Source organism: Delphinapterus leucas, chromosome 17, assembly GCF_059928025.1.
Source record: "Delphinapterus leucas isolate spDelLeu-1000000601 "Yukka" chromosome 17, BTC_Dleu_Yukka2, whole genome shotgun sequence".
NCBI classification, from domain to species: Eukaryota; Metazoa; Chordata; class Mammalia; order Artiodactyla; family Monodontidae; genus Delphinapterus; species Delphinapterus leucas.
This window is the reverse complement of record NC_143145.1, coordinates 34900216-35044394: the sequence shown is the minus strand read 5'-3', so window position 1 is coordinate 35044394 and position 144179 is coordinate 34900216. Positions and strand designations below refer to the sequence as shown.

At 46.4% G+C, this 144179-nt stretch overlaps 2 protein-coding genes and 1 pseudogene across 6 annotated transcripts; 1 reads left to right on the top strand and 2 right to left on the bottom strand.

The window, feature by feature from the left end:
• Positions 1-89139: 89139 nt before the first annotated feature.
• AZIN1 (antizyme inhibitor 1) lies at positions 89140-121227 on the bottom strand. Of its 5 annotated transcripts, none has more exons than XM_089898840.1 (13): positions 120858-121227; positions 116530-116667; positions 108152-108309; positions 101984-102181; positions 99830-100003; positions 98482-98654; positions 96695-96829; positions 95262-95343; positions 94828-94902; positions 94073-94232; positions 92564-92679; positions 92024-92238; positions 89140-91450 (listed from the first exon to the last, which is right to left on the bottom strand). In XM_089898840.1, the coding sequence occupies exons 4-13, from the start codon at positions 102083-102085 to the stop codon at positions 91339-91341; spliced, it is 1344 nt and encodes a 447-aa protein (XP_089754966.1). In that variant the 5' UTR covers positions 102086-102181; positions 108152-108309; positions 116530-116667; positions 120858-121227; the 3' UTR covers positions 89140-91338. The 5 variants fall into 5 exon arrangements, with proteins under 5 accessions (XP_089754966.1, XP_022440370.1, XP_022440369.1 ...); XM_022584662.2 differs by having other exon boundaries at positions 108164-108309; XM_022584661.3 differs by lacking the exon at positions 108152-108309.
• Positions 102188-108145, bottom strand: LOC149746931 (ubiquinol-cytochrome c reductase complex assembly factor 6 pseudogene; annotated as a pseudogene).
• Positions 121228-133655: 12428 nt separating the features above from the next.
• LOC111180283 (large ribosomal subunit protein eL8-like) lies at positions 133656-135793 on the top strand. The gene is given in 2 exon segments (XM_089898841.1): positions 133656-135113; positions 135116-135793. Coding segments are annotated over 2 exon segments (873 nt in total). The 5' UTR covers positions 133656-134359; the 3' UTR covers positions 135235-135793.
• The last annotated feature ends 8386 nt before the right edge of the window (positions 135794-144179 follow it).

Below are 144179 nucleotides of genomic sequence, written 5' to 3'. Positions count from 1 at the left end.
GAAGGTACAGATGGTCTGAGCCCCATCCCACAGCAGTTACACCTGAATCTCTGAGCAGGGGTCCAGCCTGCTGTGTGTTCATGGTCCCCAGTGAGGATCTGATTCAAGTCTAGCCTGGAGTTCAAGCGAGTCCAAGAAGGTAGGAAGCAAGAGGGGCTGATAGGGTATAAAAAGTAGAGGGAGGGAGCGAGGGGTTTCGGGGCAGGGTGCCAAGGAAGGTGAAAACGGAGGTGTGAGTGCTGGCAGGGGTGGAAGGATGCCTCAGGGTCTGCACTGTACTGCTGGAAGGGCTTGAGGGGCTGGGGGAGGATGAATGGTGGGAGGTTTTCACACCCTCATCCACACCCATATTCCTGCTGGCCAAAACTGAACGGAAGTGTCTCAGAACTTTCCCTTTGTCCTTAGAATAGAGACCTCTGAGGGGCTAAAATAGGGGAGGCCTCTATGGAGCTGCCTAAATGGAATTTTCTCTCCATGTGACCCCAGCACAGCCAAGAAGGCCCACACAGGGGTGCCATCAGGAGTGGGTCATCTGTAGGATGTGAAGTATCTTCCACGGCTGAGGGACTCTTCAGGGAAAGGGCTAGGATGACCAGAAATGGGGGAAATGTGTGTTAATTTTATCCAGCCCGTGTTTATTGAGCTCCTAATATGTGCCAGGCGCTATCTGAACAAGACAGGTAATGTGATCTTGTGTGGCATCTCCCACAGCACATTCTCCAGGATGGTAACAGTGTCCCGTTTGTAAAAAGCGGTGGGGTTCCCAGGTGCAAATAAGTTTGGGAAACACTGGGTTAGAGAGAGTTAAACAGATTTAACTCACTGCAGGACTTCTCAGAGCCTTTAATCTGTCAATATGCTCTGAGACATTCCACAAAGTGGAGCTGAATCTAGAGTACTTCCCTGGCATGCTTAACCACAGGTTTCTCTCACTCCTGGCAGACCTACGGGAACAAATGATCCACGGAATATGCTTTGAGAAGTGTAACGTGGTAGCAAAGTTCAGCTTTGAAGTCACAAGACCTGGCTTGCTCCGCCATGTGGCCTTAGGCAAGTTGCTTAAGTCCATTTTCGTTGCGTCCATTTTCCCATCTGCAAACAGAGCTCAATCATAACGTCTCCCTTGTGCAGTTGTTGTCAGGGTTAACTAATGCCTGTGAAGCCTTGAGTGCTGTGCCTGGCACCCAGAAGCCACTCACTGAAGGACACCAGTCTGGTTTTGAGAGATCCTTATGTCTGCTCTAAAATTCTATAACTCGTTGGCCTAAAATTCCCTAACGGGGGACCAGGGGTCAGAGCTTCTGTGGACACAAGATTCAAATGCCTGTCGAAGCCTGTGACTGGACCAGGAAAAGAGCAGTCGTGGGGGATGGGGGGAGGGGGGAGGGAAGGAGTGGAGGACAGGGGAGGGGAGGTACTTCTGCTTCCATCCCCACCAGCAAGAGGAGGCACTAGGAATCTGCGGTTGGCTTCTTGGAGAGGGTGGCAACAGGGAGGGGAACGGCCCACCAGCCACCCCTGCCCCTCAAGGCCCCAGGATTGTGAGATGGTCCGAGTAGGCCGGACAGGTGTGGAGCAGCTGCAGGATTTGGCCCGGGGCCCAAACTTGTCCTTCCCGGAGGTGGCCGCTGGCAGGAAGAGGTTACCAGAAAAGCACAGCAGCCGCCGTCTCAGGCTGACGTCAGCGCCTTGGGAGGACTTTGGGTTTGGGGGATTTCTAGCCCCAAGAGTGTCTGGGAAAAGGATGCTTCCTCTCCCAAGGGCTCTGTACCATTTCTTTAGGGCCTGAGAGAAGTGGGAAAAGGTGGTGGTGCCTAGGAGGAAGGGAGTTTGAACTGGGAGACAGTGACTAAGGACCAGGTCCCCACCCTGGGACCAGGGGCACCGCTCTGGCACTGCACTCTCCCATCTGGTCCCTAGAAACCAGCCCCCGTGGCTTTCCCCACATAGGAAATATCCTTCTGTATGCTTGACTGTTTACCTTCACAGTTAGTATGTTTCCTTTCATTTTCCGAACCCAGGGCTTGGGGGAGGGGAGAAGATGGCTGCCCACAGACACCTGCGAGATACTGTGATCCCCATTTTACAAGACTCAGAGGTCAAGCATCCTGCCCAAGGTCAACCGCTGCCCTGGAACTTGAACCCACATTCATTCACTGCCAAGGCTCTCTCTAATTAGGAGGGAAGTGCAGGATCCCCAGTTTAAACTTCTGGTTTATTGGGGGAAAAACCGCCATACGTATAAATCAGTAGAACATCTCTGATGGAAGGAATGCTAATCCTGCTTTTTGTCTTCCTTAAGGGAAAAGAATCGCAGAGCCCCAGTGTGCGAAGCTTTGTTGGCTGCCTCTGATGAGGACCTAACTGTTTTTCCAGAAGGGCATCCCACCACCACCATACAACTCAGACAGCTCCGCCCTCCCCCAGCTTCTGGGCTGCCCCCCAGCTCTCCCCTAGTCTCCTTTTCTAGCCAGGGTGGGACCTCCAGGGCTCATGGCCTCAGGCCCAAGGCTCGCCTTGCCTCGCCTCCTTTCCTGGCAGCTGCTAAAGATCGCTGCAGTTTTGGCCTAGTAAAACCTTTTTTTGCCTCCCCAAGGGAGAGTTTTGATTGGCTTCAGCTGGGATGACCTAATCCTCTCTAGAATTGGGGGATGTTCCCATTTTCCATGGCTCCACCTTCATCCAAGGAGTTCCCTTCTGGCCATCTTTTCTCTGAAGGCCACCCCACCCCAACCTGTCTGAGCTTTGGAATCCTCCAGACTCCCTTGGGAAGGCCAGTGTGTGCCCAAGAGTCTTGTTCTCTTTCCACAGCAGTGTTCCTGGGCAATCTTGGCTGCCCCCCAGCTTTGGCCAACCCCTCCTGCATGTTCCCTCCACCCTCAGATTCTGCCCCTCCCCTCCACGGGCCTCTGCACCAAGATTCACAGGACACTGCATTATTTAAAATAATCACATCACTCTTTATCAGCTCTTCTTTTACCTTATCTCACTTAATCTTCATAATAATCCCATGATATAAAGATTGTTATCCCCAGTTGACAGATGAAGAAACAAGAGTCTTAGAGAGATGATGTAACCTGCTCACGATGAGCAGCTCCTATGGATGGAGTCTGGATCCAGACCCAGGTGTGTCTGGCTCCAAAGCCACCACATGGTATTTGCTGCATTGAGAAATGCTGCTGGCTGCACCCACGTGTGTGATCCTGCCAGCCACAGTGCTGGCTCTCCCGGAAGGATCAACAACAAATCCCATTAGCTCTACCTTCCAAATATCTCCGGAATCTGACCACTTCTACTGCAGCCCCTTGACTGAGCCAGCACTGTCTTCCAACTGGATTTACTGAAAGAGTCTAGGAGGTCTCCTGCTTCTGCCCTCTCTCCACACAGCAGCTCGAGTGGTCCTTTAAAACAGCCCATCTGATCCTCACTCTACTGTGCTCAGAGCCCTCTGTGGCTCCCATCTCACCCAGAGTTAAAGCCGAAGTCCCTACATTGGCCCAAGAGGCCCTCCACACCCGCAATCCTATTGTCCTCCCTCCCACCTCCCACTGTGATCTCTGATTTCACTTCTTACTGTTCTCCCACTCTGACCCAGCTACACTGGTCTCCTTGCTAGTCCTTGAAAACACACAGCAAGCTGCTGCCTCAGGGTCTTTGCACTTGCTGTCCCTGCTGTCTGAAAGGCTCTTCCCCCAATAGCTTCATGACTCAGTCCCTTATCTCCTTCAGGTTTTGCTCAAATGTCAACTTTTCAGTGAGTCTTTCCCTGTTCCCTTTATTCCTTCCATCCTGCTACCAAACCCTCTCCACTCCCTGCTTTTTTTGGCCTCCCCAGAGTATTATCACTGAGTGATAGTATTTTACTGTTGTATTAGGTAATCGTTTCCTCCCCCTGGTAGAATGCAAGCTTCATGAGGATAAAGATTTTCCTGTGTGTTTTGGGGTTTTTTTTTTTTGTCTTTTTCACTGCTGTATTTCTAGAGTCTAGAATAGTACTTTGCACATAGCAGATGCTCAATAAATCTTTGTGGGAGGGAGGGAGGAAGATGTTGGTCAGCTAATTTCAGATGGTGCCAAACAGAAGGGAGTGAGTGTGTGGGCAGGCCTGTGAGCATCCTGGCCAGGCCTTGGGAAAGCTGAAGTTTGGGGCCCCTTCCAGACAGAAGTGGCCTTTGACCTCTGATGCCTCTTCTGTGGCTTCAGGACCAAGTGTTGACTTGAGTCTCTGGAGAAGCCAGTCAGGGTGGGTTCCTGGGAGGCAGACTCTGTGCTGAGTGGAGAGTGGAGGAGGGCTGTGCGAGGTCTCTTAGGAGCAACACTGAGGAAAGGAGGGCAGGGGCAGGGGTGGACGTCAAGCTGCGGTTTAGGCCCAAGGACAACCTCGGCTGAGCCCACGGAGCGCTTTGGAGCTGAAGCGGCCCCTCAGAACTGCCCACACAAGGCTGAACTGCGGGCCTTGACATCCCGGCCTCAAGCCTCACTGGCTAGGGGCCGGCCCTTGGGTGGGGTGCAGTGAGGCACCCTCCCACAGCTGGGGTAGTAAGTCCTTTTTCGGGGGTTCTCAGCCACACTACCACAAGACCCTCAGTGGGTCTGCCTTATCCAGTGACAGCCTGATCCACCCGTGGGGTCCCTGAGACCCAGGAAGGGAGGAACTGAATCCTGGGGTTACCCAGGTCAGGTTCAACACACTCGTTCAGAGATGACCAGCTCCCAGTGAGAGAACCAAGACAAAGCCTGACTAATTTAGAAAAACGGCGCTTTTTAAATTTTAAAAAAAAGGGGTGGGGGGACCATGAAGGTGCAGGACTCAAATCACGATGAATTGTTGAGCATTTGCCGACCTTCCCTCCTCCAGCATCTCCTCCCACGTCTCTGTGGCATCTGCAGGTCTCTCACCCTTGGCACACGGAACGACGGGTGTCCGATGTCGCTGTGAGAACCAGAAAGTAAGGGATCTCACGCTCATTAGCATGAAAACAGAGGTGCCCTTTTTCTTCTCTGGAGAAAGGGTTGTACGGGTCGGCGGGGCACTGGCCCAGGAACTTGTGGTTCCTGCAAAAGCGGTCAATGAAGATGGGAACATTCCCTTATCAGAGCAAACGTCTGTCAACATCTGCATGGAGAAAAGACTTGAACTATTAGTATATCCCTCCAGAGGAAAGCATAGAAAATAAGAGATTATATTTAGGAAGTCTTCTGACGTGGTAGGTGGGCTCCAGCCTCTGTGGTCGCCAATCTCCTTGCCACAGATATGTTCTACAGGAGAGAGCCAGGTGGCCAGGAAGAGCCAGATAGGAGACAGGATAGGGTTTGGTTAAGAGCTGGTATCAGATTGTCTAGGTTTTGAATATTGGCTCCATCACTTACCAGAAGTGATATCTTTATAGTATGGACTGAATCGTTGAAGTCCCCAAAGTTCCTCCCAAAAAATTTGAAGTCCTGACCCCCAGTACCTCAGAATGTGGCCTTATTTGTAAATAGAGTCTTCATAGAGATAATCAAGTTAAAATGAGCTTGTTAGAGTGTGCCCTACTCTGACTGCTGTCCTTAAAAAAGGGAAAATTTGGAGATGGAGACACAGACACACACATGGAGAATGGCATGTAAAGATGAAGGGAGAGATTGGGGCGAGGTATATCTACAAGCTGAAGAATGCCAAAGGTTGCCGGCAACCACAAGATGCAAGGAGAAAGGCATGTATGGAATAGATTCTTCCTCCTGGTCCCTAGAACCAACCCTTCTGATGCTGTGACTTTGGACTTCTAGCCTCCAGAACTGTGAGGCAATAAATTTCTGTTGTTTTAGGCACCCAGTTTGCAGCACTTTGTTACTGCAGCCCTAGCAAACTAATACACTGCTAAGTTTCTTAAGTTCACTGAGCCTCTGTTTTCTCATCTGTAAAATCGGGGCGATATTATTTACTTCACAGAATTGTGTCAATTACATGAAATTAAACCATCTCTGTAGTAATTTCAGGCACAGAGTATGTGCCTTCTCAGGTCAGTGGTGGTGGCTCTTAGAGGCTGGAGAAGCACATAGCACAGGTCTTTTCCATCCTGCACACACTTTAATTCTGTGATCCACAGATGGAGTTTGGTGAGTTCCTGCACCTCAATCCCCACCCATCTGTTTCTCACCACTGTTGTCCCAGATGAAGAGAACCATCCAACAGCAGTTTTGTATTCTGAGGGCTGTCAGTTAAAGTTACAGCTGTTCAGTGGTCCATGCGGAGGGAAGGATGGGGAGGGCTGTCTTCAGAGCCTGCAGCAGCCTTCCTGGAGCCTGTGTTAACCCTGACCCTGAATTCCTGCCTAGTAGCTTTTTTTTTTTTTTTTTTTGCAGTACGCCGGCCTCACACTGCTGCGGCCCCTCCCGTCGCGGAGCACAGGCTCCGGACGCGCAGGCTCAGCGGCCATGGCTCACGGGCCCAGCCGCTCCGCGGCACGTGGGATCCTCCCGGACTGGGGCACAAACCCGCATCCCCTGCATCGGCAGGCGGACTCTCAACCACTCCGCCACCAGGGAAGCCCCCTGCCTAGTAGCTTTTAAACACAGATGTGGAGGAAGAAGAGGATGCTTCGTCAGCCCTTCCGGATATTTAAAACAATTTGCAGTCAAAGACACAGCGTCATTATCATCAGCAACAGACACCTAAATCCTATGCCTCGTCCTCAACTACCCCAGCATGGGGCTCCAAGGAGTGATTCTGAACATCCTGGTGTGCTTCAGAGAAAAGGAAGGCATGAAGATCAAGCATCGTGCACTTCTGAAGTCAAAGGTGAACAATACTGTTGTCAATTAGATGTGTACTATTTACTGTAGCCAACCTACTATGCCTTGGTATGTTATAAAAGTTGTGTGTGCGTTTTAATATGCGATACGTACACTTAAAAGTTCATTGCAGTCCCTTATATAATCAATGTGATATGTATATTTTGTAGGGCTTGGAAATTAATTTTACTTCTTTGAATGATTGGGGAGATTTACAGTTACTATGGCATTGGTCTTATGGTATATGCTTCGCTGTATCTATGATTCATTTGTTTAAGAACTTCCAATTGTAACAGTATTCCTTTGGGAAGATTTTCTACTTCCCCTTGACACCCTAGAGTTCATCTTTTTTTTCCTCTTTGCTTCTACAGTTTGTGTTGTTAATTTTGTATTTTAACAAAAACATCCACCATAATAAAAGCTTTTATTGGGGAGTGCAGTGGGGTGAGGAGATTGTAAGAGGGAGGCGTGCTTATTTTCTAAATTTTGGAAAAGACAGCAGAGTATGAAAAAGAAAATAAAACCTCCCAGCATCAACACCTCTTGGAGTATTTCTTTCTTGTCTTTTTTCTACATCTGAGCATGAGTAAGTAAGACACGTTTAAGAGAAACAGGTGGGACTAGAGTGCTGTGCTGTGGCAAAACTGGGACATGCCTAGGCTTGTGTAGGGAAATGGTGAGGCAGCCTGCCAGGAGCTGATGCTGCAGAGGGAGTGAGGAACCTTCTGCAGGAGAGTAAATCCCAGGGGGAAGCCCATCAGGCAGTGAGAGAGCTTTGTTATTGGAAAGGGGATGCACCTGAGCTCAGAACCTGTGGACTCCAGTCTGAGCCAAGTGTGTGTGTGTGTGTGTGCGCGTGTGCGTGTGTGTAGACAGATCGTCCTAGGCAGCCACGTCAGACACTGCAGAGCCATTTCACTAAAAGCGCTATAACACAGGGGCTCAGCCAGCCCAGGTTTACGACTCCCTGGCGGAGTGTGACACTGACGGGGAGAGGAGTGTCCTGCGACGTCACCCCTGGTCCACGACCTGCTTCACCATCTGCCATGGGTGCCCTGCAAGGGTGTAGTCCACAGGGCACGGACTGGAGCAGGGAAGAGGAGGAAAACAACCATGGAAATCACGTGTTTGGGGCAATGCCTGGACTTAGGCATGAGCCCACGTGAGACACCATGGGAAACTTCTAGAAACACCTAGGGAGACCTTGCAGAGGCAGATGGGAGCCAGAACATGTGAAACTCAGGGGCCTTTTACTGTGATGAGTTGTTTCATGACTCTAGCAAGACAGTGAGACCCCTGAGAGCAGAACCCTGTCACATTTAAGTTTAGCCCCCTTCACCTAGCTCATGGCCTGGCATATTCGTAAGTGCTCAGTACACTATATTTGTGCTGACTAAATACAATCCCTTTTTTGATAATCTGATTTATGACATAGTTTCCAGAAACATATTATGATAAAAAATGGGACTCCCTGGACAGAAAAATGAAGTCAGAGATGCAGATCACAGATTTGGCCTCAAGGAATCTTGGCACTCTCTTCCCCGGAATTCCATGGGTCTCTGCAATTCATAATGTCCCAAAACATCAGGGATTAGAAAGTAGCCAGAGTTCTCCATCAACACTTCATTATTTAACCGGAATCACGAAGAGAAGAAGAGAGCACAGACCCTCCCGAGCCACCTCCTCAGATGCATGCAGCCTGAGGACACGGCCTTTGTTTTACTGGTGAATTGGAAGATATTCACTGGGTGCCCACCACTGGGCTGGGTATCCCGGGGCCTCCTAGAAAACAGAGATCATAGTCCTCGACCTCGGGTAGCTTCTCACTAGTTAGAGAGATGAACCGGTTAAATACCTCTGTGCTAGAGAGCCGTTGAAGGCAGCGCGCAGTCAGGAAGCTACAGGTATAGATGATGCGGTGGGGAGGATCTGGGAAGGCAGAGACCCTGAGGGGTCAGAGGAAGAAGAGGGCTTTGTGGAGAAGGTGGGAGAACAAGTGGGCACATCGGCAGTGTCGAGAAGGAAGACTCGAGAAGTCAGCAAGCTGGGTGCCAATTCAGCACTACCCCTTTCTAGCTGTGTGACCTTAGGCTAGTTAGTTTGCCTCTCTAAGCCTGGGCTTCTGTAAAATAGTTCCTACCTCACAAGGCTGTTGAAGAGTAAACAGAGGCGATATGCATGAGTGCCAGGCTCATAACAAGCACTCAAAAAATGTCAGCTAGGGGCTTCCCTGGTGGTGCAGTGGTTGAGAGTCCGCCTGCCGATGCAGGGGACGCGGGTTCGTGCCCTGGTCCAGGAAGATCCCACATGCCGCGGAGCGGCTGGGCCCGTGAGTCATGGCCACTGAGCCTGCGTGTCCGGAGCCTGTGCTCCGCAATGGGAGAGGCCACAACAGTGAGAGGCCCGCATACCGCAAAAAAAAAAAAAAAAAATGTCAGCTGTTGTTGTTGTTATCTGAAGGGCCTGGTAGGATTTGGAGAGATGGGAAGGTTGAGGAGCCTGGTCGAGCTTTGGGAGTAGTTCAGTTCAATTGAACTAGTGTTTATTAAGTACCTACTATGTGCCAGGCACTGTGCTTGGCTCAAGGCGGTGGAGACAGGGGCCCTGCCCTCAAGAGTGCAGACAGGCAAGTGGGGCTATGAGCAATAAACAGGCAATTACAAAAAAGCAGGGAATGTGTACCATGCTCTAGGCTCATGGAAGAGGCCAAGGCTGCAGGTAGCCCGAGAGCCCTTTCCTGGGAGGTGCATCTCAGCTGAGATCTGGGTGTGAGCAGGAATTAGCCAATGGGTAGAAGGGGTGGAGGGGAGAGGAAGGGGAGTGTCTCAGGCAGAAGGAAGAACCTTTCACCACCTGGAGAACCCAGTCCATTCAAGCCACTGTAAGTCAATTCTGCTTGTCTGGATCCAGTGAGATGGGGAGGGAGCGGGAACTGGTCTTAAGAGCTCCTCTGAGGACAACGGGGAGCCCCAAAAGACAGTGCCATAAACTCATCTGTGCTTTCAAAGGTCACCCCAATGCCCAATGGGAGGGGGCAAGGCCAGAGGAGACAGACCATGACATTCTGTGATCATCCAGGTGAGAGACTGGGGTGGCCTCAACTAGGTGGTGGGAATGGTGTCAAAGGCACAGATTCCAGAACTCCTAAAGAGGAATCTCAGGATCCTCAGGGATCTTACATGTTCACCGCGTTTCCATTAGATATGTGAAAGACACCTGTAGATCATGCGAGACGGGTAGCAATGGAGCAAGGGGTGCTGCAGGAGTGCAGAGGAGGGGGCTCAGCAAAGGCTGTCGGGGGGCCAGGCCACAGGTAGAGGCTCCTGCTGGGGCTATTAGTGGTGGCCTGGGAGCCATGGGGCACGGCATGGATTTACACTGTCCTCAGGATCCCAGGAGGGTCATTTTTGATGATACAGGTTGTATGGATCTTCTTGGGGCCCCGAGAGAGAAGGAAGCAGCAAAGCAGAGTGTAGGAGAAAGCAGCCACCTGCAGAGTTGATTGCAATGGGAGGGAGCTGGAGCCCAGAAAGGCAGATGTGCTGGTCTGGGCCCAGAGGAGGAAGAGGAGGAGTGAGTAAGAGAAACTTTGCAGGAAGTGACTTGCCCGATGGACGGAAGCAATCCTTTGCAGCTCAGGGGACCAGATTGCAGCAGTGACCCTATCAAGACTGGGTGGCTGGAACCAGAGCAATCTGGCACCCAGTGCAATGAGGTCATTTTAATGGCTACCCTTCCTGAGTGGCTGTGCAGCCAGGCCCCAAGCCAGGCGACAGGCAGACGTCATGAAGCCGCTTCATCCTCACCATCACCACTGTCCATGTTGTTGACCCCCATTTTACAGATGAGGCTAAGAAACTCACCCAGGTGCACAAGTGATGTGAAACATTAAGCCAACACGTCTTGAGAGCTGACTGTGTGAGTTAGGGGTAACTATGAACCGTGAATGTGTGTAGACGACATGGGACAGTGCTTGGGACAGAGTGAGCACTTTCCAAGTGTTTCCTGTCATTATCACATGTCAGACACAGCGTCAGGCCCTGGAGATACTGTGGTTAACAGAACCTGCCCCCATGGACTCTAGCGTCCTTTGAGGGAGACTGACATGAAACAAAGAAGATGCAAGTAAACATAGAATGCAGACCACAGGAAGGGCCAGGAAGGAAAACGGACTCCAAGTTACAAAGCCCCCGATCTGACCCCACGGCCCAGAACCCTGGACCACAAAGGGTTGATCAAGGCATCAGAGATTGGGGGCTGGGTTCTCCAGCTGGCTCCAAGGCAGCACAAGCCGTGGTGGCACCTCCAGGCCAGGGTTTCCTCACTGGAAGAAGCAGAGGCAGGCTAGAGCAGTGGCATTCAAACTGTGTCTTAGCTGAGGAACCTCTTATTCAAACATCATCTTAAGAACTTCCCTGGTGGCGCAGTGGTTAAGAATCCACCTGCCGATGCAGGGGACACAGGTTCAAGCCCTGGTCCAGGAAGATCCAGCCGTGCCACGGAGCAACTAAACCTGTGCGCCACAATTACTGAGCCTGCACTCTAGAGCCCGCGAGCCACGACTACTGAGCCCGTGTGCCGCAACCACTGAAGCCTGAACACCTAGGGCCCATGCTCCGCAACAAGAGAAGCCACTGCAAGAAGCCCACGCACCACAACGAAGAGCAGCCGCCGCAACTAGAGAAAGCCCACGCGCGGCAACGAAGACCCAACGCAGCCAAAAATTAATTCATTAATTAATTTTAAAAAATAAGCAAACATCATCTTAAGCAGAAGCCAAGTCCAACGTGCAAACAAATACAAGGTCAGCTGCTCTGACTGCGGGCAGAACTGCCCTGCCCCACCTCGGCCCTCTTTCCCTCCCGATCCTCAGCAGCCCCAGAGGAGTCTCGCGGAATTCCCAGGGCTCCATGGAGCCCAGCTGGAAAACCACAGGACCATAATCATGCTTGACACTAAACAGGCACTTACTAAGTAAGAGGTACACTCAACACGTACGCAATCTCATGTAATCCTCTCAACAGACCTGGGAAGTCGTCATCTTACCAGTGAGGAATCTGAGGCTTAGAGGGGTTAACAGTGTGAATCAATCAATCAGGAGCTGCTTGAAATGGCTGCTTGTTGATCATGGTCTGGCTCTTGCCCAGCTGTCCAGCCTCATGGCTCCCACCCCTGAAACCCCATACACACCCACACATACACATTTTCGTTTTTTAGATCATAGGTACCCACTTCTCATCCCTGGCCTTCACACACACTTTTCCATTCTTCTCCTATGGTGTTAGATCCCTAGTGCTGTCGTATCAAATTATCTCAAACTAGTGACTTAAAGCAACACAAAGTTATTATCTTACGGTTCTGGGGTTAGAAGTCCAAAATGGGTCGGCCAGGCTTCCTTCCTTCTAGAGGCTCTAGGGTAGAATCCATTGCCTTTCCTTTTCTAGCTTCTAGAGGCTTCCTTGGCTCATGGCCCCCCCTTCCAGCAATGCCATCCCTCCCACCTCTGCTTTTATTGTCATATCTTCTCTGACCCTCTGCCTCTTTCTTATAAGGACACCTGTGATTACACTGGGTCCACTCAGATAATCCAGGAGAATCTCCCATCTCAAGATCCTTAACTGGGCGGAATTCCCTGGTGGTCCAGTGGTTAGGACTGTGGGCTTTCACTGCCAGGGCCTGGGTTCAACCCCTGGTAGGGGAACTAAGATCCCACAAGCCATGCAGCATGGCCAAAAAAAAAAAAATCCTTAACTGAATCACATCTTTTTTGTCATGTAAGGTAACATATTCATAGATTCTGGGGATCAGAATGTGGACATCTTCAGGGCCATTATTCAGCCCGTCACACCTCATAACCCCACTCATCCTTCTGATCTGAGCTTAAAGGTCATGTCCTCGAGGAAGCTGTCGCTGACCTCCCTGATAAGACCATCTTGTGCTGGGTTCTCATAGCACCCTGGACCTCTCCCTCACATTGTCACAGTCACAGCTGAGCATTTGTTTGGGTATTATTTGATTAATGCCGTGACTCTTCCTAAACATCACAAGTGTGGGGAGTCACTTTGTGTCTCCGTTTGTATTTTCAGCAGTCTGGCACACAGACTGGGGCTCAATTAACATTTGTTACATAAATCGATGAACAAATAAATGAACTTGCCTGAGATAGAAGCAGCAAGTAGCAGAGGCAGAGTTTGAACTTGGGCAGTCGGCTCACAGAGTCCTATACCCTTAGCCTTACACTGGCTTGCCTCTCACAGACCTGTAGTAGCCCAGGCTCAGGGGGTATTGTTAAGTCTCCCCAGCAACATCCCACCAGGTGCGTGGTGGGCTTCCCAGCCCACACAGGAACCTCTCCAGGCCCTGCCAGTCTGACAGTCTGATATAGGACTTGTTTTTTATGGGGTGGGGCAAGAAGCTCTGTATAACTTGGCCACGTAGGATTAGGGAACGTGGGTGGTCAAGGGCGGAGGAGCAGCAGTGGAGGGAGGTGGTGAGGTGGTGGGCACCCGCTGGGGGAAGAGCCGAGGGCAGCGCCTCTGTCACGCCCATGGTGAGAAGCCAGGAGGAGGCGACGCCAGCCAGCGAGGAAACGAGCTGTCAGAAATCTGGAGGAGACTTGGGAAAGTGCAGTGTCATGGAAACCGGGGTGGGGGGGTGGGGGGGAGCGAGCGTGTCCATTGGTTCTGGAAGAGGCGGCTGTCGAAGCATCAGGTGCCGCCACAGGGTGGGAGCGGGAGTGGGAGGCCCAGGGCCACCTGTCCTCCAGCTCTTGACGCCCTTCAGCAGGGTGACTTCAGCAAACTGCATGGATGCTGAAGCACCGGGCGGAGGCTGAGTGGGCGCTTCAAGGATTCAGGAGGAAACGGCCGAGACCACACATTTCCGGATCTGGCAGAGAGAGCGGAGGGTGGTTGCTAGGAGCGGCGATGCGGACAAGGCGAGCCCGCGTGGGTTTGCAGACACCTGGGCAGAACCTGGGAGTTTGCGTGGAGAAGCCAGGGGGAGGGCACGTCGTGGGCGTGCACCCCTGGATAGGGAGAGACCGAGGATGAGTCAGCTCCCACGTAGCTCCTGGCTCTGGGCCCTCCTCACGCTGGCATGGCCACTAGGGCCTGGGAGCTAAGCTTTCTCCCTCCAAGTTCCCTCCCGGGATTGTTTTGGAGGGGACCCTGGAGACCCGGGGCTCAGGCCACTGAATGCATAACCACAGCACAGCCTCCTGCCTGGAGGCCAAGCGCTCCCGGGGCTCTGGGAGACCTCAGAGGGCCCCCTGCCCTGGGTGGGGGAGTCCAGTGTGAAGCCACCCTGGAGGGACTGGATGGAGGAGCTTAGTCTCCCTCCTGCCCCACTTCTCCAAATGGTTGTAGAACTGCCTTCCCAACCCCAAGGGACCTGACAATCATCTTTTGAAGATGTGAGTCCAATTTTGTGCTTTGGAGCCCTTTGATAAGCTGGTGAAGCCTATGGACCTTTTCTCAGAATAAATGCATAAAATAAAATACCAGTGAAACCAATTATATTGAAAAGAAGTTACCAAAATATGTATTTAAAACCAAACCTCTAATATCATAATATATATGCTTCTTTACCAAATGTGGTAAAGAAAAACATCAGGCAATAAGTCATGACTTTAGAGTAGTGATGAGCATAAATGACATTTGGAGATATCTATGAAACTCTAATGGGATATGAAAATGTCTGTGATTTCTTCTGGTGACAAAGTCACAGATCCCAACACTACCATGGCCTCTGCCTACAGTTATAATGGAAGGAAATGCTCAGCATTAGGCAGCGGTTACTGAAAATCAAGATGTAATTTTTACCCATCCAAGTCCTTGGGTCCCCTGAATTATATCCATGACCTTCAAAATGTTAAGAGCTTCAGTTCTGTAGCAAGAGTCAAAACACCCAGTGCCTACAGGGTGTAGACAGGTGGCATCACGGAGGTGAGAAGCAGGGCATGGCTGTAGGCCTGGTACCCTGGAGAGCACACACCTCTTCTAGGGGTGACAGCACTGCCTGGGACAGTAAGTCTAATACTGCCTAATCTTCACCTTTTTAAGAGATGCCAGAAACACCAATTCATATGTGAATTCTCCTAATTTTAAATGTTAGCCCAAATTTTACATTTTAAAGGGTACTCTGGGGCCAAACATTACACACATGCCGGCCAGATGCAGCCTGTAAACACCAGACTTGGGATTCCTGCTGGATTGGGTCCTTAGTGGGGTGTGGGCATCACCCTCCAGGTCTCCAGTCTTTCCACAGAGAGGCCTGTTGGATCACACGTAACCCACAGCTCCAGGCTAAAAATGTACTAGGCAATAATCCCAATCCACAGTAAATTACCACATCAAACCTAGCAATTGTCAACTATGCCACCTCACGCGGCTCTGCTTCCTTACCCCCCAACTACCCGCTGCCCGGTGGGGGCGGGGGTGCTGATGGGATAAGGGCTATGTCTCACGTGCATTACTGTGAAGGGAGCTGGATCTGGAGCCAGAAGCCCTGAGTTTCAGTCTTAGCTATGCCACTTATCAGCCCAGTGACCTTGAGAAGTCATGACTCTCTCTCACCCCCTACAGGGGCTGTCTACAAAAATGGTTTAATGGGCTAATGGGACTTGTAAGTTGCAGGATGCAGTCCACATGCAAGGAGTTCTGATTATTTCCACCTGGTTTCTTTTTGTCCTCTGGTCTGGTCAGCTGGGTCCCTGTGGGGTGAGGGTTTAAGACACAAGGGAAACCATGTTTGTCCCCAGATGCCACATCCTGGACAACATCTGTAAAATGCAAGAGGGTGTGCAAGGCAACCGTGACTCATTGAAATGATCACCTTGGAAGGGTCCAGGGACTGGACAGTGACCTCCGTTTGTTTTTTTTTTTTCAGGCGACAATGAAATCCGGTGTTGTGCAGATTTTTAGAGGGGAAGGGAGGAACGCTGCAGGCCCCCCGGGCGGTTGCTTTCATTTTGCACACACCGTGGTTAGGCCGCCCCGCCCCTCCCCCCCCCGGGGGGGGTTTCACTCTCATCTTCACATGGTGCAAACCGTGCTCTCAGCTGCCCGGCAGCAGGTTCTCAGGGGTGGGTTGTTATGGGAGCTGGGAAATGAGACTGGATAAGATTCCTGCCACCACACTGTCACATCAGAGCTCTTTTTTTTTTTTTTTTAACTCCCCGTGGCTCCGTGGGAGTTTTGCCTGCGTTTTCCGGGTAATTGCCTCGCCCCCGCCCTCTGTGAGCCGGGCTGTGGCAGGCGCTGCGACTGGAGGGTGGTGACCGCCTCCTTCCCTGCAATCAGCTGAGTGGGCGGGCTGCCGGGGACACGGGTGCGGGAGCTCCAACCTCCTTCCTCGGGCGGCCTGAGAATGAATTAGGGCCACGGGGAAGTGGGAGCCCCAGGGGAAAAATTCATCCTGGGTGCACAGAGGAAAACCAGGATCTGTGTTGGCAAATGAAACTTCCAAGAGTCACACACAGAGGCAGATCCAGTAGAGGCTGAAGGCCCACGTTCAGAAGCAGGGCTGCTGGGTTGGAGTCCCAGCTGTGTCCTTTCAGCTGATACTGATAGCTCTCTGTACCTCTGAGTATCTATCTGCCTTGTGCTTTATTGCGAAGTTGACACGGGGAAAGCTTTTAGAACAGCTCAAAGGAAAAAACAATGTTTCTTCTACACAGAATGTTTCTTCCATCACAGAATACTTCTGACACCAACGCCTGGGGGTTTTCCAAAGGTCTGGCGATTCTCCAACTGTCCGGATGCCAACTGTGTATCCTACAATCCTGTCCCGACACTTACTGCCCGGCGTTAGCACAGACGACACAGGTTGTGGCCTCAGGCCCACGAGACTGCCCCCCACTTCAGATGCCAGTCCCAAGACCCAAGTTGTCACCTGTACTTCTGACCAACTGCCTATAAAGTGGGGACTCCTACAACCCCCTCCTCGGGTTCGATAACTTGCTACACTGGCTCAGAGAATGCAGGGAAACACGTATTGACATTTCCCAGTTTATTATATAACAAAGGATATAGATGAACAGTCAGATGAAGACGTATGAGCATAGCACAGGGTGAGGTATGGGGAAAGGGGTGTGTTCACCAACCCAGAAACTCTCCAAATCCCATACTTTAGGGATTTTTATGGAGCCTTCATCACACAGGCATGATCAGTTAACTCAGCCTCCAGCCCCTGCCCTACCCCCAGAGCATGGGCAGTGGGGCTGAAAGTTCCAAGCTTTTATTCATGCTTGATCTTCTGGTAACCAGCCCTCACCCAGGAGCCCACGAGGGTCGACTGAACCCGTGCCCTCAGCAGTGAAAGCTTGGAGTCCTAACCACTGAACCGCCAGGGAATTCCCCAAAAGACACTTCTTTTTTTTCCTTTTTTTTTAAATTTAATTTTATTTATTTTTTATACAGCAAGTTCTTATTAGTTACCTATTTTATACTTATTAGTGTATATATGTCAATCCCAATCTCTCAATTCATCCCACCACCACCACCCCTCCCCACCAAAAGACACTCTTATCACCCAGGCAATTCCAAGGGACTTAGAAGCTCTTTGTAAGAGACTCCTATCACCCCTATCACTTGGGAAACTACGAGGATTTGAGGAATTTTGTGCCAGACACCAGGGACAAAGACCAAATAGATTTGTTATTATACCCCTGCAGTACATCACAAGTGCATGAAAAATGGCCGTTCTTATTATCCCATCAGGAGCATCCCCTGCAGTCTCTAATGAGGCCAATGGAGACGTACCTGCAATATCTGATGTCTGTTTGGAACCTAGTGAACTTCTACTTCTCCATAAAGACCCAGCTCAAATGACAGCTCCCCTGTGAAGCTCTTTTTTCATGTTACTCATTATTAACTGAACGCCTTATGCCAGGATCTGTGCTGAGTCCTTCACGTTTTATCTCGTGCAGGGGCAGATTCAGCTTTCGTGGGGCCTCAGAGACTTTTACAATTTAGGAGGACTTCTTTTAAAAAAAAAACAAACAAACTATCTGGTTTTATAACATTTGTAAAACAAAAATGGCCTTGTGAGCATAGCTAGAGCCTTGGAAGGAGCCTGAGCAAGTGAGGGGCCTTGATTGGTACTTAAGCTTCATCAACCTCACGGCAAACACATCTCTGGTCTCATGTAATCCCCACGGTCGCCGTCGTAGTTGGTAAATACTGTCCCCGTAAGCGTCTCCATGTACAGACAGGCAGAGTGAGACTCAGAGACAAGAGGTCACTTGCCCAAGATGGTGCCCTTGACCACTGCATTGCACTGGCCTTCCTGCTGTCCCTGATGGGTAGAGACCATGTTTGGGCTGATCCCTGTACTTTGGGGCATCCCCTGTGAAAGCAGGGCGCTGTAATCACCAGCCGCCCATCTGTCTCTACTGCAATGTCAGCTTCTCTCAAGCTCAGAGGCTGATTTCATTCATCTCTGCAGCTGGGGTGGCCCACAGAAGGCACTGAATAAACACATGTTGAGGAAATGTACACCCTCACCTTCTCTGTTTTGTGCCCTAGGTCTCCACCAGCGAATCTATTGATATTTCACGCTCCTGCTCAGGGGTTCCCAGCTGTAGCTTAATGTTTTGGAGAAGGTTTCTAGGGAGCAGAGCAGGGGTAAAAAGAAACCTTCCTGTAAGACCTAAACAGGGCTGCAGGAAAGGATAGTCAGTTCAGACACCCAACAACTGTTTGTCAGGTGCTTCTGTATGAGGAGCCAGCAGTGAACAAAACAAGACAGATTGCCCTGCCCCCAAGGAGCCTGCACACTACTGAGGGGGAATAGACCGTGACAAAATAAATAATATCATAGCCTGTCAGAGGGTGATAACTGTTGTGGAGAAAAATAAAGCAGGAAAGGGAAATCAGGTCTGCTGGGGCAAGTACGGTGTGTGGGAGGGCCCCGTCGAGAAGGTGACGTTTGAGAAAGCCCAGAAGGAGGTGAGAGAGTGAGCCATGTGGCTATCTGCGGAAGGGCCTTCCAGGCAGCAGAAACTGCAAGTGCAAAGGCCCTGAGGTAGAAGAATGCAAAGGCCCTGAGGTGGGAGGGACGGCAACTCTTGCTTACTCCAAGTGAGGAGAGAATGGCAGGAGAGGGGGTCAGCGAAGTGACAGGGGCCAGAGAGACAGGCTCTGGGGGCCGTTGTGAAGAATGTGGACTTTCCTCACAGAGAAAAGGCAGCCAAGCCACTGGAGGGTGGCGAGCAGAGTGATCGGATCTGACTTTCATTTTAGAAGGATCCCGCCATCTGCCAGGTTGAGAATAAACTGTAGAAGGCAAGACCGGAATCAGGGAGACCAGTTAGAGACTATTTCAAGAATCCAGTGGGAGGTGGCTACAATGTGGACTAGGTTGGTGGCTGTGGAGGGGTGAGAAGTGGCCCATTTCCAAGTGATTCTGAAGACAAAGACAATGAGAAGGAGGATGTGAGGGGAAGTCTAGAGTAGGAATGATTCCAAGGTCTCTGGTCTAGGTACCTGGAAAGATGGGAAAGCCTAGGGGAGGAGAAGCTTTGGGGGGTAAGTTCTGGATTTGGGGTTTGGACATGTTAAGTTTGAGATGTTTCTTGAAGTTGAGTAGGTGGTTGGATGCAGGAGACTGGAGTCAGGGGAAAGATCCAGGCTGGAGGAGAAAAATTGGGAGTCATCCACATGTGGCTGGTAGTCAAGGTCATGAGACTGAATGGGCTCACCAAGAGACTGCAGACAGGACAGCCAAGGCATGACCTCAGGGGGCCTGCCCGTGCTTAGGTGGAGGAGATAGAACTGAGTAGGAGCAACCAGGGAGGCCGAGGGGACCCAGGAGAGCTGGTGTTTCCAGGAGGAGGGAGTGATCCTCTGGGTCCGAAGCTGCCGGTGGGTCAGGTAGATGAGAGCAGTGATGACTGGGTTACTGACATGAAGATCTTCCTGGAAGGCTGCCTGGGCTGGTCTAAGAGGGCGGCAGAAGAGAGGAGCTGTGGACAGCAAGCACAGACCACTGTCCTGAGGAGTCTGAGGGGGACAAGAAAGAGGCAAGGGATGGTGAGGGAATTTGGGTCAAGACAAGGGTTCTGATGATGGGGAAATACAGCATGTTTCCATGTTGGTGGGAATGATTCAGTAGAGAGGGGGAATCCATGATGCAGGAGGGAAACAAGAGAATCGGGGAAGCGGTGGGCTTGAGTCAGTGAAAGGGGTTAGGATCTGGGGCACACAGCAGCAGGAGCCTCAGGCAGGAGCACCCATAACAGCGGCAAAGAAGGATGAGGTCCTGGGCCTTATACAAAGTGAGAGGAGATAGGGGAGTCGAGGAAGCAGGAAGAAGCTGACGAGGGCTGGTAAGAGGTGGAGCTGTGAGGCGGAAGGAGGGACAGTGGGAAGGCGCTGGGTTCAAGGGTTCTCAGTCCTGGTAGGGAAGAAGAATTGTTGGAGATTGTGGCGGACCACTGATTGACCCCCCAAATCCATCCTCTCCTTCTTCCATAACTATAGAGTCTGGCTGGGTACATCCTTGCCCGGACAACACCCCATGTCTCAGCCCCCCTAGCAGCTAGGGGCAGCCACGTGACTGAGTTCTGGCAGTGGCAGGTGACAGAAGTGAGGTGTGCAAGTTCCACATCACTGGCCTGGAAGGAATTTGTCTGCCCTGCACCTGTACCCTTTCCCCCTTCTGGAATGTCAACATGCAGCAATTCAGCTTCAACCAGCGCAGGGAGCGACACGTGGGACAGGGCTTCTTGGTTTTGTGTGTGCCTTGGACCCCCTTTCGCTGTCTGGTGAAGCCTGTGGACCCTTCTCTGAATAGTGTTCTTAAATTCATGCAATAAAATCAGAGGATTACCAAGGAAAACAACTAGGCTGAACTATTACAAAAATATTAAAATTTTACACTCCAGTAGTATGTATATACTTCTTATTAACGCATTAAAGCACAATCTAACAATGGATCTAATAACTACTGTGCTCTCAAAGTAACAGTCATGATAGTCATGAGCATACACAGTATTTCACAATAGAAATGACAGATATTTTCCTGTTACATTAGTTGTTGCAGATACTATACCTGCCAATACCCCCATTAGGCTTCCTGTCAGAATGAGAGGCAATGCTAATTTTCAAGCAGATCTTGGTGTAAATCAGGATGCAGTTTTTATCCCATGCAGGTTCAGAGAGCCCCTGAATTCTAACCAGCCCTGTTCAGATCCCAGGTTTAGAACATCTGTTTTTTGGAGATGGTAGAACCACAAGATGGAAGAAAACTGCATTCCCCCAATAACCACAAAGGTAGCAAAGCCACCTTGTGGAGCGGCTAAACTGTCCCGTGAGGGAACATTACAATCCTGCCTTATATATACTATTGTCTTTTAGGGTCTTTTTGTTATAGCAACTTATCCTGTACCCTAACAGAGGCAGACAGTGACTAAACAATTTTTAAGATACAACTGCATGAGTCAGCTGATTGCCTTGCCCCACAGCAATCTGAAACCCAGCTGAGGGCCTCGAGATTCCGCAGCCTGGGAACTCAGAAGTGAGCCCTTTCCTTTCCACCGCCATGCACCTCCTGCTGCCCAGACGTGGGCCTCCTCACGTCCCACCCCCCATCTGGGCCTCAGCAAAGTCCACCTGTTTCCTGTTCTTGGCCTGGACAGGCTGTGCCCTGGCCTCACCGCGTGGTGGCTGGCTAACAAAAGAGCAGCTGCCGCTCCCCTCCCTCCACCCCCTCCCTCCCAGGCGCAGACACACCCAGACAGACCTTGGGCAGATCCCTGACTACAGTTCACAGGAATGTTAGCAGAGAACTCGGGTTGGTTGGGGCCATGATTGCTGGCAGGATCTCAGGACTCCGAGAGGTCTGAACGGGAGTTGCCTGCACAGCCGGCAGCAGCAGAAATGCCCTTAAAAAGGGAAAGGAGAGATGCCAAGGAGAGAACTAATGCCTGTGCCAGGAGCATGTAACTCTCAAGAGGTAGGCAGAGGAAATGAAGCCAACAATCAGAACGATGAGGGCCGCCATGGATTAAGCACCTACTAACAGCCAGGACTGTTAGGTGCTATCCACACACTGCCTCTTTTAACCCTCATAAGAGCCCCGCCCGAGTTGTATTTTTACAACTTTACATCTTGACAATTTTACATCTTTACAACTCTGAAAACTGAGGCTCAGAGAGTTTGAGCCACCTGCCTGGGGTCACACAGCCCTCAAACTCATAAGGATTCAAACTTCTTCTTAACAACAAGGACCAGAACTAAGCATAAGGGGCCTCTTTCTTTCGTAGGAAAAAGGAGGTCCAGCCCTCAGTTCAGAAATTCCTGCTGTTCTGGGAAAATATGTGGTCTTCACAGAAAAAGGCAAAGCTGGAATCTCTAGGGAAACTGCTCTGTGTCCTGGGGTGGTAGGGACAGCACATGGTAGCCACGTCGAGCTATAGGATAGCCAGTCTGTCCATCCATGCCCTGTACAGGACAGGCTGGACAGGAGCTCTGTCTTGGCAAAAAGCCACAGAGGGTGGGCTGTGGAATTCCAAGGGCCTGAGGAAGGGAACAGGCTGGCCCCAGATTTTGTAGAGAGGCCCTGATCTCTGGGGAAGGGTAGAGCTAGAGGAGCAGCCCTGGGCCAGAGAAAGAGCATGCACTGTGGGGTCAGACCCCGCCCGTCCCAGACATGTGGCCTTGGATGAGCACGTTTCTTCACCTACGAAGGACATTCACAGCCTCTGTGGGAGCTCGATGATTGAGATCACACGAACTCTGTTATAAAACACCCAGACGCTGAGGAGATTGCTTGGCACACAGCGTCCACTACGCGGTCGCCCTAATTTCTGTCCTGAAGCTCTGGGTGAAGACAGGTCGCGGTACGGCAGCCGCGTGTCCTGAGAAGTGGGGGAAGGCTCAGGGGGAAGGCGGGAAGCTGACCGCCAGATGGAGCTGCCTGGCTCCCTGGCACGCAGACCTAAGTGCCGCCACTGAGCTCCAGGGCGGGGCCGCTCCAACCAGGCTGGGGACCCATGTGGCTCCAGGACAAGCAACACAGAGAGGCCTGCTCTGGCCTTGCGCCCACTCCCCAGGGCTTCTTCCCCACCTCTAAGGCTATGCCTTGCGCGTGTGTTCAAGGAGTGAAGCCCCCGGGAGCGTGTGAGTTGGACGCCCCCTCTTTACCTCGCTTCCCCTCTACCGGGTCCCCCCAAGCCTGCTCTGAACCTGCCGTCTCCTCCACAAGCTGCAGTGTCCTACTGTCCACTGCTCTCCCCACTGCTGCCCAGGTCTGCCCACAGCCCTCCCCGACCAAGGCCTCTCCCTAAGCAGGGTCCTGCTATCCCGTGGCACAAGCCGGTCCTAAGGTGAGGCAGCCCAGAGCCGTGAAGAAAACCAGTGAAGGAATCAGGGTGGAGGTCCCCAAATCTCCCCCATCCACAGCACCCTCAGGTGGCCAGGCAGCTTGGGGACCCCAGCAGCAGGGAGACTCATTCATTCAACAGAGTGTTTGTGGAGCACATCTTCTATGAACTGGACCCTGAGCTAGGAGCAGAACGCACCACCAGTGAATAATCCAGCCCTTAAGGAGCCCTCTGTTTAAACTAAGAAGAGATGGACAAGGAAACACACAGTCATCCGCTTCCCACAGTCGCAGGGCGGAGAACACAGTGGGGTGTGCGAGCGGGGGGTCTGCCCTCCTCTGGGAGCTCAGGGAAGGCCCAGAGCCAAGCCCCAGAGCTTGGCCAGGCAAACATGGGAGGGATTGGGGTGGCCAAAAAGTTCGTTCAGCTAGTGAGTGCATTGTTCGATAAAGTTCTTCATGAAAATGAAAAATGTCTTTTATTTTTAATTAAAACCGAACAAGCTTCTTTTGGCCAGCCCAATACCCTGGGGCGAAGCACAGAACAACACGAGGAGATTGTTAGAGGGAGCCCGGCATCACTTTATAAAGACCGGCAAGGAGAGATGAAGGTGGATGGGAAAGCAGGAACCAGGCCAAGGGGGAACTGCTGAAGGGTTTCACAAGGGAAGAAACTGGTTGAACCCATCTTTCAGAACCAACATCCACCTGCAGTGTGAAGGACGGACGGGGAGGACAAGACTGGGACCCAGCTGGGGGGCTGCTGCAGGAGTCCAGGCGCTGGCGGTGGTGGCTGGGGCCAAGGTGTTGGTGCTAAGCGTACAGGCTAGGGGCTGCGGGTGGGACTGGATGGTTGAGAGCGTGTGGGATTGAGGGAGAGGGAGGAGAGAAAGTGACGCCCAGGCTTCTGCCTCGGGCTGCTGGGTGGATGGATGCGGGGTGGGCAGGGCGTTTAGTCTCAGGGGTCCAGGAGGCGAGCAGTCTTGGGCAGAAGTGATGAGCCCACTTGGGACTTGGATTTAAGGTGCCTGTGGGACTCCCAAGTGGAGACGACCCAGGGGGTAGGTATACACAAGAGCCTGGAGTTTAAGAGCCTGCCTGGGGAAGGGGCCTGAGGCAGCACATAGGTGGAGCGAAGCATCCAGGATGGGAGGCTCAAGAGAAAGGGGAACCCCTTGGGGGAAAGAGCAGGTGGAAGGGACGGCATGTTCATGTCCACACCTGGGAGACTAAGAGTGGTTCTGTGCAGCTGGGACAGGGAGGCTGGGCTTTAGCTTGCGGGCAGTGGATTTCAGCAGGGCAGTGCCTTGCTGCGATTGGCTTCTATGACAAATGAATTGACAGGGCGGGGGTGGGGGGGAGGGACCCATGCTTAGCATGATAAGCTCATCAGGAAGTCACAGAGATGGCAGGGACGTGGGAGGAGGAGCAGTAGATGAGGAGTCCTGCTTCGTTTGCTTGGGCCAAGATCTTGGATTCCCTTGGCCTCAGTTTCCCCATCTGTAGTACAGGGTTATAATACCTGCCTTCTTGGGCACATGGTGAAGATTAGGTGGGGTGTGTTTGAAACTGTTGCCTAAGGCGCTATGCATAAGTATGATGGGTATCCTTGCATGGGTGAATAGTTGGGCTGCAGCCCTCAACACGAAAGCTTTCTGGCATGCATTTGGAGGGGTCCTGGAAGGGAGGAGGGGAGAACTCAGACCTCCAAATCCCACCAGCCTATCGGCTCACCACACATCCCTTTTCTTGTCAAGGCTTGAGGTATAGCCTTGGCTAGGCCAGGAATGAGAAGAAGGACATATGGGGGCCTGGTGTCAGCCTGAAGGCTTTTGGTTGTAAATTACAGGAAACCCAACCCCATGGAAGCACAGAAAAGACTATAGGCCACATCTCATTTCACTCTTCCACTCACTTTTTCTCATCCTGGATCTAGGGTTTCAAATGATATCGTCAAGGCCTAGCGTCCCTTTTTCCTGCTCTTAGCTGCCTTCCTCAGGGTTCCTTACACTCTCAAAGAGCTCCTCTCCTGGGTTGGCAAGCTGGCCACACCAGCTCCAGCGTGACACCCTCCCGGTGTTAAACGCAGGGGGAAAACCTCAGCTCCACCTTCACTGTGTCTCCCTGGCTTGGACTGGGTCATTTGCTCCTCCCTGAACAAATCATGCAGCGGGGAGACCAAAGCCCGGATCTCACCCCCATAGCAAAATCGTTGCACGTGCCAGAAAAAGGGCAATGAGGCCATTGCTTCCCACTGAAGCAACTGCTTCTCGTGAACCCCCTCGGTGGTCCTGAACTGTGCTTTCCTCTGTTCGGGAAGCCAAGGCCAGAGGCAAGGTGAGGGCTATAGTTCATTGTCCCTTCCCTACCCACGTGCAGGCTCCTGCTGGCAATGCCCTCAGCTGCAGCCTGTTCTCTGAGGGGCTCTGTGTGCGCAGATGGGCAGCACTTTATAACATCACACATGAACCTAGTTCCATGCCTGGCACTGCTGTGTTCCCAGAGCATGCTCCAGAGAGCACTGGGTCTGGCTGCCACTGCATGGGCAGCCTGGGTCCCAAGTGGCCTGAAAGCCAGCCCCTCAGTCATCAAGAGCTCTGAGGGGGCTCCTGGCCTTCAGCCAACAGGACTGCACAGGCCAGTTCTGCCATCTCTAGCTGTGGGACTAGTCACTAAGCTCTGAGCCTCCGTTTTCTCATCTACAAAATGGGGTTAGTAACACCTCCCTCAGAGCTAAATGAAATAACATGTGAAAGTTTAACAGAGTTCCTGGGGCTTAAGCCAGTGTGTCTCAGACTATCTGTAGTGGACCAGTATTTGTGTAAAACATTAAAAAAATGAATTACTAGGAAAGTTAACTTTAAAAAGATATACAAGCTCCATTTTTTTCCTATTATATTCAACCAATATGAAATTATTCTGTCACATAGCTATAAAAGTTTCTAAAGTCTCAATCTCTGTACTTCTCTCATGTGCAAACTGGTAACAAACATTTCCCAGACCAGTATGATTCCCTGGACCACACTTTGAGTAGCACTGATTTACGGGGCTCCCCACAAATGGTTGTGGACTTTTCCATAGTCCACTTTTGTTCATGTGATTACTATTTGAAAACTGACTTTTCTCTTCCCCCTCTTGCAATTTCAGGTTTCACTGGACCATGAACTGGGCTTGTTGACTGAATGGTGGAAACAGCTGTGTGTGAGGCCAGGGAGGTTCAGCATCACCCGTACCCAGGATATCATGAGCAGCTGCAGAAGACACATGGAATCTCTGACTTCACCAGGTTTATAACCTTGCAGTGGCAGAGTCTCCTAGGTGTTCTCCAATATCCATTCTTCCCTCCTTCCATAATAATAAAGTTTTACATGGGAACATGGTTGCTCAGCTAAAGACTATGTTTTCCCCACTTCCCTTGCAGCTAGGTGTAGTCATGTGACTGAGTTTTGGCCAATGGGATATAAGCAGAAATGACTTCTGTCCTTTTGATGGGCTGAGTGCTCCCCTGTCTCCTTTACTCCTTCCCATCAGCTGGAAGATCGCAAGAACTAAAGCAGCTTAGGAGCCAGAGATGGAATCTGTGCAAGGAGAATGGTAGAGTCTCCCTAAAAGTTCTGGATTGCTGACCTGCAGGCGAATAAACTATTTTGTCTAAGCCATTGTATCTAGAGGTTGTTTTTTTCACAGTAGCCTAGCCTGGATCCTACCACTGAAATGAGCAGTGGCAATAGATCTCAGTGGGTTTCTGACTTCTAAATACAATACAATAAATAAATACAATCTTCCAACATCCTTTAAGCACTAATACGCCAGAAACAATCCTCGCAATAGCCCTCTGAGACGGGGAGGGCCTGTTACCCATTCCCTGGGCTTCTCCCAAGTTCTACCCTTTCTCTGATGGGGAACCAAATCAAAAGCACCTGGAAGCAGGGTGGCTGTGGGGCAGAACATCCATAGAAAACTAGCATTGGGATGGATGCAGAGCGAAGGCCATTCAACTCACTCATTCAGCAGCTAACTATCGTGTGCCGACTGTTTGCCAGGCTCTGAGCTGGGCGCTAGAGGCACAGCGGTGAGCAAATCGACTAGCACTTGCCCTCCTGAAGCTTGCTGCCCCTGTGGGCGAGACCCAGGCTAAACAGAAAATCATGCAAGAGATAAGTAATTACAGTGGGCATGAAGGTGAGGAAGGGAAAGGCTACTGGGCCAAGGTCACCGAGAAGTTTCAGGCAGGGCATAAGGAGCCAGGTATGAAAGACACAGTAACTAGGATGCGGGCTGGACCTCTGGGAGCTTGGGTAGATAGCAAATGAATTGATTTCCCCAACATGGGCACTTAGGCGTCCCACCGATACAAGAAGGCCGTCTGCATGTTTATCATGCCAACCTATGAGCATGGAACCTCTGCACAGAACAGCCCTAAGGATCTGTTTCCTGGGTCCTAAAAATCTGAGATAAAGGCTCCCTCATACCTCCTTGGTTTTATTCAAGATGATTATTTTCAAAATGTGTCTTAAAAAGAAAGAGCTCTTACTTCAGCTACTAACAACAGCAATAAAAAATTCCAACACCTTCTTACTAAAAAGGTAGCTTTTTGTGGTTGAAGAACTCAGAACCCATTTGACAAGCAATTAAAAGAGCCAGAACTGTGAGCTGGACCCCTTTCTCCTTGTGCCTGTCCAAGGCTGAGAAGTTTCTGGAAGCATGTCTGCTTTATCATTTAGGGATGGATTTGCCTGGGAGTCTCCCACCAATACACCTAAGTCCCGAGGCCTGGCAAGTTGTCATTTCCTGGGGTTACTCTATGTGTTTTTGCAGTCCTCCAATTTATCAAGGGAGTAGACAAGGTGTGTGCGGGGTGTATTTTATGGAAGGATTAGCAGCTTAAAGAGTAAATGAGCACAGATCTGTTCGTCCAGTTAGCAGTTCAGGATTGAGCTGCCAGCTGCAGGGGACTTTTTATGTCTAATAATTCTCAGTCCGGCCCTTGGGTTTGAACCTCTATATAGGGATCAGCTTCCACCCAGATTGGATTTATACTGGGGCCTGGGAGGCTGCACGTAAGGCTCCCCTTATGGTTTCTTGGTGAGTGAGCACTGCTACTTTTTCTCCTCCACAGAAATCTGGGCCTCCAGTGGGGTGGGGCAGGGGGCAGGGGTGTGTGCAGAGCAAGCAGGCCTTTCCGGGCCTGTGTGGGTGGTATCGTAGGGCCAGGAGGGAGCAAAGTCAGGAAGCTGGGAAGGGACAGTGACTGTGGGAACGACGTAGAGTAAGGCCCACTTGGGAGCGTCCCAAGTAACCGTCTATGCTCCATACAGAGTCACTGGGAAGCGGACCCCAGCCTTCAGCCCCAAGGACAAGCTCCCTTGTGATCAGGGAAAATGGGCTGGTGGGCCCTCAGATGGGAGCCAGCGCCAGGCCTGTGTGATGGCCTCACTCCAGGAACAGAGAAGCAGAGGCCTAGAGGGGGGACAGCGAGCTGAGTCAGAGCTCCAAATCCCGCGCCTCTGGCCTTCGCCCTGACCAGCCCCTCTGTCCTCCCTTCTCAGGACGACACCACCCGCCTGGCCTCCCCAGGGGCCCAGCAGCCAAGAGACTCATTGGCTCCGACTCCGGATGCCCAGCAGCTGCTCCGCCCCCAGGGGAGAAAACCATGATCTCTCATCAGGCCGCAGCACTAGGAGAGGGCGAACCCCTGCGTGTGCGCATACGCAAGCGCGCAGTCACACGTGCGCACGCCGGAGACTGAGTTGAGGGTAGTACCTTCTAGTCGTGTGCTTTAAAAAGAGAAAGCAGAGACACAATAGCTATTCAATAAAGGTTTGCCAATTGCACGATACAAGTGCTAGCAGAATAGAGGCGGCGGTCATGTCCCACATAGTTCAAGGAAAGGGAAGAGAGGATTCAAGGGGAGAAAAAGCAAAGAAGAGGGGAAAGACGGGGTGGCAGTGAGATGAGACAAAATCAGAACACGGAGGAAGCCCGCTGGGCTTTGCTCGTACCTGGGGCACCATGCACTGGCCTCCTTTCTTGTAATAACAGAGCACCTACTGTGTGCAGGCTCTTTACTTCCATCACTTATTTTGACTTTCACAACAAACCTGGAAGGGGAGTAAGATTAGCCCGATTTTGTAGATGAAATAGCTAAGGCTCCTAGAGAGGCTTCGTGACGTGGACAAGGCTACACAGTGGATCCAGATTGCATCCTGGTACCTTAAATGGGTACCAGATTGCTTCTGGTACCCAGAAACTCTTAATGCTTCCTACGGCGCCTGAGAGGCAGCAGGTCCTCAAGAAATGTGCAATGAATGAGAGAAGAGAGGATGGGGGGCAGGTGGAGAGGGCAGAGCTACTGCACTGCTGCTAAGATGGGGAGGGAAGGACAGAACAGCAGAGCTGACCCAGGCAGGAGCCCCATTACTACGGGGCTATGCTTGTGCCGCCACCTGGCTGGGTGGGCAAAACTGCGGCCTCCGCTGCAGGTTTTCTCTTGCACTGGCTCAGCTCTTCTGCAGAGCCTGGCAGGGACTGCGTGGGAGGGAGGGAGGGAGGCACAGTTGAGTAGGGGCCAGCCTGGGGCACTAGACCCGGCAATAGCAGTGGGTACATTCTACCCTCCAGCCCACAGGCTCTCCCCACTGGCTGCCCTCAGGAATCACCTGGGGAGCTGTGAAAACAACAGCATCTTGGGCTCCATCCCCAGAGGTCTGTGTTAATTGGTCTGGGTTGGGTCCCAGACAGCAGAATTTATTAAAAGTCCCCCAGGTGGCTCCAGTGTGTAGCCGGAATTGAGAACCATTGCAAGCCCAATGTACCATGTACAACTGCCCCCTACGAGGTGCTGCCCACTGCCCGACAAGGTAGGCATCCTTATGCCCCTACTACAGGTGACAAACCGAGTTTCTGTGAGATTAAGGGCCTCGCAGTTGTCACTGCTAAAGGGCAGAGGTGTGATGGGAATTCAGATCTGACCTCAAAACGCCAGCTTCCCCATCCAGCACACAAAAGCCCATCCATTTGGGATGGGCCCTGACTGGGATTGCCCTGGGTTTTGTTTTAGAAGGCTGCCGCCTTGGCTTCAAGTCCCCCAGCTCACTCTCGGGTCTACGGTGCACCCCCCTCCTTAGCCAGGGTGGCTGGCAAGAGTTCGCGCTACTAATGACAAAGCTGCCATTTGTAAGCTCTTCCCATTCACAGAGCTTTTCCCACACATTACCCAGTTTAGTCCTCATACCTAAACCACGAGGTGAGCCCAGCAGGAGTGATCATTAAGTCCACTCTAGAGTAGAAGGAACTAAAGTTCTGAGCAGCTAAACGATTTGGCCAAGGTCACAGAGCTTATTAATTGGCCCAAGGGAGACTAGAATCCAGCTCCTCTGTCTCTAAGAGCAGAGTTTTTTTCCCTACCTTATTCCTGAGTCGGGGTTTGGACAAACTGGCTTTGCTAGAGGAAAGCACAATTGGTAACAGAGCAGGCAGCCCAGATTAGCGCGGTCAGGGGCACAGAGCTGCCCTTGAATGGCCTAGAGAATGGCACTCAGAAAAGTGCTGGCATCTATGTGCTTACGAAAAGTGTTAGTTATTATTATTATGTGGCACAAAAGTGTTCTGGGCCGTGTTGAATCAAAAACCAGGAAACACTATCTGGCAAGTTCAAGTTTTAGTCGGAACTTTTTTCTTTTTAATATCAGGATTGAATTGGAGGCCTGTATGTATCTTTGTTTTGAAGCAAGCCTCTCAAAGGTCATCAGGCCACCAAGGGCAGGGCCCGAGTGGCTTGATCTCAGAGCCTTCCTGCCTGGTGGAGGATGTGCTTCTCTGACCTCTTGCAAATCCTGTGACCTTGGCAGAGGTGAGTCTGTCCTGTTGGAAGGGGTGGGGTTAGAAACCAGCTTGGGTGTTACAGGGTGAGAGCTCTGCGTTGTGGGTGTCAGCAGCACAGGACTCGGAGGATAATTGCTGTTTGCCACAGGTCCTGGGGACTTTTGACTCACCTGTCTTGGCTAAATGGCATTGTTAAGAGGCCTGAGAAGGAGGAAATGTAAAGAGCACAGAGTTTGAAAACCAGGAGACAGATTCCCATATGTCCTCAGCTGACCCAGCCAGAGCAGGAGCCTGAATTCTAGAAGAGGGTCCAGTGGCACAGCTGGTCTCTAATGCAGCTTCCCATTCCTAGCCGAAGCTGCTTGGATCCCATGAGGGCAGGAACAGGGACATGAGGGCAGGTGGAGGGTCTAGGAAGCCAGGGGACCAGATGCCCAGTCTCGCCCACTCCTGGAGGGTAGTCCTTGGATGTTGCCTCTGTATGCATCTCTCTGATCTAAACTTGTTGAAGGTTTTTTTTTGCTGGCTCACATTTTCCCAGTTTACAAGTGAGTGTGGCCCTGGAGAGGGTTGGATCCAGCCACTGAATTCATTTTAATAAACACTGAGAGATTGATTGAGGGGTTATAAGCTTGCTCAGGGTACAGGGTACAGCGTGAGAAAGACTCCACCTTTGCACTGAGGGAGACCAGGGTCTCTACTTTGCCCTGCCCTCTTTCCATCTTCTTCTCCATGTGTTCCCTACGCCACCCCGTGCCACCAAGGATGCCACACTACTGCCTGCCCTGATGCCTTTGCACATGCTGTTCCAGCTGCTTAGATGTTCTTCCTCCATCCCCACCCCTACCTCCAAAAGTACCCAACCTTCAAGATTGAACATCATGAATAATTCATATTTATTGAGGACCTACTAAGTACCAGGCACTACTCTAAGCATTTTACGTCCATCATCCTCTGAGTGCTCAAAGCAACCCTGTGAGGTTGGTATTGTTAGCACCGCATTTTAAGGGTGAGGTCATGGAAGCTGGCACAGTTGGTTACAGGTGGCAGGGCTAGGTTCAAAAGCCAGCCAAACAGCCCCTAATATCACCCAGGAAGTGAAAGGCTCACTGCACCCCAAGATGCAAGTAATGAATGGACTCAAACTCAGAGTTCCCTCTGCCCTTTGCACATACGGCAGTGCTGGTCCATACCTCATTCTGGTGTAACTACTGTTCATGACTGTTGCCCCGTGTAGGAGCCTCTGCAGAGTCAGTGTTCTGTTTGATCTTCGAATTTCCAGAGCCTAGCAGAGTGCCTGGTATGCATAACATACTCAAAAAAATGTTGACTAATATTGAATAAATGTTGAGTGAATGAATAAAGATAAATAGGCAAATAACAGTAGACAGATTATGACAAATACTAGAAGAGGGATCTGAACAAAAACATGAAGAGTTTGGAGCAGGAAGTGGTCACATCTGGGTGGGGAATCAGGAAAGCTTTTCTGAGGGAAGGGGAGGTGGTGCTTGATCTGAACCTTAGGCCTGGTTGGGTTTCAGCATAGTGAGAAGAGAAGGAGGGAGTCAGATGAGGGAACAGACAAGCGAAGGCCTAGGGCCCAAGTACAGGGCGTGCTCACAGCTGGGGGTTAGGGGGAACACAGCAGCGTGCTGGGCAGCAGTGGAACAAGAGGGTAAGTGGAATATGCTGGTGTTATGGGTTGAATTGTGTCCCGCCCAAAGATATTGAAGTCCTAACCCCCAGTATCTGTGAATGTGACCTTATTTGGAAATAGGATCTGTGCAGGAGATCAAGTTAAGATGAGGTCTGTCCAATATGATTGGTGTCCTTACAAAAAAAAAGGAGATTTGGACAGAGATAGACTAGCACACAGGAAGAACACCATGTGAAGAGGAAGGTAGAGATTGGAATGATGCATCCACAAGCCGAGGAACACCGAAGACTGCCTGCAAACTGCCAGAAGCAAGGTGTGAGTCCTGGAACAGATTCTCCCTCACAGCCCCCAGAAGGAAGCACCCTGCGCACACCTTGATCTCTGACTTCTAGCCTCTAGAACTGTAAGAGAATACATTTCTGTTAAGCCTCCCGGTTTGTGGCGCTTTGTTGCGGCAGCCCTGGGAGACTAGTACAGCTGGGGAGGGTCTCCCCTGGCCAGCCGGGGGTTTGGTCCTTGGCAGCCAGTGGGAGGTCAGTGAAGGCTTCTGGGAAGGAATGGTCCCCTTTGGATATTTGCCGGTGTGTTCTACCCTGATGAGAGTAGAGGATTCTCTAGGTGGAAATGGAAACAGGCTGAAGGAAGCTATTAATGGATTGCACAGCATGGGCTCAGCTCTCAAGCAGGTGCTGTGAGTAAAAGTTACTGTGTCTGCACTTCACTGCTTACAGTGGGGCTGAGGGGCAGGACAAACATGCAGGGACAGTGGTGAGCAGCACAGCTCAAGTATGGCCTCCCGGTGATCCAGCATTGGGAGAGAGTAGCGCATGACTACGGCTAGAGCAGAGCGGGGTGCATGGCAGCAGCAGCCCTCCTGCTGGCTCGTTTGGGCCTGGAGTGGCTCATCAGCTCAGGTGCTCAGGCCTTTTAGGCTTCCGAGCTACAAAATACAATTCTAACTTGAGCAAAAAGAGGCATTTATTGGGCATATATAATCAGTGTGTGAATAATGGCGAATAAAGGTTGAATGAATGGAGATGAGTTGGCAAATAATTATATGCACGTCAGTGACAAATACTAAAAGAAAGATCTGAACAAAATGCTACAAGGCAGGATGTGACCACATCTGTTGGAGGTATCCAGAACCGTCTCTGGAGAGAAGCTCCCGAATGGAAGGAATGGCTGCCCTCAGGAAGGATAAGAACGGGCAGCTCTGGGGAGTGGAGTGGGAACTCTGGAAGTCTCTAGAGGTGGCCATCGATGTGGCATCTCTGAGTGTCTCCCTCAGGACGCCAATTCTCAGGAGAGAACTGATTGGCTTAGCTTGGGCCATGGGCTTACCCCCTGGGGGTGGGGCCCGTGATGGGCAGCTCAGGTCAAAGGCACTAGTTCTCCAAAGGAAAAGAAGAGGGGACAATTCACCAGAACCAGGTGGAAAAGCAAGGGATTCCAGGCAGGCAAGACAGCTAACACCCTGTGCAGGAGAGGAGAGGGCTTGAAATTCAGGAGGTTGAATGACGAAGGAAAGAGTTGGAATGAGTCACGGATGAGACTCAGGCAGGGAGGAGACACACCTGGTGGGAGCCCAGTGCCAGTGTAGGAGTAGTGGACACCTATCCTTTCGTTGGCCCAGAAGCCACACCTCACACCCCTCCCCTCCTTCTGAGAACTTTCTCTCCCCTTCCCTGCCGCCACCCACATCTCCGTGGTTCCCGTGGAAGGCTATGTGACATCCCGTCCTAGTGGATCAATCAGGGCTGGCAGCGGACCCCGCTTGAGCCAACCACGGTAATCAGCCCTTCACCCCAAATCCTTCCTAGTAGGTCTCTAAGGGAGTTTGAATTAGATTTCTGCCCCTGGTAGTTGCCTAGATTTAGGGTCCTATCTTTTGCAGTTCCTGCTCTCAGGGAGCTCAAAGTAAAGCAAGAGAGACAACAATTAGAAACGTAGCTAGAAAACAATGTAAATATGCCTATCCCATAGACTTGCACAGTGAGCACACAGGTAAATACTTACAAGTCATATACATGCATTCGTGTACAAAGGTACTGGAAACAGATGAAACTTCATAGCAGAAGAAGGGCATTCCAGGAGAGAGAATAGCTTGAGCAAAGAGTGGAAGTAGGAAAGGACTTGTCAGTTTTGGAGGATTTAGTCCAGCGTGACCGGAGTATAGCGTACATGACAGGAAGCAGCCAGAGAGGAGGCGAGTGTCACTCGCATCGTTCAGGTTTGGACTTCATTCTTAGGTGTGGGGAGGAATGGAGAGCCAGGTAGGGAGCTGTGCTTTATGAACAGCACGCAGCAGTGATGTGGAGATGCGTACAGTGTTGGAGAGAAGCCGTGCTCTGGTGATCAAGCCCCCTCCCCTGTCAGGTGGGCAGGAGGAGAACCCCAGAGCTAATGCGAGCTCGGGGGCCAAGGGGTCTCAGCAGCCAGAGGGCTGACGCCATGGGCAGTGTCTGGAGATGTGCTGAGGGTCAGGCCAGCAGCTCCCAAACTGGGTCATCAGTCCAGAGGGCTAGTTGTCAAGGAGTGGAGGTGCAAAGGGGAAGCTGGGAAGGGAGTAGAGGTTGGAAAGAAGGAAAAGCCAAAAGCAAGGATTGGCAGAGCTGGCAAATAGGAAGTGAGAAAAAATTCTGGAGCTAGGGTGGGCTCCCTCTGGCTCTTCATGCCCTCTCAGAGGGAACTGCAGGAGCCCCCAGGTCCACTTAAAGGGGCCTGAACTGGACAGGAGCAGAGTAAACAGCAGGAGGCTCTTTTCCTAGTTTAGGCAAGAGTTGATAACGATCTAGGACAGTGGTGGTAGGTATAAAGGGGAGGAGATAGCCCAGAAGCACATTTTCATTTAAATTTTAATAGAAAATACATTCTCACGGTTAAAAATAAAAAATATTAGAAAGTATTCAGGGGAAAGCCTGGTTCCCACCCCAACAGCTAACCTTTATTATTAGATTTGGCATGTTTTCCCACTTTTTTTTTTACAACATAAATAAACAAAATGAATATCTGTTATTACTTCTATAATTTTTACTCAATTCTATAAACACTGTTTTACACTTTGCTTTTTTTCCCACTTAATATCTTTGAGATCTTTATAACACACAGAAAACAGCATTTGTGTAATATTTCCTTGTGTGAATAAAGCAGAATTTATTTAACCAATCCCCTGTTGATGGACACTTGAGTTTTTCCCAATCTATTTCTATCACAGACACCATCCCAAAGAATAGCCTTCATTATTTCCCATGTGTGCAGAGATTTCTGTAGGATAGACTCTGAAGGTGGGATGGCTGCATCAGAGGACATACGCTTTGATAATTTTGATAAAGTTGCAAATTACCCTCTATAGGGGTTGTACAAATGTATACAACCAATAGCAGTATGTGAGAATGCCTGTTTCCCCAGACTTGTTAGTAAAGTATATTATCAGACTTTGGATTTTTGTCAGTCTAATGGGTGAAAATGGTATTTCATAATTTTCAACTGCATTCTCTTATTATGAATGTGATTGAGAAATGTTTTCATATATTTATGAGTCATTTGCATTTCCTTTCTGTGAACTATTTGTTCATATTCTTTGCCTAGTTTTCACTTGGGTTGTGGCCTTTTTCTTCTACAATCAATTTCTAGGAGTTTTTGAACCAGGGTGGCCATAAGATGTGGAAACAAAAGTGAATATACATTATAAATAGTTTATTAATATATTACAATACATATTATATTCAGTGACATTTCGTGATATGTTCCATGTGTTATCCCTCATTAGCAACTGCTGTGCAAAATGGCAATGGTTGTGGTACATAAATGTCACATCTCTATCAATTCCATATAGGCACATGCCTCTCTGATGCACTACCACAGATTTTTTGCATCTCTTACTTTCACAGAATAAATCTATACCTCTAGCACACTCCAAAGAAACATATCAAGGACTTCCACTTCCAGCTGTGATGGAGTAATGGGCAGATTTATCCTCCTGCCGTAAACGACTAAACACCTGAACAAAACATATGAAACAATGGTATTAAGACACTGGACAACAGCTAGCATAGAGAAAGGAAACAAACAAGGTGAGCCCTGTGACTTTCTTAGCTTACTGCCTAAAGAGAATTTTCAGTCTACAAAACACAGAGCAGGTACCCAAACAGAGCCTGGGAGTCTTTCTGAGCTAAGAAAACAGAGTTCAGGTTTGGGGAGGCCAATGTGTCTGGAATTTGTGGGGCAGAATACTGGAAAAGAGAGCTTTACACAGAGGGAACACTCTGGAGCTCTGAGGAGGGTTCCCCTCAAGTCTTTAGCTGAGTACTGATCCGTGCAGGCAGGTATGAAAACTAAGGTCAGGGAAAAACCACTAAAATGGATCAGTCAGAACAACTGCAGAGCTCACACAGGACCAGGAATAGTTCATGTTCCCACTAGCCAGCCATTTCCAAACAGCCAGAGTGGAAAGCCTTCCTAATACCAAAGGCATTAAGTAGAGTCCTCAGAAGGGTATTTCCTTAGCAGTGGGCAAAGTCAGCCCTAGACTTAAGGCTCTTCTAGGTCCATCTAACACAGCTTAAAATCAAGCATCAAGAGGATCAAATATTTTCAAGGAACTTGACTGCATCCCAAAACAAAATCTAAAATTACTTAAAGGAATATTTAAAAGCTCTAGCACCCAGCAATGTAAAATTTACAATGTCTAGCATCTAAAAGAAAAATCCTATACATGCAAGGAAGCAGGAGAACGTGATGCAAAATATGCAGGGGGAAGAAAATCAACAGACCTGGAAATGACAGAGATGGCAGAATCAACAGACAGCATGGTAAAACAGCTATTATACATATATGTCATATGTTCAAGAAAGTAGAAGAAAGCATGAGCATATTAAAGAGAAATAGGGAATCTATAAAAAAGATCCAAATCAAACTTCTAGAGATGAAAAATATAAAATCTAAAATGAAAAATACACTGGATACAGTTAACAGCATTTAGATACTGTGGGAAAATAATCAGTGAACTTGAAAATATAGCGATAGAAACTAATGAAAATAGAAGGCAGAGAAAAAAACTACAGAAAAAAAAAATGAACAGGGCATCTCAGTGACCTGTGAGGCAACAACTAGCAAACTAATATATGTATAATTGGAGTCCCAAAAGGAGAGTAGAGAAAAAATTGGGGCAGAAAATATCTGAAGGAATAATGGCCAATATTTTTCTGGATTTGATGAAAACTATAAACCTAAAGATTCAAGAAGCTTCACAAACCCCAATCAGAAGGAGCGTGAAGAAACACCAAGGAACAACATACTTGAAATAAAGAACAAGTCAAGAGCAGCTGAGGATGGGGAAGACAGTGAAAGGGAAAATAACTGTCAACCTATACTCAGAGAAAATCTACTTCAAAAACAAAAATGAAATAGACTTTTTCAGACAAGAGCTGAAAGAATTCACTACCAGCAGACCTGCACTGCAAGAAATTAAAAAAAAAAAAAAAGTCCTTGAGCAGAAGAATAATGATAACCAGATGGAAATTTGGATCTACACAGAATAAAGAGCACAGGAAATAGCAGATATGTGAGTGAATATAAAAGACCCTTATTTAACAAAAAAGCAGTAATCAAAGATGTTCAATCTATAAAAAGTAAAATAATATAATTCATGTTTCCAGAGATCATCACCAGTCTGTATATTAGGGAGACCTGTTCTATGTCTGTGATATAAGTTGTAGTTGGCTTTTCCCAGTTAGTTGTTTGCTAATGATGCTTTCTTTTATTTGTTTGTTTGCTTGTTTGTTTTGGTTTCATGCCCTAACAGAACTTTTTTATTTTTAGGTAGTTGAATTTATCAATCTTTTCTTTTATGACTTTCAGATTGGGGGATTATAGTTAGAAAGGCTTCTCTACCGCAAAGTTATAAAGGAAATCTCCTAGAAAGGGCTCGATATCTGAGAAAAAGAATCAAGTTGACTGAGGTTTCTGACTTGGGTACTGACCAAATGGTGATGCCATTTACTGAGTCAGGGAACCTGGAGCAAGAGCTGATTTGGGAAGTGAAATAATGAGCCGCATTTGGACAGGTTGAGTTTGAGGTGCTGCAGAACAGTCAAATGGAGATGTCCCATGGGCATCGGGGAGCATGAGCATGGAACTCACAAGAAAGGCGTGGGGGGGGAGGTATAACTGGGAGTCATCAATGCAATTTGATGCAGCATGGCATTATGGATATATCTTGTCCAAGGACAGTAAAGGTAATAAATGGGTAAAAGGTCAAGGATGAAAATATTGGGAGGATAAAAATTTTCAAAATGGGAGGAGGGAGGAAGAGGATCAAGGGAAAGAGACAGAGAAAACTTGGTCTGAGAAGGAGGTAGAAGGCCAGGAGAAGCAGAGAGTAAAAAGTAGGGTCATGGAGTGAAGGGAAGAGAGTGAAAGAGAAGAAGGCCAGGTGGAGAAAAGAGGGAAGGGAGAGAGAACAACCAGGGGAGTGTTAAAAATCACCCAGGGTGGGTCCTGGAGCAGAATGAGGGGAGAATGAATGGAAATGAGTGTTTATTATGTTCTATGTGTGTGGCACTGGACTAGATATTTACAAAATTACTCCATTAAATACTTATAGAATTAATTTCTTAAAAAAATTAACTGATCAATCTTTGTTTCTCCTTATTACCAAAGAAGTAAACACACTTATTAAAAATAAATTAAATGATACAGATATATAACACAGAAATTTAAAGGCCCTGGGAATGCCACCCTTGAGGTATAATCACCAGTATGAGTGTGGTGTATGTGCTTCTGGATGCTTCCACGCATATACAAACATTCATTATTTAGTAACCTCTACTTACTGTATTGTAACTGACCCTTTTAAAAACATTTCTTAAATATCTTTTCAGTTTTGGTATATGTACATTTATTGCATCATTTTTAATAGCTATATAATATTTTCCAATGGATTTTGCCTAATTTATCTAATTATTCCTTGAATTATTTCTAATTTTTCCTATTAAAAATTATGCTTCAATAAGCATTCTGGAACACAGGTACTTGAATATATATGCCAGAACGTATGCAAGTTTTATTCTAGTAATTGTCAAATGGTTTGCACATTTTGGTATAGTAGATATTGCCTAATTCCTCTCCAGAAAGGATGTACTAATTCATAGTCCCAACAACAGTATATGAAAGTGCCTGTTTTCTTACCAACACTGGGTATCAAAAACCATCTAAAATCCTTGTCACTATGCTATTCCTTTGTTCTTTTAATTTGCATTCCTTTGACTATTAGTGAAGTTGACCATCTTTTCATCTGTTTATTGAACATTTACATTTTTTCTTTTGAAAATTGTCAGGACTTCCCTGGAGGTCCAGTGGTTGAGACTCAACACTTCCACTTCAGGGGGCATGGGTTCGATCCCTGGTTTAAAAAAAAAAGAAAGAAAGAAAGAAAGAAAAGAAAAGAAAAGAAATTGTCCATGCATATTCTTTATCTATTTTCCTAATAGCAGTCTTTTTAAAAAATATTTATTTATTTGGCTGCGCGGGTCTTAGTTGTGGCATGTGGGATCTTTTAGTTGCAGCATGCGGGATCTAGCTCCCTGACCAGGGATCAAACCCAGGCCCCCTGCATTGGGAGCATGGAGTCTTAACCATGGGACCATCAGGGAAGTCCCAGCAGTCTTTTCTATTGAATTCTATAAGCCCTTCACATATTATAGAAATTAGCACCTTTGACTGTCATATATATTGCAAACATTTTTTCCCAAGTTGACTCATTCTCCCTCCCCCAGCCCCGTGTGTGTGTGTGTGTGTGTGTGCGTGCGCGCGCACACACGTGTGTATGTTTCTCTTTTTCTTTTATTATTTAGGAACTTAACTCTTCATGTAATAAGATTTATCAATCATTTCCTTTATGGGAGCTGGGTTTCATATGAATATCAGGCTTAGAAAGTCTTTCCCAATTTCAAAATAATAACAATGCTCATCAATATTTTCTTCTAATACTTTAAAAGTTTCACATTTCACATTTAAGCTTTGATCCATCTGTAATTTTATATTTGGACTGAGGTAGGAATAAATGTTTATTTATTCAATTGGCTATCTAGCTGTCCCAATAATATCTAGTGAACTGTCCACTTTCCTCATTTGGTTTTAAATACCAACTTTTTCATACACTAAAATTGGATGTATTTTATCTCCATTTCACAAGTAAGAAAACAGAATCTCAAAGAGATTACGTAACTTGTTTGAAGTTGCATAGGGAGCTAGCAATTGAACCCAGGTTTGGAAACCAAGTCTACACTGTATTCAGCATAACCTGCCTCTCACAGAGGGGGCAAGGAAAGTTTAACAAAATTCAGTGACTGGCTGGAGGGAAAAGGGAAGGTCACTTCAACAGTGAACCCAGCAGTCATGCTGGACTGCAAGTCCGGAAAGTTGATCTTTTAAGCCGGTTTTAAGAGGAAAGATGCTGAATGTGATGATGAGTAGAGTTTGGGATACTGCAGATCACAGTGGAGGTGGTACCCAGGTGGAGGAGCACCAGATGAAAATTTCCAGAACTGGAGTTCAGGAGAAGAGACAGAGCATGAGTAGTGATGGGTGGTCGTGGGGAGGACGAGAGAGGGAGGTGCTGAGGCTGACTCCCAGGTTTCTGGCTTGAGCAACTTGTGGGGTGGAGGTGCTGTCTCCATCTTGACAGGGCAAATCAGGAGAAACAGGTTGGCGGGGGGTGAACTACGAGTTCTCTTTGGATTGGAGGAGCTTGTTGAGTCCCCCAGTAAGTAGTTAGATACACAGGCCTAGAGGTCAGCATAAGCTCTTTCCTGAGGAAAGGTGAAGTGGTAAAAAAGGGGCAGGCCAAAAGGGAAGGAGGGAATCAGAAAAATAAATTTGAAAGGAAAAAAAGGACCATTAATTGCTGGGGAATAGAGCAGGGAGACTGAATCCTTACGAAGCAGCCAAATATGTATCACCAAGAAGTAAGGATTTTTAGATGAAGCAAGCAAATCCATCAGCTGACTCACCAATGACAATCTATAAAAGGTGAGTACTCATATGATGGCCAACCTTTGTTGTAAAGCTTTTGTCTCACTGCTGCAGGCTGGTTGAGTTTATTACACTGTCCTGAGGAAAGGGGGCCAGGAGAAGAAAAAGAGCCACCATGGTACCTGCTCACTCCTCGTACAGGGAATAGTAACGGGCAGTCCCAGACAGATCTAAATTGTGGTGATCCTGACCCCATGGATTGGAACCAGAGGAGAAAGCTCTCACTGAGGCTTGGAGTAATCATGCGTAGCCTTCTAAAGGTTGAGGGATTTGAAGCACTGGGAGCAAGATTAGTGAGGTAGGGCGAGGCCAGCCTGAGGACAACCTGGAAACTCAGGCCCCCTTCAGACCTAACAGGGATCAGAAGCAGGGATCCTTGAAGGTTTATGAGCAAAGGAATAGCACTGAGAAGGTGGCATTCTGGGAGGAATTGTCAATGCCAGGTAGGAGAGACAGAAAGCTGGGAAGTACAGAGGTGGCTTTTTGGGGATGTTCATTTAGCAAACATTTCCTGGGAACCAAGTACATACCAGATACTAGGTATAGCCACAGAGATGAAGAGAAGAACAAAGATCTGGGAGAAGAATTAAGAAAGGCTTTCCAGGGAAGCTGGGTTTTGCAAGATAAATGGAATTTCCCACTTAAAATCTTGACTACTTAAAAATGCCTTTCTTGAGCCTTCTCTGGTGGCGCAGTGGTTAAGAAGCCACCTGCTAATGCAGCGGACACTGGTTCGATCCCTGGTCCGGGAAGATCCCACATGCCGCAGAGCAACTAAGCCCATGCGCCACAACTACTGAAGCCCGCGTGCCTCAGAACCCGCGTGCCGCAACTACTGAGCCCGCGTGCCGCAACTACTGAGCCCGCGTGCCGCAACTACTGAAGTCCTCGTGCCTAGAGCCTGTGCTCTGCAACAAGAGAAGCCACCGCAATGAGAAGCCCAAGCACCACAGCGAAGAGTAGCCCCCGCTCGCTGCAAAGAAAGCCCACACGCAGCAAGAAAGACCCAACACAGCCAAAAATAAAAAAGCTTTTATTTATCTCTAGAAACACATACAAAAAAGTCAAGCAGTACAAAGGGACATGCAGTAATTCTCCAATACAAGTTGGCCCGCAGTGCTCTCCTCCTGAAAAAGCAGCCACAATCATTAGTTTCTAGCACAGAACAGTGATGAAATTCACAGATTCTGGTACCAACCTGCCTGGCTTCAGATCTCAGCTCCACCACTTGCTAGATGGTCACCTTGGGCAAGTAGCTTAACTTGGCTGTACCTTAGTTTCCTCAATCACATGAAGAGGGTGATGACAATAGGACCTACTTCCAGGATTGTTGGAAGAGTTAAAATGTATAAAGAGCTCAGAACGATGCCTAGCACATAATGAATACAAAGTACATGTCCTCCTATTAGTGCTCCAAGTGTGAGATGTGTATGTTTATAACCACTCGGTATGGATGGGGATGAAATAAGATAATGCATATAAAATACTTAGTATGGTGTTCAGCAAAAAAAGTTTTCAAAAAATGCCAATCGTTGTCCTCATCAGTGCAGCAGTGTAGCCAAATGGCCAGAGCTTCTGCCCAGGATATTCCTCTATACATGTGTGTTGAACAAGTGAATGAAGGAGTGAGTGGGTGAATTAATCTTTTACCTTATAGTCATAAGATTACCTATATCAGTTCCATGTTTCTGATCCTGATTTTTTTTAAGTGCAAAAGTAGGAAGAGAAAGGTTCTCTCTGTACCAGAGCATCTTTGCAGCATTTCCCACCTTCTTTGCATCCTCTTCACCATGGAGTCTAAGAGCCTGGGAACTACAGATCCCAGAATCCCTTGCTAGCAGGGATTTGGGTTAGATGGCACTAATGAGAGGTACCTGTGCAAGATCTGGAAGGAGGAAGAGAAGAGCTAACATGAGATTTTGTAGTGGCCTCTAGGAATTTGCCTGAAACTCACCTACTATGGTCTGCAGAGAGCTGTTATTATCACTGTAGTCTCCTATGATTCTTATAGGTTCCTGACTATCTGAAAGCTAACAGCTGATCTTTAGAGCTGGTTTGCCTTTACTTTTGTTCCTCCAGCCCTTTCAGCAGTTATGTTCCATTTAAGTCCCTGTATTAAGCCCCTTCCTGCTTGAAAAACCTGAGTGGTGTCTGTCTTCCTGACTGAACCATAACTAAACATTTCCTTTTTATTAGGAAAGAAAAACTTTCCCAGAAATCCACCATCAGACTTTTACTCATGTCTAATTGGCTGGAAGTGGTCATAAACCCCAGCCAGTTAGCAAAGGATTACCATAACAGGCCTAACCCAGTCATGAGTCACCCCTCCCCCACCCTCCCCAGGGCTGGGCATATTGCTGCCTCACGCCTCAACAAAGAAGAGGTAAAGGGCTACCGTGCAGGCACCTGTAGTTTCTGCTCCTCGGTGTTTTGGAGACCCCAGTCTTATTTGGAAGGTCCTAATAAGAAAGTTGGACTGGGAGTGGGGTTTATCTTTCAGGTCTGGCTGATGGTAGTAACGAATGTCTAAGGAACTGGGCTTCACGATCAAGCTGAGAACCCATTAAAAAAGAATCAATGTGTTTGTATTGATTTGAGGTGAGCATTTATATTTTCTTCTCTGCAAGGCTAGGCATTCTTGGGACACATTAAAAAATAAAAGTACAGAGAAATAAAACAGAACTGAAAATTATTCATATGTTATTCATTGAAAGACTGAATAATGTCTCTCACAGCTATCCTGTTTTAATTTAAAAAAATAATAATCACTTTCATAGCATTTACAGTGTGCCAAGCATTTTTCTAAATGCTTTCTGCACATTAAATCGTTTAATCCTCCCAATAATATAAGGTCAATCCCCCCAGTAATATATGTACCCAAGGTCACACAGCTTTATGTGATAGAGCAGAGATCTGAACCCAGGCAGTCTAGGTCAGAGGTCACATTCAGAACAAATGAATGAGTGAATGAATCCACCCCATGGTATGAGCTGGGTGTGAGCTATACTGCTTCTTGAATGTTTGTAGCTGCTGTGTGTTTAACAAGCTATAAGTGCATTACTGAATTCAAGGTGGCTTTTTGTCATTATATATTTTATTCATCAATAGATGCTAAATAAAAAACAATTACAGGAGGAGCCATGGCATTTTTTTCATGTTTGTATTCGTTTCCAGTTGCTGCTGTAACAAATTACCACAAATTTGGGACTTCCCTGGTGGTCCAGTAGTTAAGACTCCACACTCCCAATGTAGAGGGCCCAGGTTCGATCCCTGGTCAGGGAACTAGATCCTACACGCATGCTGCAACTAAGAGCCCACATGCCACAACTAAGATCCAGCACAGCCAAATACATAAATAAATATTTTTCTAAAAATTACCACAAATTTAGCAGTTTTAAACAACAAAAATGTACTCTTTCACAGCTCTGGAGGTCAGAAATGTAAAATCAACACAGATGCATCTCTCCTGGAACCTCTAGGGGAGAATCTGTTTCTTTGCCTTTTCCAGGTTCCAGAGGTCGCTTGCATTCCTTCGATCATGGCCGTTCTTCCATCTTCAAAGCCAGGAATATAGCGTCTTCTCTGCTCTCTGTCCTCCTGCCTCCCTCTTCTAAGAACCTTTGGGATTACATTGGGCCCACCAGGTAATCCAGGAGAAGCTTCCCATCCCAAGATCCTTGACTAAATCATATCTGTAAAGTCCTTTTGACCATGTGAGATTACATATTCCCAGGTTCCAGAGATCTGGACATCACTATCTTTGAGGGGCCATTATTTACACTACTGTAATGTCATAAAGAGATCCTACCCCTGGAAAAGGCGAAAGAGACCTCTGCTAACACAATGAGTCCATCGTACGAATGGGAGGCGGCAGAGGTCATCCTTTGAAGGCCTAAGCCCTTCCCTAACTCCTTCTCACTTGTAGCTGGTGGAGCTGGTGAACTCCTGGGCTCTGAGCAGAGAAGGGGAGCAAGCCCTGAGGGGCACAGCAGCCATGCTCCCCTGAGGGGCACAGCAGCCAGTCTCCCAGAGTGCCCCTGCCCTTGGCTCGACTTGGTGGGGCCAGCTTTGAGGGGCCTTTCCAGGGGAGCCTTGTTTCCCACAAGGAAATTTATGGAGGGACAGCGGCCCCAAAACAAGAACTAGTGAAAGTGAAAGCTCTAAAGACATCCAGATGGGCTTTGCATCTCTCAGGAGGGTCCCTCAGATTTCAGCAGCTGCGGGATGCACAGTGTGGTCCAGGGAAGGGGGTGCAGGGAAAACCTGCCACGAGAGCCTGGGCGGGCGCAGCTTCACTGTGTCTTCCTTGAGGGTTTGGGGAGTGGGCTGAGGGAGTCTGGGCAGATGCGTGGTCAGCATGGTCCGGTCAGTGGGTGGAGTGTCGGGGTGCAGAGGGGCAGACGGGGGGCTCCTGCTGCCTCTCCCCTGGAGAAGCTCAGCATTGGCATGGCCGTGGGTCACGCTCCAGCAACCCCAGAGACCCTAACAACAAACGTTTATCCACATCTCTTACATGAGGCCTGGGTCCGTGAGTAAGGCACGTGGGCTGGGATGGGGGTGGGGCGAATGTTGCTACCAAGAGATACGTTTTTTTGTGTCCTGCCCTCTGTGGCTTCCCGTCTATGCGAGGAGACAAGGCGTGAACACAGAACGGCCACAGCACGTACGACAGGCCACTGAGGACTCTCACTTGTACGTGGAAATCACGAAGAACAATGAAGTTGGTTGCTCTGTGCAGAGCGCGTCCCCCGATCCCCCCGTGAATCTCATTCTGCAGGAGCAGTCCCAATAAAGCTCTTTCCAGAGGCTTCCTGTCACACCAGCTGAAACAGGTATTCCCCAGGGTACTCTTTCTCCCGGAAGCAGTACGTGCGGAGCTCTTCGTGCCTGCCAGGAAGTTTCCTCTTCACCGCCCTGCTGCGCGCGAACTCTGTCAAACAAGAGTTCAGGTCTTCACGCTGTCTGCCTGTGAGCACAGCTGGGCCGGTGGCACACAGCTGCCAGCTGCAGAGGGTTTGTTTTCCTAGCAACCCTCCCCATTCTTGATAACGGCAGCCTGGGGCCCAGCTCCGGTCGATGATTTGCCCACGGGTGCCAGCGAGTTATGTTTGTTCCTGGCCCCTCGTGAGTTGGAATCCGGTTGATCACCACACCCCCGACTCCACTTTCTTCAGAGCCCAGCCTTGCCTGAACTTCCAGAACCTTCCCCTCGCTAAGCAAGGGGCTGGGGAATGTAGGCCGGTCCCCAGGAACTGAGTCAGGGAAGAGAAGGGGTTACAGAAAACACAGGGGAAGAGAGAGACCGCTGAGAAGGCTGTCAGAGCCGACCTTCCTCACGCCAGTGGGCAAGGCTCCAACCAGTTTGGGTTCTGTCCCTGAAGGCCAGAGCTGTGAGGAGGGCACTTACCCAGCTTACCCTCCTGAGCAAAGAGTCCTGGCATGGAGCTACCTAAAGATGCCCAAGACCGGGCTTCCCTGGTGGCGCAGTGGTTGAGAATCTGCCTGCCAATGCAGGGGACACGGGTTCGAGCCCTGGTCTGGGAAGATCCCACATGCCGCGGAGCAACTAGGCCCGTGAGCTACAACTACTGAGCCTGCGCGTCTGGAGCCTGTGCTCTGCAACAACAGAGGCTGCGACAGTGAGAGGCCCGCGCACCGCGATGAAGAGTGGCCCCCGCTTGCCACAACTGGAGAAAGCCCTCGCACAGAAATGAAGACCCAACGCAGCCAAAAATAAATAAATAAATAAATTTTAAAAATAAAAAAATAAAAAAAAGATGCCCAAGACCAATCCCGTCATCTAATAGGCAGGCCCAGAGATGCCAAATGACACGCACAAAATCAGACAGTGAGTGGGCGGCAGGACTAGGGTTAGAACCTGGGACCCACCAAAGCAAAACCAGTAGAACTGGTCTTCAACTTCCACCCCCAATACACACACACACGCACGCACACACGCACACTGCAGGCGACCCTTCTGTGACTTCCACACCCTAAAGAGAGTACCTCGACCTGAGTCTGTCTGCATACAAGTGTGGGCTCAAGGGGTGCCCGGAACCCACTCCATGATAATTACAGCAGCCACTATTTTAACGCTCAGCTATGTGCCAAGTATGGGGCCAAATGCCTACCTGCCTTAGCGCATGTAATCCTCACAACGTCTCAGTGGAATAACGATTATCTCCAGCTTATGAAGGAGGAGCCTGGGCTTGGGGAGATTCCTTCACCTGTCCAAGTCATTCAGTGAGAAAGAGGCAGAGCCAGGGTTTGTGCCCAGGTCTACTGGCTCCAAACCCAGGCTCTCAGCCACACTGGGGTCTGCCCCCATTAGACAGGACCTGCTTCTATTTCCCCCTCTAAGAGCCTCACAAAGACCTCTGGGAATCTCCTCTGGGCCTTCTGCCCAAGTACAGGCATATATTTTGGCAGAAGGAGAAGGTCAAGGGCTGTAAATGTTGAGGAGTATCAATCCACAGGCAAGTGTGTAAGAAGCCCATGGACCAGCACGGGAGGCACACAGACCCCTCGGGGTTACCTGAACCTAGGCTGGGTGGTGTACTTAGGGGGCTGGGCCTGGGGCCAGAGGGAGACTTACTTTGCAGTGTGTACTGCTTTATGTCCTTCAAATCTAGTATCGTATGTATATCTTGCCTTTTTAAAAGTAAAACGGATGTTTTTTAAAAAGTTATCCAAATATATTCAGAAGGGGTTATGACCCCAAACTCACCCACAATACACGCTTTTTGTAGCACAAGCCCTTGTGACACCTGCCAGCCTCCAGAACCAGCCAAGCGCTTCATGCTTCGGGGATTTATTGTGATAAATAATAACCTGTCACCACCCTGGTGGAGCGGCGCAAATGGGTTCTCACATCTCCTGGCCCAGTTCACACTTTGACTAGCCTGAAAGTTCCACTTAGCAGAGGCCTGGGTGTTCTAGCCTCCTTCTTACTCATCCAGAAAGACGGGTAGAGGTACAGGAGATATGGCTGTCATCAGCCACTACCCACCCACCCCCCGGCACATCCCCTGAGACTTTCTTCAGAGCACTTAACACTACTTGAAATGATCTCACTTATGTCTTGGTTTCCTGCTAATTGCATCCCTCTCCGGTGAGCAAGCACCACGGGAGCAGGGGCTTAGTCCTCTTCTCAGCACCTAGAACAGTGCCTGGCACGTAGTGGGCACACAAGAAGCCTTTTTTTGAAAAATAAGTGATCACATAGACTCACAGATTGTCAGAGCAGAATTGCACCCCTACCTTATAGAAATGAACTGACAGTTGAATAAATGATGATTGAATTATCATGATTCATGATGAATAAATGAATGATGAAAGGGACCTGCAAGATAAACTAGCCCAAACCAAATATTTGACTGAAGACAGCAGCGAAGTAAGTGTTCAGCGAAGTAAGTAAGCAAAGTGGCCTTTACTAATTTCACCCTCCTTTTGGTTATGAGCCAGATTTTGGAGTGTGCTAAGCAAATATCAAACCTTGCCCCAGCCTAGCCCTGTAGCCCACAGGAGTGCTCAGATGCCCTACCCATCCCCGGCATCACTGAAACAGCAAAGCCGAGCATGAGTCTTCCTCTTTCCACTGTCTAATGGGGTTTGAAGATTGGCTTTTGACACTAGATTCCCAGGGGCTATTGTTTCTCGAGAGTCATGAGTCTCTCTGTATTCTAGCCATTCCAGAATATCTCAAGGAGAGGCCGGGCTGCCTGGACAGCCTCTTCTGCTAGGGTCCCTTGGGCCCGGCCCCTAGGTTAGCCTGCTGGCACTTACACCATCTCTACACCACACATTGAAAGCTCAGACCCTGTTCTGCTCTTTCAATTCAGACCTTCTCCTGGAGCTGGCCCAGAGCTCCACGCCACAATTCGGATTTGAGCAAAATCGTCCAGCCCTTCTCCTGGTTCGCCACTTGGGCCTCGGTGTTTGCCCCTCATTTTTGCTCCCAGCGTGCCCAAGCCCAGCGGAGAACCCCCAGCCCCTCCCAGAAGTCAGAGGGGGCGGCAGAGGTGAGGCCGGGAGTAGAGGAAGGTCATCCTATGGGGAGTTGTTGATTAGTCACTGCCTTTATGAGGGCCTCCTTCAGTTCCAACCTCTCCATGCAATGATGTGCACACAGTAGGTGCCTAGCAAATGCCCACTGAATTGAATTTCCTTTCATTTTCTCTCTTCCCAGATGTCCCCTCCTTCCTGTAACCCAGTTACCTGAGTGGTGGCAAGCACAAGTATTTAACAGAGACAAGCAACCGGATAAGCTAACAGAGTTAGAAAGAAACTGGAACAAACATCCTGAGATTGTGTTTTCTGTTCACTCCTCCATAAGCCAGCTTCACATCTGGTTTCCTGTGGGTACCTACACCCAGGCAGGACCAGAATGCAGCCCAAATCAGAGGGAAGAAGTCTGTAAACAGTCTGAATAGGCCATAGGGCAGGAATTAGAGCTATGCCAACTTCACCCTCTCCAGGTGTGGGAACAGGACAGTTCAGCGATGGACGGTAGGTAGCACAGCAAGGCAGAGGGCAAACGCTTGATTGGCACTTCCTGGCACACCCATGTGCTTGGTAATTTCCTGTTCCTGAGACATATGGGTGCTTGGGAACATTTTAACCCAGAGGCAAGTAGGGAAGGTTTTGTCTTGATCAAGACTCTTCCAGCTAAGTGACAGAAAATCCAACTCAAGTAAAAGTAATAATAGGTAATATTGTACAGCATTTACTGTCATCAGGCCGTGTCTAAGCCCTGTATACCTTAGCTGCTATTCCTCTCAACAACTCTATGAGGAAGGAATTATTATTGTCCCCACTTTACACACAAAGTTACTGAATAACCTGCCCAGAGTCATAGAGCTTGGCAAGCCAGGATTAAAACTCAATGATGTGAAGAAAAAAAAAAAAAAAAAAACCCTCAGTGATGTGGTTCCTCCTCTATACTTTTCCTGCCTCTTCAGATCACACGGGCAAAAAGAGGTCTGTGCTACCTTGTGTCACCCGCCCCACCCGTCTGTCATACAGAGGTGGGACGCAGGTGGGTCTCAGAAGACAGGTGACAGGAACAAGGGTGCCTTCAGACTACCCTTCTTGGTCTTTAGTCCCTCTTTTCCTGTGGGCTGGACTGACTCTCATCTACTGCGGTCCGGTTTCCCACACACACAAAGGAGAGCTACCCTCAGTGTCCTCTCTCTGCGCTCCCAAGCTGGAAACTTCCAGAAAGGGTTCTCACTGGTCTGTTGGTCAGTGCTTGCTCCAGGCAAGGGGCCGGGGGGTGATCTGTAAGAAGGTGGTCACTCCCATTCCAGTTCGTGGTCAGAGGCGCGGGAGGTACCAGTTCTACGAAGAAGGGGGTAGAGTCCTTTCTGGACCTAAGTGTGCCACATCCACAGCCCAGTCGATGGGAGTGAGAAAGGTCTCCTAATCCGGCCCCCAAAATACCATGGGCCAGGCTCCTCTGGGGGCTCCCAGGGCAGCAGGGTGGGGCAGAGAGGAGCTCCGAAGACTTAGACTGGTTGCTCTGGAAGGAAATGAAGGGGAACAGAGAAGGGAAGGGGAGGTCAAGAATGGACACTGGACAAGGTGCCTGAGACAGGCTGGAGAAGACATGTGACCATGAAGCTATAAATGCTCAGGTTCCCGAGTCAAGGGTGAGCAGCCAGTGGGGATCCTTTTGCTCTGCTGTTTATTCTTCCCTGACAGGCTCCACGATGTCAGGAGGCCTGCTGGAAATTAGTCCTCACGCTTCCTCCCAGCTTGCATGGGACCTATTCCTGAACGAAAAATCACCCCAAAACTTAGCTTAAAACAATGGTATTTGTTTATTCTCCCTCTCTCAGTTTATAAGAGTCAGGAATTTGAGGGCTGCTGGACCCGGTGATTCTGACTTGGGGGTCTTTCAGGAGCTTGCAGTCCCACCACGGCTGGGGCTGGGTCACCTCTAAGGCCTTCACGCTCACAAGTCTACTGCCTGGGCAGGGGCTGCCACAGCTGGGGCCCCTCAGCACTGCTCTGTGCCTCTCCACGTGGCCTCCCCAGCCTGGCAGCGGCAGGGCACCCGGACTTCTTCCACGCTGGCTCAGGGCTCTCGGGTACACATTCCGAGAAGCCGTATCACCTTCTATGATCTAGTCTCGGAGGTCACACAGCATCACCTCTTCGACACTCAGTTGGTCAAGACAATTTCAAAGGTCTACCCAGGTCCATGGGGATGAAACATATCCCACCTCTCCATGGAGGAGGGTCAGTGTCACGGTGTAAGATGAGCTCATGGGATGGGATACATAACGGCGCGACCGTCTTTGGAAATTACATTCCACCCACCAGTCCTCAGCAGTGGCATGATTCAGAAACAGGAAAAGAACCAGGGCTGATGCTGTTGTCTCACCCAAGCTGTGCCTCTTTTGTTGTAACTCAAACAATACAGACCATAAAGCAAAAGGTAGAAATCCTTATCCTGCTACCCAGAGGAAACCTCCCTAAACAATTTGGTATTCATCCTCTCAGGTCCTTTTTCTTAGCATTTGCAAATATGTACACAAGTCTTAATGTGCCGGGAACTTTTCACTGGCCACTCCAGGTCCACTCTCCACGCTTCTGCACATGCATCCTCACACGCCCTAGGAGGCTGACCCCCAGCAATGATCTCCTTCACCTTCTGGTTTCCACATTTGCCACACCAGCTGGAGACTGGCAGGAAGAGACTGAGATCAGGGGACTGATTTCCCATCTCCCTCCCTGGCTGTCACAGTGGGGTGACTGCATCCCTCTACGGAGGAGGGTCTCAATTCCTGTGGAGTGACCCCTCCACACCGTTCTATCTCTGGGTTCCAGCAGTCAGTAGAGCCCCCAGTGTTATACTCCCCAGAGTACTGCAGTGCCATGCCTGGTGGTCTCCCTGTATCCTGCCCACAGCTCTGTAAGTATTCCTTTTATTGAATTCTCCTCACATTATCCAATATGAGTGTGCCCCTGATTGATACAATATAACACACCCCCATATTTTTCAGTGGTATTATGCTATGCATATTATTTAGCAACTAGCCTTTTTCACTTAATAAATCATGTATACTGTTCCACATCAGCACATACAAAAGCCACTTGCTCCTTTTAATATCTACCTGTACCATCTAGAATGTGTGCATCCTGGTGTGACCAGGATGTGTGGTGTGACCTTCCCCCGCCGAGGGACATTTAGGTGGTTTCCAGCTTTTTCCCCATTACAAACACTGACACAATGAACACATTCACATGTGTTTGGCTGTCTAAACTGTGTTTCACTGGCTGATGTAACTTAGAGGTTAAAGGGCGGGTTCTGGAGCTACATCCCTGGGTTCAAATCCAATCTCCTCTGCCTAATATACCCGCTATGCAACCATGCACATACTTAACGCCTTGACACTTCAGTTCCCTCATCCACTGAAAAGGTAATAATACTTTTCCATAGGGCTGTTGGGAGGGGAATCTCACAGGATCAGCCTAAGGATTACATGATAGGAACCATGTTAAGCACCTAACACATTCAACCTCTAAGACTCAGTTTCCCCATCTGTAAAATGGTGATATTGCCTCCCTGGTTGAGTGGTTCTGAGGATTAAATCTCACAGGGTTGTAAAGATTAAGTGAGATAATCCAAGTAAATCACGTAGTACTGAGCCCAGTCTGCGGTAAGAGCTCCGTAAACATTAGCTCTCGGTTCTTATCACCCGTAATCTCTACTAAGTGTGATATTTTATTACGGGTATAAAGACTACTATACCGTTTTACAGCAGTTATATTTTATGTTGATTATGGTTCTTAACAACTAAAATTATTTACTGAGAGTAATCTAGGTAGAAGATGCTGTTTAAATGGACCCTTTAGGGATAGAAATGTACATAGAAACATAGCTTATTAATTTATTCTTTGCTATTTCCTGTTGGGGAAATCAACCAAAGTTCCTTCTTTAGCTACAATATGTAAACAAGTGTTTGGGGGTTGGTGGGGTGAGTGGAATGGGTCCCTTTTATGATTATCCCCATAACAGGCGAACCCCAGATTTTTTTCTTCCATGTCTCTCTTTGCCAACAAACATATCTGCTCCTTCCATATGCCTCATCACTAGTGAGCTGACAGGGAACACAGAGGGGGAGAGAACGCTTCTGTAGTTCTTGAACCTATAAATATTGGATTAGAATACTAACCCCACAGAGCACCCCAAGTCACCAGATAGACCCCGCGAAGTGTCATGGCGGCTTCAGAATAAACACCTTACAGAGGCCAGGTAGTTCACAGCTATTAAAGAGGAGCCTGTGGATTTGTGAAACCAACACCCCTGTCAGAGAACTGCTAGTTTTAACTGCAGTTGTGACAATTAAGCAAGAGACTGACAAACATATTGCTTAATACCCATCTGTCCGTAGGCCTGCAGCTGCCTTCTCTTACAACTTGACACCTCTATTTGGGCCATCTCCCCAAAGGCTTTCAATCCAGAGAAAGTGCACCAGAAAGCCACAGGCATGGGGCGGCAGCACTGCCCACTAGCGTAAAAGCCACCGGCACAGGCATCTAACCACGTGGGGCTGTGGAGAGCCAGAGGGAGGCTGGGGAGGGGCATGCTCTCCCTGCAGGGCCCTCTCCACCCCTCCCCTGTTCCTGGCACACGGAGGTATGTACTCTGGATGGCTGCTGGCCCTGAGAAACTGGGACCAGGCCATGCGCGCTCCAGTGCCTGCACAACCAGGGAACGTGATCCCGCCCGCCCAGCCCTCCACTGCGTGGGAGGCTGCCTTCCCTACAACACCTGTCTGGTGCTTCTCCAGCTCCAGCAGCATCAGACTGCCTGGGGAAGGAGGCGGGCAGAGAGGAGGCTTGTTAAGAAGGCAGATTCCCAGGTTCACCTGGGAATAGAGATGCTGCCTCTATGAATGAGGCTCTGCCTCAGAAACATATCCATGACAGAATCACAAACTGGTACACAGTTCACCAAAATGGGCCCCAGACAATGTTTTAAAAGTGTATGTGCCGGGCTTCCCTGGTGGCGCAGTGGTTGAGAGTCCGCCTGCCAATGCAGGGGACACGGGTTCGGGTCCTGGTCTGGGAAGATCCCACATGCCGCGGAGCGGCTGGGGCCGTGAGCCATGGCCGCTGAGCCTGAGCGTCTGGAGCCTGTGCTCCGCAATGGGAGAGGCCACAACAGTGAGAGGCCCGCGTACCGCAAAAAAAAAAACCAAAAAACGTGTCTGTGCCATCATGTAAAAGTTGGAAGATTTCCCATAAAAATCTTATTTCAATCCAGAGCGTGGCCAGACCCAGGTCTATCTACCACTTGGCAGTAAGAAACCAGTGCTAAGTGGAATCTGCCCCTAGAAGCAGGGCTGGTGCCCCCTAGTTTGCCATAGCGCCAACCCCCCAAGATACACACACACGTGCATGTGCACTCACCCTCTAGCTCTCTCCTCTGGTGGTGCCCGGTGCCCGGTAAGCCTTTGAGTTTGCAAACTCTGCTCCACCCGCCAGGGCGAGGAGAGGTAGAAGAGGCCCAAAGAGCTCGCTTCTCTGCTCTCCCAGCTGCAGCCCAGTGGTACTAAAGTGCCTGCTAATTAATGCTGTTAAGTCTCCTAACTTCATTCTCCTGTGTCATCCCCCCACTAGGATGGAAATTCCACCAAAGCAGAGCCTTTGTCAGTTTTGTTCTCTGTAGGATCCCCAGTGCCTAGCCCAGTGCCTGGCACACAGTAGGGGGTCAAAAACACGTATTGAGCAAATCAAAACCACCACGAGATACCACTTCACACCCACTAGGATGGCTATAATCCCCCCCCAAAAAAACAGAAAGTAACAAAGGTTGGCAAGAATGTGGAGAAACTGGAACCCTCATACATTGCTGGTGGGAATGTAAAATGGGGCAGCCACTGTGGAAAAGTCTAGCAGTTCCTCAAAAAGTTAAACAGACAGTTACCATATAACCCAGCAATTCTAATATATTTATAGATATATATCCAAGAGAATTGAATACAGGTGTTCAAACAAAAACTTGTACACAAATGTTCATAGCAGCACTATAGCCAAAAGGTGGAAACAACTCCAGTGTCCATCGATTGACGACTGGATAAACAAAACGTGATATATCCATACAATAGAATATTATTCCATCATAAAAAGGGATGAAGTACTGATCCATGCTATAACATGGATGAACATTATAAGTGAAAGAAGCCAGACACAAAAGGCCACACATTGTATGATTCCATTTATATAAAATATCCAGAATAGGCAAATCCGTAGAGGCAGAAAGTAAATTAATGGTTGCCAGGGGCTGGGAGGGGAGGGTAATGAAGAGTGACTGCTTAATGGATAGGGGGTTTTTTTGGGGAGTGATGAAAATGTTCTGGAAGTAGACGGAGTGACCATTACAAAATACTGTGAATATACTAAATGCCACTGAATTGTACACTTTCAAATTTTATCTTACATGCATTTTACAATAAAAAAAAATGTTGAATGAATGAATGGGCCTCTGCCATGGTATTATTGTGCAGCCTGCTGTACCACTGTGCTGGGCCCTAGAGAGGCAGTCAGCTAAGAGCTGGCCTGCGCCTCACAGAATATCCAGGCCAGAAGGGGAGCAAGGAGACAGATGATTTCAGTGCAGAGGGAATGCAGGTGACCCAGGTGGAGAAGGGCTTCTAGAAACAGTGAGCAGCTTGTGTAGAGGCAGTGGTGGTTTGGAAAACTGCAGACAGTTTTGACTGCCTGGAGAGCAAGGGCGAGGGGGAGCTGGTGGTCATGCTAGATTACGAGAGAGCTCAGAAGCCATGCTGAGGGGCTCAGAAGTTATCCCAGAGGTGGTAGGGAGGCACCGAGGAATTCTAAGCAGGGAAGGTATATGATCAGATTCGCAGTTTTCATGTCCTTTGAACCTACAAATGTTCCATGAGGCCCCCAAAGCAGCTGTAATGCAGCCCTCCTTCATACCCCTCTAGCCCTGTTCATCCTTCACCCACACACATAAATTAAGGGCCTTTCTCATAGGTCGGGCACCCTGGAAACAGACCCGGGGCAGAGATTTGCACGTGGGGAGGCTTACTGGGGAGAAAGCCAGAGCAGCACCTGCAGGGGAGTGAGGGAAGCAGGATTACGGCAGAGGCAGAGGAAGCACTGGGATGCACTTGCTCCAGATATCTCAGCTGATCCCGCGGGGAGCTCTGAAGCTGGGATGTCCTCAAAGAAGGCATGGGCCCTGGATCTTCGTCCCCCTCCTTGTCGACTAGTCATTGTATGCAGGCTGCCCCTGGGGAGGGCACTGCCTTGAAGCTGGCAGCTCCCTTCATCAGAGTGCAATGCCTGGGGGAGGACTGGGCTGTGAGCAGTCAGCAGGCAAACTCCCCGCCGCGGGGGGTGGAGCGCCTGGGCCCTGAAAGGGGATCGGGGCAGGACCCCACAGCATCCACTGTGGGCCTCCCAGGCTCAGAGCTCTTCACAACCAAGTGTTCACTGAGATGCATGCTGTTTCCCTAGCTCCTGCCCCCATGTGCTGCTGTGAGAGCCAGCCCTCCGCGAAGTTCCCCTCAAGTAATTCAGGACATCAGCTAGGACATAATTCCCATCTTTTCAGCCCTCTCCTTGTCCAGTCCTCCTCTGCCAGGGACCATCTCATCATCAGGTACTATCACTGTAGCTGCTGAATTTCTCCCCCGCCACCCCTCCTGGCTGCCCGGACATGAACAGACAGAGCTCTGTGGTCTTCTCTGGCAAAGTGGGGGAGAAGGGCCCCTCCCCTTTGTGACATGCTCCCCTAGATGAGCCCTGAAGAACTCCCGAGCCTCAGTTTCCAGGGTTAGCTCCTTTGCTTGTTCCCTGCTGGGCTGGGCAGTAAAAGCCTAAAGCAGTGGTTCTCAACCCTGGCTGCCCAACAGGATCCCTTGCGAAACTTTAAAAAAATACCAGCGCCTGGGCTCCACCCCAGACTAATGGAATCAGAAACTCGAAGGGTGGAGCCAGGCACTGGGAATGCTTTTTCAGTCTCCCCTGGAGATTCAAGTACCCTGCCAGAGCTGAGAACCAGTAACCTCGATTATTTTTTCACAAAGATCAGTCAGGGAGTGTGGAGGACAGGGATGATTGAGAGAAGTGAAGCTCTGACCTGCACTAGAGGTGACGGGAGTGGAAAAGACGAGGGTAGCGATTACAGAAGTAGAATGAACAAGGGCCGGAGGAGCAGGGTTTAGTTGGAGGAATCTCCTGATGGAATTGGTCAGGGTTGCTGAGCCCTGGAGGTGTGGGAGGGTGACAACCGACCCAGCTGATTCTAATGGGCAGGCCAAGCTGAGAGCCACAGCTCTAGGCCATGTCCCTGCCTCTTACCTGGCAGCCCCACCAAGCGGGTGTCCAAGGTGTCCAGGTGGCCTCCGCCCAGTGTTGACAAGCCAGCCATGTTTCTAACCACCTGGACCCTGGAGTGAGGTCTTGAGCAACCCCAATTTCCATCCAGTCTACACTCGAACGCTGGCACGCCCAGCCTCCCTCCTGGGGAAGTGTTCGAGTGGAGCTGCTCTGCAGGATGTGGAGCTGACACCGTTTGTGACTCTTGTTCCGGGCACTCAGCTGGGCTGTCTGCCCCTCCCACCAAACCAAATGCACTGGCATATGGTTTATCCAGTTTAGCATTTTCTTATATAGGTGTTGTTTTTTTTTTCTCAGAAAGGAAATAGCTATTTTTCTAAAGATAAATGTAATACATGACTGTAAAAAAAAATTTTTTTTCCAGAATATGAAGTAGAAAGTGAAAATCACTCTTAATCCCAACACACAGAGGTGCCCCCACTAAGAAAGAGCAAAACAGCCCCTGATGGCCAGAGCTGGCAACACTCACAGCCGGGCCTTGGTCTTGTGGACAAAGCATGTTGCCTGCCATTCTCCCATTGAGCATAACCAGCTCCACAGAACCCCCACATCAGCCAAGGCCACTGCCATCGTGGAGATCAAGACAAAGACACGACCATTCTGTAATTGCATCTACACAAGACAATAACAAGAGGATCGTCCAAACCACAAAACTAACCAGACATCTCCCTATTCTGGCTAATGGGTAACTGTTGTTTTTGTTTAGTTATTACCAATTATAGCCTCGTTCCATTCATCTTGATGTGAATTATTAAGATATCCAATCATAAAATTACCCTGCTTCCCAGCAGCATCCAATTCAAAGCAGAGCCCTGCTTGCTTGAACCACCCCCAAAGCACCGACCACAAGCTCAAACCTGATACTAATTCCTTTCTAGCATCTTCTTACCCAGATGCCCCACACTGCCCATAAGCCCTACTACACATATGTTCTTGGTGTCCTATGGCTAATGAGCGTTGACACCACAGATTTTGGAATATATCCTTCCAGGCATTTTTTTCTCTGACTAGAGATATATTTTTATTTAAGAATGAAAAGGGGAATTCCCTGGAGGTCCAGTTGTTAGACTAACGCTTTCACTGCCGGGGCCCCAGGTTCGATCCCTGGTCAGGCAGCTAAGATCCTGCCAGCCGCATGGTGCAGCCAAATAATAATAATAATATAATAAAATGAAAATGAAAAGACTATAATTCTATTTTACGATCTGCTTTTTGTAAAATTAACCTCTTAAAAAATTATTTTCAACAGCTGTACCTCCTGCTGTATGGGATGTTGTAGATCTGCTAATACCACTTTCTTTTTTTTTTATTGGAGTATAATTGCTTAATAATGTTGTGTTAGTTTCTGCTGTACAACAAAGTGAATCAGATATATGTATACATATATCCCCATATCCCCTCCCTCCCACCCTCCCTATCCCACCCCTCTAGGTCATCACAGAGCACCGAGCTGATATCCCTGTGCTATATAGCAGGGAGATCAGATAGCTTCCCACTAGCTATCTGTTTTACACATGGTAGGGTATATATGTCAATGCTACTCTCTCAATTCGTCCCACCCTCCCCTTGCCCACCCTTGCCGTGTCCACAAGTGCATTGTCTACGTCTCTGTCTCTATTCCTGCCCTGCAAATAGGTTCATCAGTACCATTTTTCTAGATTCCGTATATATGCGTTAATATATGGTATTTGTTTTTCTCTTTCTGACTTACTTCACTCTGTGTGACAGACTCTAGGTCCAACCACATTGCTAAAATGACCCAATTTCGTTCCTTTTTATGGCTGAGTAATATTCCATTGTATATATGTACCACATCTTCTTTATCCATTCATCTGTCGATGGAAAAATAGGTTGCTTAATACCACTTTCTAATTCGGTGATTCTGTGTCTCTTTAAGCCCTTTGATAGTAGGCTCATGTTCTCTTTTGATAGCCATGGGCCGCTGGCTCTGTTCAGAAAATCCTGAGAAGGGCCACCTCTTTGCCAGGCTTTGGTGAAGGGAAACCACAGGTGAGGATGGAGATACTGTAACTGTTCTCCATGGGGGCAGAGCCCAGGTCCTCTCAGGTGTGGCAGGAAAAGTTGCCACCAATGCAGAGCCAAGCTTCAGAGCTGGCCCTGAAAGGAGGTTCTCGCTCTCCACCACACTCCCAAAGTGTCTCCCTCGCAAAGATCAGGGATGTGGAATACATTTTATCCTGAGCTTTCAGAACATCCACGCCCTTGGAGGGGATTCCGTCTGGGATAATCGAGCTTGGAAACTATTTTGGCAGATTTATGTTTTACTGGAAGGTTCTCCAGGGTGGTGAAATCAACAAAATTCTGAAACAGCAAGGTCAGTTCGGCTCCATTAATTAATTCAAAACAAGTCCATTAAATCAATGTCAGGGAATGGGCCTTGTTCTAGAGCAGTGTTTCAAACTTTACTGTGCATCCCCAATCACATGGGGAGCCTTACAACCTAGTCTTGATTCCATCAGGTGGGTCTGAGAGCCTGCATCACTAACAAGCTCCCAGGTGATGCTGATGTTGCTGGAATAGCCAGGCCTTCACTGTCTGTCTGGCACTTACCCCTAAAAGTCTTCAGTAAATTCACACTCATTGCTTACCAACATGCGGGGAGAGTGTGATGATCACCAAATGACATATTAGACTTTTCTTCCCACCTTGGAGGAGTCTTCAGGTCCCTTCAAGGGATGAAGGTGCAGCTGGGCAAATGTCTTGCTCTCCAGACAGGAGTTTGGACACTATACCTGGGCGATGTGGGGTGGCATAGACAGGGAGAGCTCCCACCTTCCCATAGCAGGCTTGATTGGGAGCTTAAACAGACCTGCTCCCAAAGAGCCCCCTTTCAAGGAGTGAATGACCCCAAGGCCCAGGAGCCCCCAGACTGGCACCCCCTGCCCATCTCTATGATTATCTCCAAATAAAAATTCATTATTCCAGGGCTTCCCTGGTGGCGCAGCGGTTGAGAGTCCGCCTGCCGATGCAGGGGACAGGGGTTCGTGCCCCCGTCCAGGAAGATCCCACATGCCACGGAGTGGCTGGGCCTGTGAGCCATGGCCGCTGGGCCTGCACGTCCGGAGCCTGTGCTCCGCAACGGCAGAGGCCGCAGCAGTGAGAGGCCCGCGTACCACACACACACAAAAAAATTCATTATTCCAAACTGAAAGCTGAAAGCAAAAATAGGTTCTAAAAGAGGGAATTCCCTGGTGGTCCAGTGGTTAGGACGCGACTCTCTCACTGACAGGGCCCAGGTTCAATACATGGTCAGGGAACTAAGATCCTGCAAGTAGCACAGTGCAGCCAGAAAAAAAGGGAGGGAGGGTTCCTAAAGAGTATAGCTAACTTCATGATTGACAGATTCATGAAAGTTTACTAAGAGTAGGGAAAGCCAGCAATTTGGAGAGAAAGCTCTTACCTCCTTGGGCAAGCCTTTCTCTCTTCCTCCTTCTGCTGTTGGACCCTTGCTCCAGTCCAGCTGGGCATTTCTCATACTTCCGGGCACTCCTCGCTCCCTGCCACCACCTCTACCTCCACCTTGGTCCCTGACTGACCCCCCCTCAACTCAATAAGGACTACAGTTGCAGAGGGGCCCATGAACAATATCTAGTGAATAGTGGCCAGGCTTCTGGTGACTAAATTCTACACCAAGCAGTCCTGAGCTTCCATTTTTTTGACCTAGAGCTGTGTGTCCAATATGGTAGCCACCAGCCACATGTGGCTTTTTACATTTACATTAATTAAAATAAAATTCGGGGCTTCCCTGGTGGCACAGTGGTTAAGAATCCGCCTGCCAACGCAGGGGACACTGGTTCGAGCCCTGGTCCGGGAAGGTCCCACATGCCGCGGAGCAACTAAACCCGTATACCACAACTACTGAGCCTGTGCTTTAGAGCCCGCGAGCCACAACTACTGAAGCCCACGGGCCTAGAGCCCGTGCTCTGCAACAAGAGAAGCCACTGCAATGAGATGCCCACGCACTGCAAAGAAGGGTAGCCCCCGCTCGCCACCAACGAAAGCCCGCGTGCTGCAACGAAGACCCAACACAGCCAAAAATTCAGCTCCTCAGTTGCACAAACCACATTCTAAGTGCTCAAGAGTCACATGTGACTCATGGCTACTCTATTGGATGGCGCAATTATAACATTTCCATACTTGCAGAAAGTTCTATTGGACAGGGCTATCTAGATGTTTCTCACCAAAAACCAACAAGGTCATAGGGTAGTTTTGTGTGTTTTAGAAAGAGGCATCCCTTCCTCAAGATACCTTATTGACCCCTGCAGAAAGAAAACAAGCAATAAATATTCAGATCTACAACCATGCTGTATATGGTGCCCACCGTTGTGCAGTGCACAAACCACTCCATTGTATGCAGCAAACTATGAAAGTCCTTCATTGATCCTTTGAGTTTCACTTCTCTCTGCCTTCACCACTTCAGACCATGGCCCCTTATCTTTTCCTTTCAGGGTGGGGATGGGCTGTGGTTTGCAATTGGTCCTTGTTATTAATTTCCCGTAGCTACTGAAACAAATTACTACAAACTGGGTGGCTTAAAACAACAGAAATTAATTCTTCCGTAGTTCTGGGAGCGAAAAATCCAAGGTCAAGGTGTCCTCAGGGCTGCACTCTCTCCAAAGTTTCCCTTCCAGCTTCTGGTGGCTCCAGGCTTTCTTTGGCTTTATAACTTCAATCTCTGCCTCTGTCTTCACATGACCTTCTGCTCTGTATTTGTGAATTCTCTTCTGCTCTTTATAAGGACACTTGTCACTGGATTTGGGACACACCTGGATAATCCAGGATGACCTCATCTCGGGATTCTTAATTATATCTGCAAAGACCCTTTTTCAAAACAAGGTCACATTCACAGGTTTTTGGGGCTAGGACATGGACATATCTTTTGGGGGAGCCACCCATCAACCCACTAGAGTCCTCCGTATGCGTGTCTTAATTGCAACCTCTGAAACAGGAGGGAAGGGAGCAGGGCACAACCTTTAAAAGAATGGCACAGCCGGTTGCATGGACATATATACACTACCACATGTAAAATAGATACCTAGTGGGAAGCAGCCACATAGCACAGGGAGATCAGCTCCGTGCTTTGTGTCTACCTAGAGGGGTGGGATAGGGAGGGTGGGAGGGAGACGCAAGAGGGAGGAGATACGGGGATATATGTATATGTATAGCTGATTCACTTTGTTATACAGCAGAAACTAACACACCATTGTAAAGCAATTATACTCCAATAAAGATGTTAAAAATAAACAAACTACAGTAAGATACCAAAAAAAAAAGAAGAAAAAAAAAAAAAAGAAGGACATAGCAGGTTGAAGATACAACATAAACTGGTTAGAACCAACTAGGTCCAAGGTGGTGGAAGATGTGACTCCCAGTGGACCTTGAGCCTCATTATACGCTCATTGTAATGCATTAGCATGATCAACGACACACCCACCGGCACCATGACAGCTCTGAGGCCGACCATAAAAGGCCAAAAACTGGGCGGTGCCTAGTTCCTGGAAATCCACACCCCTTCTCCAAAATAGTTGGAATGATTCTCCCACTCATTAGCCTATGAAATTACCCAGCCCATAAAAACTATCCACACCATATTTCAGGGCCACTTTTGCCTTTTGAGACAGACTGCATTCTGTCTGTGGAATGTGTATCTCTCTCAATAAATCTACTTACCTTTCACTTTGCCTCTAGCTGAATTCCTTCTGAGGTGAGACACAAAGAACCTGAGCTTCATTAAGTCCTGAGACCATGTGTGTGATTTCAATTAAAAGACAGTGGGTTCAAGTCCCAATCAGAATTTTGGCTGGGTTCAAGTCCCATCTGAGTTGTGAGGTTTCATCCCATCTGAGACCAGTTGTGCGGTTTCACCTCCATCTGGACATGTTCGGCACTCCTCTGACTGACGAGTTTTCCCCTGAGTAAAACTGTTTGGACTCAAAGCCAAAGCTCCGTCCCCACCAGGAGATACGCCCCCTGCTGCAAGCGGATGGGTCCCCGTTCGTTCAGTACAGTGGAGGGCGACTTGCTCCTTCCCACCTCAGAACCATCTGTAGGGGTCCCTACACCTTCTCAGACATCAGGCACAGGTTCATCTCCATGTGAGAGTCTGCAGCCTTCCAAATCCTCTCACACCACCCTATAAGGATGGCTCTGTTCAGTCACCGAGGCTTCAGGAGGAGAGTGCATTGATAAAGATGGGACTGGAGATGTCGAAGGAAAGGGAAGAGATGAATCATCATCATAATAGTAAAAATGATGGCTGCTAGCACTTATATAGTACTTATCGTGTACCAGCTACTATTTTAAGTCTTTTATGGCTGTTGACATTGTAATCCCAACAACTCTAGGCTGTAGATGTTCTAATCCCCACATCAGAGGTGAGGGATCTGAGGCAGAGAGAGATTAAGGAATGCGCCCAAGTATGAGCCGGTTCAGAGCCAGGACATGAACCCAGGCAGTCGGGCTCCAAGAGCCACACTCCAACAAGAGAAGACACTGCGTAGGCTGGACGTTACTGGAGTCTTAGAGGAGCTGCAAGATATGACAGAAGAAAGGTGCTTCTGAGAAATGCTACTGAGTCAATCCTCAGCAGAGGAGGTGCAAGTAGAGCTTGGAAGTCCTTTTTAACGTCATTTGGTTAACAAATGTCTGGGAACAGGCTTTGAGCCAAGAGCCTGGGCCGTGTGGGGACCTGGCCGGTACTACCACATCCAGTCTCCATCTCCTCCTGTGTTTCCGCATCCAGCCAGTACACACGCATGAGTCAGTGAAGAAGTTCGGGACTTCCCTGGTGGCGCAGTGGTTAATAATCCGCCTGCCAATGCAGGGAACATGGGTTCGAGCCCTACCGGGAAGATCCCACATGCCGCAGAGCAACTAAGCCCGTGCGCTAATGAGCCAACTACCGAACCTGCGCTCTGGAGCCCACAAGCCACGACTACAGCCTGCGCTCTAGAGCCCGCGTGCCGCAACTAGTGATGCCTGCGCTCTGGAGCCTACGTGCCGCCAACGACTGACGCCTGCGCTCTGGAGCCCGCGTGCCGCAACTAGTGATGCCTGCGCTCTGGAGCCCGCGTGCCGCAACGACTGACGCCTGCGCACCTAGAGCCGGTGCTCTGCAACAAGAGAAGCCACCGCAATGAGAAGCCTGCGCACCGCAACGAAGACTAGCCCCCGCTCGCCCCAACTAGAGAAAGCCTGTGCGCAGCAAAGAACACCCAACAGCAGCCAAAAATAAATAAATAAATTTATTAAAAAATAAAATTAAATTATAAAAAAGGAAGTTCATGATCAGAAGAAACAGAGCTCTCTCTCTTCCCTCCCAGCCCCCCCACTCTCTCCCTACCACACGCAGACATTTCTTTTCATCCTACTTCTGTGAGGTGTTGAGGGGGAGGAATAGTGACCCAAGGTGACAGGAGTGCCAGAGACATGAGAAATGCCCAAGATAAGGAAGGCTTGAGCCCTCTGTGGGAGACATCAGAGGAGGGCTAAGGGGGCAGGGACAACTCAGACTAACCCCTGGGGATGAGGGTGGGAGCATCATGGGGGCCTATATGTTCCAGTTTCACCAGGCTCAACCAAGCACACAGGCTGGGTTTAAGAGGCTGGTTTTCAGCCTGTCACGAATTACCAAATGAGCCCCACGAGAGTGGGGACTGGGGGCAATTCCCAACGTGCTGCCGAGAGCACCACAGCCTCACCCAGCGCGTTCATTCAGCTCTGTGACAGGAGGGTTACGAGCCCAGGAGATGGGGGTCCTGGCGTGTCACAGAGAAGTACAGCTGTTTCCTTTCAGCATTTTCTAGTGGAAATTTCACAGTCATGAGCCAAGCTTGGGGGTAGTGGAGGGGGCTGGAACCTGACATAGTAGAATAACAGAGTTGACAGTAGCTGTTTCCTCCTGAGCTAGATCAGGACTCTCCTGGGTAGCAAAGAGCAATATAATGGGCCCAGGTTTAAGAATCAGAGTGGTCTGGAGACTTACCTGGCAGTCCAATGGTTAAGAATCTGCCTTCCAATGCAGGGAACGCAGGTTCAATCCCCGGTCAGGGAACTAAGATCCCACATGCCGCGGGGCAACTAAGCCTGCGCGCTCTAGATCCCACACACCACAAATAGAGAGAAGCCGCACTGCTCAACGAAAGATCCCGCGTGCCGCAACTAAGACCCGATACAGCCAAATAAATAAATACATAACTATTTTTTAAAAAAAGAATCGGAGTGGTCTGGCTGTGAGTTCTGACTCTAGCATTTTCTGTGTGACCTGAGGAAAGTTCCACAAACTCCCTGGGCCTCAGTTTCATCTTCTGTGAAAATGGGACTAAACGCACCTCACAGGAGATGCTTATCAAAGCCATGCTCTGCTCACAGGCTGTCCTTCCTTCCTTCCTTTCTCAGCACTCCAGTGAGTGCTCTGGTCCAACATTCAAGCTGAAACTTCCCAGGACAGGTCTGCCCCTTTTTTTCCTTCCCTCTTCCCTCCCTGTTCTCTGGGAAAGGACAGGAGAACAGCTGCCACACAGCCCTGGGAGGAAAGCCACGAGGAGACCTGCCCCTCAGCAGAGCTAGCATAGCAGGGGGCCTGCGAGGCTGGAGGGTCTGTAGCTCGCCCAGAGCCCTCAGGCAGGCAGGCTCCACTCACCTTCTGGGGAGAGACTGCTGGACTCTCTCACCCAGTGATTTCCCAGGGCTCCTGGGCAGCAGGTGCCCACACTTCCCCTCCCTAGGTTACCTGTGGACAGCACACAAATAACTAGTCACCCAGCTAATGCCCAGGGATTGGCACTTCAGCCTTGCAGGAAAGGCCCATGGGTATTCGATGACCTCAACCCCAGAGAATGTGGGGAAATTCAGCCAGCGTGAGCAGGGCTGACACAGGCAGACCTGAAGGAGAGGTCAGTGCAGGCTGGGGCGTTCACAGGGTCAGCTCAGGTGTGGCTCGGTGTTACTATACCCCAGGGGGGTCAGGGTGACCTCTCAAGACTATGAGAGGTGGCCCGGCGTGTGGTCTGGGAGCCCTGGTGCACTTGTAGATGTGTTGGCAGCTGCCAGGAGAAGGCTGAATTGTTTCCAGGTTGTTTTCAAGGCTTCCTTCTGCAGCTGTTGGGCCCTGCCTGTTCCCTCCAGGGAGATCTCTGAGAAGAGGCTCAGGGCCTTTTCCCAGGGCCCTACACGGTAGCCCTGGAGCTGTAGGACTGGTCTCCCTGGAGTCCCCGACATGAGGCGTATGCCTGCCAGACTCTCCCAGAAGTCACTTCTCTGCCTTCCCCTACTGGGGTGGATGGAGGCCCACACAAGGTTGCCAGATTGAGCCAATGAAAATACATGATGGCCAGTTCAATTGGAATCTCAGATAAATGACAAATAATTTTTTAGTAGAGGCATGTCCCATGCAATATTCAGAACATGGTTTTATACTAACAAAATATTCGTTGTTTTATCTGGAATTCAAATGTAACAGGCCATCTTGTATTTTATCTGGCAACCCTGGCCTCACTTCATTCTTTAAATTCTAAGAATGTCCCTCTTCTCTGCTTCTTATCTATGGGAAGATAACTGAACATCAGGGCACATGTGGGGCACTGGTATTTTTCATGTTATTGTAGATATTAACCTGGTTTTAAAACTCTGGAACACTACTGATGTTTGCATACATTTCTGAAGCTGATCTATCTTATTAACTCTGTATTTCACAGTGACCTACTGTAATGAAAACCTCCAAAAAAAAAAAAAAAAAGAAAAGAAAAACCTCTAGTGGAAAATTTCTTTTCCTTCACGTTTGTTGAGGAATATACTCTACCTTTGTCTTCTGTTCCTTTTAAGAAAAGCCCAGCTACCACCTTGTCCCCTCTTTCCCTTTGGAAAGGGAAGCTGCTAGGCTGGTCCCAGCTTTCTCGAGAGGAGGGCTGACTGGTGAATGACAGACACCCCTGGTGTATGGACACCCTTGAAATTATACTCTGGATTGGAGTGTATGAGGTTCAAGGCCCAATCCTAAGGGCCAGGGCCTCAGAAGGTCACCAGCTGAACATGCTTGGGGCTGCGGAAATATGTCCCGTTCACTTTTGTCTCCTCCTGCCCCCTTTCCCACATTTCCCCCCCAAAGTATTAGAAACAGCAATGTTCCAACATCCAGAGTTGCAGGAGTAGGGCGTGGCCAAGGCTTCCCCCAGGGCAGGCACAGAGGTCCCAGGTCTCTGCCTCTGGCTGTGTGTCAGGGACCTGAACCACTTTCCAAATGCACCTCAACACGGAGGGTCGGCCTTGGCAGCCACCAGGCCTCTCCAAGGCCCAGCTGTTCCTCCAGGTCACTGGGGAAGAACCTTTGGGAACACCTGGCCCTTTCCAGGCAGTACCTTGGCAAGGGCCCAGTTTGGGCTCTCCCTGCCTCTCAGGAGAGCCAGCCCCTGCCCAGCCCCCTGCATCCTGGACGTAGGCCATCCTCAGCCACGCCAGGCAGGGCCTCCTGGGCCGGTCCTGCAGCACCCCAGCTGCAGGCTCCCCCCTCCCCCTCCCTCCTGCCTCTCCCCACGCCTCTCTCCCAGGATTCCTGAGGACTTTGTCAGGGTGCCTCAGGCCAACATCACACCCACCTTGGCTCAGACAGTGTGAGACAATGTATATGCCATCCAGGGGTGGCTCCAGTGAGCTCCCAGGTTGACATCTGGGCAGTGGCTTAATAGCACTCACCCACCTGCCCTAAAGCCTGGCTTCCATCTCTCATCATCCTCTTCCATCACTGTGCTCTTAGAGAGCACGGTGGCTAAGCTCTCAGTCTCAGACTGAAATGGCTGGGCTCTAATGCTGGCCCTCTCACCTAGTAGGCTAAGTTACTTAACTTCTCTGTACCTCAGTTCTCTCATCTGTGAAAGGGGCTAATCCTCATCGCTATTTCATAAGGCTGTTGTGAGGATTAAATGAGGCAGTGCATGTAAGGAGCTTAGGAAATTTCCTAGCACATAGTAAATGCTTACTAAATGTTAGTTGTTCACTATTATGTAGACTGGCCAGATGTCCTCTGTGGTCCCCCACATTTGGTCTCTGCAGTGGGCAGCACACAATACCAGGCATTAAAGGGCAGATGAGACACTGATGCTGTTGTCCTCATGCTATGCTTTTGGGTCCCCTTGGAGAAAATCTGAAAGCACCTGCATGGTAGATTTCTCTTGTGCTTTGTGGCCACCTTTGCATGAATCCTTTGAATGTGCTTCCCGTGTTTGGGTAAGATCCCACATTAGATGTCCATCCTCCCCAAGGTAAGAAGCCAGAAACTCGATTTCCCAGCCTGCCTTGCAGTGGGGCACAGACTCATGACCCAGGTTCCACCAATCAGATGTATTCACGAGAGACTTTGAGGAAGCAGGAGCCTGCAGGCACCTCAAAGGCAAATGACTCTCCTCCATACCTTCCTGCACTTCTCCATAGAGGCTGTTATGGCTTGAACTATGTCCACCCTCAAAAAAAGAAGACATGTCGAAGTCCTAACCCTTAGTAGCTCAGAACGTGACCTTTGTTGAAGATAAAGTCTTTCCAAAGATGATCAAGTTAATGAGGCCATTAGGGTGGGCTCTAATTTAGCACCATTGGTGTCTTTATAAAAAGGGGAAATTTGGATAAAGAGACACACAGGGAGAACACCATGTGAAGATGCAGGCAGAAGTTGGGGTGCTGCAGCTGTACACCAAGGAACACCAAAGATTGCCAGCACCCACCAGAAGTGAGGGGAAAGGCCTGGAACAGACTTGCCCTTACAGGCCTCACAGCCTCTCAGAGGGAACCAACCCTGCCCAGACCTCGATCCTGGATTTCTAATCTCTAGAACTGTGAGAAAATACATTTCTGTTGCTTAAGCCACCCAATCTGTGGTACTTTGTTACAGTAGCTCTAGGAAACGAATGCAGAGGAGAAGCGCCTATGCTTCTGTGTCAAACGTAAGCTCTTAAGAGCAGGAAAGTTCGTCTGTTTTATTTGCTGGCACCTAGATGGTGCCCAAGAAATATATGTTCAATAAATGAATGTCCTCGGGACTTCCCTGGTGGTGCAATGGTTAAGAATCTGCCCGCCAATGCAGGGGACACAGGTTCGAGCCCTGGTCCAGGAAGGTCCCACATGCCACGGAGCCACTAAGCCTGTACGCTACAACTACTGAGCCTGCGCTCTAGAGCCCGCGAGCCACAACTACTGACGCCTGCGCTCTGGAGCCCGCGTGCCGCAACTACTGACGCCTGCGCACCTAGAGTCCGTGCTCCGCAACAAGAGAAGCCACTGCAATGAGAAGCCCGTGCACTGCAACGAAGAGTAGCCCCCACTCGCCCCAACTAGAGAAAGCCTGCGCACGGCAACGAAGACCCAACGCAGCCAAAAATAAATAAATACATAAAATAAATAAATTTTAAGGAAAAAAAATGAATGCCCTCTTCATAGTTCACAGCCTCTTTCCCAGAGGAAGAAAAGGCAGTTGCCCAATGTCCTGTGGAGTTAAGCGGCCTCTCTCCATCCTCATGTGCAGACCAGAGCATAATGAGGACTGAAGTCACCCATCCAGATGGGTCACGGGGCCCTGCCCAGCAGGGTTCAGCCTACGGGGCCACACCCAGCACTGTCTGGGAATGGGCCTCCTTTGTGTTAGGAAACGTGAGCCTCCCAGATTGCACACGCGGCTGGGTGTGTCCCGCACAGAGTGCCCTTTGTGCCTGGGAGAACGTTGGCCCCGTTTGTTCTGGCGGATATCCAGGCACTGCCCACCTGCAGCCATCCCACCCCGGGGCTCCCTGCCTTTCCTCTCCAGCTGCACTTCCCTTCCTCATGGGGTGCGGCCACCCTACTGAGGGCAGGGCACTAGGGAGGAGGCCTGGGCTTTGCCAGAAGGGCGACCTTGGGAGCCCCTGGCTGGAGACCAGGGTGACTCCAAGGACAGCTGTCACGGAGAAGAGAGGGCTCTGGGATGGACTCACACGCCGGGCAGGTTGACAGAGCAGGCGCTGCTGACAGACCCACCCTGGGGCACCAGGAGCCCGGAGAGAGCTCCAGGCAGAAAAGCCCTTCCTGCTCATCCTGCCTGGGTAGGGTGGGAGACAGCATGAGCTGGCTTGCTGCTGGGGAGACACTATCACGGAAGGTCCACGATTATAATTGCAACTGTTCGTGTTCCTTTAAAAATTAAATTTAAAAAAAAAACCCCAAGAAATCTCATGCTTGTCAGAGCCTTCCTCCCCCGCTGTCGGCTCCCATTATGAATCCATGGCATCTTCTGCTGAGAGTTAATTACATGTTGTATGAAAGTTACAGGGCTTCCTTTTACAGTTTTTCCTCCTTGATGGGTCCTAACCCTTTTGGCTGCCTTCCTCTGCTCCCTCCCTCCCCATGCCGCAGGGAAGAAGGCACAACTGGCCTGACCTCCTGCCCTGTGCTCCCCAGAGCCCGGCTCTCAGCCCCACTGCTCGGGGCCTCCCCGAGTTGGTGAGCTAACGACAGCCCTGCCCATCCAGGTCTCATTTCCCACCGTGGGGCGATCCAGTACTGCCAGAGCGCTGGGGATTACGACACAGCACAAATGGAAGGTGTTATTAAAAGGGGCCACGCACTTCACCCACCTCCTGTGGCCCTCTTCCCGCCCAAACAGCGCGGATCAGGTGCGGGGTCCTGCAGCCTGAAGCCATCTGTTCTACGAGAGGGCGAGAGGGCACAGAGGGGGGATATGGTCCCTGCCAGGAGGCAAGATGCCCTTTTTTCTTACAGCTCCCACCTGGAGCTGTCTTCATTCTCAGGATGGCTCATCTTTTCTCCTAGGAGGCTGTGACCAACTCCGGAAGCAACAAGTGTGGACTAATACCCTGAATTATTGCCTCTTTGCGGCGTTGAGTTTCACCTACTGACGAGATGGCTGAAATTGCACAGCTGCTGTCCCTTCCCCAACCCAGCAGTTACAGCTCCCCTGGGTCTGGACAAGTCACAGCCCCAGAGGGCTGGGAGGGCTTTCTCAGCCAGCACCTGCCCTGAGCCAGCACACACCTCAAAGTGGAGAACTTTCTACTGTCCTCTGATAGCGCTCCCCTAAACCAATCAATAAAGGACACCTCAGGTTGTGAGTTAAAAGTAATCATGTCTATAATTACGATTCTCAACTAATGGCATGTGGAATACCCACTTGTTAATAGGGTAAAGCTTTCCCTGTGGGCTGATGTCCTCCTGCAGCTACTCAATTCCAACCTAGGGTAGAGTCTGGGAATGTTAACTCGTTTTAATTATTAGCCTAATGTAAATTAGGAAACACAACTTGCTGTTACTGAGTTCCAAAATAAAATACAATTATGAATTTTCTATTCTTTTGAATATGTTTTGCAGCTTCCTGTCTTAGGCACAACCAAGAATGAACTTTATAAAAAGAGTAATTTCTCTTCAAAGCAAAAGTGACTGATGTGAGAAACCATGCTGGATTACTGATGAGTGGGTTGTCCACAGCCTCTAAGGCAAGGGGAATTCAAACTCAAGTGTGCAGAGCCTATAAGAATGCAAATTCCTGGGCCCTGCGCCCAGAGATCCTGATTTAGTAGGCCTAGGGTTGGGCCTAGAATTCTGCATTTTTAAATAAGCATCATGGGTAATTCTGAGGCAAGGAGCCATCCAACTACATGTTGAGAAACTCTAGAGGGTTACGGCTATGGCTTATAAACACAGAAATCAGCCGGACACCCAGCAGTTGCTACTCTCCTCCCAGCCAGAACTTCCCTGGAACGTATATTCCAGGAAACTATTTATATGTCTATTTTAAAAATAACATTAGGGTTTTTTTTCCTTGGTTATAAAGCTAATGCAGAGAATATATATAATGCCATAATAATAATTTTTAAAAATCACTCAAAATCTCTCACAAGAAGGGGGGAGACTTCTAACATTATGTTGATGTTTTTCTTCCTTGTATATTTTTTGTAAAGTTGACAACATATAGAATATATCATTTTATTTCATTTTTTCCCATGTTACAAATTTTTTTCTGGAAATATCATTTCTAAAGGCTATATAACACCCCCCTCATGTAGATGTGGCTTATTTTAATGACCATCCCTAACTGCTGGACATTGAAGTTGTTTCTAATAATTGTTATAAACAACATTGAGATGAATACCTCTGTGCATAAGGTTTTATCAACACTTTTTTTTTGTGTGTGGTACGCAGGCCCCTCACTGTTGTGGCCTCTCCCGTTGCGGAGCACAGGCTCCAGACGCACAGGCTCAGCGGCCATGGCTCACGGGCCCAGCCGCTCTGCGGCATGTGGGATCTTCCCGGACCGGGGCACGAACCCGTGTCCCCTGCATCGGCAGGCGGACTCTCAACCACTGTGCCACCAGGGAAGCCCTTTATCAACATTTTTGATGACTTCCTACAGCTGGATTCCTAGTTGTGAATCACTGGATTAAAGGATATGAATGTTTCTGAGGCTCCTGATAGATGGACTGCCAACTTACTGTCCCAATTTGCCCCCTTGCTGGCACAGGGCAGAATGCCCATGTTGACGACCTTCTCAGCCTGTGCGGCAGCCTGTTTATCAAAGGTATCGCTCTTACCATATGTTATGGGTTGAATTGTTTTCCCTAAAAAAGATATTGTAAAATCCTAATCCCCCAGTACCTGTGGATGTGACCTTATTTGGAAACAGGGTCTTTGCAGGTGTAACAAGTTAAGAAGAGGCTATTAGGGTGGGCCCTTACCCAGTATAACTGGGGTTCTAATAAAGAGGAGATTGCCATATGAAGATGCACACAGAACACCACAGGCTAACAGAGGCAGAGATTGGAGTGATGTAGCTGCAGGCCAAGGAATGCCAAGGACTGCCAGCTATCTGAAGCTAGGAAGAAGAGCCAAGGAAGGAGTCCACCCAGAGTCTCAGAGGGAGCAGGGCCCCGCTGATACCTTGATTTCAAACCTCCAGCCTCCAGGACTCTGAGCAAATACATTTCTGTTGCTTCGAGATACCCAGTTTGTGGTGCTTGGTTATGCAGTCCTAGGAGACTAATATACCATATGTTCCCTGGATTGGTGTCAGATGGGTCAAAAAGAGCTGAGGTGAGGTGCAAAGGACAGTTCTTACTCCCTCTCCAAAGGATGTCCAATGCAGCCCATTAATCTGTCCTTCCTGGGAACATTACCTGCTCCCCCCATTCACAGGAGCAAGAGTCCAGGGCCCCGATATGTGGCTCTGGGACCCATCACACACTAGAGCAGGGTCTGATTTAGTGTTTTCCCTCAGGGTAACATCTCACACGGTCAAGGGGCACACAAAATATAAACTTTGCATTTGTCTTCAAACTCTTGGATTTGACTCAATGAATAAGTATAAGCCTAATAAAGGCTCTTTCAACACCTCCTGCACTAAAGGCTCATTCAGCAGCTCAGACATGCCAGTGTCTGGGCAAAGGTCATCTTTGTCACTGATTAGGTCTCAGAATGATTCATTATCAGGTTTCTCTCAGGCCTGAAACCCACGATTGGCTAGCAGATTGTGCTGCTCTTAAATTCCTTACCTCTCCTAGAGATGTTGGTCTTTGCTCCAGTGGCTTCTGAAAAAGAGCTCAATGCTCTCTGTTTGACCTTCTTGACCTTGGACAGAAGAATCCCAATTCTTCTTGACCCTAAACCTAAAGAATCCCAATGGAGAAGATTATACACTTAAGGAAGTTGTTATCCCAAGTTAGAAAGTCTAAAACATTGTAAGCTACCCTTTACTGAGCACCCACCAAATGTCAATTACCTCCTCTGGTCCCCACAAGAGTCCTAAGAGGTAGGTATAAGGATCTCTATTTTACAGGAGAAGAAACCAAGGCACAGACAGATCAGCAGGTGGCCCAAGGTAGCAGAGCTCAGACACGGCAGAGCCAGAGACGGAACCAGATTTTCTGACACACAGTGCCCCACTCTCTGCTCCATTATGTGGTCAAGGATGGCTGAAGAAGGTCAACTTTTCAGTGGAGTGATAAACGCTACCAAGGGATGCCAGATGTTTTGAGGAGTTACGCCAAATCTTTTGAGGCAAGATATTCCTCATTCGGCTCAGTTTCATCTCCAACTTTTCTGGCATCTGCAGTAATACAGGACTTTGTTACACGACCCCTGAAAATAGTCTAATCTCTGCTAATTCATCTCCTAATTTTGTATCTCACTTTCAATATATCTATTTCTCAGAAGTTGCAAGGAAAATGAGCCCTCTAAATACATACCAGGAATCTCATATTTAATGGTATGCTTTGAAAAAAGTTTTGTGAAGGGTTGCAGCCCTTATTTTTTGTATGACTGTGGATTTACACGACATGTTAGCTTCAGTTAGGTCCACCTGCATTCCTGGATGTGCAGGCACACGCAACGGGCTGGCTGGCTTTAGTGAAGTACACTTAGGCACCATCGACCCTTTGCCCTAGTTCCAACTGCTAAGGGAAGATGCATAAGCTCTCCCTGCTGAACAGCTGCCAGGTGTCAATCAGGATAACAAGCCAGGGTCCCAAAGGCTGGGCGGAACTGTCAGGCAAAGAGCAGGTTGGGTCAAAACCCAGGATGAAGCTCTTGTGGAAGCAGCAGACACAGCAAACAGGAAGTGCCCTCAGACACAAAGGAGGCTATCAGGCCAAGTGTGGGGCAGAGGAGGGCAGAGATGACAGCTAATTCACTTCCCCATGAGTTCCACCAAGAGGGAGTTGCAAAGATGAAACTCTGGGCCTCCCAGTAGGCCTCCGGGTAGAGAGGGAAGTTGAAGACAGCAAAACCTCTCAGGCCAGGCAAAGCATGGTAAGGGTTACATGCAGGTGCGGAGGGCTGCAAGTCCACAGATTGTGGAATGGCAGAAAAGAGCTTCACCCAGTTCGTGATAACTGTCTCTCCGACAGATACATGAGAAATCAGAATTTAAAACACTGGAGGAAGCAGCCTCTACCAAGAGAGTTCTCAGCATGAAAAAAAAGTGGAAGTTGGGGGTTGCAGTGTTTGTGGCTTAAGTATCCGGCCACAGCCCCCATTCTGCACCTGGCCTTAGCCTCCTAGGATAACCCCCACTGGTCCAGCCCACCAACTTCCCCGAAGGGCAACCACACAGGGCCCAGGACCTCCTGCTACTAACACTTTCCATACAGATCCCCAGCCAGTATTTCTGCCCTTTGATGTCACAGGGCTCTGCATCTTGTCCCACCTCAGCAAACTAGACCCCCTGGCTTCCCAAGAGCTGTTATTTTTAACTCTTCTACAGAGGCCTGGAATACAGAGCTTCCCAGAAGTCTGGCTCAATGCTATTTTGACCTGGCAGGAATGAGCCACCCATCCACACACTTGCGAGAAGGCTGCCCAAGGAGAAGGGGGCCGGGAGCTCTTGCTCTGCCTGAGTTTGAATGGGGGTCACATGGGGCAAGAGGCAGCTCACGTGGTCCTGTGAGGCCATACTGACAAACAGCTCTGGACAGATCTGGATGGGTTTGGTTCACCCAGCTGTTGTGCTACTTCTGCTTGCAAGATGAGACACAACACCCCCTCCATGGGCTGGCATCACTTGTCGAGCCGTGGCTTTGGAAAGAACGGCAAGTCAAATCCTGGAAAGAAACTGAGAATAAATTGCAGCTGGAGGCCCACTAACGGCAGTTGTGTCTTGCTCATCCTGGGGGTCAAGGGAGGGTGGGGTGAGGTGGGATGGAGTGGGAGACTAGGAAACCCAGGTGCCTGTGGAGCTTTGCTGCCTTTCTGTCTTCCTGGCTCCTCTCCCTTCTGACAAGGGCAGAGAAAACTGTCAGAGTTAAGGAAGCTTCTAGGTGCCGCTTAGGCCACTGCAGGTGGGTACTTTTTAAAGGGTCTTTTGCCCTTCTTGAGCATCCTAGAGCCACAGGAGGCAGCCTCTCAAAGTGGGTGCTCAACACGGACAGTGGCAGACCAGAGCACCCAGAGGCTCCAGCCTCTTACTCAGAGGAAGAAGCCCAGTCTCCACATTCCTTCCTGCAGCGAATCCATTTTCTTTCCTCTGAGGATTCTGGCCTGATTCCTCAGGTAGTAGGAAACTCACCTTTCCAAGGACTGCAGTTATGTCCTTGGCATGTTCTTAAAATTCTTCTTCCTTCTTTTTACGCCTCCTTCCTTCTTCTTACTACTCCCCCCGCCTTCACTGGGCAGCCACCCACCGTCAACTTACTCAGCCTCTCCAATTCTTTGACCCTTGGACAGACATCCTCTTTGAGGGGTGGGAGGTGGAGGTGCCTCCAGCCCTAACCCCATCCCACCGAGGTCAGCGGAGGCCATTGGGTTAGGCCACTGCATTTCTTCAGGTCCAACCCTAAGCAGGCAGGGCCAGCCCTCCAGGCTTGGCCAGAGCTGCTCCCATCAAAGGGATCTGGGCCGCGTTTTCCAGACACGAACATTCCCTGGTGGCCTGGGGCCGAGCGTGTCCACCCGCGGTTCTTCTCCTCCCCCAGAAACGTGGCCTGGGGCCTTTCCCAGCAAGGGCCTCTCCCTCCCCCACGCCTCCCCAAGCCACCCACCCAGCGCCGGCTCCAGCACGTGGCTCCGGGCGCAGGTTCCCTCCCCGCCCAGGCAGCTCCGCAGGGCGTTTTTCACCCTCTCGGTTCCCCTACCCCCCGTGACTTCTTGTAAAAAGCTCCGCTGGTCCCCACCCACCTCCACCCTCCCGCGGCTGCCAGCCCCGGCCAGCCCCGCACCGCCTCCCCCGGAGGCAGCGCTCTCTCCCAGCCCCTGGCAGCGGGCTCCGCTTCGGAAACTGTTGACTCAGAGGGTGGCCGGGCGGCCAGCGTCTGATGTCAGCTGGGATTGGGGCCAGGGGAGCCGAGGGGCCGGGGGAGGAGGGTGCCGGAGGCGGGCGGGAGCGGGAGGCGCGGGAGGCGGGAGGCGCTGGGCGCGCGGGAGGAGCCAGACGCCGGTCGCGGGGCGCGGAGCCGGGCCCTCCCGGGGGCCGCTCGGCCGCGGCGGGGGCCTGCGCTCGGCGTCCCGGCTCCGCGCTGCGCGCTCGGCGGCTGCGGCTGCCCAGGCGCCCGTGAGTCACGGTGCGTCACCGGAGCAGATGCCCGGGGAGGCTGGAGGCTCCCCGGCTCCCGCTGACTCATCAGAAAGCCCTGCTCCGCGGCCAGGGAGGCGGGGGGCGGGGCGGGGGAGCGGCCCGGGCCGGCGGCTGCCGAGGTCGTTTGAGGCACTCCGAGCCGGAAAACCCCAAGAAGGCGGCTGCGGCGGGGGCGCTGGGGGTGCTCGGCGGGGAGCGGGGACGACTGGCAGCGACCGGGGTCACCTGCGGCGCGGGCTGGCGGACGCCCCGCTGTCGGGAGGAGGCGGTTCCGTGGCTCCAGCACTGGCCTCGGCGGCGCCCGAGGTCACGGGGTCCTACCCCTCCCTTTAAGACTTTGGGTCTGTCTATGGGAAGAGACTGCGCCAGCATCCAGGGACTCGACGCTCTCATCCCCTGCCTCAGTCTTTCTACCCGTCCCTCCCCAGGGGAAGCTACTCTGGTGCTGCGGACACCACGTGCTGGGTCAAGGCCTGGCCTCAGCTCTTTCCTGTCGCTGCCTGCTAACCACAAGCCCCCCTGACACTCCGGAAATGGAGCGGACGGGCCAGAGAACTATCAGGAAGGGGCATGAGCAGAGAGGATTTATCTTTGTGGCTGTCCACCCTGTCCTGGAACAGGGACAAATTCTATAGCATTCAGGAAAAGCGTGGGGCTCCTCCACGCAAGACGCCTCCACCCCACCCCCAGAGACAGGCGGGGGAGGAAGAGGCACAGAGGAGTGTGATCGTCCCCGCCCTTCCTGCATCTACAGCCTGGCCAGGGAGACAACCCTGCGCACACCCGGGCAGTGACAGTCTGGGAAGGGGGTACAGGCGCTTCCAGAAGGCGCTTCCAGAAGGTGGAGGCTTCCTGGTGGAGCTGGCATTAGGGCAGGGACCTTGAAGAGGAAGGATTTCAACAGATGGGGAAAGGACATTCCAGATGGAATCAAATGCCGGGAACCAAAACCTAGAAGGGGAAAGATCAGGGGGAGTTCTGGGACCGGCAAGCAATCCAGTTGGACTGGAAGAACTGAGGCGCACAGGAGCATCAGGGGCCTCTCCCGGCAGCACGAACATGGATCTCAGAAGCAGGCACAGTGGCCCAGAGGGACCTGGAGTCACGCTGGGTTCCTCCCTCTGTCCCTGGGCACCGAGTCATGCCAGTTCCCAGACGGGTGGACTCTTTCCAAGTGTTCCACAGTCCTGCTCAGCCACAGCCGAAGGAGCCTTCCTGCCTCGGACAGCTTTTATTAGTTGATCTCTAACGCAGATCCTCCTTTGTTCAGATATCAAATGCTTTCCCATTCTGTCCTTTGACCACTGTCTGTTTGTACTGATCTCCCTCAGTGTTTCTCAACCGCGACAGCACTCTGGAATTACCTGGGGGTGCTTTAGAAATCACAAATGTTGACACATGGGCCCCCTCCCAGGAAGGTAATTTCACTGGTCTGGGGTGGAGCCCAGGCGTCAGCATTCTTTCACTGGGCAGCCAGGAATGAGAAGCACTGATGCAGATGGTCACCGTCAAGAGTGTCCAGATGAGGCCCACACTCCCAGAGCGGGGGCCCCCTGGCCTTCAGACTTCCCAACTCCAACAACCCCCCACCTCCCCCAAGAGCAGCCTTGGCAGATCTCCAGGAGCAGTTGGGCTCCCCAAGGCTGGAGTTGAAACGTGTTTCCCAGGCATCCACTCTGCAGCTGAGGCCAAAGTTTCCAACAGGAAGGGAGGGTGAGGCTTCTGTTTGTTTCCCAAGAGCCAACTGGCCTTTCAAGCCAGTGATAACGACCATGAACCTCACTGGCAGGAGAACCAGGCATCAGTAGGAACTGCAGCCATTTCCTGTCGACAAGGCATACTTGGAAGGGGCCCTAGGTGGAGGTGGCACCACCTGTAACACTCTGTCCTCAGAGGTGGAGGAGGACCCAGCTAAGGACAGACTGGGGACCTGGGCAACAAGTCCTCTGCTTTCTTATGGGCAAAAAGGAGGTGATGCTTCCTGCCTCAAAGCTTCTTGTGAGGGCCCTGAGATAAATCACCCCAGCGTGGAGGTAATTTTCAGTAAGCATTCTTTTCTTCCTGTTTTGCTAGTAACTCACAAATTTAGGAAAAATGTCCATGTCTGGGCCTCTCAGCTCTCTCAGCATTTGTCCACCCGCACCTCCCCAATCTACCGGATTTGGGGAGGACCCCGAAACCATATCTGAAGCCAGGGGTAAAGGAAGGTCAGGCTGAGGAGCTTGGCAGTGGCCTGTCTGCTGCAAGGGAAATGACATTAACAAGGGGGGAACCAACAGTCCTCTCCCAGGACTGAGAAGCAGAAATATGGTCTTGAACCTGGGGAGGATCTACAACTAGGAAGAATTTCCTGACAAATGGCAATGCTGCCTAAAGGACTCATGAGAGTTTGTGAAAGTCAGAGATCCATCCTGGATACCTGAGCCTGTCACCACCAAGCAGTGTTGTGTTCCCATTTGACAGCTGAGAAAACTGAGACAGTGACATTCAGTACCTTGGTGAAGCAGGCACAACCAGCAAGTGGCAGAGCAGTGACTGAAATGTGAAAGACCAGCAGTTAAGCATAGTGGGGCAAGACCTACCCCCACCCCGCTTTTTGACTCTAAGATCTTGGGATTTTGAGTTTTTCATCTCAAGCCTTGTTTGCAATCAGAGCCCTAGAAAAGCCAAACTTAATCCTAGGGCTGACGCATTTAACCCAAAGAGAAAGTGTGTCACTGAATTGCTTGTGCACTCCTCTCCCTTTGAATCTCCATTACGGAGGAGGAAACTCTATGAAGGGTAACTAGTGTGTATTGGAAGGTCTTTCCTGGGCAAAATGAGGGCGAACAAGAGATTGTCGAAGGCCTTGGGAAATGCAGTAGAGACGCCACGAGATGGCCCTTTCTTGGATTTAGGAATGGATAATTCTTCCCTCCCTTAGAATTCTCCCCGGCACATCTCGTGGCGTCACAAGGTTCCTGGTGTGAAACCTGCGGGCCTACTGGGAGGTTAGGTATTCCTTTTCCCATTTCACAGATTAGGAAACTAAGCTGGACCGAGGCTGGGATTCAATGTTGGTTGGATCTGACTGCATAAATTCCTTCCCTCGTACCTGAGAGAGGACTGACCACCTACGGCGGACACGACTGCTAACCTGGCCGCCCTCCCAGGCCAGACTCTCCCCGCTGCAGGGCGGCCCGGGGCGCGGCGGAGCAGAAGAGCAGAAAGAACGGAACCGGCGCGACGCGCACACGCCGAGGCCCAGGGTGGGGGCCCCCGAGCGCCAGGGAGGAGCGCATTTCCCTTCCCGCTCCCCTGGGAACCCGGAGCGGGGGGAGGGGGCAGCCTCTGCCCTCCCCATCCGCCCCGGCCGCCAGGTGCCCAGAAACTCGGCCTCCGCCCCTCCCCCCGCGCCTGTTCCCGGCGCAGCCCGTATCTCGGCAGTCACGTCTCCCCATCCGGCTCCAAAGTACGAGTCAGCCACGGCCTGGCCAACCCCGCGGAAGGGCGGAGGCAGGGAGAGGGAGGGCGGCGCCGGGTGCGGAGTGGGGGCAGACGGCCGGGGCGGGCGGGGCCGCGCGCTGCACCCCCTCCTCCCTCCCGCGCTGCGCGGGCGGGTCTGCGAGGAGCCGGGTACCGCCCACCGCGCCAGGGTCGGCCCGGACCTAGGGGCGAGGCGCTGGCTAGGTCCGAGCAGCGCGGCCGCCGCCCCGGCTGGGTGCTCGGCGGGCGGGGGGCGGGGCGGGTGGGGAGGCCCGGCGGGGAAAGCCGGGAGGCCGCGCCTCCGGAGCGGTGCGCGGACGGGTGTTGCTGGGGAGAAAAGCGCGGCCGCGGCCCCGCCCCAAGCCCCGTGAGCGCGTCGCCCTCTGCTGGTGCGGCCTCAGAAGTGCACGGAGACTCCCCTCGCATCTACAGCGACTACCCGACTGCAGAGGCAGAGGAGGGCTCCGGTCCTGCTGTAGGTTCGTAGAAATTCCTAGTTAATTAAAGATCTCCATTCTCTTTTAAAAATAATAATAATAGGGCTTCCCTGGTGGCGCGATGGTTGAGAGTCCGCCTGCCGATGCAGGGGACACAGGTTCGTGCCCCGGTCCGGGAGGATCCCACATGCCGCGGAGCAGCTGGGCCCGTGAGCCATGGCCGCTGAGCCTGAGCGTCCGGAGCCTGTGCTCTGCAACGGGAGAGGCCACAGCAGTGAGAAGCCCGCGTACTGAAAAAAAAAAATAATTCCAAAACGAGTGCTGAGCATTAGAGGAAAATTTGGAAATGTGGAGAAGAAAAAAAGAAAACAAATTACTCATAATGCCTGTTTTAGAATTTTACTGTCTGCCCTTCAGTACTTCATATCTGCAAATCTGTGTGTGCATCTTTTATAGAATTTTAAAAGTACAATTTTGTCAGCTTTGTGAACTCATAGGCCTTGTTTTGTTCACTGCACCATCCTCAGTGTCTAGAACACTGTTTAGCAGTGTTCTGAGTGCTCAAAAACCAATTGTTTCTACCAACATGGGATCATGCTTTTCACACTTTCAAGATCATCATTTTTAGCATGTTTAAATTTTCTTGTATGCTCCCCTGAGTAGTAAAAGATTGATGATAAAATGGTCCACTAGCCCCCTTCTAGAATTTGAAGGAATGTGTTTGGAATTTAGAATTATTCACAGTATCTGTATAAGGTGACCACCCCCCACATGCCATCACCACCAGCTGCGGGCTCTGGAACAGCACAACACCCTGTAATCAAACACACCACATTCCTGCAGCAAAATGTGTGACTATTCGCACCAACTAGGATAAATAAACACTATAAACAGCTTCATGTCCCTTCAGGCAGGTTTTGAGGCCAAATGAGTTTGCACCGAACTAAACAAAAAACTTTTGAGTTTCCAGAACATTTTGAATTTGAAGAGACTGCACTAACCTCAGGTACAAGGGTCTGAAGACGTTGAGTCTCTGCTGTGTGCGCTTGTTTTCCCATTTGCCTCAGTCTGTGCTCGGTAATCACAGGTAATTGAGGTGCCAGCTGATGAGATGTGAGTGAATGTGGGGCGCCATGTGAAAGGGTAGGATATGGTTGGATTAGACTTTTGGATGTGGCCACACCTCCTTCTCTACTCCAGGCTGCCACCTTCAAACCAATGGACGTCACCACTTGTGTGGTTGCCTTTGTTTCTTCCTGGATTCACTTCTAGGGCTACGCTTGTCCCAGTGGACCCCACCTGGGGATTTTGGAAGAGAGCCAAAGTCCCCCAAAACACCCGCACCCACCTATGACCAAAGGGGCACAACAGTAACTTCTCCAAAAGGGCATGTCATTCGGCTGACATTCTTTGGTTGTGCTGTTACCACATGCACAGAACCATACGCAGCCTCTGGGCTGGGCCTCTCTCTGAACTCCAAACTGAGTACCCAGCCTCCCACTGATATCCCCACCCCAAAGTCACCTCAAATGCAAACATGTCCAAGACCACACTCACGAGCCTCCCCTCAAAACCTGGTCCTCTTCTCTTGTGACCAACGTGTCAGTGACCGAGCCCATTATCCAGTTACACAAGCTAGAAACTCAGAGGCATCCTCCCCCTCCGTCTCCTCCATCCTTATATCCAACTCACCACGTCTTGCCCATTTACCTCTGAAGCAGCCCTTCACTGCACCACCACCATCTGGTTCCAATGCTAGAGCCTAACCAGGCTGCCACGCCCAATTCTTGCCCTCCTCAGGTCCTTTCTCCACAATGAAGCCAGACAAACCCCTTCAAACACAAGCTCAATTACTTCACATACACTGCAGGACCACCAGGAGAGGCTTCAATGTTTATGGCTTCACCTAGGATTTCTGCAGAATCGTTTGACAGCTCTGAAACACAGCCCACCTTGAGCTATAAAAAAGAGTAACGCCACCCCCATCTTTCTTAGGATAAAAATAGAAATCCATCAAAAGGCCGGTAGAGCCCTGCCTGGGCTGGGGCATCCTACACAATGCTTGTGCTATGAGTCTCCATCCTCCAGGAGCACTGACCTTCTTCCCCAGGCCCTTGAATTTCCATCTCCTGGCCTTTGCACTGGCCGTACTCCTTGCCTGGAACATTCTCCCTCCATCTCTTCACCTACTTGACCACTCTTCATTCACATCTCAGTGCAGCTATCATGTCACCAGGAAATCTTCCCGACCAAGCCAAGTGCCCCATCATCTGCTCTTCAGCACCAGTGCTGTTCCTTCAGAGCTGAGACCCTTTTGTAGTCTTGCATGTATTTGTTGATTCCCTCAGGACATGGTCCTGTCTGGTTTGCCCATCATGGTGTTCCCAGTGCCTGGCATAAAGTCAGTACTTCTTGAATATGTATTCCATGAATCCGCTATCTTGTCTGCTCACCCATCTTGGGACAACCCCGGAAAGGAGGCGGTGTTTGTGAGTTCATTCACCCACCCAACAAAGAGCATCTGTTATGTGCCGGGCTTTGGGGATATGAAAAAGATACAGCCATGACCTCAAGAGCTACTGGAAGATGGCAGACTGAGAAACCAGTTGACTGACTGCCTTCAAAATCTTAACTTCTAAATCACAAAAACTGATTCATGGATCTAGCAAAGCCATAGTCACATAGAAAACATTCCCCACAGATCCAATCAGCAAGAGTCCTTTTTCTCCCAACCCACCAGCCCTAATCATTCCCTGCTTTTCGAGCTGGCCTCAACCACTTGATCCTACAAAAAGCCCAACCTGACCTTCAGACTGAGAGGGGTCCAAAGGTTTGCCTGGTGTTTGGGTTCCTTGGATGCATCAAGCTATGTAAACTTGGTTTTGTGTGGCCATAGGTATGTCATTGGTGGACCTGACATCCCAACTTGGAATTCAAAATGCACCTGGAAAAAGCCACAAAGTTTAACCACCACATTCCTTGAGTGCCCAGGTCTTCTAGCCTTTGGTTATATTGTCTCACACCCAGGAACAAGGGTCCCCCTTGGGCTCAGAGTTGTCACGGTAACTTGTCAGTGGGCTCAGCTCCAGCAGTTGTCATGGTCACTGCAAACCTGTACTCTGGGATTTGCAGTGGCAAAAGCTGTTGCTAATGGGGGTGGGTGAATGGAGGAGGGGAAGGAAGGTGAGGCAGAATCCCCTCTTCCTCCTGGCTCCGACCCACCTCGAAACCCACTGTAACAATGGATTGGGACAGAGAGGCGGAGGCTTGTGTGACGTTCAGAAACATGCTAGAACATAAGAATTTAATACTACGTGAAATCAACTAAGAAAACCGAAATTGCTTGCTGCAACTTCGAGGAGGCACTATGAACAAAGATAATCCACGAGCGCCATCTAGTGGGAAGATCAGCCATTGCCGCCCAATCCCTGAGCCCTTGAGTGGCAGCGATGTCTTCTGTTTCCACCAACAGGGAAGGCCAGCCATCTGCATCTGGGCCCTTGCTAGAAAGAGCATTTTGAGCTTAATTGCCCCTGGCACTGTGCTCTGCACTGTGGAAAGAAAGCTTCACTCATATCCTATGGATGCTTTGAATTTTGTTAACATTTTTAAAATTTGAATTTAAAGTGTTTCCCTTTTAACTCTGGCTGCTAGGAACCTCAGAGACAAAGCGTGGTCAGACTTTAGCAGCACCTTGTGATGGTCACTTTTGGACTAACCTTGCCTCAGTTTTATCTAATATTTAAAGTTGTTTTCCACTTTACTGCCATATATATATATATTTTTTTTAAATTTTGCGGTAAGCGGGCCTCTCACTGTTGTGGCCTCTCCCGTTGCTGAGCACAGGCTCCGGACGCGCAGGCTCAGCGGCCATGGCTCACGGGCCCAACCGCTCCGCGACATGTGGGATCTTCCCAGACCGGGGCACGAACCCGCGTCCCCTGCATCGGCAGGCGGACTCTCAACCACTGCGCCACCAGGGAAGCCCAACTGCCATATTCTTATCTAGTTTTTTTTTTTTTTTTTTGGCTGCATTGGATCTTAGTTGCAGCACATGGGATCTTTCCTTGTGGTGCACGGGCTCTAGAACACACAGGCTCAGTAGTTGTGGGCTTAGTTGCTCGTCAGCATGTGGGATCTTAGTTCCCCCACCAGGGATCGAATCTGTGCCCCCTGCATTACAAGGTGGATTCTTAACCACTGGACTACCAGGGAAGTCCCCTCTAGTTTCTATCTTATATGAAGGATATTTCAAAGAATTGTTGGAAGAAGATAGAGTCACCAGTAATTCCACACAGTCTCCATTACCAAAGCATCTTATTCAGGAGTCATCAGGAGCAAGAGGGTTCTAAGCCCCAGGGAGATTCAATGAGCAGGAACCCAGCAGATATAATGGCAAACACATACTGAAATTTTACTACATGCTGAGCACTTTTCTAAGCACTTTAAATGTAAAAACTCATTGAATTCTTACAATCCTATTTTTTATAGATGAAGAAATGAAGCTCAAATTTTGGGGGCAATTTGTTATACATCAATACATGGAAGAGGTAACTGAGGATCAGAGAAGTTAAATAACTTGTCCAAGGTCACACAGCCAGTAAGTGGTAGAAATGGAGTTACAATGCCCCAAGTCCACGTTCTTAACCACTAGGCTCTACTGCTGCTTCATGAACTCTGAGTCAGGCAGCAGCCGAGGCCAGAATGGGGAAAAGCTTTGTTTCAGGGTCGCAGACTGAAAGAGGAACTCACAAGCTGAGCTGTGTGGCACAGAACCACCTGCAGTTGTTGGTGTGTAATTGAGGTTGTGTGGATATTACACAGTTGCGGACTCTTGTCCAGCCCAGCATCCTGATGAGGGATGCGGGGGACCCTGAAGGGTCAGACCACTTACTGTAGCAGGCCGAAAGATAAAGTGGGGTCAGGTCCATCCCTCAGAATCCAGAAGTGAGCTGAAAGCCTCTAAGAGGCCTCCTGAGATGGAAGTGCCACGTGGGCCGGGATTTAGGGGTATTTTGTTTACTGCTGTCCCAGTGTTAGAATAGTCCCTGGCCTGGAAATATCAAAAGATATTGTTGGAGAATAAATGAACAAGCAAAGGAATGAATGAATGAATTAAGGTTGAACTCACCCTCGGGCATTGCTGTGAAGAAGCCACGCTGTCTGAGAGGTGCTGCGGGATCTCACTGGATGAGTAGCAAGATGGCACCTTTGGGGATTTTTAAAAAAATATTTATTTGGGTTGTGCTAGGTCTTAGTTGCAGCATGTGGGCTCCTTAGTTGTGGTATGCGGGCTCTTAATTGCGGCATGTGTGTGGGATCTAGTTCCCTGACCAGGGATCGAACCCCAGCCCCCTGCTTTGGGAGCACAAAGTCTTAACCACTGCGCCACCAAGGAAGTCCCTGCACCTTCAGTTTGAAGGCCGACCAGGGCCCAGAAAGCACAGATCCCAGACAGGACTGCAGAGGGAGACTTCAAAGCACATTAGTGATTTCATCAGACCCCTTTCAGGAGCTCACTCTGCAGCCATAAGGATGGTGGCTCGAGGGGAGACCCTAGTAGCTGAAAGACTAGTTAGAAACCATTGAAATAGTCCAGGTCAGAGAGAGGAGGCAAGGCTCTAGAACGAGGTCTCTAGCCTGACTCTGGCCCTGCCGTGGCGTTGGGGTAGTTTGGGGCTGCTGATCTTCGGGGTCACGTGGTGTGGGTGGTCTGTCAGCAGGCGGAAGCCGGGAGAGGTGAGCTACAGCAAAGTGGGTGATGGCCGTCTGGGGGCTGAGTTGCGGGAAGAGAGAGGTTAAAGTGTTGACAATAAAAAGGGGCCACTCAAGTTGAGTGGTGGTGACAGAAAAAAAAAAGAGTGGTGACAGAATTGTAAGCACAGGCGAACAGGATAAAGTCTGGCACCGTCATTTAGGAAAAACTCTAACTGGAATCTGGGGCTGAATCTAATCACAGTAAGACCCTGCTGGTTTACCAAAGGATCTTTCTTCTCTTGCACTCTCATGCAACCCCTTTTTTTTTGCGGTACGCGGGCCTCTCACTGTTGTGGCCTCTCCCGTTGCGGAGCACAGGCTCCGGATACGCAGGCTCAGCGGCCATGGCTCACGGGCCCAGCCGCTCCGCAGCACGTGGGATCTTCCCGGACCAGGGCACGAACCTGTGTCCCCTGCATCGGCAGGCGGACTCTCAACCACTGCGCCACCAGGGAAGCCCCAACCCCTTTTTTCTATTGCCAATACATGATCACTTCGTCTGTTAGCCAGCTGTGGGTTAACTTTGCACTTTCCCATAATTGACCCAGTGCTAAATTTCTTCCTAATCCATCAACTACAAAGGGTTTTGACAGGCATAAGCGGTATTATGGTAGAATCAGGATTTCAAAGATTAAAATGGAACTGCTTTTGAAACTGAAGCCAATATAGGTCATGGAATTCAGGAGTAAGAAAGATGGTGCTTACCTGCTCCAAGACAACACACAAAAGCTGGTAGCTTATCCCTTTAAGTAGGTAAAGATCAGCCTCCAGCAAAAGCTAGACTAGAACTAGTTTTTGTTTCTTTACCCCTAGGCCAGGTTTCTTCCCCTGAAAGCCTGCATCTGCAAACACTTTATACCATACTTCTATCCCTACTTCAGGATGGATGAGGCAGGGATTAAAGTATTTGTAAGATTTATTCACAACTTGAATATGCAAGAGTAAGATTTTTTTTTTCTGATTTCATACTTTCAAGCCAATTAAGCAAGCATCCTTTACTACATTACTGCTCAAGTTGCTAATAACTACTGTGAGGAAATCAAGAGTAACTCCCCAAAAAGAGACAAACAAAACAAAAAACTGGTGTGCTTTTTCAACCCAAATTTGCATTCAATATCAGCGCCCACATTTACTTGGAAGGAATATCTAGCTTAATTTATACAGAACTATTTAAGTGTAAGTTTAAACCTGTTAGGAAGCTGGTGAATATGTGACCCAAAGAAAAATCTTTGGGCTCACATATATATTGGACTTTATCAAAGCCTTCAGTATTCTGTATATAATATCCAGAATCATTTTACCAGATTCAATTTGTTACTATGTGATAAAGCAAGATTCTGAAAGAATGCTTACAAGTTAACACACAAAGCTGATATGTAAAATTACAACTCTTTCACAACAGAGGCCAAAGCAAAGCAAAACTAAAATGTAAGGAGGAATAAAAACATTTTATCTGTGTATTCAGAATCACACACAAGTTACCTTTACAGTTCAATTTACTATATAGAAATCATTTGGGTTTTATAGTTTCAGTTAAATTCTGAACTGAGATTACAATAGTTTAAAAAAATTGTTAACATTATTTTAAGCAAACCAAATTGAAATACATAAGTTCAAACTTCAGATTTATGGCAAACAGTCTTCAAATACAACACAGATATTTCTTAAAGTTACCGTATCATTCATGTCTTACTTGCAACTCTGAGCTGTTTATACACAGAATAGCTCTCCTATAAATATGGCAAAATCGACATGCCATGAAACTCAAAGTTGTATAGTCAGGCCAATGACTCAAAGTTGTACCATCTCTTAAAAGATTTGGCATTTCTGGACCAAAAAGCACAAGTAAAGAAGGTTAGGAACAATTCCTCCTCATTACAGTTAAAAAAAGTTGCATGGTAGCTTGGAATTTTGCATAAAACCCCACATTACATCTTGGAAAAGCCCAAGGGTAATTTAGATGACAACAGATTGGGGTCTTTTTTTTAATTAATAGGACCCACAAAATTCAAATGGGAATTAATCAAATCAAAAATATTAAGCACCTACTGGTTTAAGAGATTGAAATTTATTAGAGATTCATGATCAATTTCCTTCCACCTTGAAATCAAGGTGTAAAAACCAGCTATTAAGTGCATTCCAAACTTCTCCTATGTAGCACAGGTAGAATTTTCTGTCCATTGGCACCAAAGTGAAGTCACATTTCCTCTTGGTAGACAGAAATTCCACATCTGAACATAGAGTAAGTTAGGAAAAAATGACCCCTGTTGCTTATTACTATTGTGATTCTGAGATCTAGGATAACTAATATACTAGCAGTGAACAATGCAAATTCCTGGCAACAACTGTCATGTTAGTGACTCTAACTCACTTCCCCCAATCACCATAAAATTTTAGTATGAAAAGAATTAAAACTACACTAAGCTGAACAAATGGGAAATAACAAGAAGCTAAGTGAACAGCTAAAACAAAACAAACCCTAAGTCTGAAATCACTGCAATTGAGAAACTGAAAATAGGTGTGCTTCTCCCCACCCCACCTCACAATTTTCAATTTAAATAATATTCCGTGCAAAGGAGCATCAGGTTTCTGGATATAGATGTAGCCCTTCTTTAAGATTTAGTGCGCTGCAGTTTTCTGCAATTTTATTTCCCTCCCCCAAAGTTTTTTCAAGGTACTTAAGAGAATCTTCCATTTCAGCCAAAAGATTTGTGATTCAAAGATTTACTAAGGTACTCTATGCATTCTATCTGTACAGAAACACCTATTAATTATTACAATTGGTTTATGAAGGATTAACATTTTTGGTGTTAAAACTGTTAAACATCATGCTTACTGCACATCAACTCTCCATAATGAATCTCAACTTCACAATGATTTACCAAACATTTTACTTAAATTACTAATTAAATAACTGAAAAATGTACTGAGCCAAACTAAACTTAAATGGGCTATAAAGGAAAATAACCTTCTAAACAGTCCATATACACATCTATTTCGAAACTACTTTTGCTAGCTAGCCCCTTTCCCAAAGTTTTAGCCTGAAAAAACAGTAAAATCTACACAAAATTTTATTGCAATCATACAAGGGTTACATTAGGTCAAATACAACAAATACTATGATGCAATTGTACATTTATTAAACTACAGTTCAAAGCACAAATTTACACATTCTAAATACACTAAACGTATCTAATGAAATCACACTGGTCTTCCACTGACATTTGATATATCTGGGTGAAAGACATTAACTTTACAAGACTTTTTAAACACAAATCCTTAGTATAAAAACTGTGTACTTGTATGTAAACGGTTTAATGGGGAACCCAATTAATGGGCTTCCATCTCCACTAAGTCATCCATTTTGTTGCATATTTTATTTTAAACGCTTAAGGGGTGGGGCAAACTGGTAAGTTTAAATGTGGATACATTATCTTAATCTCCCAATTACTCCCAGTGAATTATAGGTGAGAGCTAATTTTGTCTGGTCCCAAACAGCTATTACCAGTACTTTTTGTTTCCAAGAGAATTAACAGAATAAGATTGTTCAAATTTTTTCCACACTGGAATGTAGACCAGACAAGCTTAACCTGCAACTTCATATCTAAAAAAGCGTTAATGCCTGCTTAAGCTTCAGTGGAAAAGTTGTCTTCCTGGCTCAACTGAATGCAAGAAGGCACAAAGAAGAAGTTCTTCATCATTGTGTCTGAAGTAATTCCAGCATCTTGCATCTCATACCTACATAAGAAAAAAGAAAATTTGAATTTAAGGATAAAGAGCACACAACCACATAACAAATGGACAATGAAATAGGACTGTAGAATAAGTGGTCTTCCAATTACTCTTTTTTTTTTTTATTATTTTCATTTATTTATTTGGTTGTGTTGGGTCTTCATTGCCGCACGCGGGCTTTCTCTAATTACATCAAGCAGGGGCTACTCTTCATTGCGGTGCGCAGGCTTCTCATTGCAGTGGTTTCTCTTGTTGCGGAGCTCAGGCTTTAGGCGTGCGGGCTTCAGTAGTTGTGGCACATGGGCTCAGCAGTTGTGGCTCACGGGCTCAGTAGTTGTGGTGCACGGGCTTAGTTGCTCCGCAGCATGTGGGATCTTCCTGGACCAGGGCTCAAACCCGTGTCCCCTGCATTGGCAGGCGGACTCTTAACCACTGCGTCACCAGGCAAGTCCCCCAATTACTCTTAAAAGATCATTTTGCTATTACTTTTAAGTTGTGCGTTCATTACAGAATTAAAATTAGCAAATGTTCTTTCACCTCAAATACCCAATCTGCTTTAAAACAAAAACAACATCTTACCAATCACTGTATGACATCATATAATAAATAGCTGGCCTCTGAAAATCATTAAAAGCAGATGGTTCATGGAAAGAATCTGCTCCCATGTTATCAAAGATAAGCCAATCTCCCACATTCAGCTCAGGAAGAAGACAGTTTTCCACAATTTGATCAAGCTCATCACAGGATGGACCCCAAAGGCTGCTTGTAAACAGAGGCTCATCTTCCTTGTATTTCTGTAGGAAAAAAAAGGTTGTTGTTTTGTTAGGTTTTTACTCAGGCAGGCACTGAATTTGAAGGTGGATAAGAGCATTTTTTCACTATCTCAGATCAAATGTGCCCCTGGAAGAAAGGCCTAGAAACAGCGGCAGTGATGCTCCTTAACTCTATCTAAGGAAGCAACTAAAGGAACTCAGCCAGAGATATGCAAATCCTCAAAAAAGGGGCAACCTTCCCCCATCCTAAAATATTTCTCCAAAAATTGGGATGTATCTTAAAAATAACAGCTCGTTCATAAACTGCCATATAAGCAGTTTTTATATTATATGTAATAAAACTTGCCTTGTGAACCTCTGGAATGGTATTTAAGTCCTCAGACAGTTTACTTGCAAAAGAACCATAAACACCATCGTTCATATAATACATGAAGGTTGGTTCATCACTTCCGGTTTTTCCTACTGAAATGAAACAGGAAAAGTAAAGATGAGTTTAGAGTAAAACATCTAAAAGGTGTATTAAAGTCTGAATTAGTATTTACAGAACTGACTCGTAGGTTTCACATTCCTCAAAACATAAACACCGATATATATATACTGACATACCTTAAAACTGTTAGCCTAAAATACTGAACACACTTCACAAAGGAGGATAACCAATGAAGACATGAAAAAAGTGCTCTACATCATTTGTCACCAGGTAAATGCAAATTAAAACTACACACTGAAATACCACCACCATACACCTACTGAATGGATAAAATTTAAAACACTGACACCCCCCCAACAAAAAGTCAGTAAAGGTGAGGAGCAACCGGAACTTGCATATATACATTGTCATTGGAGGGGCAAAATAGTAACACCATTCTGAAAACTTTGCAGACACCTACTCTGTGACCCAGCAATTCTATTCTTAATCATTTACCTAAGAGAAATGAAAAATGTCCACAATTCCAGTAGTACAAGAATGTAGTAATAGTTTTATTCTTTTTTTGTGTGTGTGGTACGCGGGCCTCTCACTGTTGTGGCCTCTCCCGTTGCGGAGCACAGGCTCCGGATGCGCAGGCTCAGCGGCCATGGCTCACGGGCCCAGCCGCTCCGCGGCACGTGGGATCTTCCCGGACCAGGGCACGAACCCGTGTCCCCTGCATCGGCAGGCGGACTCTCAACCACTGCGCCACCAGGGAAGCCCTAGTTTTATTCTTAATAGCCAAAAACTGGGAACAATCAAATAATCATCAGCAAGAGAATGGATACAATGAATATACAATGTATATTCATTCAGAAAATGGAATATTAACTGGCAATAAATGTAAAACAAAATGGTTCAGACATTATACTGAGCTGTCTTAAACAGAAGAATATATGTTATATGACCTCATTTATATGAAGTTCAAGAGCAGCCCAAACTAATCTATGGTGGAAAAATAATCAGAGTGATTATCTGGCAAAGGAACAAAACTGAGAAAAAACTTTAAGATACGAAAATTATTTGTAGCTTGATAGAGATGACAGTGTAAGACTTCATTAACTTGTCAAATCATACATTTAAGACTGTACTGGTTCTTAAGGGGAATCAATCACGTGGGTAAGTTTATCTAAAATAAGCCTATCTCAACATCAGTATCAAGAAGAGTTGGATTCAGAAAGTCTTATTATGGAATGGGACCTTGGCTAGGGCATTTTAAAAAGCTCCCTAGCTGCTGCCTACTGATGGATGAAGACCACCCACAACTTTATAATCCATGAAATGTCCTACAGTAAATTTATACCTGAGTAGTATCTGATAAACTCATCTTCAAACTAACTGGAATTACCTACCAACAGAAACAAAACTATAAACTTTTTAACTTACCTCCAGAGGAAAACTTATTTTCAACAACTTTCTTTGCAATGATATTAACTGCAAGTGTAAATGCAGAAGACACATAGTAGCTTCCGGGTTCAGAAATTATCTTAATGCCGGATCCTTCAGGAAAGTAGACATCCAACAAAGGGCTGATAACATGATTAACCTATGGATTTAAAACCCCACATTATGGTTTTAATATTGGATTAGATAATTCACAATATTAAGAGACTGATAGCTATTAAATTTTCTAGGAAAATTAAGTATTTGAATTATAGACCATGAAGCTTTGTGATAAAGCAGGCTTTCAAGTCATCAAAGTTTATTTTCTAACTATCATAATGGCATAAAAAAAAATTTTCTTAACTCCAATGGCAAATGGCTACTGGTGATTGTTTAAAGTCATGTCTCTATATTCAATCACTATCAATGAAGGAACAAAATTTCAAATCAGTTTCTATATATTAGGAAGGTGAGGAGTGGTGTGTATCTGGATAAAATAGCTCAAGCTCTCCAAGTTATGAATTCATTTGTGCCATCAAGTACTGAAAATAGAAACTTTCTGTGATAAAATTATGCTATAGAGTTTAAACTTTTCAAAGTTAAGGTATCTTCTCATTGCCTATTCATTTTCTTAGAATAAAATTTTAAACAATGTTACACCTTTAGTTGCTGTAAAAACTCTCGTCTACAAATCTACCAGGTAAGTAGTAAAGAATGAGAGATTATTCCAGTATGTCCACCCACTGAACAAGGTTTACCTCTTCCAATTGAAATTCGGTTCCTGTGAAGCCTCCACCAATGTCTAACATGTTCATTGTGAAGCCAAATTCTCCCTAGAGATGTGGAGGGGGGAAAATCTTTAAATGCTTTTCCAAATTGTAATGCATATAGGGACATTTCAAAAAAAAAAAGGAGGTAAATAATCTCTGTTCTGACCTTTAGTACAGTAAATTTCTTGCTTTCTACTAACAGAAGCAGATTCATTCAATGTTATATATATTGTCTTCCTGATGTTTCTGTATTATCTTTAGACATATGCAAGTAAATTACTATTTAATCCCTTCACACCCATTTTTTAAAATGTGCATGTCATAAAAAAGAATGAATGAGCGTACTTCAGGGGTAGAAAACCACTGAATCTTAGATAACATCCTGACTTAAAATATCAAAATAATTTAAGGGAAAAACTTACAGCCATGTCAAATACACATCGAGCATCAGATAAAGCATGTACATATACTTGAGATTCTTTGCAAGCACTTGAAACATGAAATCTGAAAGAAATAAGAGTAATAAATTTGAAGCTGCTGCAAGTTTTAGAGGCCTTTCCTGTAAGTCCTTTCTCATTCACCATACTGACACAAAAAATATTCACATTAACCTTACCAAATATTTAAAGCATTAGAAGCACGAGCCTCTAATCATCCAAGTTACAATACCAGCCTTTTAGAAAAGTATTATCCAATATTAGGATAATACTGTAATTTTATAAACAATTTTTTATAAGTTATCAGTTATGCTTCATGACTATCAGATAGGGACATGCTTTTTATGTATATATGGTAAAGTAACAAGCATCACCCTACAAAACCTTTAATTTGAACGCACAATTTTATCTAAAAATATAAAAATGTATCTACTGTGAAATAAATACAAGTGAGCATTAATTCAGCTGAGTAGTACTGATACTGGTTAGTATTCATTAACAGTGATACTTATCAATGATTCAGACTATTTAAATTTAAATAGGGAATTCCCTAGCGGTCCAGTGGTTAGGACTCCATGCTTCCACTGCAGGCGGCCCAGGTTCAATCCCTGGTTGAGGAACTAAGATCCCACAAACTGCATGGTGCAGCCAAAAAATAAAATAAAATAAATTGAATTGAAATATGGTTCTTTCTGTACCCTGACTGTGGCAGTGGTGACAAAAATATGTTAAAATTCATAGAAGAATATACCCCAAATCAATTTTCCTGTGTGTTAACAATAAAATTTAGCTGAACTATGAAAACTCTCCAATACTGTTAATATTATCAAGTATGGTAGATTTAAGCTTAACAGTGGTGATTCTTTATCCATCTTTATGAGCAATTTTAAAATTTGGAGCATTAAGCTGCTCCAAATTTGATTCAGATCATGGTTCTGAAACTATGATCAAAATCATTAACTCTCTGGGTCTTAGTTTCCTCACACAGAAAACTGAGAGGGTAAAATAAAGTCTACTGATTTTTTGAAGTGCTCCTGAGGAATTAAAAAGAAGAGGAAAAGTCTTAGGATAGGAAAAAGAAAAAATGAAATGACATCTCCAACAACTTACAAGCTGAATGCCATTTTGGTATTCATTAGAAGTCTAGTAAATCCCTCCATTCAATTTAAAAAGAGGTGATTTACATTACTAACTGAATTGTTATTTACTATTTTCTCTCTTTACTGGGTGAGGGGAAGGTACAGGTACAAAATAGTATGAAGGATAAGCATATTTAGTTGCTTTCCTGAACTAAGGGAAATGTGTATATTAAACCCAAAGTTGAATCTATCATAGAGTTCATGCAAATGAAATTCTAAATCAGTAACATAAAGACAAAGATTTTCATCACAAAATGGAAGTTTAAAACAAATACTCACTTAACCCCAATAATTTGGACATCAAGTTCCTTAGCACATTCCAAAAGATGCCTACAGTTCTTCAGGGTAGTGCCAAACTTCATGTTACCCTCTTCACCTCCAATATTATCTTCTGTTGCAATATGTAGTAAGACCCTAAGAGAAGGGGAAGATGATTGGGGCAGAGTTGGTTTACATCATCATCAGCACATGTGAAGCCTGAAGATTGTAGGAAGTGTGTTGATTATGTTGTCAGCGCTCCAAAATCCAGCGTCGGATGAATCAAGTGAACCTAATGAAAAACAATCCTGTATAGAGAAAAAACTAGCAATTAGGGCCTAAAGCATGAAGCTTACAAGGATGGGAATTTGGAAAATGCAGGAAGTTAAGACTCTGTTGTAGCATCAAGAGTTGGTTGGGCTCTGTAATGAAAGACATCACTTTCAAATCAAGTCCATCAGTCCATAAATCCACCTAGAAAGACTAAATTGAGTAGCAATGCCATCGTTGTCTTTCAGTAAAAAACGATCAGGACTTAAAATATTCCAAATTTCCTAAATTGTTCTAGTTAGCGAACCTTCTACCACTTATTCTGAACATTCCTCCCATTAATTTTCTACATCTAACAAAAAAATTAGGAAGTCCTAAGTTATTTTACGTATCTCAACAGCAGCCTTTTAGACTGCTGATTCAAATCTATTTGGTATCTCCTTCCAAACCACGCCAACCAAGGCAAAATGATCACGACTATCAGGCCATCTCCCAAGTAATTACAAACCACTAAAAAAATGCAATTATACAAAAATGCTGTTTGTAAAAGCAAAATTATTCTACCTACAAGTAGAACCAGCTCTATCAAGAATATACCATTCCATTTATAATCTAATACAGTAAACACCCCAAATCAGGTCACAGAAAAGGAAGACTCCCCCCCCACCACCCCCAGAAGACTTTTAAGAGAGACAAGCGGTTCCCTAGAACCACTTTATCAAAAAACTGGCCTTTATCAAAACAAAGGTTTTCAGAGTAATAAATCCTGTCAGGATACCTTTCTAAGAATACCATTAAAGTCAATAAGAAAATTATGAATACAAGGGAAATATGGATATGATACACATTTTCGGCAACATATAACATACACAACTTATTAAAAAGGAAACAATTTTGTACTAATATACTTTCAGTATATTGTAAAATCCTCTTGATATACCAATTCGTGGCAATATTAATTTTGCCTTAAATTTTTTTGCTTTTAAAAAGTGAAGTTTTTAGTTAAAAAAGTAACTCTTGGGATGCATGTAGGTACAAGTAAAAACATTGAACTTCCTGTTTGAGGAGAAGGGCCTTCAAGAAATCCCAGGAATCTATGGACTAGGTTCCTAAGACACTGACACAAAGGACAACCATTCAAGAAACCACATCTAAGGGCAGATTAAACCCTCAGCTAACCAGGAAAAAAAGCTGACCAAAACATCCTGTTCCCAATATGACAAACAACTAGCATGGTTAATGTAACTGTGAAAATATAGCTGTGGTTCTAATTTGATTATCCTACCAACCAGATTCTCTTCCTTAAATTAAAGATTATAAATTCATATCCCAAAATGCCCTTATCTCATTCCAGCTCCACAGGAAGGATCAGAAGTAGCCAATAAAATGCTAGTAGCATTTTCCATAAAGGAACTTGAAATAAGTCACAGTAATCACAACATATACCACTGCTCTACATAAATGCCCCCTTTTCCCAGGCTAAAGACAACCCCAAACCCTAGGTAATAATATTCCCATGTACCTAGTTTTACACTTACTTGGCATTTGGGTGATTACGTGCTATTTTCTTCAATTCGACTTCATTGTCACATGTCATGATATTCACTCCAACTTTTGCTGCATACTTTATTTGAGACACTTGCTTGCAAGGACTTATGTAAATGATGTTTTCTGGAGATACACCCAATTCTTGCACTAAAGCCATTTCAGTCTAAAAACAGATTTTAAACAGTGTCATCTAAAAGGCAAGCTTTCTATTACTTTTCAATCACTACCCCATACCTTTATTTTTTGGTTAAATTCAAATTATATAAGGTTAAATTAGGATTATGTATGTCATAGTTTAGATTCCGGTAATGCTTACTATACTGTACTCTGTTAAAAACCTTTTAAAAAGCTATACAGGGACTTCCCTGGTGGTGCAGCGGTTAAGAATCCACCTGCCAATGCAGGGGACACAGGTTCGAGCCTTGGTCCGGGAAGATCCCACAAGCTGCAGAGCAACTAAGCCTGTGCGCCACAACTACTGAGCCTGCACTCTAGAGCCCGCAAGCCACAACTACAGCTACTGAAGCCTGTGCGCCTAGGCCCATGCTCCGCAATGAAGAGAAGCCACCACCGTGAGAAGCCTGCACACCGCAACAAAGAGCAGCCCCTGCTTGCACTAGAGAAAGCCCACATGCAGCAACAAAGACCCAAAGCAGCCAAAAAATAAAATTAAAATTAAAAATAAATACTGATCCTATTTTTTAAAAAAAAGGTATACAGGCATATCTCATTTTATTGCACTTTGCAGATACTGCATTTTTACAATTGAAGATTTGTGGCAACCTTGTGTTGAGCAAGTCTACTGGCACCATTTTTTCAACAGCATTATTTTATTTGATGTATGTACATTATATTTTAGACATAATGCTATTGCACACTTAATAGACCACAATATAGTATAAACATAACTTTTATATGGACTGAGAAACCAAAATATTCATGGGACTCGCTTTATTGCAGTGGTCTAGAATACAATCTGCAGTACCTCTGAGGTACGCCTGTAATTACCATCAGAGAAATCTCATAGTTTAGGATATTATCTTGCTGTCATAAGAAGTAATTTGGTCAAGCTAGCTCTAGGCTAAAAATGAGGAATAACAGTTTTTGATTAAAGAAAAATAAAGCTTATAAAATCTCATCTCACTGAAACGTTCCTTGAAAGGTACACTTGAAAGTTTGTAAATTTCCAATATTAAACTGCAAATTTAAACAAGAGTTAGGAAACACATTCAAAAGTCAAAACTTCCTTGCAACTGTTCTCCTACTGCTGTGGGTCACCAAAAATTAGTCAATTTTAAAATGTTGCAGTTTAGTAATAAAGTAATGAAAATGACTTACTTTATTGGAACAAGCAAATCCAGTTCCAAGAGCTGCCAGAATCTCAAGTACAGCTGGAGTGGAGTTGCACTTTACTGTGTAGAATGGCTTTATCTGAGCCACTATGTTCTGCCACTGACTGTGTTTCTTCACAATCTTTCCAAGATCTCCCACAAAAAATGCATTTTTCCCTGTCTATTATGGTTATGAAAAAGAAAAACATAAAAAACTATAGAAAACAGAGTATCATAAATAGGAAATAACTCCCTTTTCCTCCACAAATGAGCCAAAATAAACATTTACATACTACCACACTTAAGGCTTGTTTCTTTTTAAATTTGACTCTGTGCTGTGCTATGCTATGCTGGTATAGAAAATATTCTCTTCGATAAAAAAAAATATATCAATTATAGTGACTTTCTACTTCAGAATTGCCTCAATTTTACTTTTGGGGAGTGGAGGGGAAGAAGACTACCTATTTCCTTCCATGCTTTCCTTAACCGTTTAAAATAAACCTACTTTAGCAGTATAGAATCTAACTTCCTAATACGGTGAGTAGAATGAGGAAACTAAACAAAAAGCTGTATCTCCATTATGAATTTCACTTAAAGACAGTAAAACAAGGAAACAAAAGAAACCCATTTTTAAGGAGATAAAGTTGGTAGTTTGTGTGCATATAGGTGGCAAACTTGAATTTAAAAATACAGAAGTACACTAAATGTCAGATAAATCTGAGTAAGGATATTCTTCCCTCAAAAGAAAGAAAACGGGGATTTCCCGGGAGATCCAGTGGTTCGGACTTGCGCTTTCACTGTTGTGGCCTGGGTTCAATCCCTGGTTGGAGAACTAAGATCCCACAAACCACATAGCGTGACACAAACAAACAGATTTTAATTAGGGATTGGGAGAGATGTGTAATGATTTCAAAGTTGGGGCTACTCTAGGGGTAGAGAGATGACTATGCATGTCATCCAGAGCATAAATTACCCAATGTTAGATGGCAGACAAAATAATATTAAAAACATACAACATCCAAATATTGTTTGAAAAGCCATGAAGATATTACTGTTTTCTATAGTCCACACTGTTTGAAGATATACATTACTGGAACATACTGACCAAGAAACAGACACGACCAGAAATGTATGGGTTACGGGTGGCACATATAGGACAGTTGTACTGAAGTTACCCCATCCTTAAAAAACATGCTGCCATCCCCAGGAAGTGTGTTGTAAAAGTGACTAAGACTAGTGACATCAGAGAATTAACTGTAGAATGACTTAGCTATAGAACAGACTGAACGGTAGGACAAGTGTCACTCTTCCTCACCCCCCAAAAAGAATTCTGATGGCAGAAGAGAGAAATAACAGGATTTTGCTGGTGTGTGAGAAGACTTAAGCACATTTGTAAAGGTCAAGAGAAGAAGAAAGTTTTTTGGATATCCTATTACTGAACACCAGTAACACAAAAACAATTCTTCGAATTTGGGGAATATGGGAAATTAGCTTCAACAAAAATTCTATCAGTAAGGCAGTAAACAAAATTTTTCTATCAGTAAGTACGAAACAAAAATGATCTTAAGTAGCAATAAATATGATTCTATAGAAATTGACACTTGGGCAGTGGAGAGTAAGCATTCAGTATAAATTCTCATTCAACATACACAACCAAGATTATCTGAAATATAAATTAAAATCTACGGAAGTACACAGTTGAGAAAAATGGGTAAGAAGCCATGTACTGATTAAGTGGATAGCTGGCAACATATCAAGAAAATAAAAGAACATACAGGGCTTCCCTGGTGGCACAGTGGTTGAGAGTCCGCCTGCCGATGCAGGGGGAAGATCCCACATGCCGCGGAGCGGCTGGGCCTGTGAGCCATGGCTGCTGAGCCTGCGCTGAGCAATGGGAGAAGCCCGTGTACCGCAAAAAAACCCCAACAAAACAGGTGCTATAAAGCACAGAAGAGAAAGGGCTGTCTGGAAGCATTTTTTTTTTTTAATGTGAGCTAGAAAGAAAATCTCATCACTTCTCAAGGGGAACTGGGGTTGTCAAGTCAAGACAACCTGGAACAAAGTACTTTTATTATATTAAGACCTTGGAAACAAAGCATTGATGCTTCAGATTTCAGAAATTTATAACACTGTTTTCAGAAATGTGAGATGACACACTTACCAGGGTATGTTCATAAACATAGTTATCAATAACATTTCCAAGGTTTGTTCCTTCATCCAACAGGCCAACGGAGTAGTTTGCATCGTCAATAAATCCTTTCATCTCAGCCGTATTCCACAAAGCCGAAAGTCATAAACCAGGAAAAACAAGAGACGGGCCACCAAGCCTTACGTCTGGGTCCTTAGAATATGCAACAAACTGTCAAAATAGAAGTTATTTCCAAGTCTGTATTATTTCATTAGTCAAACCTAATGTATGAGTTGTCAATGAGAGTGTGTTAATAAGTACCCAATTCAGTGAAGAATCTGTGATCACTTAACACTTTCAGAAATACTAGATCACTAATATCCTTTCCTTTAGTGCCCATTTTAAAGCAAATAAATGTGAATTTATACATTAAAAAAATAAGCTTAATATGACAATTTCTTGAGAAGGTAATTGACACATATGCACAAAATATTACAAGTAAACATGGTCACCTTACATACAGAGTTGCAGAGCCAGTCTGTTTTATTCATCTTGTTTCGTGATTCCTCCATCACACACACAATTTTACTCATTTTAAGTAAAGAAAGCTAGCGGAATAAATGTCTGCAGCTAAGAAATCAAAACAGTCTGAACTTCAATACACTGCCAGCCACATAACAGTGTGCTACCAGGTAACTGCAGATTAATGTCTTCTAAGTAAAATTCTAGAGTAGGTGATGTGTAAATATCAACAATAGGAATGAGTGAAAGTGGAGGCCAACTTTAGGGGACAATCTGTAGTTTTGATACACACTATCTAGATCCCACCACAAGCTAAAATGGACTAGTTAAATCAAGTTAACAATGTTAAGTCTCTTATGAGGTGAGCTGATTGGTGAAAATGTTACTGGACTACAAGTCAGCAGACCTAGTCCTGGCTGTGTCATTTAATAGCTGCGCAATCTGAGGTCAACTTCAGTTAACTACCTTAACTACTTCCTCAAAAGATGGTTGTAAAAAAATTAAAATCGCTTGTTTAAGTGTTGACTCGGAAGAGCTAAAATTAAGTCACCAACTGCCAGAAATACAAAAATGCCATCATAATTTGAAACTAGGCATAAGCTAGGAACCTATTATACACCCTAAACCATTTATTTACTAAGAACTCTGATTTTTAAAACGGCATCAGACTAAATCCAACCCCCCCCCCAATCAAATAAAGTTTTCCCTCTTTCTCCAAATCACCCACTGTCCTCTGGAGCGGCACACACAATAAGTTTATGTTCTTTGCTGAATTCACTGGTCCTTACATTACTTTAGGCAAAGATTTATTTTAATATAAAGTCCATAAACAAAACAAGTCCTCTAGACAGGATGCTACTCATTGCCTGGGACTGATTTCTGGTTGCCACATTAACTATAACAGACATAGACCAGCTCTTGGCAACCTATTTTAAAACCTGCACAGCTTTTCCTACATCCTTGATTGCCCCCTTTCCTTTCCCCTCTCCCTGCTCTATGCAAGAGTTCACCATGGGTGACGGCCCTTGTCCTAAAAATATACTCCATTTCAGTGGTTCTCAAAAGTGTCGGCTTTCACGGAGCAACTAAGCCCGTGCGCCACAACTACTGAGCCTGCACTCTAGAGCCCACGAACTACAACTACTGAAGCCCAAGTGCCTAGAGCCCATGCTCCACAAGAGAAGCCACCGCAATGAGAAGCTCGCGCATCACAACAGAGTAGCTCCCGCTCACCGCACTAGAGAAAAGCCCACGTGCAGCAACAAAGACCCAATGCAGCCCAAAATAAATAAACTAAATAAATAAATTTTTTAAAAAAGTGTCGGCTTTTTGGTTGTATCAAAACAAACTCATCAATAAGCCAGAGCATTAGTCAAATTTCATAAAATACAAGCAGTATTTTAAAAATGACAATTTTATTTCCAAGAACTCAACTACATTCAGTTTAGCTGAGCAAATTTCTTAGATTATGATACCAGAAATGATTTAAATCTGTACCCAGAAAGTACACATTTTAGGTTTGAGGATACATGTTTATTTTAAGCAATGTAAGACCAGCTGGAACATCAATTTTAGAGGGATATTCAACTATGCACTAAAGCAACAGAACAGATAAAACCTACTCATTCAAAAAGATCAATTATTCTATTAATGATGAAAAATACTTAATCAAGATCTTTAGCCTAGTATTTCCACTCATGAGACTCTATGCAGTATTTACCTGGGAACCTTGAGTTATCAATTACTGACCATCACAGGCAACTGCTACCAAATGTAAAGTCTAGCTTTTAAAGCCAGGACAAGATGAACCTCAATTTCCTACATCTAGTGTTTACAAGAAGGCTAATTTTCCTCTAACATCAGGATCCTAAACAGCTGCACAAACATCAGGCCCATTCAATCCAGTCTTACCTGCTGAATGCCCACATTCTTCAGAAATTTTTTTAGATTAAGTAAGGTTATGGTCATAGGGATAGGAAATTTTTTTCCAACTATTTTTTCTCTTTTTTTCCTAAAAATACATATTTAATTCTCATAATATTATTCACAGAGTTCTTGGCAGAGATGAATTTTGAGGTTCATGTTGTCTCTCTTTCAGTCCCAAAAGCTCTGTTTTGAGTTCTCCAGGCTTTGGTGGAATTTCAGGTATTGTCAGGTCTGGCCAGTAGTACCGGTGCACCACCTCTGCGCTGGCGCACATGGCCAGGAGGCTGGCGGGGAACATTTTCAGGTAGGACGTCCAGGACACGCCCGCGGGCATGGTCGGCGGGCTCGAGCTGCACTGGCACTCGGAAGCAGGTCAGGGGACAGTTGAAGGGCGCTCTGGAGATGGAGCGGGCAGCCGCTCCACTATTTTCAAACTATAAAATCTACAGGTTCAACTCTCACTGCCTGCTAAACTAGCATAAATCTAAAAGCAGACATTTTTTATAAGTGTGCCAAGTACTTATACAATATTCTCTTAACCTTTAAAACCACTATGACAGGGACTTACCTGGTGGCACAGTGGTTAAGAATCCACCTGCCCATGCAGGGGAAACGGGTTCGAAGCGTGGTCCGGGAAGATCCCACACGCCGGGGAGCAACTAAGCCCACGCACCTAGAGCTCGTGCCCCGCAGCGAGAGAAGCCACCCCCACTGAGAAGCCCCCGGCTTGCCGCAACTCGCAACTCTTGAGAAAGCCTGCGCAAAGCCTGCGCGCAGCAACGAAGACCCAATGCAGCCAAAAATAAATGAATAAATATTAAAAAAAAAAAACCCACTATGACAGTATTATTCTGTTTTACAGATGAAGACACTGAGGCACAGAACTAATTAGGCTAGCTCTAGAGATGCTGATGATCAAATTAACAGGCACACCTTGGAGGTTCAGTTCCAAACACTGTAATAAAGTGAGTATTGCATTAAAGCGAGTCACACAAACTTTTCAGTTTCCCAGTTCCTATAAAAGTTATGCTTACACTATCCTCTAGTCTATTAAGTGTGAAAAAAAAACCCCAAAACCCCACACCGAAAAAACACAAACAATGTATATACCTTAACTAAAAAATAATGCTGTTGGAAAAATGGCACCAATAGACTTGCTCAAAGCAAGGTCACCACAAACCTTTAGTCTGTGAAAAATGCAGTATTTGCCAAGCGCAATAAAACGAGGTATGCCTGTCTGTTAAAAGGAAAACTCTGTCTCCCTAGCAGTCCCGTTCCTAGAAAACACGGGATCCCTCTTTTGGAAACCAAACACAACTCTCAGTCTCTTTGATAGACTAAATGACACCCCCATAATCAATTGACCATTTCTCAGACATATAAATTCCCATAGTTCCTAAACCTCTGTATAATAAAGTTTTTTCACATGTGGTACCAAAACATCCTATCATGCCTTCTCATAGCCTTTCAAACCTTTCTTTATGACTAGTTTCTACATTTCTTGCTCCTTCTATATCTTTTGTCTAAAACTCTCAGGTAAACTCTAAATTTGAATTTTTCTTTCTTTTCCATCCATCTTATCAACAGTTTACATGCAATAATGTACACCCACGCTTTGACTAATGTATACACCATTGTAACCAGCACTACCATAAAGATAAATTTCTTCATGTCCCTTTTGTCCACCTCAGGCAACCATTTTTATCTGCTTTCTGTCACTACAGACTTTTGTGAAGTGGAATAATTTTAAACAGTAAAGGCCAAACTAAAACATCTGACAAATAAATGTACTACCAACATGAATAAAGATATGTTAAAGCATGCCCTGCTCTAAAGGAAAGATTGAGAGTACACTAGAGTGGCTATATTACCATCACTGAAATGGAACTCTGACTTCTGAAGTAACCATAGGGTTAGTTTGCCAATCCTTAGCTTACTCACAAAAGGACTGTGACAGAAAAAATAAAATAAAATTTGCTATATTGGCAGGACCTGACAAAAAGGATTTTGGGACCAACACACCTGAAACAACTAAGACAGATGTAAACGTAGTATTTTTTTACTTCCGTAATTACACCAAGCACTGCAATAAGTTGATTAAAACCAATACTAATAACGTCTATACATAAAAGATGGTAAATGTTGAGATAAGTGAGCTCTATCTTGGTTTATCTTCTCAGATGCTCCCTAGGAAGGTCTTAAGATTTCCATAATTTCCTAGCCCAGAGTAGGTGCTGAGAAAAGATGGACAAAGGACAATTCTAAGAATGGGGAGTTCTGAAACTTAAGCATTGTGGTGATGACAGGAAAGAACTCCCTGAAGTGTGTTGAAAAAGAGGTCCATCTTTCACATCCTTAAAAGAAGCCCAAAACCTTGATATACAAGGGACCCACATGTAAATGCAAAGCTCAACTGTCAGTTAAAAACTAAAAGCTATGCCCAGGAAAAACTAATTCCTCAAAAGAATCCACAAAACACAAAGACCTTCAGGAAAGAGGGTTTCTAACACATTTTGAGCCACAAACCCTGTGCTCAAATGAAATGTTCACTTGGAAGCCCAGTATTTCCAACAATTGAAAAGGCTTAAGTTGGTGGCTAAGCATAGACTATTCTTGAGTCTTTCCTACGCCCGATCTCACTGAAAGAGTCCTAAAAGCAGTTCATAACCATACCCTCAGAAGCCTATGCTTGCAATTTTCTTAACATGTGAGCAAAAATACTTTAAAGTTTCACTGTTGCAGAAAGGTTCATGTTCTACATTTCTGCTTTACAAGGCACTAAAGTAAAGAAATATTTGAGTAAAATGTTTTCAAGAGGCATTTAAAGTTACTTGGTGGTAATGTTAAACCAAAAATCTGACACACAGCATGTCCTAGGGAGTCAGAATGAAAATAAGTGTGCATGTGTTGGGGGTGAGCAGAGTTTATACTGTATGCCAGATCCACCAAGTTAATCCACATCACAGGGAATTTCCAGGGATCTCTCCATTAAGAATGCAGACTCAGGGAATTCACCTGGTGGTCCAGTGGTTAGGACTCTGCACTTCCACTGTAGGGGGCCCATGTTCAATCCCTGGCTGGGGAACTAAGATCCTGCAAAGTGCTCCGGCCAAAAAAAGGAATGCAGCAGACTCAAACCCAGATGATGCCAAACTTCCCCCATGTTCCAATCTAATCCTGGTTATAATTCCCAACGGACACTGCACCATTTTTTTTTTTAAAGGTGTATAAATCAGAAACAGGACTGATTTATTGGTTCCAACATGTTATAGACCACTACATACTACAGTCTAGTGTTGCTGGACATTGACTTATTTAAATTAAACTTAAAAGAGCAAATCCATTTTTAATAAAAGCTCCCAAGTTTATTTTTATCAATAGACACTAAAATGTGTTCTCTATTCACAAGAGCCTTTGAGCTATTTTCACAACCAAACACCTAAATATATGGTGAAAGAAAGCTCAGCTTATTTTACACTAATACAACTGCTGCAATCACAATACTATGTTTATAAACAAAATAATTTCCTCTTGGACATCATAGCTGGGAAGAAAAGAGCATGTTTAACATTCCTTATTTACACCTTCATATTGGTGTTTTTTGATAATACATTTTTCAGGAAGAGCTGCCAAGGAAAGAAAAGGCTCCCAAGAACCACACACTGCTCCCTGGAGTCTTTCATGAGGTCGTGAGTCCTCATGTCATCGAGAGGGTAGCTCCAAGAGGAGTGGTTGCAGCAGCTGGGCACTTGCCTTGTTACACACCTGCTACAAAGGCTTCTACAGTTGATTGTACTTCAGAAGAAACTGATACATCTCTCAAATAATCACAAGATAATTCTGGCAGCAACAGCCCACTTGACACCAAGCTGGATGAATATGAGTCTTGGATTTCTGAAGTGAAGACCTCCCTGGAAGTAGAACAGGGAGAGCTGAAAGTTTGAGAGTACTGTTTCAGAGACATCTAAGCAGGAAACCCAACCTTAACACATGACCAGTTTTCTAAAAGGACTTTTACTCATTAAAAATGAGAACTTAAGATATTTTGAAATTTACACTACTACTATTATTCTGAAGAAGGCTAAGGGTATTTCTACCTTTATTATTTTTTTTTTTACATCTTTATTGGAGTATAATTGCTTTACAATGGTGTGTTAGTTTCTGCTTTATAACAAAGTGAATCAGTTATACATATACATGTGTTCCCATATCTCTTCCCTCTTGCGTCTCCCTCCCTATCCCACCCCTCCAGGCGGTCACAAAGCACCGAGCTGATCTCCCTGTTCTATGCGGCTGCTTCCCACTAGCTATCTACCTTACGTTTGGTAGTGTATATATGTCCATGCCTCTCTCTCGCTTTGTCACAGCTTACCCTTCCCCCTCCCCATATCCTCAAGTCCATTCCCTAGTAGGTCTGTGTCTTTATTCCTGTCTTACCCCTAGGTTCCTCGTGACATTTTTTTTCTTAAATTCCATATATATGTATTAGCATATGGTATTTGTCTTTCTCTTTCTGACTTACTTCACTCTGTATGACAGACTCTAGGTCTATCCACCTCATTACAAATAGCTCAATTTCGTTTCTTTTTATGGCTGAGTAATATTCCATTGTATATATACGCCACATCTTCTTTATCCATTCATCCGATGATGGACACTTAGGTTGTTTCCATCTCTGGGCTATTGTAAATAGAGCTGCAATGAACACTTTGGTACATGACTCTCCCTGAATTATGGCTTTCCCAGGGTACATGCCCAGCAGTGGGACTGCTGGGCCACATGGTAGTTCCACCTGTAGTTTTCTAATCTACCTTTATTATTACTTTTACATAGGCATTTGATGACTTAGCACTCAGCTCACAGCTTTAAAAATAGACACAATGGGGAAAAAAAAAATAGACACAATGCTGTCAAAGTCACCTCTGCATTCTACATCCCACAGAAAAATGTTACTTACCACAGAGAATACCTTTGGAAATAATCGGCCAGAAGGGATGATACTGGTACTACAAACATGAGGTCTGGAGCAGGCCTCCAGGAAGGCAGTTCCAGGAAGCTACATATCAGAACTAGTAGGTAGAAGTTCCAATAAATTGTGTGATCATAAGACCATATGAACTTTTGCCATGTTGGACCAAAAGTGATGGATAACAACAACAGCCTACACTGAGTACTTAGGATCATCAGGACAGGGGTTGCTTTAATTGACAGCAAGAGGAAAGCCAATAATGGCAATAAACACCCTTAAGTTTATTTTTCAGCTGATAAGGTTGAAAAAAACTAACTCTAGAGGAAGAACACTAAAGGTGACTGCTGACGAATTATTTTAAAAAAAACAGACAAGAACAAGAATGAATAGGAAATACATAAAGGTGGGGGGAATTCTAAAGGAAATGAGCCCAACAGGCTAAGTTTGAAATGCTTGGGTAAAGGCTGCCCAATGAAATGCCTCACATTAAACTCTAAAATACATCTAAATGAGAAAATGGAAATACAGGATTTTCATAGCAATATACTTTTGCAAGTGAAACTGACAAGATTAGGCTCTCTTAAAAAATGTGTCTTGACTATCTGATGTGAAGACTAAATTTCTTCTGGAGCAATGTACCTGTACATAAGTGAAATATGTAAATCCCTATGGTGATTAAAATGTAGTAACATTACAGATAACTATTATAATGCAACATGAATAGCAGCAAATACATAACCATATTATTTCAAGCTTTCTAGTTTTCCTGGTGCAGCACAGGAAATAACCTTTTAAATAAATGCACTTAACTACTATTTTGATTACCCTAGGGCAGATCTCATTGCCACCTCACCAAGAGGAAAATTTATTTTTATTATATAAAGCATGTGTCCATTACAATGACTGCAGTAAACACCAGGTTAAGGAAGACTGAATACCTCAGAAGCCCCTAAACATCTTTACAGGTGGCAGTGGTTGCATCTCCTCTAGAATAAGCATGTTCAGACTTTTCCAATCATCATTCCCGTGTTATTTAATCTTTTTATTCCTCTATCTGCCCTCTAAAACATCGGCTTTACTGGTTTTGAACCATGAATGGAGTCACTGTTGTTTTCCTACTATGACGTCTTTTGCTCAACTTTATAATTTCAATTCCTTCACACAGATAGATGGGACTGGAGTCCCATCTATTAATTTTCATTGCTGTGTACTATTCTTTGTAGATGTACAACATTTATTTATCCAAAGAGGACCTATAGGTTGTCCCATTTTTTTGCTATATTGTTTATAAACACCATAATATAATTTCTTGCTGTTATTTATGTACCCAAGGGGAACACTGCTCAAGTTGTGGTCTGCAGACTAGCTGATCCACAAATGAAGAACCAAGCAGTGTGCTACAGTCTAGGGCCACATACCTGGGAGTGAAACTGCTATGTTATTAGTGAAAAATTGTTTTTAAGGGCTTCCCTGGTGGTGCAGTGGTTGGGAGTCCGCCGGCCGATGCAGGGGACATGGGTTCGTGCCCCGGTCCGGGAGGATCCCACGTGCCGCGGAGCGGCTGGGCCCGTGGGCCATGGCCGCTGAGCCTGCGTGTCCAGAGCCTGTGCTCCGCAACGGTAGAGGCCACAACAGTGAGAGGCCCGCATACCGCAAAAAAAAAAAAAAAAAATGGTTTTTAAGCCTTTTGCTCATTTCCCTACATGTTTTTTGCTTTTTCTTATTGACCTATAAGAGCTCTTCATGAATTCGGGATAGCAAATCTCTCTCATTTTGAGTTTTATTTATTTTGCTATAGTATCCATGTTCAACATACTAGGATATCCCATCCTACTCTTGGTCATGCCAAATATAACATGCCAACCATGCTGAACCTAGATGATGAACTAAGGAGAGACTATACTTATTTAGGAGCTCTTTATAAACTGGGCACCACAGTATCTTTGCAGTAAAAAACAAAAAATAGGGAATTCCCGGGCAGTCCAGTGGTTAGGACTCCATGCCTCCACTGCAGGGGGCCAGGGTTCGTTCCTGGTTGGGGAACAAAGATCCCACAAGCCACCCCCCGCCAAAAGAAAGAAACAGATCAAAAATAATCTGAAGTCATATATTCAACGTAAACCTAATATTAAGTTCAGTCTGTATGAGATCATGAAGTATAGCAGGGAGCTGGATCTTAAGAACATGCTGGGCAACTAAAGAATTCAACTAGAATATAAAACTGAAAAGCCCCTACAGTCAAGAACAGTTTATTAGACAAACCTAAGGAGAAAGAAGAGAATGTGTAATTCTTATGATTCTTATTAATAGATATTTTAAGATTAATATGGCTAATACCAGTCACATTCACAGTAACAATTATCCTAGAGTGATGCTGTCCAACAGAACTTTCTATGATGATTGAAACATTCTTTGTCAATGTCCAAAACAATAGCCATTAGCCACATTATAATTCCCAAGCATTCAAAATGTGCCCAAGCAACTGAACAGCTGAATTTTTAATGTTATTTGATTGGAATTCTTTAAATTTATATAGCTACCTGGCTAGTGGCTACTGTACTGAACAGAGCAGTTCTAGAGAATGCTGTCTTCATAAAAAATTTTAAACTTCTAAGGATCAAGTCCACACACATCACAGATAAAAAAACAAGAACAAAAACCATCGTACCCCCAAATAATTTTGCTCAAGGTAACAAAGATCAATTCACAAGTTTACAAAACTAGACAGTAAAGGAAAGAAAGGTCAAAACTCCATACCAAGTAAATCCTAGAGAAATGAAATGTGTGCTTACATAAGATAATGAAGAAAGGTGGAAAAGTTTAGAGCAGAGCATCCCAAAAGGGTTTTATCATCTTGACTCCTGCTGCAACTCACTCAGTTACACGCATTTAAGACCTCATGGTGGCTGGGTATGGTTTGGGCAGGCTGAACTTCATCAGCCTAATCCTTGCAACTCAGTACGCTGCACAAATATTTTCTACTTACGCCATAATGTTCTTCACATTATTCCCTAGATTAGAAAAAAGGATGGCCAAATCTTTGTTTCAGTTAGGTTGTGACAAACTGTTTCAGTGTGCATGGATGGCCCTGGAATGGAGGTAAAGGACAAAAGCATCTGTGTCTTCTAAGCCTTACCAACACGACAGCATTGCACTTGCAACGGCCTCCTTAGGCCGGTCTGAATAATGGCCAGCCTAAACCTGCAGCCTACCACTTACCTAGATTTTATAGCTTATGACGTACAGTTTACACAATATCTTATTTACTCCTAATCAGAAGAATTAAGTGTCTCTAAATGCTTTTTTGAGGGCAGAGAAGAAAAACCCCAAACTCAAAAACTCTGAATTTAAGACCAAAGGGAGTGTAATGGAATACACAGATTGGTAGTGACTATTAACTTTCTCAGCTCACTATCTTCTGTAATAAATGCAAGAACAATTTTATTCCCTTTAAAAATGGTCTACACTGCTTTCTAATCTATTTGGCCCCCCCAGAAGAGCCTAAATTTGCCTGAAGAAAGAATACCATGTCCCCCAAACCGTTTTATCCATTAACATCCTATTATTCCCATTGGGCTTCTATAGAATGCTTTTTTGCTACTTTACACAAGCAATGAGGCACCACTAAATACTACTTTTTGCATGCCAAGGGGATACACATACTTTAAAAACTGGTCCCTAAATCTGTGTATTTTCAATGATAGTTTTATTCGTCTTCGTGGTCAAAGAGCACCAAAAACCATTAATAAAAGTTCTGTGAATTTGCTTACATCACAGAATCTTTAAATTACCAAATACTGGTAATTTAAATATTTAAAATTTTAGACAAAATTTGTCCATTTAGACAAATCAATTAATTGAATCCCTTTTCTATTCTTAGAAACAAAACATTAAAAGTTATATGTTAATAATTAACTCAATCTGACGTCATCACTAGATCTGCTAATAAAAGCAGCTGGTTACAAGAGAATTTAGTTTCCTGAAACAGCCTTTAAAATTTTTCCATTAGGCTGATCTATTAATTATAATTGGAGCTCTAGCTAAAATAACTTGAAAATATAGCCCACTGAAAAAACTACTGCAGCACAGAGCCTAAGAAATTTAAAACGTACACAAAAACTTTTCCACAATTAGAGCCCTTCAGTAATCTGAGATATTATTAAGCTTAAGCATTTGTTATGATATCTTTACAGTGCTCACATTACATCACACACATATCCAAAAGAAAAAATTTTACTATGCAAGCAGCTTATAGTTTCCATATACTTAATGAAATGAACTATCTAAAAATTCAGATGGTTACCTGGATTTGAAAACCTAACTCTGAAGCCAAATCCTAGAGCTTAGACCACCTGCACAGAAATCCTACTGGAGTGCTGGAAGCATAACATGGGTCATGGAATTATACATTTTGCAGTGCTATGTGCTAAGTGTTTTCCATGAAGGCCAGTGTGTTAAATCCTTTGACTTCTATTTTTCCAAACAGTATTGTTGCTCCACAGGAAATATCAGGATTTCAATGTCTAGTATTGCAAACAGCTACTGATATCTAAGGACATTTCTGGAATGTACAATTTCTCTTGCCACCTTTACTAATTCTAGTCAAGAAAACTTTGGGGCAAGATATCTTTTCGGATTCAAAATTTCTCAGATTTTAGAATGGCAATTTAGTACATATACGTTTAATGTATTATTTAACGCTCTCCAGGAGGCAGCAGAATTAGGAATATTAGCACTAAACGGGATAAGTCAAAATTAAAATGGCCTCAAATTAGCTCAGATTCAGGTCAACTTTTTGTTCCCAAATCAGGTTAGGTCACATCAAGGAAGCTATATAATTTTTTTTAACTTTTGGATTTTGGAATTACATGAATAAGGGATTGTGGCTGTAGCTTTATAGCAAAGCACCAAGAACTAAAGTTTCACTTAACATAATATACACTGTACCTGGGCATAATAAATAAGTCAGTCACTTTGGCTGCCGGAACCTTCAGAATGAAGTGTTAGCATTTTCTATCTGTGCCTATATACACTACGCCTCCACAATCAAAAAAAGACACGGAAATTATAGACTTTTTGAGTTCTACAATATTAATTACCTTAAAGACTTTTCCCTGAGTTGGCAGAGTCATTTATAAATGTATGAGCTAATATGTTTCTCAAGTCTAAGAGGAAACACCAGTAGAAATATAAAATATAATGCAAAGTTAGGTTTCCATTAAAGAGACTTGGGGCTTCCCTGGTGGCGCAGTGGTTGAGAGTCCGCCTGCCGATGCAGGGGACGCGGGTTCGTGCCCCAGTCTGGGAAGATCCCACATGCCGCGGAGCGCCTGGGCCCGTGAGCCATGGCCACTGAGCCTGCACATCCGGAGCCTGTGCTCCGCAACGGGAGAGGCCACAACAGTGAGAGGCCCACGTACCGCAAAAAAAAAAAAAGAGACTTGAAATAAAAATCTTATCCTTTAATATGGTCGTGCTTAAAACATGAAGCTTGTTATGAAACTTCCAACTTAGAATCTATTCCCCTCTCAACTATGGAGTCAACTACACCCCACTCAGAAAAGTTTTATATCTCTAAGCCAACTTGGGAGAAAACATCAGATATGCTGGAAGGAGAATAGATGACTAACAAAAATTAAAGAGATAACTGGCTTGGCAGTGAACTGGTGGCAACTGTACTTCTCTTTAATATGCATACAAGCCACTTGGTTAAAATGCAGATTTCTGATTCAGGTTTGGGTGGAGCTGAGAGTCTGCAGTTCTATTCTAGGTTATGCTAATGCTACTGTTTCAAAGACCACACACACTGCATTAACAAAGGGCGATTAAAACCCTCAAAAAAAGATAAATCATTGTATCAATTTACAGTTAAAGGAACTGTTATAGTTCAACTTTATTTTACAGCTGTGATTTAAAAAATAAGCAATATGCTCAAATTCACACAGCTAGGAGAAAGCCAGTATGGGAGTACAGGAAACCCTCCAGCCTGGGTTCAAAGTCAGTAGAACTTTCGAGAATTCGTATTATTTAAACTGTTTCCCCCCTTTCTCTTTAGACTTAAAAAAAGAAGTCTAAAATTGTAATTTGAGGTTAACAGTAAATGTGTTGAAAAGGTCTGCTTTAACATACACCCTCCCATTAGATCTCTTTCCTGAAATTTTCTAATGTTACTCCCTCCAAGTCTCTAGCCCACTTAAAGACATCCAAACCTCAACACCAAAACCCAAATTTCAATTGCAAGAAATCTACAAATAATAAAAAATTTTAAATGAACCACACAAATCTAGCAGCACAAGTTCGAACAACAGTTTACTGTGGAACTGCACTGGGCACAGAGGTTTAAATTCAAAGTTAAATCCATACACAGAAAATCAAGTATAGTCAAAAACTATCCCTGAAAATATCTTGGGAAGGTAGCCGGTTGAGAGATAAACATGTATCATCTCTCAGTAATACCTCTAAAAACAACCAGTTTTTCTACCAGGTGAGTATTATACAAAGTCATTTTGTGAAAAAGAACATAAACTCTTAGAAATTACATTGTGTTTAGCAAGATGCTCATAACTAGAAAAATAAGAACTAAGATTCACCTCTTATATCTCATGCTCTGTGGTAGAGGTTTGAGTGGAATGGAGAGCAGAATTTTTTGCCTGAATACTTGAATTCAAGTATTGAATACTTGAATACTCCAAATACTTGAATCTAACAAATTAAATGATTGAATGGTGTGCTAAACTACTACCCACACCTCATTAAAACACAAACAAAAAACCACCTCTCCAACTTATATTAAAAGCTGGAATAGTAAGATTTCCTAAAACTTACCCTGCAGTATGTACTTAGATATAGTAAATAAGGATCCAGCCACTAGTAAACAATGCATACAACTGAATCAACTTTAAGGGAAGTGGGGGAGTTCCCTGGTGGCCTAGGGGTTATGATTTCAGGCTCTCTCACTGCCATGGCCTGGGTTCAAGCCCTGGTGGGGGAGCTGAGATCCCTCAAGCCACCCAGTTGGGCCAAAAAAAAAGGTGGGGGGCGGGGTGGGGTGTAAGTGGTAAATACAATTTCAAGTTTTGAAAAAGACTGAGCAACAAGAACTCTCCTTTACTTCTATTTTACAAGACCGTCCCTCACACTCTGCAGATGTGAAAATACTTACATGGACAAGTTAGGAGATGGAACCCCCCTATCATCAGCTAGGTTCCCAAGGTGGCTCAGCGTTGAAGTCGAACTGCTCTCTATACAGCACTTCTCCTAGGCCCTCTGGGTAGTTGTATACTTGGTCAGAAAGTTCGCCCTAAAGAAGAAAATAAAAATATGTAAGTCCAGTGGTAAAAAATGTTAGGTGGCGCTTCAAGAAGGTTAAATTGATGTAAAGATTAAGTGCGGGAAGAAGATCTAATAGTGTGAAACTACCCACAAGCCTTCTTCTACCCTCCAAATTCTAAGTTCTTCTTTGCTTAAGTGTAAAATCCTACTACATATCCAAAAGAAAAACATTTTGTGACTTAGCTAATACACTAAGTACACATGTGAAATAACTTTTGAGACCTGCCTTACGTATCCGACAAGTAACCTCTTAAGGTTTACCTCCTCCTCATTCCCAACCTAAGTCACTCTACTATCACTAGGAACAACATATGAATGTGAACGTGCTCGGCACGCTACAAAATGCTAAATAAGTTTTAGAAATGGTTTTTACCTATTATGATTTGACAGGATAGACTTATCACCTCTAACCTAAACAGCTACATCTATACTTCTATTTGTAACTCAGTGATTGCTACCTTAAAGTAATACAACCCGACAGTATCTGCTAGAAGACAGGTGGTAAGAAGGGAACCAGAAAAATAATGAAATTTAGGAATTAGAAGAATCTGAGATTTCAGAAGCACTCTAGACACATCTTAAGCATATCTCATCTCAACCAGGATAGAGGCACCCTTAGGGGAGGTAAAATGTTCTTTCAATCTACTAGGGGTATCCTGCTCACATGCTCAATGACACTTATGGACAATGAGGCAAAAATCCATACTAATATGCAACAGTGACTATATCATCACGTTAGATTCCAACCAAGTACTCCAAAACAAACGTTCCAATTCTTCCCAAACCAAGGTAATTTTAAAAGTAAATTAAAAGCCGACTCACGCTAGAGACAGAGACAGAGTTTACTCTTAACTGTTCTAAGGAATAGGATAATTATCCTGGCTGAGACATTTTCATCCACCCCCCCCACCCCGACCCGCTATAGATCAATAGCTATTTTGCTGCTTAATGCAACCCAGGAGCAGTACTGTGAAATGTTGAGAACATTACACTTCAGACATTCAAGAATGTTCTTCAGCAGGATCTCTAAAATATTTCCACCTAATGAAAAAGATACTAGTAGGAAATGAAGACTCTAAACTTTGAAAGGTACCCTTTAATATAAATAAAAGGGGTACAGGGCCATTTACATACAGGATGAACTGAATGTTCATCTGTACAGTCAAGATAAACCATAAGAGGAGGTTAAATAAAAATATGGAAGGTTTCCCTGGTGGCTCAGTGGTTGGGAGTCTGCCTACCAGCGCAGGGGACGTGAGTTCGGCCTGGGAAGATCCCACCTGCCGCAGAGCAACTAGGCCCGTGCACCGTAACTACTGAGCCTGCGCTCTAGAGCCCGCGAGCCACAACTACTGAGCCCGCCTGCCACAACTACTGAAGCCTGCACGCCTGGAGTCCGTGCTCCACAAGAAGAGAAGCCACCGCAATGAGAAGCCCGTGCGCAGCGACGACGACCCAACACAGCCAAAAATAAATAAATAAATAAATTTATAAAAAAATAAAGATATGGAAAAATAGAAGGTATAGGGAAAGATAAATTTTTCTCATTTAGAATGGTGTTTCTATCAGTTGGATCGTGTACAACACTGCAATCAAATTCCTTAACTGTTTGAAGAGAATGTCCGTTGCTACACTATCTTGGCAGACAGCACAGGGAAAACTAGAGTTAACCGAGTCAGCAGCTGGCCAATAAATCACCAAAAACCTCCCATCACTTTGACAGTAACTACCCAGAAACTTAGTATCCCCCAAACTATCAGTATTTCTCTGAACAACTTACATTGCCTTTACCAATGACTTTTCAAGTTGTGCTGGGTATTCTTTCCAAAAACCCCAAACCCTAGTCCAATCATGAGAAAAATATCAAACAAACCCAAATTGGGGACACTTTACTGGGTATCTGGCCAGTACTTCTCTAGACTGTCAAAGACATGAGAAACTGTCACAAATCAGAGATGACTGGGGAAGACATGACAACTAAATGTAGTGTGGTATCTTGGATTGGCCCCTAGACAGAAAGCACATTAAAAACTGGTGAAATCCAAAGAAAGTCTGGAGTTTAAGTGGCAGTAATGTATCAAAGTCAGTTTCTTAATTTTGACAAATGTACTATGGATACCTCTTATAATAAGGTAAACTAGGTGAGAAGTACAAAGTTACTCCACGTTATCTTTGTAACTTTTCCATAAATCTAAAATTATTCCAAAATAAAGTTGTTTAAAAAAAAATCAGGCAAGGTATTCATATAATGGACTACTACTCGGCAGTTAAAAGTAACAATTTACTGATGAATGGATGAATATCAAAAACATTCTGAGTTAAAGAAGCCTTTCACAAAATACAATGCATACATTATATATGCCTATGGAAGTTCTAAAATAGGTTTACATAATAACTAATCTATATGGTTAGTAAAAAGTCAGAACAGTGGTTGCCTCTGTGGGTAGTGAGGGATGGAGTTTGAAGGGGCAAAAGAGAATTTTCTGGGTTTGATGGCAATGTTCTCATCTTTGTTAAAGGTTTGGATTACACAGCTGTATTTCTGTCAAAACTCGTCAAATGATATACTTAAGATTTGTGCATTCTGCTGTTTTGTGAATTTTACCCTATTAAACTCTACTTAATGATATGTGCATACTGAAGTTGGAGGGGTGGTGAAGTGTTCTGGTGTCTCCAACTTACTTTGAAATACAAAGAAAAATAAGACTGATGAATGCACAGTGGAATGGCAAATAAAGGAAAATGTTAAGTGTTTACTGAACGTAGGTGAGGGTACAATTCTTTCATTCCCTCTGTATGTTTGACAATTTATAAGTTAAACCTGGGTGGCAGGAGGGACGGCACTGATTTATTACTTGATTCCAGCACCTCCCATATCACCTATAATCATCAGGAGCCTATCTTTCCTTCTAACTCTTCTGGGCTTATTTGCCTTCATAACCAGCATCTGTACTCTCCTATGGTTGCAAAAAAAATCAAAGGATTGTTAGAGCGTTGCCCTATAATCATTAGCTGTATTTCTGCCAGGCTCGTCCACATCAACCTTTCCTTGATCACACATCCTTAAGTGTTCTCCGGTTCCCATCCAAGCAGGGGGTTCAACGGTGGAAACCAGACGGGACACAAAACATCTTAATGTATCCACGAGGCAACCACAAAAGCCAGTTAAATCTGCTGAAACATCATGGGGCCGTAAACTGTGTTCCCGACCGTTTCAGGTCGCCGAACCAGCAGCTTAGCCTAAGAAACACACGTTCAGGATATACACTGGGGAAGGGTTAAAACAGCACCATTAACTGCCAAAACAGTGCTTGATAAGCCACCCAAGCCTACCGCTCTCCCTCTCTCTGCCCTGGAATCGTGGCGCGGCCGGGAAAACGAAGCCATGGTGACTAATCCTCGGGCTCCAGGAGGTGGCTGGGGTGAGTGAAGGCGACTCGGCCCAATCAGGAGCGCCGCAGGGGGCGGAGCAGCAGCCCCGAGGCTTCCAGAAGAGGCCAAAGGCCTCTCGCTCGCTACCTGACACCGGGGCTTCCCCGCCGCCTGGCCCCTTGCGGCGTCAACTTTCCTCCAGCAGAGGGGGGCCGCACTCCCCGCACCCTCGAGCACCCATCCTCCTCCGGCAGCTGTCACAGGAGGCCGGCGCCGGGCCCGCCCCGCTCCATTCATAACCTAAGGCCGCGGCGGTTGCAACCGGTCGCGCTCCCGCCAGGCTCCCGGAGGCTAAGGCGCGGCGCCGCTCAGGGTCGGGCGGCGGGACCAAGGCCCCTCAGGACTGCAACCAGTCCCCCTCCCCGGAAACAGCAATGCACCACGGGAGCGGGGTGGGGGCCGCACGCCGCCCGGAGGCGCCGCCGACCCCCGGCGGGGAGACCCCCGCGCGCGCCCCCACACACACGCCCCCTCGCCCCAACAGCAGCTGCTCGGGCTCGGCCCGGCGGCCAGCGGCCTCCCGCCGCCCCAGTCCGCCGCGCCACCGCCACCGCGGAAGCACCGGCAGCCGCCACACACGCCGCCATCCGCCATGTTCGAGGCGGCCGGCCGCGGGGCGCTGCGGGGACGCCGGCCGGGCGGCGGGGCCCAGCCGGAGGCACCCGGCAGCACCCCAAGGCCGCCCCGCGCCCCGGCCCCGGCCGCGCCCCTCGGGTCGGTACTCACGTGAGATAACGGCCCAAAGAGTCGGGTAAAGCGTCTTCTCTTTTTAGGCGGAATTTTTAAAGAGGGATGTGGTTACCTTGAGCAGAAATACCCAAGGCGGCCTGGGCCATAGGCTGCGGGGACGACGTGGGGGGAAAAGCGCGGCACCGACACCAGCTGGGCAGCAGTGGCGGCGGCGGCCGAAGGAGAGAAATAGAACAACAGCGCGGGCAGAAGAAGAAAGGCGAGGGCTGGGTGCGGAGAGGATTCAGCCTCGTCACACCGCAGAGCAGAGAGCGAGAAAGGATGAGAAGAGGCAGAGAAGGCAAAGAAACGAAACACTGCAACCGAGCGAAGAGCCAGAGAGTGTGAGAAGGCGGTGCTAGAAACGCCATTATTTATACAAAGGGGGCGGGGTCTAGTGACGTCGCAGCGGCAGGGTCGCCGCGGGAGCCGCGCGGAGCGGGGCTGCGGCCCGGAGAGAAGGGAGGGGGCGGAAGAGAAAGGGGTACGGCGCGGAGGGAGAGAAAGGGGGTGGGGCCGGGCGACCCCGTGATGCAGGTGCCGGTCGTCCGGTAGCTTCCTGCCCTCGGCAGCTTCCCCGCCCGTGGAAGACCGTCGCGCGGACGTGGGCGGGCGGGGGATAAGGGAGGTGGCTCCGGCAGAACGCTGCATCGCCCGCGCCCCTGCCGCCTGGGCGCCTTCGCTCACGCCCGAGGCGGGCCCGGGCGCTTTAGGAACTGGGCCGGGCGGCCGCAGCGCCGAGCGCAGTCCGGGGCCATGGGCTGCGCGACGCGAGCACTGCCTGGAAAGGGTGAAAGGGAGGTCCGTGCCAGCCACCCCGGAGACTCCCCCCCTCGAGAGCCTCCGCTTTGGAGGGCTCTGTAGGCTGCGCCTGGGGACTGCCCTCCCAGGGTGAAGCTCCAGTCCCCGCGGGATGCAGCGCTCCTTTTTGGAAGCGAGTTCCTGATGGCCAGGAAGGCTCGGCCCAGTGTTCGGGTGGTTGCAGAGGCTCGTGACCGCGTGGAAATGTCCCCGTGCTCGCACGTTGCAGTGTGGTGCAGTAGGAATTTTTTTTTTTTTAAGGAGTGGCATTTATGTCTTCCTTTTTCAAAGAGTTGGTGCAGTGAGACCCAGTCCTTATTAATGAAGGACCAGTGTCGGAGAGGGCATTACCGACGTTACAAGGGCACATTACTTTAACCCCCTACGTCTCGTTGCGCGGTCATTTGAATTTTACTACTCCATAACAAACTTATTTTTACTGGCGAACCTAGGACGACCTGCATGCCTTTTAGTTTATTCTCATCTTTTTAACATGTCTTCGCGCTACTCATCAGAAACCCTGAGTCCTCCCGTGCTATTGCCTTGCAACTGAGACTCAATATGTACTGACACACCCCTCCAAAATCTTTGACGTAAAGACCCAGACTTTTTTCCTCTGGTACTTGCCGACCGTCTGTTTACTTTGTGAGCTGCACTGTGGTTGATTACTAAATCATGAGATACGAAAGTAAGAGAGAGAACATTCCTGAGTAGAACGGTAGCAACGCTGAAATGTAGGCTCTGGGATGAAAGTATTAGGTAGAAATTAGGAGCTGTGGACTCTTTTCCTGTTTTCATATCTCCGTATTTCACTCTGCTGCCTCTTGATTTTCTCTTTCATTCCATAAAAATTCTTTTCGCTTCAGAACATTTATAAGCACAGCACTTTACTAGACCCCCTCCCTGGTGGAGGGAGGAGGGCTAGAAATGAATACCCCACTTGAAATCTTGCTTACAATCTAGCAGGGGAAATAAAACAACTACACAAAATAACTAAATTGTTGACAGATAGATAAAATGTTGCATGGAACCTAGTGGAAGTGGGAAATGATTGCAGCTAAGTGAGAGAAAGGCTGGTGGGGAAAGGTAGAGATAGATTTTGAGAGCAGACATTCCAGACATGGGAAATAAGTGATTTTGAGAGCAGATATTCCAGGCAAGGGAACTATGTGAGAGAAGGCACAGAAATGGGCCAGTTGAGAGAACTGTGAGTGACCTTTGTGACTCCAACTTAGGGCATCGTGTTGCAAATGAGATGGAAAAGGTGGGTTAGGGTGAGATGAAGAAGGGATCAGAGCTTGGACTTCATTCTGGAACCATTTAATCAGGGGCATGATATACTCAAAGATATTTTTAAAAGATTACTCTGGCATCAGTGGAATTGAAAACAGAAAATGTGGAAGAGGGAAACAGTGAAGGATACTCTTATAGCAGTTAAGAAGAGTACCAGGAGGTTCAGAATAGATGGGAGGGAAAAGTCAAAGAAAGTGTAGAGGTAATATTGAATGTCAAGGGAAAGAAGTTGTCAAATGATTTGGAGATATGAAACTAATCAACAGGGAGAATTCTGGGATCATGAACAGAGATAGAAATAGAATGACCTAGTTCGGAGGGAAGACTATGAGCCTTCCTTGAGCATAGTTTGAGCTGTTGATGAGATATCCGTGTAAAAATGGTGCAGGGCTTCCCTGGTGGCGCAGTGGTTGAGAGTCCGCCTGCCGATGTAGGGGACACGGGTTCGTGCCCCGGACCGGGAAGATCCCACATGCTGTGGAGCGGCTGGGCCCATGGGCCATGGCCGCTGGGCCTGCGCGTCCGGAGCCTGTGCACCGCGGCGGGAGAGGCCACGGCAGTGAGAGGGCCGCGTACCGCAAAAAAAAAAGGTCCAAAAGCCCCTGGAAATAGGGAGATCTGGAGCCCTTTTGGCTGTGAATTGAGGAGCCTCTCCTACAGACATGATAATTAAGGAAATGTTAAGGTCTACAGGAAAGGGGATATAAGCACAGGACTTAGAGAAATGCCAGAGAGAAGATAGGCCAGTAAAGAGGACCAGCCAGAGGAGTTGGAGGAGAATCACAGTAGTACGATGTCAAGCCATTCAAGGAAGGTGTTTCAAGATAGAACGAATGATCAGGATGTCATATCCCTGAAACGGCTGAAAAGGGGTTCTGATTTAGGAAAATGGCAAGTCATTGGTCAACTCCAAACTCAGGTTAAGAAGTCTGGATTTTTAACACAAAAACGTTTCAATCATGGGAGTGATTTGAATTTTAGAAAAGGGGAGAGTGTAGGGGTGAGAAGAAAAAGGACTATACATGTGTGGCAGGGAGAACACTTGGAAAGCTATTATAAGGATCCAGTAAGGAGAATGATAAGGGCCTGAAAACAAGTTATGTGTGACCTTTAACTGAATTTCAGTGGAGTGGGAGGCACAGACACATGGCAGAGGTTCCAGTGGGGAGCAGCTGAAGTGAAGTCAGTGAATGTCCACCCTTTCAACTGGATTAGACCCTAATCCAACATCATTTATACAATGAAGCAACCGAACAATTTATCATTCAAACTATGTGCCCTTACAATTAGTATTTGTGTATTCAAATCTAAATAATGCTAGCTTTTAATGAATACAATAGAGCCTTAAAAACTGTATTTCAATGAACTAGACAACATAGTATGTAACTTTAACAGAATGATAGCTGCCTAATGAGAACAGGATATTTAATTGTGTTTCGGGTTTGAGGTTTGGGTTTTTTTTGCCAAGTCAGGTTACACATACACAAAAACACAGGTTGTGCCAGAGAAAGTATTATCATTAAGTAGAGAGCCTTAAGATAAAATGATATAATACCATTCACACTTAGATCATACTGGTCTGTTGATTCAAAGTTGTTTGCCTTTGTGCCAGTAGATATAAAAGACTGAGTGAATTAGATTGTTGATAAAGACAAGTCACTCAAAAAACAATAGGTAAACCTAAAATTACTAGCCTGTAATAGAAATATCTTGTAGTCACATATATAAATGTGACAAAATAAAGAGTCCAGTGATAACTGAGAGTGAAAATCCTAATTTAATGGGAATATTTAAAGAGAGCTTAATAAGAATTTCTATTGCTAAGGTACATTCTTAGAGTACGCCTTATTATGTAGAAAAGCAAAATATATAGATTTCAAATAGTTAAAACATTCACACTTTAATATGTTATGATATTTCAGTTGTCTACCACATCTTTTTGTGCACTGATAATATTCGAAAAAGCTAACTTGCTTATCAAGAATCTGGTGCTATGTCTTTTACAGACAGGTAAAAATGAGTTATTACTCACTTGCTCTGTAAATTACTTTGCTGAGCACAGAGTTCAGATTATACACCATTCTCTCTTTGAACAGAATTGATATAAGGTGCTATCCTTTATTTGCTAAGAATCTGTTGTTATAATCTTTTAGTCGTAATTCCTTTACCTAGGTTGATTTTCACCTCAGATGAGGAATCACTTAATTTGGAAGGAGACTTTTTATTGTCATATTTAATTTCTTTTTCTCACAAGATGTAGGGATCAGGTCAGCAGGGGTTATGTGGCATTCCAGTCCAGGTGTCCTGCATCCCAGCACTGATTTGAAATCGCTCATGTCCATCACCCATATCTTTGTCCACAGGACAATTTGAACTATAGAATGGTATGCCTGGTAGGCAAAGGGTGAGAGAGCCCAGATACAAACCCAGTTTGAGGGAAAAGAATTTTTTTCTATTTTCATTGCAATTGTTGCGTATGTCATTAGATATGGGTCAGCATAACTCCCAAGTGATTTGGATGGTTTCTAAGATAAGCACGTCATAAGCAATACACTGACGTCTTTTATTACTTCAAGAAATAACAAATTACTCACTGTTAATTTAAGAAGACTGTTTTTGAAACCTCTGTAAAAGGGCAAAGCAATAATCCAGTTTTACAAATTAAATGTAACATACAAGTATTCCCTGGTGCTCCAGTGATTAGGACTCCAAGCTTCCACTGCAGGGGGCATGAGTTCGATCCCTGGTCAGGGAACTAAGATCCCACATGCCACACAGCTTGGCCAATAATTAAATAAATAAATAAACATTTTAAAAAGAAATGTAACATACATGACTAGAATAATCAATGGACGTGACCCATGAGTTTACTCCCTCATATCTTTCTCTAATCCTTGGAAGTTAGGAAATCCTTGGAAAATTAATCTCATTTTCACTTTGCTGTCAGGCATTATCTGATAAGTGTTTTGTTTGTTGGGTAGTACATAGCAAGATAAGCTTGTATCTCTCTGTCTCAAAACAACTTCCTGGCAGACATCCTAAACTTTTTGGTTCAGGGCATATAGAAGATCGGAGCTCTGAAATCTATTCTTGTCCAGTCTGAATTATGATTTACTCTATTTTTTAAAATAAATAACCTAGCCTAGGTGCTGTCACCTGAGCACCTAAATGATTATTAATAAGTAACTGCGGGCTACATTTTATTTAATGAGAATTTTTTGTTACTTTGTCATTTAACTTGAAGTTTTGCAAGTTCTTGGATAAACATTTATATCAATCTAAATTTGCTTTACCTAATACTAACTAAAAGGAGGAAAGACCATGCAGTAAAGACAATAAAAGATTAGTTCCTTCTTTACTTAAATAGGGAGAAGAAACATAAATGACTTGATTTCACAAAAGTAATATTTTTGGGTCATTCAACCGTCTGTAACAACAGTAGTCTGAGAATCTTCATTTCATCTAGGTCCTACTTGTCTAAATCACTTAATTCTAAGCCACCTCCATTGTTTTTATTTATTTATTTATTTATTTATTTTGGCCACGCAGCATGCAGGATACTAGTTCCCTGACCAGGGATCGAAACTGTGACCCTTGCAGTGGAAGCTCAGAGTCCTAACCAGTAGACCGCCAGGGAATTCCCCTCCATTGCTTTTAGAAAATGTACTCCTCATCCCTTTGGGAGAACATCTCCCCTGCCATACCCTGAGTTCTGCTAGGAACTGCTACCTTCTCAACCTTCTGCCTTGCTGGGACAAAGTAACCAGTTTAAGGGTTGACAACTTCCCACCCTCTCTTGGGGGCAGAGGCAGCTCAATAACGATTGGCATATATTTGATTCAGACCTTGGTTGGAGGGAGGAGGAATGGACGAGGGAATCATTTTTTCTCGAGGGAATCATTTTTTCTATGGCTCAAGTCATGACAGTATGAGCCAGGAGCCGCTGCCATAAGGGTCCCAGTAGAAAGCAATGTGAGAAAATGAAGCCACTGCTCATGATGAAGAAGGGATAGTCAGCATTCTAGCTGTCCCATTTTTCTTGCTCTTCAGTTATGCCAACAGAAAAATTTGTCTTTCCTAAGTTTTTAGTTCCAACTAGCTTTCTGTTACTTGCTACTAAGAATCAAAGCCTACACAAGAGAGTGAAAGGAAAAGACCTTCACTTAGGTTAAAAAAATCAATTGCACGGGAATTCCCGGGCGGTCTAGTGGTTAGTGCTTTCACTGCCATGGCCCTGGTTCAATCCCTGTTAGGGGAACTAAGACCCCACAAACCGTCTGACCAGCCAAAAAAAAAAAAAAAAAAAAAATCAATAGCACAAGTACAAGACAGGAGAGACCTATTGTTCATTAATTATCTAAATAGTACCTAGAGAAGGTAGTTGGCCACAAGCTTGCCATGAACTGATAAGGCATGTGTGGAATTGCTAAAAACCAAAACCAAAACCAAAAAAACTTGAATGCAATAATTTTGAACATTCAATAAATTAATGCATTAATAGAAGTACAGGTTAGAAGGGAAGTAGTGGTTTGGTTTACTGTTTTGGTCAGAAACCAACCAACAGGAAAAGTTAACATTTTGGGGGGAAATTTTTATTGTTGTAAATTTCTAGGTAGCACATTGTACAGGAGAATGAAAACGAGATAGTTTGGAGGAGGATAGCCATAAAGGTGAGGAGATCTAGAAACAACATATTATTAGGAGTGATAAAAATATTAGAGATAAATTGGGGAGAAAAAAACAGGGAAAATAAAAAAGAGGTAAAAGCAAAAGCTACGAGTTTTTATACACCAAGTGCCAGGCACTAATGCTAAAGCCCCTTATATTATTATTTAATTCTTCAGTAAGCTTGTCAGGTAGGTCTTACTATGCCCATTTTACAAATGAAAAAACAGAAGTACAGTGAGGTTATGTAACTCGCTCAAGGTCACCCAGCTAAAAAAGAAAAGGTCCAGATTCATGTCCAAAGATGTCTAATGCCCAAGACCCAGCTTCAAGCCCCTCAACTATATTGCCTCTTTGGATTCATCTATAGACTATGTCAAGCTCTACAAGTGGACAAGAGAAACTACAGTGTCAGTCCAGACAGCAGAGCTAGGACCAGTGGGTTTCCTTGGCTAGATGTGCTATCTCATTCCTCCCCTTGAGTTTCCACAAGGTTTGGTTTGTGCCTTTCTATAGCCCCTTTAATTTCTTGTCTTATGTTATTGTAATTATTGTCTGATCTTTGTGAAAAGTTCACGAAGCTTCTTTATGGCAAAGATTTTATTCTTATTTTTTTAATCTGATGGAACACTCAGCACAGTGCCTTGCACATAGACCTCTGATTACTTCCTAACAGCATAGTAACTGGCAGTGCCCTAGGATGTCTTGTGGAGCAGAAAGCTATCAATATCTTGTCACTGGACTCACTCAGAGATACAGAGGGGATTTCTGCCCTGGGACGATGTTGGAGAAGAGGGACCTCTTAGACACTTTCCTTACTTAGTCACAAAGTAAAGGTGAAACATATTCATTACTACTCATTAAATATTATTTTTTAAAAACCAGCAAAATTTAGCATTATTTTAACTTTAAATGTGATGATTGCATATTAACATGTGAAGTTCTATTTCTTTAAAATGCATTATTTACTCATACTAAAATTAGGATGCATTTTATCTGTGATTAGCTATTATTGATTCCTCCTCCTCCCCAAGGAAATCAATAGCCTACAGTAGGAAAAAAAAAAAGGAAAAAGAAAAAGCAAGAAAAGAAAATGCCTCTAATTTGAGAGAACTGAATAGTGCTCGTTTGTTTGTTTGTTTGTTTTAATTTTAAATGGTAGTCATAAAAATGGAGATAAGCTATCCAAGAAAAACTGGGGTGTTTTATGTTTACTTGTGTGCCTAATTACCAAGAAAAGAGTGTTTGCTTTTCAAAGAAAGTGAAGAAATAGAAAATGAGGGACACTATAATAGTATAACATTAAGAATGCTTTAAAAGAAAAAAGTCTCAGTCATTGTTCTTTGTACACAAAAACAATGGTGCTTAACAACATATTTGATTCCTAAGTCAAATTTCCAGCTGCCAGCAGCAGCCCCTGAGTGGGAGATGATTTAACACAGAGGGTCTGTGTTGTGGCATGCCTCTTACTTCCCAGGCACCGTACCCACTGGCAGCAGAGTTACATGACCATCAAGCACTGGGATCCAATATTTGGTTGCTAATACCACAGTAAAATGATGAACCAAACCTTTTAGTTGTTAGAGAACAATGGTCAGAAAATCAAAATCAATATTCTTCCAAATGTGATGAGCTGGCATTACTCAGGGCCTCCCGTCATTTCTTGTTATGCCTTCTGGTTGCTTAGATCTGGGGGAGTTAGATTAGACTGGGCCAAAGCCTGAGTGATCAGACAGCCCCAAAGAGTAATTCAGACTTACAGGGAAGAAATGGGACTACCCATTCTACAGTGATAGCCCTAGTCATGAGGAGAGAAGCCCTTAGAGAAGCTCCTTAATGTTCTGTCTTTTTTTTTTTTTTTTTTTTTTGGTGGTACGCGGGACTCTCACTGTTGTGGCCTCTCCCGTTGCGGAGCACAGGCTCCGGACGCGCAGGCTCAGCGGCCATGGCTCACGGGCCCAGCCGCTCCGCGGCATGTGGGATCTTCCCGGACCAGGGCACGAACTCGTGTCCCCTGCATCGGCAGGCGGACTCTCAACCACTGCGCCACCAGGGAAGCCCTGTTCTGTCATTTTTGACACTTTGGGAAACTGCCAAACCAGCTTACTTGAAGTTCAGCCATACTCATTATCCTACGCATCCAGAATACTGAATGTATGGGTGAGGAAAGCAAGAAGGTACTAGAATGTGTGTCAACTATGGGGGCCTACAAAGCTCACAGAATTAGTAAAATCAACAGTGAAAAATAAAACTAGAATTTCAGCTTTATCGTACTAGAGTAATAGCACTGAAAATGGGAGAATAGCCTTTGTGTTTTTCCTAAGTACATTCTAAATTGTAATCTTAAATTTCTGAATTATTTCATGCAAGTTTTTAGTTGATCAGTGTGCTCATAAAATATTTTTAGAAAACAGATGAAACTTAGGAGTGCTAATTTAGTAAAATGGGTTTCAAGATCTTGTAGATTGTGTTAAACTATTAGGATTTCTAAAGATATATTTGAAACCAAATGATAAAATCCTGTGAATCGCTCTATGTTTCACATTTTGATAAGATTGGAGACTTCTCAAATTAGGAAATATTTTCTTCATGCCTGCCATATTTCCACTCAACTTTAAAATCAGTTCCTAAGAACTCCACAGTCCAAATTATAATCGTTGGATAAACTTTTAACTTGGCCATCTTGTCTCCTGATAAACTCCTGTTTATCCGTTAAGAATCAGTGCAAGCGGGATTTCCCTGGTGGTCCAGTGGTTAAGAATCTGCCTTCCAATGCAGGGGACTCGGGTTCCATCCCTGGTCAGGGAACTAAGATCCCACGTGCCACAGGTCTACTGAGCCCACGCACCGCAACTACAGAGCCCACCCGCTCTGGAGCCCACGCACCGAAAGGAAAGATCCCACGTGAGGCAATTAAGACCAACATAGCCAAAAAAAAAAAAAGAATCAGTGCAAGCATAATTTCCCTCTAAGTAAAATTGCCTTCTTTGTGGCCCACCTGTGCCTGTGCCCACCTCAGTGGATTCAATATTTATTAAATTGCCAATTTAAGTGAACTAGCTACAAAAGTAATGAGTATGAGTGTCTAAGAATATAACTGTTAGATATTATGGCAGGCAGTTGCTAAAATGGCCTCCAATAATCCTGCCCCCTAGTATTCACACCCTTATGTAACCCTTTCCCCTTGACTTGTTTCTAATGAATAGAATTTGGCAAAAGTGATGAGATGTTACCTCTGCGATTTGGTTGTATGAGACCAGGCCCTCTCTCATTCACTCACTTTCAGAGAGAAGACAGCTGCCATGTTCTAAGTGCCCTTATGGAGAAGCTTACATGGTTAGATACCAATGTCTCCAGCCAACAGCCAGGGAGCGGAGGCTGCTTCCAAGCTCACTCAAAGCTTGGAAGCAAATTCCCCAACCACACCACACCCCGACTCTGGAAAGCCTTGATATGACTGCAGTTTGAGACCCAGAGAAGGTCAATAAATTGTCAAGTTCCTATAGCTAACAAATAGCAAAGCCAAAATTCCTGTCTCTTTTCTGCCTCTTGATTCAATTCTCTGCTGTCTCCTCCTATGGCTTTTCTCCTCTTCTCACTGTTTCCTCTCCCTTGGATAATTCATCCATTCCTACCGTTATTTGACAAGACAATTCCTGTGACTCCAAAATGGATATCACTAGTTTTGATCTGTCGTTAAAGTACAGCTCTGAATGGCCAACTGCCTCTAGGACATCTCTTCTAGGATGTCCTGTGTTATCTCAAATTCAAGATTTCTTTATCTATATAACATGATACTTAGTTGTTCCACATGGTTAGATGCAAAGTCTCACTTAGCTGTAAGATTCAAATGAATCTAGGTCCCAAACTAAATTCATCACTGTCCACTCCTTCCCCCTAAACTGATCCTTCTCTTTCAGGTCTCCCCTGCCCATGCTTGATATAACTCTCAGCCAGGTTCAAATTTTTGAAAAATTTTAATCCCTTCTTTTCTTTATCTCTCCCACATATAAACCGAGTTCTGTTTGTTTTTATTTTGAAATTATCATTTTTTCTCCTCCCTAGTCCAATCCTATACCACATCATGTTTGGATAGTTGCAAAATCTGTGGCAAGCCCAATTTTTCCTGCCCCAATCCACTTAGCATGGATGTTTCTCATACTAATCTTCCTTAAATGCTGTTTTACCAGTGGAATGTCCTTCCACTGGTAAAAACCCATAATGAAGCTTTGTTACTTACAAATCATATCTCTTTTTTTTAACATCTTTATTGGAGTATAATTGCTTTACAGTGGTGTGTTAGTTTCTGCTTTATAACAAAGTGAATCAGCTATACATATACACATATCCCCATATCCCCTCCCTCTTGTGTCTCCCTCCCACCCTCCCTACCCCACCCCTCTAGGTGGTCAAAAGTAGACTGCCTATTTTCTCTTCATTTGTTTGGTCTGGTGGGTTTTTACCTTCCTCCTTCATCTGCTGTGTGTTTCTCTGTCTTCTCATTTTCCTTAACTTACTGTGTTTGGGATCTCCTTTTCGCAGGCTGCAGGTTCGTAGTTCCCATTGTTTTTGGTGTCTACCCCCAGTGGCTAAAGCTGATTCAGTGGGTTGTGTAGGCTTCCTGGTGGAGGGGACTGGTGCCTGTGTTCTGGAGGATAAGGCTGGATCTTGTCTTTCTGGTGGGCAGTACCATGTCCGGTGGTGTGATTTGGGCTGTCGATGACCTTATTATGATTTTAGGCAGCCTCTCTGCTAATGGGTGGGGTTGTGTTCCTGTCTTGCTAGTTGTTTGGCATAGGGTGTCCAGCACTGTAGCTTGCTGGTTGTTGAGTGGAGCTGGGTCTTAGCGCTGAGATGGAGATCTATGGGAGAGCTTTCGCCATTTGATATTACATGGAGCCAGGAGGTCTCTGGTGGACCAATGTCCTGCACTCGGCTCTCCCACCTCAGAGGCTCAGGCCTGACACCCGGCCGGAGCACCAAGACCCTGTCAGCCACACGGCTGCCAGTGTTGGAGGGTCTCCTGCAGAGGCGGGGGGTGGCTGTGGCTCACTGTGGGGACAAGGACACTGGCAGCAGAAGTTCTGGGAAGTACTCCTTGGCGTGAAGCCTCCCAGAGTCCGCCCACAAATCATGTCTTGACTCCTCTGCTGGCTTATAAGGCTCTTCAGACCCCAGCCCCACCCTTGGGAGCCAGCCTTCTAAACCCCCATACAAACCTTCAGCTTCGGTTTGTCTGGTTTGCTCGTGGGCCCTCGAGTTATCCATGATTGTGTCTGCCTCAGGGACTTTGTACAGTTGTTTTATTGTCTACCCAAATTCTACTGTCCGAAGTCCCAGCTGAAGTCCAGTATCCTGTTTGAATCCCAGGAGGCCTGTCCCACTGTTATTTAACTTGACATCACAGGTCTTTCTGGGCCTTTAAGGCCACTGTGACTCACTGAACTACCCTATTCCCATTCCATATAAGTGCCAAAATGTGAATGCCTCTGGTCATCCATCTTATCCTGTACACTGGTCCCCAAACTGCCCTGTGCCTTCCCACACGCATTCCCCAGCTGCTCCTTTCCTTCTCACACTTTTCTCTGGAACCCCCATTTCATGGTGAACAAATCCTTCCACATCCCCAGTCTGTCTCCCATTCCTTGCCTTAACTGAAACCTGGCTATCATCTTGAATTGAGGGATGTTTACTCTAACAAGCCTCACATACTTCAGGGTTGGAAGGCAGGATTGGCCATTTCCCAGCTCCACAATATTACTGCCAGACCATTACTCTGAAAATAAATAGGAGATTAAGTCAGCTGGCCTGCCCACGCCCTATCCATGCCTGTATCATCTGACACCTTGCTGCCACTCCCACGACGATTAAAAAATAAGGCACTTAGGTCATTGTCCTCCTTTCCTAAAGTTCCTGTATTATAGCTTTAAAACAACTTTCATTTTTCTTTCTCCTTAAAAAGATACTATAGTAATAAAATTCCCCTATAATCTCAGCTATCCCCACCCCACTCCAGTGATGGCCACCATCCCTAACTGGAGATGTATCCTTCTGAAGTTGCAGTCTTGAATCTCCTTGTGAAGTCAGTGTCTTTGGAGATAAGGTTTGGGTCACCTTAGCCATTTTACTGCTCAACTCCAGGGGCCCTCACCTGCCCTAAACTATTCAGTATTGGGGTCTTCAATCCCAACATTCCTCCCTCTGATCGCAACCTCCTTTACCTTCCAGCAGCCTCATGCCATCCCCATACCTGCTCTTCAGGTAAAATTGCCCAATTTTTTTTTTTTTAAATCAAGCTGAAATTCACAAAATGTATAATTAACCATTTTAAAGTATAAATTCTGTGACATTTAGTGCATTCAAAATGCTGTGTAAATACTACCCAATCTGCAGATTCAAACGTGATTGCTATCAAAATCTCAATGGCTTTTTTTGCAGAAATAGAAAAACCCGTCCTAAAATTCAAATGGAATCTCAAGAGAAGAGCCAAAACAACCTTGAAAAAGAACAAAATCGGAAGACTCACACTTCTTAATTTCAAAACTTACTACAAAGGTGTAGTAATCAAAACAATATGGTACTGTCATAGGACAGACATATAGACCAATGGAAACTAATAGAGAGCCCAGAAATAAACCCTGAATATACGGTCAAACGCTTTTTAACAAAGGTGCTAAGACCGTTCAATGAGGAAAAGACAGTCTTTTTAACAAACAGTGCTGGGAAAACTGTATATCCACATGCAAAAGAATGAAGTTGGACCTTACTTTACATCATATATAAAAATCAGCTCAAGTTCTCTCTGCCAGCCGTTCAAGATGCCGAAGGGAAAGAAGGCCCAGGGGTAGAAGGTGGCCCCGGCCCCTGCTGCCGTGAAGAAGCAGCAGGCCAAGAAGGTGATCAATCTCCTGTTTGAAAAAAGGCCCAAGAATTTTGGCATTAGACAGGACATCCAGCCCAAAAGGGACCTCACCCACTTCGTCAAACGGCCCCGCTATATACAGCTGCAGTGGCAAATCCTCTATAAGCAGCTGAAAGTGCCTCCTGCTTTTAACCAATTCACCCAGGCCTTGGACCGCCAAACAGCTACTCACCTGCTTAAGCTGGCCCACAAGTACAGACCAGAGATGAAGCAAGAGAAGAAGCAGAGGTTGCTGGCCTGAGCTGAGAAGAAAGCTGAGGGCAAAGGGGATGTCCCCACCAAGAGGCCACCTGTCCTTCAAGCAGGGGTTAATACTGTCCCCACCTTGGTGGAGAACAAGAAGGCTCAGCTGGTGGTGATTGTACATGACATGGATCCCATTGAGCTGGTGGTCTTCCTGCCTGCCCTGTGCTGTAAGATGGGGGATCCCTACTGCATCATCAAGGGGATGGCCAGGCTGGGACATGTGGTCCACAGGAAGACCTGCACCACCATTGCCTTCACACAAGTCAACTCGGAAGACAAAAGGGCTCTGGCTAAGCTAGTGGAAGCCATCAGGACTGATTACAATGATGATATGACAACCTCTGCCTTCACTGGGGAAGCAACATCCTTGGTCCAAAATCAGGGGCTCACATTGCCAAGCTGGAAAAGGCAAAGGCCAAAGAGCTGCCTACCAAACTGGCCAGGTGAGTGTACACTATTGAGTTTTCTGTACATAAAAGTAATAAAAATTCTTTGGCCAAAAATAAACCCAAACAGGGCTTCCCTGGTGGCGCAGTGGTTGAGAGTCCGCCTGCCGATGCAGGGGACGAGGGTTCGTGCCCCGGTCCGGGAGGATCCCACATGCTGCGGAGCGGCTGGGCCCGTGAGCCGTGGCCGCTGAGCCTGCGCGTCTGGAGCCTGTGCTCCGCAATGGGAGAGGCCACAACAGTGAGAGGCCCACGTACCACAAAAAAAATAAATAAATAAAAAAATAAACCCAAACAAACAAAGAAAAATTAGCTCAAATGGGAATTCCCCAGAGGTCCAGTGGTTAGGACACAGTGCTTTCACTGCGGGGTCCCGGGTTCAACCCCTGGTCAGGGAACTAAGATCCTGCAAGCCACGTGGCACAGCCAAATAAAATAAAATAAAATAGTATATATGAGCTATGCATTATATGCACACACACAGAAACTGTAAACTTCTTGAGATTTGGAGCTGTATCTTGCCCCAGACATTTTTTCCCACAGGTCTGGTACACCACAGTCTTGTCCCAAAGGAAGTTTTCAATATATATTTTGAATTAAATGAATGAAGGAGAGAGAAAGAATACTCTGTTTAATTCTTCCATTACCACCAGCATTATTTTTCTAAAATTCAGAGGCAATCAGGCCATTTTTGGCTCCGAATTCTTGCATGACTTCCCTCCCAGTGCCTCCGGAGTCGAGTGTGGGCTCGTTACCTGGCAGGCAACCTCCTTCCCTCTGCTCTCTGCATCCTCTCCACCTCATCCTCACCACGGTACAACGGAGGGAATGGCTTTGGCCTTTGTGCACTTGGTAAAATAGGGGCAATAGACACCACCTCAAGGATTGCTGAAACGATTAAATGAGGTGACATCTGAAAATGTCCAGCATATACTTGAGACCAGTCAATTCGTGCTGGTTTCTTTTTCTCCCTCCTGCACCCTGCTCTTTAGCCACATTGTAGTTTTTGCTGTCTCACAGCACACACATAGTTTCCCTTTTCCAAGTTTTTGCTTATCCTTTTCCCACTGCTTCACATATGTCCTCCTGGTCACTCTATAAAAATTTAATGAACACTTCAAGATGTATCTCAAAGTGCATTTGCTCAGTGAAAGTTTTCTGACTCCCCCAGGAGATTTAAAATTGTCTGAGGGCTTCCCTGGTGGCACAGTGGTTAAGAGTCTGCCTGCCAATGTAGGCGATATCGGTTCAAGCCCTGGTCCGGGAGGATCTCACATGCCGCGGAGCAACTAAGCCTGTGCGCCACAACTACTGAGCCTGTGTGCCACAACTACTGAAGCCCGCGTGCCTAGAGCCCATGCTCTGCAACAAAAGAAGCCACGGCAATGAGAAGCCGGCGCACCTCAATGAAGAGTGGCCCCTGCTGCCGCAACTAGAGAAAGACCATGCACAGCAACGAAGACCCAACGCAGCCAGTAAATAAATAAATAAAATAAATTTATGTATTTAAAAAAAAGCTGTCTGGGAGGAAGAAAAGCTTACCTCTACCCTTCTAGGTTCTTCTGGCTGGTCTAAGAATGAAATTGATGTAAGACTGATGAACAGGAGAAAATCAAATTTTAATCTGTGCATATGGAAACCCTACATACATGAGAGGTTCAGAGACAGAAAGATAAAATGAGGCATATATGCCATCCTGAGCTAAGGAATGGGATCGGGGCCTGGAATTTCCAAGGACAGGAAGGCAATTTCAGAATAAGAAGAGCAGATGGCTGGGAATTAGATGTTTACTCTGCCATATAGATGGCGCTGCTTAGATAAAATTTATTTCTGGTAATAACTTTTTCTGGGAAAAACCCCCAATTTTAATTCTTCCAGGTAGTTAAGGGAGGGGCAGTAGTTTCTCTTGAGCCTACAGGGTCTCCATTGCCTTTAGCACAAAATAATCCACATGCCAAATTAGCACACCTTAGGGAGGCCTGTTCTTAACCCTTACAATCCTTTATAAAGCTTTCATGTAATTTTGTAAGTTTCTTAAAAGTTTTCTTTTTTTAAAAAATGTATTCATTTATTTATTTATTTTTGGCTGCATCGGGTCTGTGTTGCTGAGCACAGGCTTTCTCTAGTTGCAGCGAGCGGGGGCTACTCTTTGTTGAGGTGCGCAGGCTTCTCGTTGCAGTGGCTTCTCTTGTTGCCGAGCACGGGCTCTAGGCACGCAGGCTTCAGTAGTTGTGGAGCGTGGTCTCAGTAGTTGTGGCTCGTGGGCTCTAGAGCTCAGGCTCAGTAGCTGTGGCTCACGGGCTTAGTTGCTCCGCGGCATGTGGGATCTTCCCGGACCAGGGCTCGAAGCCCTGTCCCCTGCATTGGCAGGCAGATTCTTAACCACTGTGCCACCAGGGAAGCCCCAGTTTCTTAAAAGTTTTCTAAGAAACTTTCATAGAATTGTCTTGTATTATAATTATTTGTGAACATATCTTATGGGCATATATGTCTTATCTTCAGAGCCCAACACAATATTTATTAAATTGAATTGATTTTTTTTTTTTTTGGCTGTGCTTCAAGGCTTGTGGGATATTAGTTCCCTGACCAGGGATTGAGCCCTGGGCCCTCAGCAGTGGAAGCATGGAGTCCTAACCACTGGACTGCCAGGGAGTTCCCTTGAATTGAATTTTTTTGACCAGGAAATTTGGGGCTTAGATTTCATAAATGAAATACATCATAAAGGCTTTCCAAGTACAGTCTCCCTATAAATAGCTTCTCTCTTTATGTGATAACATCCAGCCTGGCAATTTAGCACCCTTGCCAGCCACAGCTCTCTGGAAGATATAGCTACACAAGACAGTGTAAGATAATGTGACTTCTAGGGATGGGCGGTGGAGGTGATGGGGGTGGGGAAACGCACAGCTGATTGGACCAGGGGTGAGCACACACCTGACCCAGCAAGAACCAATCATTTGCTCAGAAACGACTTGAGTGGCCCAGGTTTTCTCAGAAGAGCCAGGCTAGTTCCTTCCTCTCTGAAGGACTTCAGTGTGTGTAGTCAATTGAGGGTGGGTCCTGGAGCTTACCAGCCATGGTGTAAGTCCAGGAGGAACCGCCAAGCTGTGCCTCTGGCAGGGTGAAGGAGCAGAGAAAGGAAGGCAAAATGGAGGAAAGGCGGAAGCTGGCACAGAAGCAGAGACAGAGAGACACAGGGAAGAGTCACCCTGCTCCTGAGGGCTCCCCAGTTCTCTGGCCAATTTGAATGGAGCCCAGCAACACTTCGTTTTCTGTCCTTGGATCCTGTGAGATCTCTGTGTACTCTCAGTAAGTACCCCGTTTTACTGGGGTTGATGTTTCTTACAGTCACCCACATCCTGGCTACAAAAAGGAAACTGTTTTTTTTGTTTGTTTGTTTTTTGCGGTACGCGGGCCCCCCACCGCTGCGGCCTCTCCCGCCGCGGGGCACAGGCTCCGGACGCACAGGCCCAGCGGCCACGGCCCACGGGCCCAGCCGCTCCGCGGCACGCGGGACCCTCCCGGACCGGGGCACAAACCCGCGTGCCCTGCATCAGCAGGCGGACTCTCAACACCAGCGAAGCCCGGAAACTGTTTTGCTGAATCAACTCCAGCATGTAATGTGTCCAGTTACCTGAATTTATACCTCATCTTTGTCCCTCCTTTACTAGCTAATGATGACTTTCAGCAAAATTTTTGCTCACTCCATGTCTCGTTTCTTTAATAGGTAAAACACAATAATTTCATATCATGTTTTACCACTTACCAATTACTTTCCATACATTATCTCACATGAATTTTTTTTAAAGTTCTTAGAATATGGCAAAGAAATTTTATTCATATTTTACAGACTTCCCAAGATCTCTGTATACTCAGGTCACCATCAGCCTACCTCAGAGAATGTAAATATTTTTTTAAAAGGATAATAAACTGTAGCTTGAATGAATGAATACACTCTAAATGAATGAATGAATGAATACACTCTAAGATCTTTTCCACGAGAATTTTTGTTGAAAAACTTTCAAGTCGTTAGAGGTAACAGTGACTTCATATTCTATTTATATAAGTCCTGTTTCAAAATATATTGATACTGAGTTCAATAGTAGGACCACTAGATTGAAGACCTCCGGTTATGATAAAATGCTATATTTCTAAAAATATGCATAATATTCCTGCCTGAAGTTTAATTTCAAGGCTACAGGCTCAAGACCTTACCTAGACCTGTGAGCAATACCTGGTACTTTCCCACTTTAAAAATATGCTATCTTGGGTTACAAAGAACTTTCAGTATTAGCATGATGCCACACAGTCCTGTGTCCCAGAACTTGCTCATGGTGTCCCCAAGGCCACTGACACAACCTGACCAGGTCCCACCACAGGCAACTTTCTTCCTCTCCTTCCTACCTGCCAGGGCTGCCTGACAGGCTGATTCTGCTCAGAGCTCGCAGCCCACACATGGCTTAGGGGGAGGCCGATCGTGCTGCTCCCCAGAGCTGCCCTGCACTGTTCCACGCAGAGTCCTGCTGAGTCACCACCTTCTCCTCCCAGCTGCCACCATCAGACCACATGGCTTCTTTCTCATTTCAGCCCGAAAGAGAAGAGTACCTTATGCAAACTAGGCGCGAGCACAAAAACGCAACCCCTTTCCTCCCTCACACCAAAAAGCACATCCTTATATGATGTAGGGATTAACCAACACAGCGTGTTATAATTGCACCCACCTGAAAAAGAGACAGAAGGAGAAACCAGGTTTGGGGTTGGTTCACTGCTGAAAGAGCTGACCCTCAGTTGGACCTGTTCAATACCACTCCAAGAGAAGCACCAAGTGTGTGTGTTGGAAGAGATCATAACTTTCAGCTCTTTTGCTATAATGCTGATAGCTCCCATTATAGTCATATGTAATAATGTTAGTAACATTGACATCATATGCTATGTTAATTCCTGTAGGTACATTCTGTACATAATAGAATGCATGTAAAGCCTTTAACATAGTGCCTGTCACAAATAAGTGTTCAATGAATGACAGATATAGAAGTAGTGGTAGTATATTATGTTATTATATTGCATAATATATTATTATTGCAGTACTAGTAGTAGTATCTTACTTATCCCACCCCCAAATCTTTGCTGAGCTTTTGCTTATCCATCAGTCATCCCTTCAGGAAACATCTACTGAGCATGTTCTACGTACGGAGCACTGTATTAGGCCCTGGGGGCACACAGAAGGATAGGCCCATGCTCTTTCAGGCACGGGTTCCAATCTAGCTTAACCACTATCTTTCTGGGTGGTGTTGGGCATGCTCCTTAAGCTTTCTGAGATTAAGTTTATTCAACTGTTAAATGAGTACAATAATTTCTGTGTCATAGGATTCTTGATGGGATTAGAAGCACATGCAAAGGGCTTAGCCCAGCACATTACTCATACAAGGAGAAGCACTTAATATAATCTTAGCATCATTTAATATGGAATTTTTATATGTCACTCTTAAAAAAGAATCCTGGGATTTCCCTGGTGGTCCAGTGGTTAAGACTCTGTGCTCCCAAGGCAAGGGGCCTGGGTTCAATCCCTGGTCAGGGAACTAGATCCCGCATGCCACAACTGAAAAGATCCTGCATACCACAACTAAGACCCGGCGCAGCCAAATAAATAAATAAATATATATATAAAAATTTAAAAAAAAGAACCCTAGGAGAGAATTCCTTTTCAAGCTCACGCAGGGATCACTAGTAGAACCTGGGACTCAAACCCTAGTCTACCTGCAGGCCACATAATGAGCCAATGCGATTCTGAGTTTGAAATCAGGATTTTCTCTTAGACACCCTGGTATATCTAGATTCCACATGTCTCCTGGACACATGAAGCATCGATATACATGGAAAGGAGATTTTTAAAAATAGAGGAATCTAACTCAGGCATAAATTCAAATTTTTTAGAAATCTTCAGACACCTGATATTACATGAAGTTAAATACAACGGCATCCCTGTTCTGTGATTTTTCTGATGAAAAAGGAGGAAATATGAAGCTGTAGAGCCAAACAAACCTCAAAAACCCTCTGGAAAAGAAATTTTTCTTTGTTGATTACCATACGGACCTAACAGTTTTGGAAACTTTGAACAGAATCAGTTTGCAAGGAGGCAGCCCTTGCTCCTACCCCTTCCCCACTACACACTTAACTGTAGCTTATATTCTGAGAACTTTAAAGTCTTCAAATCTGAATGATTTGCAGGCCCAGTGAAAACTAAAATCAAAACTGATTTGGGGAAAAACAGTAATTTTCTGACCTCTTTGTACTCACTCCTCAGAGCATTTTTTATGCTTGTTTATTTTGGTAATGTCTCTTGGTTATGTGTTTTTCTTGCTTCGGTTTCATATAAGAAATGTTCCATCTGTGTATTCATTTTCTGGATTTATTCCCTAGAATTTTAAGTAAAAGATAGCTTAGAGCAGTGTTTCTCAAACATTTTTTCTCTTCAATCCACAGTAAGAAATATATTTTACATTTTAACCCAAATACACATGTATTTACAAATATCTAAAAGTTTCATGAACTAATATCCATACCATGAGGTATGCACTATGATTTTTTTATTCTATTCTATCTTGTGTATAAAAAATTGAATTACAGGTCCAGGAGGAGTGGGGGAGAGATGAATAGGTGGAGCACAGGACATTTCTAGGGCAGCAAGACTATTCTGTATGATATGGTAATGATGGACACATGACATTATGCATCTGTCAAAACCCATAGAGTATCACGAACAGTGAACCCTAACATAAACAATGGACTTTAGTTAACAATCGTGTATCAATATCAGTTCATCAATTAAAAATGTCCCTTCTGTGCAATTTTTGTGTTAACCTAAAACTGCTCTAAAAAATGAAATCTATTAAAAATATCTTAAAAAATAAAGATAAAAGTTGGTTGTAATTTATAAAATTAATTTTACTACCTGCTGGTGGCTTCTTCTCCACAATTTAAAAACTTGTGACCTGTAGGAAGTGCCCTGGCCTTTTAACCAGCTCTGTTGCTCCATGGAGGCTGGCCTTAGACAAGCCGCATGATATTGTGTCAACTTTCCCATCTGAGAAATGGGGTTTTTTGATCAGAAAAATGCCAAGATCCTTTCCAGCCCCCAAATGTAAGTATTAATTCTAAGAATCTTAGAATGAAAGAGAAATCATTGTAAATTACATATACATTATTTAGGTCAACGCCGTTTTTATAGGCATCTCATGGGCACTGTTATTTTGTCTATTTAAAATAAATAAATAAATGAAAAGTAATGGTTCCCAAACAAACTATATAACTGTATTTTTCTCTGGGTTTCTGATTTACGATCCTTGTGGGAGAAGCAAATAAAGAGCATTTAGAAAAGATGCAAATGGCACTTCTAGTGTGGGTATTTGTCTGCCCTTCTTCCATGGCCTGGCTAGAGTTCACCTGAACTCAGTTCTCATTGTTTGCCCCACTCAGTGTTTGCTGGGAGCCTACCGTAGCCAGGCCCTGTGCTGGGGGTGAGTGCAGTGTTGTCCCACCTCTTGTAGCTTGGGTCAGGAAATGGAAATCAGGCTACTTCACTCCAGATCTTTCTTGCTTTCCCTACCCCAGGACCACTATGGAGAAGACAGCAATCTGGGAAGGATGCACGTAAGCTCTGGCTCAGGCTGACCTGGGGTGAATCTCAGTGCTCAATGCTGCTTCTCAACAGCTGTTGAACCTCAGGTAAGTTATCTGACCACTCCCCTCAGTGTTCTCAAGTGAAAATGGGGTAATAATATCCCACCTCATAGGACTTTCCGAGGATGAAAGAGGGAATGGAGCTGTCATCTTGGTCCTACACAGTACTGCAAAGCAGATGAAGGAGCCCTTGGAACACCCTTCCCATTTTTCATATTTGCTCTGCCCCCTCTCTACCTCACCCCTACTTTCTGCAACCAACAATGTTATAGACGCTTCCCAAACACATAGTGCTTCCTCTCACCCATTCAATTTATTTGCCTTATTTTCTAAGAAAGGATGACCCTAAGCAAGTTGTGGAACAAATCACCTGTGTGTTTCCCCTCCCATGACAAGAAGTTCCTGTAGGAGAACCCAACTGGCATTGAACTTCAGAGGCAGCCTAGAGAAGGAAAAGTCCATCACAGTAAGAGGGCAACACTCTGGGAGGTACAGTTGCAGTCTTCCCGCTCCGTTTTAGTGGGACTGCTTTTAGGTTGATTGCACAGCGAATAATAACAATAGCATCTAGGTTATTTAATGAAAGTCTATAATTTGCTGGGCATGTGCTAAACAGTTTGCATAAATATCTCCAGGCCTCACAACCACCATGAAAGGCTGGGTTTTCCTTGGTGTCCCTTGAGCCTCTCCATGAAGCAGCAACTTGAGCTTGAATTCTAGGTCTATTTCCCTGAGATCAGGGAAGCCCAACCTGACAGTGGGGTGTGGGGATGGAGGAGGGGGAGGAGAGATTGCTTTAAAAGCAATCACAGAAATCCCTCAAGAATAGTTACCAGGGCTTCCCTGGTGGCGCAGTGGTTGAGAGTCCGCCTGCCTATGCGGGGGACATGGGTTCGTGCCCCGGTCCGGGAAGATCCCACATGCTGCGGAGCGGCTGGGCCCGTGAGCCATGGCCGCTGAGCCTGCGCGTCCGGGGCCTGTGCTCCGCAACGGGAGAGGCCACACAGTGAGAGGCCCGCGTACCGCAAAAAAAATAAATAAATAAAGAATAGTTACCAGGGTGAGGGTACCAGCCAAGGGAACACCCGGGAAAGAGCAGCCCCAGCAGAGAGGGGGCCACCCTTACTGGTGATTGGAGTCCAGCAATCCCACTGATTGGAGGTGGTGAGCCAAGCCCGTGTCGGGCCTCACTGACGCATGGCTGGGCTGAAGAAAGAACTCATTGAATTGTTCATGGAAAAGAGTGGTGCCTGAGAGGCCAGAGCTGGA

Bases quoted from the DNA above. Each gene is read 5' to 3' on its own strand.
- AZIN1 (XM_089898840.1), bottom strand. From the start codon at position 102,085: ATGAAAGGATTTATTGACGATGCAAACTACTCCGTTGGCCTGTTGGAT. The intron at 94,903-95,261 runs GTAAGTTTTTCC...CCACATCTCTAG, and splicing joins GATGTGTATTTGACATGGCT to GGAGAATTTGGCTTCACAAT. The intron at 91,451-92,023 runs GTAAGATGTTGT...TTTCTTATGTAG, and splicing joins ATGATGTCATACAGTGATTG to GTATGAGATGCAAGATGCTG.